Here is a 144179-nt window from a genome sequence, read left to right on the forward strand (position 1 = left end):
AAAAGTCATCCCTCTTGTCACACAGTCTTGTGGAGAGGTTTTTTTTGGTCACTCTGAATCTTTATGCATAGATCTAAATATGAAACAGATGAAACTATTTCACTGGTTTCTTATTTTCTAGCTCAGGTGGGGAAATCTGATGAAGGGAATCGACTATTTGACCTTTTCTGTACGATATCAAATTCAATTGTTTTGATTTTGAAACAAGTGTAAACATCTGAAAATTCCCACGCGATTTTATGTAAAACGTGTAAATATATGTCATTAAAATTACCACGTGAGTTTGGGTGAACTTGTAAAACCATCTGAAAACTTGGCACGCCAGTTTATGTAAAAAATGTGCATGTGTAAGAAAATTACCGCTTTACCTGAAACGTGTAAACATCAGAAACATTACCACGTGGGTACATGTATATATCTGAAAAGTACCACGTGGATTTCTTTAAATAAAGGCCATAAAACAAGTGTAAACATCTGAAACATTACTACGTGGATTTATGTGAAACATGTATATATCTAAAACTACAACGTAAGTTTATATACAATATGTATATATACATGTATCTGAAAATCTGCCACGTGAGATTACATAAAACGTGTGGATATATATGAAAACTACCAAAGCGTTTATCTCTCTCTCTCTCTCTTTCTCTCTCTCTCTCTCTCTCTCTCTCTCTCTCTCGGTGTCTCTCTCTGTCTGTCTCTCTCTCTCTCTCTCTCTCTCATAAATATCTCATATCTCAGTCATTTTACAAATATTATGATAACGAATACGAAACATTGTTCTGCTATATTTCACCACCCAGGGCGGAAAATGATAGAATTAACAGAAAACGAAAGTCAATGCATACCTTCTTTTTAAAAAAATGGCTCCTATTCCTAGTGACGTTTAAAAGCCCATTTGACTTTCTTTATAACCTTTAGTCAATCTGGCGGAAAAATAATTGTAAAAATTGTAATATTTTGGCATTTTACACATTGACTGTAACATATACACGTATAATTCTGCTAAAGTTGCTGTATTCATCCAGAAAATAATCCACGCTTAAAGTTGTACTAACTTGTGCTAATATATGCAAAATGTGCTTACACGGCACAGAAAACAACCCATGGGCTAGCAAAGGGAGAAGTACATTCGCAGATACACAGAAACGCAAAAGCCAAAATTAGTTTAGGGGGACTTGAAATGATAATAATATGTTGATTAACTGTTCATATTCAGTACAGGCAATGCGAATGTGGAAATATACTAAAACGGCGAAATACCAACATTTTAAAATATATAAAGGAATACAAATTGAGTCTAACTCGATAAACTTGGGCAGTCTTTGATACCAACGATGTACATGTCCTTGGTCTCCGGTGTGAAATGCAGGACGAAACTGTTTGAAGCGTAATAAAATGTACCCAAACACATGCATCAGCGTTGTTTTTTATAAACGGTGTACAATGCGGTCTGTTGATCCATCCTTCTACGCGCAAGACATCAAACTCCCTTTGGTGTCAATCGCAATATTGCGACATGCTGTAAATATATTCTATGTTAATTCAACAATAAATGTCAAATAAAATGAGGATATTAAAAAATATAAAGCGACATATAACATTAAAATAATTTCACATTCATAAATTCCACGTATGATATTATATCATAATGCACCTACGTGTATAAGCATATTAATTATACACCCGGTTAACCATAAAAATAAATTATTTTATATATCTACACAAAGCTAGTCGTAAAACGCATAGGCATCGAATACACGTACGCTACTTGTCTTTGAGAGATCCCCAAAACCTAGTCTCCGGAACGGTTGACCCCATAAATGCACGACCCCATAAATTCAATATCTGTCTTTTTCCCCAGAACAAAGGCAAAGCAAATACACTGACAGGATTCGTGTGTACCCCTTAAAGCGGAAAATATTAGTCGGACTACATATATTATATATTCGATACATCGACGTCCTTTTTCTATGTCTGTATAATTATCATGTCTTAAAACATATTACGCGCTTCCCCTGGGGAGGGAGGGAGGGCAATGCTGGGTGGTTTGGGGTTACCTACATTGTAGGTGGTCCCCCTATCAGGGCAATAGCATTAGATTCGGTGGTTGTAATGCGTGCTTAGTACGTAGGTTCGAGTCCTCGACCCCTGTCTTTCAGCACAAACAATAGAGGCCGACCACATCACTGACGTTTGGATATTGACAATGTATGTTTAGGGATTAAAATGAAATGTTCAACGATCTCATACAGATAAGAAAAGGATTATTCGCCGTAACATGAAGATTTGTAATGCTGTCGACAACGGCATAATAGCCTATTAAAGATAATTATACAAATAACGAGTTCCCATTATAAAATATGAATCTTTAGATAATGTACACCGGACAAAGTAAGTATACAACCCAGTTTGATGGTGGCTAAATGAAACAAACAAGACATGATTATTCGATGGTGATGTATTTGATACGGGTATCATAGTTGTGTTTGGGACCTTAAGTTTGCATTGTTTCGCCGGCTTTTTTCAGTCGAGCAACGTTTTGATAACGTTTGTGATATTTTGGCCAAATCCAATTTTCAAGTGTATACGGTTTTTTTGCCCGTAGTTTAGTTTGAAAATATTTAATTAATATAAGAGCATGCTTTGAAATATATATTGAAAATATGTAATGTATGTTACGTTTTTGAAATATAGATATAGTAGTGTAAGTGTAATACTATGGAATCTGTTTCGGCGGATACTCGAAATTGGTAATTTCTGGTGTTGACGTTTGTTCTAATTGCTCTCCTCTCTTCAGCAGTATTCAGTGAAAGTGAATAGCTTACAAACAAAATCCAACGTTTTGTATCGCATCTTCTTTTTTTAGGCATGATTAATTCCAACATGCGACTACATTTTTTTTTAAATTATTTTTTTTAACGTTTGATAAATTGTTTAGATACACAAATGTTGTATTAAGGATAAAAGTCATATTATGTGAAGCACAATTATATAGGGCAATATAGAATTCGGTCTCATTTTAGATCAAATAGCATGTTTGCGCAATGGCCAATATGTAAAATGAGTGGCAAAAGAAAGTATACTGAGATTATTTTTAGATGTAATTGGAAATTGAAAGAACTATTGTTACATTTGATTATGTCTCCTTATCACCCGTTCCTGCAACAGTTTGTAAATTTTTCAATTTATTAAATTTCAAAGATACCCATCTGCAATTGTGTATTATGCGAACTATTTTTTTTAGAAATTTTAAATGATTTAAATCAAATTATATTTAGATAATAAAACCATGTAGAAGTATTTTTTGTTTGTTGACTAAGTGTCAATAAAGTTATTTTTTGATAAACCATCGCTATCTTAAGATATTTTAATTGAAAATCACACATATGATAAAAATCAACTGAACGTTCCATTTGTCTCTGAGTATATGTCAATATTCAGTACATTCTTCTAACATTCTGTTCCAAGGAACAAATAAGTAAAACCAAAACGGTAAACTATATCACTTGGTTGAAGTTACCATTTGACAGTGATTTAGAAACACATTCAAATGATACAGTCCAAATCGTACAATGGACTACGCTTTACAAAGACTTCTTATGATTATGGAAATTATTTTGGTGGCTTTATTATTAGGATCATTTTAGACGTTGACATTCATAAAAAAAAAATCTTAAATTGTGTATTCCCTGCCTGAATACCCGTCATGAGCCATCGCGTCCATTCTCTATTAACGTGTTATAACAATTTTAATATACACAATATATAACATAGCATTTATATCGTATTTTGATAAACTGTCATTACGGCAATTCCATGTACATCTTTCCCCGTATGAGAATACAATTTTGAAACATTGATAAACTGAATGCATACAGTGAGATAATAATAATATTTGATACGCTATTCATTATGACGTATTTTAGATGAATTGTCATTATAGCAATTAGTTTATTCAAACACCTGTTCATTAACATTATTACCAACACGTGTAGTTCGTATACAACGACTTGTCAGCTGTCCTAGCGGATGCACACAATGCAACAGTTCTGTTGATGTAACGGTCGTACATCACACATTCATATACAACCATGGTCTAGATTTATGTATGTTATAGATAATCGATCTTACATTGCATCTATGTTTTGCAGAAATCAGAACAGAAGCATAGATCGTTGCAAATTGTTGTTTCACAAAAGGACCTACCATATTTATGTATTTATTTTGCACGTCCAAGTTTTTTATTTATTATTAATTTATCTTGATCATTTATAGATACTATTTAATGCTAATGCCACTAATAATATCATCCGGGAGTGGCACTGACTATATTTTCCGACTTGCACTTTTATATTTTGACAGATCTCTGATAATAAACATAGAATATTAAACTGTTGGGTACTAGGACGAAGTCAAAGTGTGAAATGAAAATCTTAGTTATTTCTAGACTCGGAACAAATCTGCATGATATAACTGTGATTTAAGATGCCGCTTAGAAATACTGGCGGTCTTATTTTAAACTCGCTCTAAATTTACGGCTGACATTCCCCTCAAAGTGAGATAAGATCAAATCAGATAAAAGAAAATAAATAAATGTTATTGCCATCATATATTCTTTATAACGTGCGTGAATTAATCAACCCGTCTTAGTTTTTCTCCAAAGATCGAGAGTAGGGAGTTACATAAATGCATACTTTGTTCTGAATGGCGATGGCGTGTTGCTGTTTCTGTCAGTATGTTGTTGACGTAAAAAAGGACGGGCGTTTTTATTCACATAGAATAAACACTCATTTCAAGCGAATGAAAATATTTAATAGGAAGCTTTGTGTGAAAAGGATCTGCTTCTTTGAGTCAACAGAGGGTGTTGAATAAAAGAAATCTGCTTATTGTGGACTGGATAAGAATATACAAAAATGCTGATCGCAATTACATATATTTAGTAAAGGTCAGAATATTGTTATTCTAAACCAAAGAATGTATACTCTTTTTTTCAACAGAACACAAGTGTCATACTTCACAGAACATATTTACATCACTGAACATTGTTTCTGAACAAAATACATTTAAAAAATACTTAATAGAATATATTTATTGCATTGAATAGACTTCCATTTCCGGCCGCGTCATACCAAAAGACGTTAAATGATGGTAGATGTCGATACCACGCTCGGCATTACGGGAATAAAGGCTGATCGGCTCCAAGTCAGTACACTGTGTCTGAGAGGGGTATTCGCGTTAAAACTGCAGCATGGTGTTCTGAAAATAATAAGTAACATGATATCTTTTCAAAGACTATACACATAGCTAATAAAATTACATTATGTGTTGAATAAAATGAATATTTATTGCAACGAATGTAATATTTAGTTTCGCACAATAACGAACATATATAAGAACATTCATGTAATGAACCCTACTTGCAATAACGAAATCCGGTGTTAATATATAGAGGACACCAGTTACGAATAATTCAATGAATAACATCTGCAAATTTACATATACTTGTAAACTAAGTATCCGTGGTTTATTCGACCATGTAAGGTGAGTTAGAGAGACTGCGAAAGCCAACCACAGATGTTGAATATTTCTACACGTTCTAACATTAACATTATTGCATGGATCAGGTGTGTATATATAGCTAGTAGGTGTATTGTAGACTTATAGCTCTTGATGCACCATTCAATATGCAAGCAATGACAGCACGTTGCCTCTCGACAATGTATTCAAATTACTGAATGCTACTGAACGTTTACGATATCGGAAATAACATTATGCTAATGCCGTGAAGTAATGTATATCCCTTTTCAATGAGAAAACGTCAAAATGGATTTACGATTTCAAAACGAATTTACAGTCTGTGGTGCTGCTTTTTAAAATTCAGGACGCCGGTTGAAACTGTAGATCCAACGTTCCTGAACTGGACAGCTTAATCAATGACTTCTCGTATATCCCGATTGCAATTTCAAACGGTGTAAATCATTATAGACTCGACTGAAATAGACACTAACAGGAATAAATTGATACATTCTCTAACCTTGTAGTTTTTCCTGTTGAAAGTGCTGTGTTTTAATGAAATATGTAAAATATGACATCTTGGCATTGATTAGCTGATAGTTTTCGATTCACTTTACACAAAATTTATTTGGCAACAGCCATAAAAGCTGAACCTGCAGAGATTTTACGATATGCACGTGCTATATGAATTTGCCCATCGTGAGTGTCATGCCAGCTGATTTACAAAGTACCCGGATGCAAGGGCCCAGTAAATCACGATGATATATCATAAAGTTATTTCAACCGTCACAGGAACATCGCCTCTCAAAATTAAATGAAGCAATTCCTGCAGCAATGTAATGAATTTTAGTGATTGCAACAGAATCATCCAAGCTATGAGAAAATAAACACATACAGAGGGATGCACAGATAATCTATAAAGGCCATTTCAGCAATTTATAATTTGTAATAAATGTGCCAGGAAGCTGTGTGACGTCATCAAATTGATAAACAGCCCGTGTCAACTTATCAGAGCAGGTGCCCGTATGTATGTGGCCTTGACGCCACGAGGTCATGTTTGGGATTAATGGGGATAAAGTCCCCTCAAGTTTGGCGCCTCACGTGTCATATTTTATCAATCATTCAGTAAGAAGTAATCAGTAGACAAACATTGGGATATTAATTACGCTGCTGAAAACTGATTTAGAATTACACGAGACGTCATTTTCCTGTCTGATATTAACGTAAACAAAAAATAATGTTGTTGGGTATAAAGTGTGTTATAACAAATTTGTCATTAAAATGTGATAACTTGTAAACAAATGAAGAGTCATCTGAAATGTTAAACGATTTCTTGAAACTCCATTGAAGCTATTTTGAAATATATACATAGACAAAACTATAATTTGGAAATATGGCTAAACGTGGTTGCACGGAGTTTAAACTCAACAATTAACTAATTCTGTACATATTCTTGCAATAATATCCGTATATGTAGGTTTGATTCAAACGCTGAACAGCCTGCCCCGAGAGTTTTCATGTAACGCCACAACCCAACACACCGTTCATACACGCCAGTGCTATTTGCCCAGGATCACAAGCACTGCTTCTTTAAATATCCCAAGTTCAAGGACGCTATATAAACAGAATGTACATCTCTTCCTTGCGTGAACTCAATTCTCAGAATGGCCGACCTTGGTGCTTGTAACAGGTAAATACAAGCTGAAGGGTGCAAAATGCAAGCTGTATAATGCACTGCAGTGGTACATACTCTGCAGTTGACGTGCTGCTTTCCGAGGGAGGAAGAGCGGACAGTGGAACAGCAAAGAATGTTGAAAGTGTCGTGTCTGTTCTGGTGAAGTAGTCAATTACAAGGCTGTCAGTCATGTGGCCCCGCCCCCGAATGACGAAGTATGGCGGTCGATGGCGAATGTTTATTCTCGGTAACAGGATCACGTTTGCATTGATATGTAAAGAAGCTAGCACATGGCGGCAGATAGACAAGAGATAGAGTGGATCAAGATATTATTGTTGGTCCCAGGTCCCAGAGAGAGATCGCCTAACTCCACACCAATCCATTGATTCGGAGAGTGGTTTTCACCAGATAAAATGGCGGCGCTTGCGGGTGTTTACGAAGTGGATATGGTGTTTCGTTGAACATGTGAAACTAGCGACGATTGAAACTAGGTCAAGCGATTCAGGCCGTGCACACTAATGGCGCTGAATCTATTCTTATGATAGGTGGATTAGTGGATTTACTCCGTGCATTCACTGGATTTTGAAGGTAATAAATGTACATGTTCAGCTACATTTCATTAAATTCATTTGCGTTTTGTTGTTGGTTCCTTGAAAATTCTCGTGCATTTTGCACAAGTCGTGCATATTTTAGGATGTCGGCTGTCAGGGAAAGAATGTCTGCGAATGGTTTTCATTATTTCGCCAGGATTAGATGAACTTCCTTTGGTGAAACACGACAGATGTGTTAGTCGAGGTAACGGCCATGGACCATGATGGCGCTCCTATTTACCAAACCTAGCAAGGCCATTGATCCACAGCTATCGATCCCGACTACTCCGTTAGCTATGTGGGATGACATTGAGTGTCTCGGGGTTAGAACGACATCGGAAACTTCGTGTTATAGGTCTAATGTGGGTCACGACTCGGAGAAAACATTATTCGGTATAAAACAGAAAAAACAAGAGGGTTTTTCTTAAAAAGAATATATGCATTTTCTACCCATCTTTATTCAGATAAAATATCTAATTGCGGGTTACAAGGGCAATATCTTTTACAGTTTCTTCGTCCTCGCACGGTGTTGTCCTGTGTTCGTGCCACTATAACTACATATATTTCTTTAGGTATTTCAATTTTCGAATTTATCAAACATCTATATTTGAGAATAATTCAAAACTGAACACAGAAGTTGTTTATAGCATTGTTTTTGGGCGAACGCTAGTTTTATTCGCAACGTTAATGCATAATTCTCTGTATGATGGTAAACTCGAATCTGTTGTAACCAAAAAGAATAATGATAAATTATTTATATAAATTGTGGTATATTCATGAAGATTATACATGTACCCAGGGTGTTATTAAAACGTGATTGACTATATATTTCAAAGGATATGTTTTCTTTCACAACAAACTAATCCTGAAATTATTGAATAGTTAGTTTAAAGCTAAACACGCAAATGAATTTTTAAAGTCTTTTGACGTAAGTACTGTTGGATTTGGAATGGTAAATATTTCTGTCCGCCCAAAACTATTTTTTGTTAATGATTTATTTTTACGTTGTCAACCGTTTCCATTGCGGTGGATGTATCGCAATTTTAAATGTATGTTTTCCTTTACTTCTTCTTGATGGTTTTAGAACATGTATATAATAATATCCAAGAATTCACCTTGTAGACCTTTACGCTTATATTAGCAAAAAGAAATAAAGTAAAACGATGTCAAGATTTGACATTTTTACTCATGACGGTGCTTTAGACGAAAATGCTTTTAAGTTCGCGTATCTGAAAATGGCCTAAACCAATTGTTGTTTTTGGGAATTTAGGCTTCGTATAATTCACTGTAATAATTCATGTAATATTTCAATGTCGTAGAGAAAGACATGCACACTAAACCACGATAATAAAGTCAAATCGCGTATCATATGCCAGAAACCGATTATCTTGACGTACAGATAATGTTTATGTTATTGTTTACAGGCTTTGGTGTGATATATATATGTTGTAGGTATGTTTATGGGGAAACAGTTCAAATTTATGTTAAAAACAATAGGTAGGTCACTCGTAGTATTAACGGTGCTTTCGAAATATTTATGGCACAACCCACAACCCAATAGGTTTTAACAGCTTGCGTTCATCCGCCAGAGACTGAACATGTAATAATGTCATCAATAATATGACACATCTGGTGAATATGTTCAAGTATTTCCAATCTCCCCCAACAGTCTCATTAAAAGTTGGGCATATTACTATAATAGCTTCCTGTCTATAATTTACATGCTTATTTCTAAAAAGTGTATTAAATATTTAAGAAATACTCTTTTCAGGATGATAATAATCTCATCTCAGCCCTAGAACAAATTTATTACGTGTGTAATTTTATCGCCTCAATACTATTCCATTTGAAACCTACATTGTCATGGCAACGCATGATGAGCCCAGAGAGCAATTATTTCCCTCTAAATGCGTTTTGTCCTTATTTCTTACTGTCATAAAACTGACAACAAAGACGGTGGCTGTTTTTACCCTCTGTGAATGCTCCGGTGATTCCAGGTAGATTTAGCTATTTTAGATTCAAACATATTTCTTTCTCTCTCTTCCTGTTCGAAAATATCCCAGCTTCTGTTTTCAAGTATTGTCTCGCAAGTTAAAAGCGCAATTAAAGAGTGATATATCGCGTTGAGAGAAGACCGTACAAGACAAACAAAGCTATAATTAGTCATCACCTGACCATGGTGCACAGGCTGGAGAAGCGTCTTGTCGCGGGCTAACGAGAACTTGGCGTGATCTTATGAGAGTACGTTCAGTCATGTTTTCCCAAAAGGCGATATCCACATTGCTGGGGAGACATTGGCCCTCAGTGCTATTGGGTGTTGCATTACCCGACCGGGGCTTGAGATGAAAGGGCATCTTTTTGCCCTAAATAGACAAAACTGCGATTTGACTGCCTAAAAACTTACTACGATGTTGCAGAAATTCCAATTTGATTGATTGCAACAAAACCACGAATAATGCAATAGAACAGACATTTTAATAACGTACATTCAATTATTGTTTTCCTGATATTACTATGCCACTGGCGTATGGAGTTTCTTTAAAGATCGTAATTGCTTGTCTGAAAACCTATACGACTTAACTAGTATTGAGAAAATATATAAGGATATTAATATTTATGGTATGATTTATTGTGTCGTATTCGTGTTTCTGACATTAATATTTCATTGAAACCAAATAGCTTATTTAAATTGACTTAATTCCGATCAGGAAAATATGTGTAAAAAAACCAAAGCTTTTCGAATCAATTCGAAGGATTCATGTTCAAATATCTATCTATGGCTACTGTCGGTGTTGTCAACCATAGCAGGTTGATGAAAAATAGGTTCCTTTCAGAGGAAGAAACCATGGACATTGCAATACATGTTGTTGTATCATACCCTGTCATTATTAACATTAATGATGATTCATATCAGATACAAGTGCATTCAACATAGACATGATATATGGTATTCGAACAGTAAATAGTTGCGTTGAAACGTAGATATAATTGCTGGAAACAGTTCCCGAACTGAACCGAAATGCAGATTATTTTGAAATGCCCTCACAGACTGAGAGGGCGACATTCCTCGACTACAGTAGACTATCAAAGTCCGTTCTTGTCACGGTGGGACACGATGACGGCAAACTGATGCAGATGGGGATTTCTGAAACACGTATGTATTGTAATTCCACCCCCGATATTTGTACAAGAGAATTATTTCCACCTGAGAATTGTTTCTACAGAAATTGCTATTTCTAGCTAACTCACTACAGGATATTTGTCTCTGTGTAGTTGGATCTTTTAATAGAGAATATATCCAATGTTTGTGTAACATAGATACACATGTGATATACCCCTGAACACGTTGGTGAGCTGTTAGTTAAACTCTTTCTGGTCTATTCCCAAAAAGCATTTTGTAAAGTAACATTTTTTCGGATGAATTTCTCTAATTTCATGACCCTTTACAACCAGTAGTTGGAGCAACCATTGATAGTATTGTTCTACCTGGAAGCTATATTTCCGGAAATAATCTTCGCACACGGCGTCGGGTTATCATGGACTATTGGAAGGTAAACAGACCAATATAAACATGTAATGCAGTTTTCTATGCACATTTATGTAGAAGATGAAGCAACTTATTTAAGGTAGCGATATCTGGCCATGAAGAAATCCTGTGACTGTTCTTGCTTTCTCTACTGTCTCGCATTGTCAAGCGACAGAGAGACTTCCTCACATTTCACGCTGTAATACCTCGAAGATGATTGCGTAGGACTTATTTAGGTATCAAACAATGATATAATTGGGATAGGAGAACAATCGAAACTAACAATGCACATACATTAACAGTTTGTAAAATGGCGCTGACATTGACGTTTATCGTTGAACTAATGTGCGAATTAAATATATGTGTTTGTGTATGTATTGTGTATGTGTGTTCTTCCAACTATGACGGCATTCACAAAAAAATTATTATGTAATACTATTTATATTATTGTAGGTTATTTTTAATGACGAGCATGTGAAGGTATAATTTGAAAAATACTTTACATGGCCCCAGCATACAATTGAGCTACAACTCGATGTTACCACACCCATGTATTGAAAGTGGTAATGTGTTTTCGTTTGGTTAATATGTATGCCTGGTTTTGTGTATCTGAAGACACCTGTGTTGCATGCAGTGAACCATTTTGTTGAAGTATCCTTAAAACAAGTTAAATTTATTATTACAAGTGTAAAACATTGCATGTTTATTTTATAAAATTAATTTCAGTCTTAGAAACATGCACACATATACACATTTATTTCATGTTCAAAACGTTTTATGAAATAAACATTCCCAAGATGCTTAGTTATGTTTCCTATTCATCACTGAATCATATGTGATTCAATAACTAAACTTATCCGACGTGGACGTTTAAAATTAATTCATTTAATGTTTGGAAATTGTGTAAATAAATGTGTCTCGGTGATCTCACATTTGACATACCACTTAACGATTCTTCGATATCACACAAAACAGAATACTTATGGTATGTAAAAGTGTATGTGAATAGTATGACACATCTCGTGTCCTTATCAACAGTGGAGTAGCTGACACTTAAATACCACCGTTTTCAAATTGACGTTATTTTCTTTTTTATATTTTCTTTATATGCCAGACATTGTGAAGGACGTGTTGGAATGTCAGATAGAGTGCAAGGATGACCGTGAAAGTCGTAAGTGGATGATGCATTGATTTTTGTCACCTTGAGTCCCACCTGATGCGCCATCTATCCCTCCATTCCCTTTAACGTGATGCGATATTTACGGGTATCCACCCCATATAAATCTTATGATTTGCATGATAATATTGATATAAATGGAGGTGACAAGACCCTTCCCATAATCATAGAAACATCTCTACTAAAAGCAGAGTCCATTGTACGATTCCGACTATATCGTGAGTATGTGTTATGAATTACTATCGGTGATCAATTAGCGTGTGCACCTCAAAATTTGTGAGATGTACACACCAGAACTTGGAGCTTCTGGAATATTGTTCGACGTAAAGGGAAAATTTGAAGTCATCCCTCTTATCCTACAGTCTTGTGGAGAGGGATAAGACCAGGTGTTAACCAGGATTTTCCTTCTAGAATTCAAATGTTGATTTTTTTCTGTTAAAATGGGGAAGTAGCTCACAATATATATTCATGAACTGTGGGAGCTTAAGATATGGACGAAGGGAGGAAGTAGACCAAAATTGCGCTGGAAGATAACACATGCCTTTTACGTCTTAGTAAATTAGTGCATGATCATATCAAACTCTATCAATTTCTGTATTTCTGATAGAACGGGACCAATCACAGGAACATACAATTGTAAATTACAGCAGTTTTTACGGTATACTGATGTATACATTCATACATTTTTTAGTAGTATACTGCTGTCAATATCAAGGTGAAATCGTATCATTGACTTATGTCGCCACAGCGTTTCTAGGTGATTTTTTAGGAATAGTGAATGAAAAACTTTGATATTTGAGATGTGTGGTACAGACAATTGTGGTACTTTTGTCCCCTTTCATATTAAGTGTGAAGTTTGAAGGTGATCACTTGTTAAATGATATGTGTAGCACGTGCTGCAGGAGCCATCTGTCTGAAAAATGTTGTCAGTGTGTTAGGAAAATACGTTATAAATTTACATTCATTTCAGCACAATTAAATCATAGTTTTTATAAACTAAATTATTCTGCAAAATAGTTCATTGTCAAATGATTATGCTTACAATACGGAAATTATACGAACCATTATCATTATTTAATCTAGATATTTAAATTCATCCTGTGTATATTTTATTATTGCTTTCATGATATGGATATACCTGAAGCAAACTAAACATGGTTGTATCTGTAACACAGACATACGCACGCACGCACGCACGCACGCACGCACGCACGCACCAACCAACCAATTAATGTTAAGTGAATTTTAACTTCTTTCAGCCAACATAATGGAACCTGTTTGCCAACGCAATGTCAATAGCCTTGCAAACACTTTAGAGGGGGTTCTGACTCTTTTATTGAAAGAAACATGGCAGAAAAAGTGCGGTACACCAACTAATTCTGATAGTGATTACCCTAGTCCAAACTAAACTATATCATATTACATTATCTATGTTCCAAATGCTTCAAACGGCTGATAACCGTTATGTGTAAAATAGTTTGTACCTAACGCATAGTTTAGGGCACAAAATTGTGATTGCTGATACTTGAAAATTAACAATTGATTAGATGTTTCAATTTTGAAATTATCAATAATTTGTAAACATGAGCGTGTAGCAGCTTCAGCGCATATGATACCACAGACGCACAAAATAATGATATTATTATCATAATTGAGGGATAGTAAATGGCAGCGCTTGGCAGTGATCTTCCTGAGTGTAGGCCTACTTTAACATCTTGGCCTTCGTGAAGAACATAGATTGGAATTGTCTCTTGACTTTGATTTTCTTTGTCGGTAGAATTGTTAATATGGTTCCTAGTTTGTGTTACACGTTAAATCATCATGACAGTTGTTGCCACTGCATGCGTACATCCGAACGCCTAACACCACCTCGTATGTTCACCCATTCCAGAATACTTGACTCATCACTGGCAGTAATTTGTGTGAGACTGTGATTATATTCACATTTGGTCTCATGTTCAGTTTTACTTGTGACAGAAATACTATTCAATATATTATATCTGTATATGACAAATAGTCTTAAATATCTATTTTATGTGGAACGATATTGAAAAAGTTTATTGGATTTCTTTTCAGGATTTAATGAATAAATAATTACGTACCTATCAAACAAGAGTTATACAGAATATTTACGAGAATACACGTATAATAATATATCTGAATTAAATACAAATGTACTGTGTCTTTGTGAAAAAATGATTGACATTTGTTAACTTAAGGTAATTGCAAAACATAAATTTTATGTTCTTCGTATAATGGTTAACATAGTGAAACATGATCGCTTTTTAAGGGCTTTGTTCCTAGGCCAAGAATTTTAACTCCTGTTTCGATTACTTCAACAAGCGTAAGGTTTTCTGGGAAGATGAATTGTGGATGAAAACATGATATTGATATCACGTTCAAAGTTATTGCATTAAGCGTGTAATACAAATTTTACACGTGTATGATATTTCTGTCTATATGTTTGTTTATTCTCACAGTTATTGTTTAAGAAATTGTCCTAACCTAAATATCCTTGTACTTACACGAATGTTTGTTTTCTTAACGTACTTTCCGATTTATGATGTATGGCAAGGTTTGGACATAATGGTCCATAGTATTCTCTATCTCCTGAACTCATGTCGAAAAATAAACATGTTTTCTTTGGAACAACTGCAAAAATATAGATAGCAATAACGTTTTCATCAAACACTGTGATGCTGGCACCTTGAGATTATCACCGCTCTTCGTGGTTATAACGTAGGTCATAAAACACTATGAAGTAACTATTTCTTAAAAGAAAATACAAATATATATATATTTATCCAAACTCAGTTCTGAATGTTAAATATGAAACCCACAGACATGTATCACTCGCCATCAGGTCGACACGGTCACCAACCAGACCATTCACCCAGAAAACTTGGATATAATGTGTCCTTCCTCACGAGAGACGAGGTCACGGTCAGGCGAGTTTCGTCAATGATTTCCACGGACACGTTTGACCACGTTGACCTCAGTGCTTTGTTGACTGACCAGGCCAAGCACGACGCATTGTATATAGATTATGGATGGGTAACCTAACAGAACGGTAGGGAACAAGGCGTTTGAGGAATTTGTAAAACTGTTCAAGGAGGCGTGATGTACTTTTGTTATTTTTAGCAGTTGGAAAAATGTTTATTTATTGTTCTGGGCTAAGGGCAGTATAATTGTTGTTTTTAGCAGGTTTTGAGTGTAAATTTGTCATGTACTTTTAGGCAAACTGAAAAATAATTAGTCTGAAGTTTACATGTGACATAGCCTGTGTGACTGATTCAGGACATACTACAGTCCGGGAACAACTGCACATACAATGTCTCGGCTCAGATAATGGTTAAGGGTAATAATTTAATATATAAACATAAGCATTATAGGCTACATGAAAAGGATAATGTTTCATTTTTATGACCAGCACCACATTTGAATAATAATACGTATATGCCATTACACACGAATCGCTTTCCTATTACCATACTGACGATAGGGATAGTAAATTAGGTTTCTATTTTATATATGTAACTGAGACAACGGGATGATTGAATTTTCTACTTGAGCGCTTTCATTCAGATGAAATTTTAATACTTTCAAACCTTAATGTTTGATGAATAATGGAACTGTTTTTAGTGGTCCAGATGTTTGATAACGATATGGAGACTAGTGTGTGAGAGGAGAGATGTTGCTTCAGATGGCTATACAAGGCTGGGTAGGATGGTTGCAGGCTATGTAAACACGGGGACAATGCTTACAACATACAACACAAACACAACGCATCAGCACACTTCCACAGACAACACCCATGTTTCCTGGTTTGTTTGATCGTTCCTGTATATTTCATGAGATATCCAAACAGGTTGTGTATATTCTAAATGTAATAATGTTATAAGAATGAGGTTTTTTTTAAAAATGAAAAAGAGATTCTATTGTGCTTTCTCTACCATGGCTTTGTATTTGCATATCTGCATTTGCAGGTGGATAGTTTATTTTATTTACTACTACTACTACTACTACTACTACTACTACTACTACTAATAATAATAATAATACTATTACTAATACTAATACTAATAATAACAACAAAACAAAAATAATAACAACAGCAAAAAAAATAGCAACAACTACTATGAAAATATTAACAGGACAACAACAACAATGCTACTACTACCAAAACAATAATAATAACATAATAACAAGCTCATAAATTTCGTAGATGCCCTAGTGCCAGGCATTATTGACGTCATTCGGATATTATTTTGACGTAAGGTCGATAAGACAATTGTGTTTTTTTAGGAGGGCGGTCGTGATCAGTGCATTTTTCTGAGAGAGATCAAAAGGATTTAGGAATAATGGGTAATAAAAAAATTATTACACTCATATGTGTGTCATGCTCATACTTGTCTACGAATGCATGTGTTACCCTCGCTAGCCCGGGAAATACAAGAATTCAGACACTCGTTTCTTAAAATCAGTATTACACACATGCTCGTCTTATAATCTCTATTAATAATATATCAGTAGCTAATGATAAATCTGTGGCAAAATTAGACGTCATGATAAATCGACATGCAGGCGTATCTGGTTACGTACTTGAGACGGTAATGTGTGCTGAAAGAATCGGACAATCAACAATGAATGCTGTCAATGAATCCTTTATCTTTCTGTTTCATAACTCGTATCTCCGCTGGCCTAAGAAGTATTGGCACTCAAACGCACTCTTAAAGGAGTTATTCCACAGAATACCCAATCAACACAACAGTGGTACTACTGTACGACTGACATGCGGGCGACCACCCCCGAGTCACTTCACAACACAATATATTTACAGAATTCATCAAAGGCCAAGGCCTTGAGAGTGTTTCATATTCGCGTCATAACGAACAGGGGCGGTGGGGTAGCCTAGTGGTTAAAGCGTTCGCTCGTCACGCCGAAGACCAGGGTTCGATTCCCAACATTGGGACATTGTGTGAAGCCCATTTCTGGTGTTCCCCGCCGTGATATTGCTGGAATATTGGAATATACTCACTCGGTCATAATGAACAACACACTATAAAGGGAAGAAACAAAGTCAAAGACCAACACTCATGAATCCATCACTGAAAATGATGCTAATCCACACTTTACCCTTCCCGGGTACATCTTCCGGATTAACACACCTCAGGATTAACGAATAGTGGACATACAGTGATTAATAGTACATATAGTCAGTCAAATGTTGGTCTTACGTTCGCAACAGTACTGGTTTAGAAAGTTGTGTTTCCGCGTGAGGTTAATCTCATTATGATAACGTTTGCATGTATATACAAGCTGCGAGCCTCCTCTTACGAAGCAACGAGAGACTACAGAAGTAAATAAGTCAAATAAATATGATAAAATGATACGGACTATGCAGACATAAGTGGGATTATTAAATACAGAACGTCAACCAGAGAATAATCATTCTCAGTTATCTGCCGAAACATTTTCTATTGGGCGTAAAAGACAAACTAGTGGTAAAGATTATATAAATGGATCACTGAAAATCAGTGATGACACCAGGAATATTTGGCAGGTGCGATGTGAAATTGGTGATAGATCCTCTCCGCAGACAAACTGAGAAATTCTAGAAGTTCGATTTGTAAGATTACCTTGTGCGTGTTGCCCAAATTATTTGAATACAAGTTGGGCTGCATACACTAAAACCTCATCAGTCCGGACCCCGATAGTCCAGAAACCCCGCTTTTGGACGATTACGTTTGTGACCATCTTCTTTTATAAGAAAAGCAAGCACCATGCTTCGTTCAGCCAAACACTGCGACTGATAACGTTCGGATAAACGAAGTTACACTGTACATGATCGCTTTAAGGGTATTATGATTACAGTTTACGTAGCCAAGTGGATCTCACCAAGAACATGTTGCTACTGCCAAACTAAACTTAGAAAATAACTTTTGAGACAATATATTTCTGTGCTCGTTGAAAAAAAATCCTTAAAAGTATTTTTGTTTCACGTGAAATGTTTTCTTTAAGTAACCTAGACCGGAAAGTGTCGTGTCTGTTGAAATATGTCTGCATAAGTTAGTTTTACAATTGTTACATATGAATTGATGTCCTACTGTGAAAGCGCACACAAGGTTACTGGGCATATGCGAATCAGACCCGATGCAAGAGCATGGGGATTCATTTATGTGTCATATCATGAGTGAGTGAGTAAATGGTGCGGCATGTCAGTTCAAACTGAATCCGATCCGATGGCTGATAGCATGAGCAACGCCGTCGGTGTACGATGACGCGCAGTCAGAAAGTCCTCATGCGTTAACCGACAATCATGGAGCACTGTGGACTTTGTTGTCAAGGAACACGTTACAATGTCAAAGAGAAGATAAAGGAAAGAACAAGTGTTTAGACGCCCCAATATGATAACATACACAATAAAGCCGCGAAGATCCGGGTTACAATAGGTCTTCAGCATCCCATGCTTGCCGTAAAGGGCGATTATTCATGTCGTAAGAGGCGACTAATGGATCGTGTCATATAGCTGTAACATTGCTGAGTGCGGCGTTAAACGACCAACAAAGAAACACAACATACACAATACTCTGAGAAAGGTATAACTAATTAATACAGTGCAAGATACCATATTTTGGTTTTGCAGCTTATATTTTTTATTGAATGGTTGATAAACAATGGTTATGCCAAATACCCCACATAAAGGTTGATAAATACAAGATACACACAGAAAGGTATCGCAAATCCATATCATGCAAGATAATACACGATGAAAGGTAGGATAATTTAATATTATGTAACATAATAAAAAAAATGATAAATCGATACGATGCACGATACGACACATAAAAGAATGATAAATCAATATGATGCACAATATCAAACCGAAAGGTATGGAATATCAATATGATGCACGATACCGCACAAAAATGTACGATGAATCAATACGATACACCGTACCACACAGAAAGGTATGGTAAATCAATATGATGCACGATACCACACAGAAAGGTATGGTAAATCAATACGATGCACGATACCACACAGAAAGGTATGGTAAATCAATACGATGCACGATACCGCACAAAAATGTACGATGAATCAATACGATACACTGTACCACACAGAAATGTATGATAAATCAATATGATGTACGATACCACACAGAAAGGTATGGTAAATCAATATGATGCAAGTTACTACATAGCAAGACATGACAATTCCACGAGACGCAAGTTATCATATGATGCAAATCTAACAGTAAAAGGTATGACAAATACGTATGATACAAAATATCACACAGAAAGATTCCTAAATCATAGAATACAATTACCACGGGGAAAGGTATGATAAATCAACACAGTTCAAGATATTACACATAAAGATGTGATAAATCAATACAATGTCATACAAAATATGTTGTGAGTGAGTGAGTGAGTGAGTGAGTGAGTGAGTGAGTGAGTGAGTTAATGCTTTACGTCACATCGGCAATATTTCAGCCATATCGTGACGGGCAAAATATGTTGTGAGATCCAACACGACACAACATACCATACAGAGATATATGATAAATTAAAAGTGTATGTAATATATATGCAGGGTGACATAGACGAAAATGTGTAATACATAAGCAGTATGCAGGATGCCACACTCGTAAGCGAATGATAAATCAATAACATGCAGCCTGATACACAGGGAAATGTAAATTCAGAATTTAGGTTTTGTAGCTTATATTTTTTATTGAATGTTTGATAAACAAATGTTATGCAATACACCACACATACAGATTGATAAATACAAGATAGAGCACAGAAAGGTATGACAATCCATATCATGCAGGATTAAATTCAGAATTATTCACTTCAACTCATAAGCCAAAACGTGTGGTGAGTCAGCATAAGGTGACATGACGCACGCAGAAAGGTCGATGATATGCAACATAGAGTACACAGGACATGTACACATTATATTTGAATGGCTTGGAGTTTGTTTCTTTGATGTTTTGTGTAGATATTGTACACAGGTACTCGAAGGTGTTACCAGCTGACAGTGGTACTCCACGGTGTAAACAGCTGACAGTGGTACTCCAAGGTGTAAACAGCTGACAGTGGTACTCCAAGGTGTTAACAGCAGACACTGCTACTCCAAGGTGTTAACAGCAGACAGTGGTACTCCAAGGTGTAAACAGCTGACAGTGGTACTCCAAGGTGTAAACAGCTGACAGTGGTACTCCAAGGTGTTAACAGCAGACACTGCTACTCCAAGGTGTTAACAGCAGACAGTGGTACTCCAAGGTGTTAACAGCAGACAGTGGTACTCCAAGGTGTTAACATCTGACACTTGTACTCCAAGGTGTTAACAGCTGACAGTGCTACACCAAGGTGTTAATAGCTGACACTTGTACTCCAAGGTGTTAACAGCAGACACTGCTACTCCAAGGTGTTAACAGCAGACAGTGGTACTCCAAGGTGTTAACAGCAGACAGTGGTACTCCAAGGTGTTAACATCTGACACTTGTACTCCAAGGTGTTAACAGCTGACAGTGCTACTCCAAGGTGTTAACAGCTGACACTTGTACTCCAAGGTGTTACCAGCTGACACTTGTACTTCAAGGTGTTACCAGCTGACAGTGGTACTCCAAGGTGTTACCAGCTGACAGTGGTACTCCAAGGTGTTACCAGCTGACAGTGGTACTCCAAGGTGTTACCAGCTGACAGTGGTACTCCAAGGTGTTACCAGCTGAAAGTGGTACTCCAAGGTGTTTACAGCTGACACTTGTACTCCAAGGTGTTAACAGCAGACATTGGTACTCCAAGGTGTTAACAGCTGAGACTTGTACTTCAAGGTGTTACCAGCTGACAGTGGTACTCCAAGGTGTTACCAGCTGACAGTGGTACTCCAAGGTGTTTTCAGCTGACACTGGTACTTCAAGGTGTGCGACATTGACAACAGCCGACACTAGTAAGCAGTACGACATTGGGAACAGATGATACCAGTACTGCGACGTTGACAACATATGATACTAAAACAACACCATCTGATGCTAGTAATGCGACATTGACAACAGCAGATACCAGTACTACGACATAGACAACACCTGATGTCAGTTCAGCTACGTTGACAACATATGATAATAGTTCTACGACATTCATTGATAACATCTGATACTTGCGCTACGACAGTGACAATACCTCATACAGTTGACAACAGTGGATATTAGCGTTGCGACGTTGACAACAGATACTAATAGTTCTGCGACATTGACAACAGCTGATACTAATACTACGACATTGGTAATATCTGATGCTAGTACTTCGACGTTGACAGAACCACATACTAGTACTGCGACGTTGACTACAGTGGATATTAGCGTTGCGACGTTGACAACATCTGATGCTGGTACTGCGACGTTAACAATACTTCATACTAGTACTACGACGTTGACAACATCTGATACTAGTACTGCAACGTTGACAATACCTCATACTAGTACCGCAACACTGGCAACAGATGATATTAGTAATGCAGTCTTAACATGACTATCTATTACCAGTATATAAACGATGGGAACGTATTGAGCAGCGTCTCATCATATGTAAGGATCATCAACGTTTTGTTATTTAACTCAAATAAAAAAAAAGATCTAAAATTACTTCTGTGACTACTAGCAAATGTGATCCAACATTATAATTTGGTGTAAAAATGCACCTACTACTTTCTTTCTCTAGGCTGCAATTAAAGCGATATTTTATATCCCGACTGTACAATATTCCAATGGGTTATTTATGGTAATGATTGACGTAATGACTTGTACCAGTAAGGCACTGGGTATATTAGAAGTACGAGCACTTAATAAACTCCCGTTCATAGCAATGGGAACGACTGCACTTAATTATACCAGGAGAAAATGCATGCAGTGCCACTACCTGAGGGAGCAGGCATAGATTAATCTTTCATGCTTCACTGCATCCAAACCATCAAACTGCCCGACAGTTATGTAAAATTATATTGAACTGCTTTAAATGTTAAACATTAATATCCTCATTAAAATTCATAACCGCTTTTCCCACATGCTTCGTTCCCATGTAATGGCGTATAGATTATATTTACGTTGCTGTTCAAATATTCGTTTGCGAAAGTAAGAATTTTATTTGACATTAAAATCATTTCAATATTTGAAAAAAATATACAAGCTACATATGTGTCGTCGATGTGGGTCCTGCACTTTCCCATGAACAGTTGGCTCTCTTTAGGGCTGTATTTTAGGGGCACCTAATAATGAATTCCTAGAAATTTTCTTGTGAAGTTATATCTTCTCAGATGGCAAATGGTTTCACACACCACGTGTATGACGTAATTAACCAAGTCGGGACGACCTGACCCAACCTGTGACGTCATTGCTACGCCACTACTCCACGTGAGATCGTGAGGTATCTCTCATGTATATGACACAAGATATGTTTTATGAACCTGCCTTTGGGTATATGAAAACTATTAAAATAGCTTTAGTAATGTGTATACTTCTATAAAATGTTATGTATCACAGAATTCGTTAAACAGTATCAGCACTCATAACTATCTATATATTTAACGTGTTTTCAATAGCTTTAAGATAACCCTTCAATTTATCTAAAAAACAACATCATATGTGGGCAAATTTATGTTTATTAACATTAGAGACCCCTGATGTTAGTCATACAGTTTAACAGCACTGGCACAGAAGACTGGTACCCCACTTAACTCCATTCACTATCGTTATCTGAATACTGATTATTCTAACATATTTAGCAACAATATAAGATAAATGTATCAATACTAGACAATAGTAGAAAACAATTTAACATGGACTATATCAATATACACAACACTATACAATAATATTACATGCACTATATCAATACTAGATAACAATAGAACATGGTATGTATCAACATAGACAACAATATAAAATAGACGTTATCAATATACACAAAATTATGCAATAATATTACATGCACTATATCAATACTAGATAACAATAGAACATGGTATGTATCAATAGAACATAGTATGTATCAATATAGACAACAATATAAAATAGACGTTATCAATAAACACAACATTATACAATAATATTACATGTACTATATCAATACTAGATAACAATAGAACATGATATGTATTAATAGGGCATGGTATGTATGTATCAATAAAGACAATATAAAATAGACGTTATCAATATAGACAACACTATACAATAATATTACATGCACTTTATCAATACTAGATAACAATAGAACATGGTATGTATCAATAGAGACAATATAAAATAGACGTTATCAATATAGACAACACTATACAATATTATTACATGCACTATATCAATACTAGATAACACTAGAACATGGAATGTATCAATAGGACATGGTATGTATCAATATAGACAACAATATAAAATAGACGTTATCAATATACACAACATTATACAATAATATTACATGCACTATATCAATGCTAGATAACAATAGAACATGGTATGTATCAATAGAACATGGTATGTATCAATATAGACAACAGTATAAAATAGACGTTATCAATATACACAACATTATACAATAATATTACATGCACTATATCAATACTAGATAACAATAGAACATGGTATGTATCAATAGAACTTGGTATGTATCAATATAGACAACAATATAAAATAGACGTTATCAATATACACAACACTATACAATAATATTACATGCACTATATCAATACTAGATAACAATAGAACATGGTATGTATCAATAGAACATGGTATGTATCAACATAGACAACAATATAACATGGACCGCATCAATACTAGACATAGACTGTTTAAATAATGTCAAGGGTCATGCGCTCTATTCTCGCGAGATCATGCAGGATGGGTTTGGAACATCTGCCCAAGGCTGGGCTGCCTACCCGGATGTTGAGCGAGACATACACACGTAGAGTAGTAAACACAGAGGCACCCCGGGCTGTGTGCTCGTCCAGTCGGCGACGTGAGAAAAAAGTTCCCTTATTCATGCATAGGGAACTTATTGTGGTGATTTTTATGTTTATTTTATCAAGATGTCAGTCTCCGGTCCTAATACACACCTGAGAACAACACATCTCGGCAGGTCGAGTACTGAGAACATTTACCCCAATGTGTATTGCGAGTGAGGGTGGTTTTATGCGACTTCTAGCAATATTCCAGCAACATCACGGCGGGACACCAGAACTGATATTTACACATTGTACCCATGTGGTAAATCGAACCGAGCCTTTAGCTTGACGAAAGAGCAATTTAACCAATACGCTATCCCACCGTCCTAGGTTTGTTTGTTTGAAAATGTATGTAATAAACTAAAATACCCATGGCCAGCTGAATGGACACTGCCAGTATTCACTCAGACATCGGGTGTTATTACACTGATGGACATAGAAGTGTTTGTTTGCTTGTTGTTTAACGCCACACTCAGCAATATTCCAGCTATATGACGGCGGCCTGTAAATAATCGAGTCTGGACCAGATAATCCAGTGATTGACATCAGGAGCATCGATCCACGCAATTGGGATACGATTACATGCATCAACCAAGTCAGCGAGCCTGACCACCCGATCCTGTTAGTAGCCTCTTACGACAAGCATAGTCGCCTGTTACGTCAAGGATGGGCTCCTATTCCAACCCGGATCTTCACGGGTAGACATCGGAGTGAGTGAAATGGTAGGTACCCTGCTTTGTGGAGTACTTCGGGTATAGCTTGACCTGTCAACTTAACATGGGAGAAGGTCCAAAGCTCGTAGACATGTTTACCTTTCGAATACTTCGAACGTGGTTTTGGCGCTGGCAAGGAACATAATTGGGGCACAGGGAACATATTTACGTCGATTCTGGGATTCGAACACAAAATTAGCTGATCATGACACGACTCAAGGGGCAACGCTGCATAACAGCCCTAGGGGCAAGTGTATATATTTGAATATATCAATTTTGATTGTGCTGCACTTATACATTGCGCTCTGATTGGTCATTCCATTGGTCAGTCAAAGTTCGCGCAAGGTCGGTCTGAAGTGATCCGTAATGGAATGTCCTCAGATCTCTGTTTAGCGGTGGCGAGAACAAAGATCTGATTTGAATGAGATTGGCATGCATTATTTCATGAAGCAGATCCTGGTACGTATACCTCTAAATGGTGTTACTTCTTAAAATCGTTATCACCAGATTGATATTTATCAGATTAATGTATCTTAGTTATAGACATAATATATAACGGCAAGGCCAGAGAATAGCCTGTCTCTATTTTCCGCCGAAACAGATTCCGTTGGGCGTAAAAGTAAAAATAGCGGTGAAAGATATTCACTCTTCAAAAAAAGAAACGCACAGGTAGTATGAAGTTCATTGAATCTGACTACACAAAAAATCCTGTATATAAATTGGATATTAGTTATAAATGTTGGTGGCCTGATATTCGACAAACGGTGCGTCAAAACGCAGCAATTGTCGATTTGCAATGTCTTAAACGGCAATTTTTCACACTTTTTAAAAATGTCACGGAGGAAAACAGTAAAGCAAATTGCACGTGGAAGTTATGGCATTCGTAACTCGTGGTAGTGGCTATAAAAAGGCAAGCATAAGCCAGTAATTTGTCATTCAATTGTCAACATTTTTCAAGTTCGAAATTGCCGAGACTAAGCGCTGCCGATCGGAACATAGCCATAGTACGTATCCAAAGAGGGGAATCGCAGTCTTCTGTTGCACGCCACTTCAACGTCCACCACAGCACCATTTGCCGCCTTTCTGACCGATACACACAGTTCAGTTCCACTGCAGACCGTCCGAGAACCGGCCGACCAAGAGTTACCACCCCTGCACAGGATCGCAACATTCGACTGTTCCACCCACGTCATCGCAATGCCACAGCTACGGAGACTGCAGGACGCATCCCTGGTTTGATGAGGATATCGGACCAGACTGTCAGAAACCATAATTGCGAGGCTGGCATCCGACCCAGAAGACCAGTTATCGTCCCTGTTTTGCAACAGACCCATCGACAGCGACGCTTGCGTTGGTGCCATACGTTACAGCCTTGGAATTTGAGAAACTGGAGACGAGTGTGGTTTAGCGATGAATCACGATTTCTTCTCACCGGCGAGATGGAAGACAGCGTGTTTATCGTCGCCAAAATGAGCGTTTTGACCCACATTATGTACGTGAATTCAACAATTTCGGTGGCGGTATTGTCATAGTGTGGGGGGCTATATCCTACACCACAAGATCTGACTTGGTTGTGGTTCAGGGAAATTTAACAGAAAATCGCAACATGAATCAAATTCTTCAACCTCACCTTCTTCCAATCATTGACCGCCAGAGGGTGCTGTTTCAACAGGACAACGCTCCACCGCACACAGCTCGTATCACGGTTGACTACCTTCATAATTCCAGCATCAACGCCTTGCCCTGGCCGTCGAGATCTCAAGATCTCAAACCAATCGAACACCTCTGGGATGAGCTCGATCGACGTGTACGTTAACGTCAGAACACGCTGCAGACACTCCATCAACTGGCCAACGCGTTGCAAGCAGAATGGAGCAGAATTCCACAGGACAGAATTCGTACACTTATCCAGGTAGTGCCGAGGAGATGCAGAGCCATGATTGTTGCCAGGGGCGGTCACAAAAGATACTGAGTTCAGCGCAACCTTGTGGCCTGATGTGACATGACAATGAACTGCATTCAATGCCTTTGAACGACAACATGTGACTATCGAGCTTTCATATTTAAATTAAATATATCGACTTTATTAGGTACAATAAATTGACTAAAAATCTTCCTGTGCGTTTCTTTTTTTGAAGAGTATATGAATGGATGACTGAAAATCTGTGATGACACCAGGGGTTTGCGAAAAAGGTAAGCTTGTACTGCTCTGCCGGTATGCACCCAATTTGTATTTATATAAACTTTGTGGCCAAATGTACAAATACAATCCTACTACATTATCCCCTTCGACATCAACTTATCATCTGTAATTATTTTAGTACAATTGACGTTGCGTCCGACAGTTGCGCACAAGTCCAAGGTTCGATTCCGAGGATACATTCTATGGCGTCCATGCTTGACGTCACCAGCGCTTAATGCTGCAAAAGGTCAACACCAACTTTAAATATCACGAAACAGCGTCACAATCAAATTCCTTTGGTAAAAGTCTGGCAATGCTAAAGACAGACAATGACATAAAGAAGAACATGAACTCTTTTCATTCTGAACTGTGATCTTAACTGTCTGTAACAAGCCCATGGTTTGAACATGTGCGGCTTGCTACCTGGTGACACACGCTCGGACAAAAGAGGGATGTTGATCTCATTAGTGTGTCTGTGTTAGGCTGTGTTATAGCAGAGTATGACGTGCACAGAGCATGTGTGCTTTCTGACATTAGAGACTAGCTAACAATCATATTGTATCCGATCGTTACATTCTATGGTCGCCGGTGAAGTTCGTATACCCACCGTCGTCAACATTGTATATACATGCTTTCAGAGACGCCTTTTATATGTCGGTACACCGCCGACAACGGCGTTTACGTTTGTAGGTAGAGATATACATATTTTTTTTGCCTTTTCAAATAGCATCAACATCTGTTATTACAACATTATATAACGTAATACCTGCATTAAGTGAGTGAATGAATGAGTGAGCGCGGTTTTACGCCGCTTTGAACAGTATTCCAGTCCTATCAAGGTATATCAGCTTAGTGTGGGGGTAAAACCTGGAGTGATGCAGGTCACAGACGTTTACCACTTCGGTGTAACCCACGAGCACGGGTCTGGTGGTGACAAACCTAAATTAGAAACATAATCAGGGCGAACCGGGATGCTCACCCATAACCATAGGTTTCTCACGTGCCCAAGGGACACAACTCGAATTGCGGTACCTTAGACGACAGGGCCACTCGTGTCCCCAGCTGCAATACGAGTATATCTGGACATATGATAGATGATGGCTATTAGGTCAGTGTGGTCGCTGACGGCATAAATATACGTTCATGTTGTCAAAAGCCAAGAGCGCTTTGCGCATGGGTTCGAATCCCGATGCGCCCTGATTATGTTCGTCACTCACTCAGTTATATATGATTGATAGTCGGACATCAGCAACCGCGACCTTTCACGTAATGTGTCAAGAAAGTATTCTTCATTGGCATCGTGGGGCATGTGACGTTTTGGAATCAATATCAAAAGCGGTACCACATCAAATTGCAAATTTACCTGAAATCTTAACACGTTTGCATTTATGAAACTTGTATGTCGTGTATTTATTTTAGGCAGCAAAATAGATTGTCCATGAAATGTTAGAATGATAATATCCAAACCATATAACAACCTCCCAACCAACTGATTATCCATTTGAACGATATATTCCACAAAAACCCATATCCCATCACCTCCCAACAGTTATCAGAGGATAGTTTTCATGAAAAAGGTATTGTCCCAATCACCCGTCTACCACTCAACCAGATTATAGCTTGGTATTATACCAACCAACATTCCTCCAAGCAACCAGATGATAGCATGGTATTATACCAACCAACATGCCTCCAGGGAACCAGATGATAACTTGGTATTATACCAACCAACATTCCTCCAAGCAACCAGATGATAGCATGGTATTATACCAACCAACATGCCTCCAAGCAACGAGATGATAGCTTGGTATTATACCAACCAACATGCCTCCAAGCAACCAGATAATAGCTTGGTATTATACCAACCAACATGCCTCCAGGCAATCTGATTATTGCTTGGTATTATACCAACCAACATGCCTCCAAGCAACCAGATGATAGCATGGTATTATACCAATCAACATGCCAACACGAAACCAGATATTACCATGGTATTATTCCAAATGAAATTCCACAACAAAACCAGATAACCAGATGATATCATGGTATTATACCAACCAACACAACAACACTCAACCAGATACTATCATGGCATTATACTTTCCATTATACTTAGCATGGTATTGTCCAAACCGTCTCGCCTACAATCAGATGTTGCTTCCATCAATTGTATTGTCCAAACCGTCTCGCCTACAATCAGGTGTTAGTTCCTTAGCAAGGATTTGTCAAAACCGTCTCGCCTACTATCAGATGTTGGTTCCTTAGCAATGATTTGTCCAAACCGTCTCACCTACAATCACATGTTGGTTCAATCAATGGTATTGTCCACACTGTCACACCTACAATCAGATGTTGGTTCCATCAATGGTATTGTCCAAACCGTCTCACCTACAATCAAATGTTGGTTAAATCAATGGTATTGTCCAAACCGTCTCACCTACAATCAGATGTTGGTTAAATCAATGGTATTGTCCAAACCGTCATACCTACAATCAGATGTTGGTTCCATCAATGGTATTGTCCAAACCGTCATACCTACAATCAGATGTTGGTTAAATCAATGGTATTGTCCAAACCGTCTCACCTACAATCAGATGTTGGTTCCATCAATGGTATTGTCCAAACCGTCATACCTACAATCAGATGTTGGTTAAATCAATGGTATTGTCCAAACCGTCTCACCTACAATCAGATGTTGGTTCCATCAATGGTATTGTCCAAACCGTCTCACCTACAATCAGATGTTGGTTCCATCAATGGTATTGTCCAAACCGTCATACCTACAATCAGATGTTGGTTAAATCAATGGTATTGTCCAAACCGTCTCACCTACAATCAGATGTTGGTTCCATCAATGGTATTGTCCAAACCGTCATACCTACAATCAGATGTTGGTTAAATCAATGGTATTGTCCAAACCGTCTCACCTACAATCAGATGTTGGTTCCATCAATGGTATTGTCCAAACCGTCATACCTACAATCAGATGTTGGTTAAATCAATGGTATTGTCCAAACCGTCTCACCTACAATCAGATGTTGGTTCCATCAATGGTATTGTCCGAACCGTCATACCTACAATCAGATGTTGGTTAAATCAATGGTATTGTCCAAACCGTCTCACCTACAATCAGATGTTGGTTCCATCAATGGTTTTGTCCAAACCGTATCACCTAAAATCATATATTGGTTCCTTAGCATGGTATTGTCCAAACCGTCTCGCCTACAATCAGATGTTGGTTCCATCAAATGGTATTGTCCAAACCGTCTCACCTACAATCATATATTGGTTCCTTAGCATGGTATTGTCCAAACCGTCTCGCCTACAATCAGATGTTGGTTCCATCAATGGTATTGTCCAAATCTTCCCATAACAACTCAAGGCTCCTTGGCATGGTGTTCCCAGCAGTAGCAATAATACTAACATCGGTCGCCACAAAGCACTGCTTGAGGGAAAGCCAGCTACAAAGGAGACTTTAACCAAACATGATTAGTGCAGACGGTTCCTGGAAGTCTGTTCAATATTCCCCTGATCGTTAATTATTCATAGATATATTACTTAACTGTGTTAGTCAAATTGACACAATGCATCCTTGTAACAAATGTGTTTTTCTACGCACTGGCTAAATACAATCATTGACATCTGGATAAAAATCGCTGACATGACATTTAACACATGTACAATAACATGCAACATTAAACCGATTCAGAAATGTAATGGCATTACAACTTACTTCTAATTAGATTCTCAAAACTATTATCATGGGCTTTTATAAGGAAGGGATGTGCCAGTGACAAGATTGAATATTGACGGATTCCCAACGGAGCAGTTGTGCGATGCCAACATGTGCATTGGGCGCGTGCTGAATTTTTAACTTTAGTGTGGATGAGGGTGGGTAGATTGTGGGGGGCTTTAGATGTTGAACGAACTTGTATTTTCAATATTAAAAGGGTTCATTTGTTTGTTTTAGTTCATTAGTGTCCATATTAGCATAAGGCTGTTGCGTTGTGCGTGGTGCGTGTGGTTCAGAGTGCGTGGTCAATTATGGGTTGAGCGTTGTGGGTGCTGCGTGCTACTTGCTGCGTGAAGAGTGAAGGTAGTCTTTAGAGTCTATATAATCATAACGGTGGTTTGTGGTGCGTGATGCTTGATGCGTGGTGCGTGGTGCGTGGTGCGTGATGCTTGATGCGTGATGCGTGATGCTTGATGCGTGATGCTTGATTCGTGATGCTTATGCGTGGTGCGTGTACTGCTAGGTGCGTGATGCGTGATGCGTTGGGATATAAACATCAGTCTGTCTGTAAAACCTATGGAATAAAAGTCAGGCTGATAAACTATCCATATCATATTTCCTCATCCTGTCGACGTATTCCTGATGCTTCAAGTATTCCAATAACTTGTAATGTAATAAGTTGTTAATCACATTCTGTTCAAGTAAACAATGTTCAACTAATCATTACGCCCATGTGAAAAGTCTTTATCATACGTGTGTACAAAACATTATGAAGGAGATAGTGGGAAAGAAATCGGCTTTAGCAATCCTTATGTCCACAACATACAATCATATCATTAAGGAAAACCTTCTAATTTCCCCAGATATCATGACGTTTTCTTATCACTCATGCCGGCCTCGCATTAAGTATGCTATAAACTCTCATATAATGAGATGTTTTCATGACTAGAACATGTCTGCCGGGAATCCCCCCTCTAGTACACGGCACGGGACTGTCTTATGTCCCCCTACACAGGCGGTTACTGCCGATGCACGCCAAGAATGTACTAATTAAAAATATATAGCGGCACGGTGTGTTATGATTGACTTGCGTGCTGGCAATAATAAAATCATTGATACAAATTTGATAAAAGTCTGACATTCAGCATGATTTATTGGAATACTTTGAGTCGATGCAGATTTCCACCTCAGTGATCGTGTAATGTGATATGTTGGAAGTAGTCATGGGGAATACTTCCTCAGCTCTATGACGTCATACAGGTTGACCAATCGTGATGTTGAATAGAAAGTGAAACCCTTTTCCTCGATACAAACTATCAATAATGTCACTGACATATAAAAAGCGAGCGTTCTATTGCATATATGTGTTGGATCACAAATTATGGTTTGCCAGCTGGTTGTTGGGTTTTTTTCACCTATGGTTGTTAGCCGCATAATTTCCAAATTAATAATTTATCTATAACTTCAGACATAAAATGACAGTGAATATGAACTTCGTTATCTGTGTTGTTTCAATGACTGAAGAATAAAACTAATTTAATGCAGAGCAAAAGACATAATGTTATCAGCGGGGAATATCTATGCATACATTGGTAATGTTTCCCGCTGCTAGAAACATTACCGGTGGTGATTCTATCTACTCTGACAGCGATGCGTCACATACAACTATCCAGATGAGTAGTCGAGGCTAATATGGAGACAGACTACATTCCAGACAATTGGTGTCACTCCTTGACGCCTGCATCGGCAGCCCTTAGACGACTTCGCCGCCTTTCCTTGCTTCCTTGATGTCTCACATTCGAATCATAAAGCCAATAGTGACTTGCCCACTGCAATACGTACTGGCCAGAGGCGTGTAGGCACATATTGGTCAGTTGCGTAGACTTGCACAAGTCTCTAAGGCAATAATTATTAGTTATAATCATAATTTCTAGATTAGGTAAATAATTGACTGGAGTCCTTAGTACTGCCCACATATCTAGACTTGACTTTAGGAGTATAGAAATACTACACATCCATGGACTTATCTTTCAGTACAGCCTTGGAGCAAGGCTAGTCAGTTGTGCTGTGCGCAGATGAGTGAACATTCCATTTTGTTTGTTTGTTTGTTGTTTAAAGCCGCAATCAGCAATATTCCAGCTATATGACGGCGGTCTGTAAATAATCGAGTCTGAACCAGACAATCCAGAGATTGACATCATGCTCATCGATCCACGCAATTGAGAACGATGACGTGCATCAACCAAGTCAGCGAGACAAGCATCATCGCCTTTTACGGCAGATATGGGTTGCTGAAGACCCTTTCTACCCCGGATCTTCACAGGTCTCCATTTTGTTTCCAGTTCTTTTGTAGTGTGACCAATATGAAAACCCAGGCGTACCTTGTACCTCTGTACCGTGTATGCTATGCCTCGTCCAGCAAGATTTCAGTTATATTACGGTGAACTAATAACTGAGTTAGGGCAGGCAAACTAGTGGTTGATAGCATAAGCAAATATCCTCATTGGCAATCGGCGTAATCACACATTGTAAATAAAACACGTCAACGTCGGAGTATCCACACAACAGTAGAACACGTGCCTTTAATTTTAGTCGTCTCTCACGAGAGGCATGGATTCAGAGGATCTACTCTAGCCTTGAATTACCAAAGAGGAACAGTGTCCTCAAGTTGAAGTAAACAAAGAGGTGTTCCCCGGAGTCCCACACACCTGTTGTCTCTTTAAGCAACCAACGAGACGTCTCATGTGTCAGCAGTAAGTTACCATACGTTAAACTTTGAGCAGGACCTGGTGTTAAAGTTATTTACAGAGTGATATGTTGATGCATGTCATCGTATCCCAATTGCGTAGATCGATGCACATGCTGTCCATCACTGGATCGTCTGGTCCAGACACAACTATTTACAAATCGCCGTAATATAGCTGGAATACTGGCGTGTGCGGCGCTAAACAACAAACAGACAAACAGTGCGGGGTGATAGTTGGGTGTAAGTGTTAATGCTGTAAATATTAAACGTCTGGATTATCCAGATCCAGATTCCACTGCCGTAAAAGACAAAATAGCGGTGACAATTACAGTAAACTACGGTTATAACGAACTCAAAGGGACCCCTTATTTTAGTTCGCAATAACCGTTGATCGTTGTAAGCATATATACAGCATATATACATCAAATGGCCGGGACTAAAAAATAAGTTCCTTATATCCGTCAGTTCGTTATAAGCGTGTTCGTTATAAACGTAGTTTACTGTATATGAATAAATCCCTAAAGATCTGATGACACCAGGTGTTCGCGAAAAGGGTAAGCATTTGACACAAACATCATCAGTGAAAATAGATTTATTGAGACATTGCATAACAGGATAAATTTACAAACAGTAAATATCCAATCTTCGTAGCACTTTCACAAATAGTACCTCTCCAGAAGAGTGGACTGTCTCCCCCTCCCCTTCCCCCGTCTCGCTTCAGTGCCATCCTCATATTTGCACTTGACAGCTGAACACAGGTGTGTAGAAAGAGTTATGTACAATGGACTCACGAGTTCCCACTCGAAGCCAACCAGTAGAATACAAGGTTAGAAAGACACTGTGTAGTTACACTATGATGATACAGTGAAATATACACGGAAACAAACATATCCATTAAGTACTATGTTACATCTTTCATTACGGTACTACCACACGAACACAAGGCCACGTTCTGCACGTGCTGTGATCACATGACAACAAAGGGAAGTAAGTCTTACCTACTTGCCACACGTTGTGAAAGACTGCCTCATTTATACTGAATCTATCATGATTTTAGTATAACAATCTATTAAAATATTGAATTATATTAAAACATAAACTTAAGAATTGAAAGACATTCAAACTAAACTAAATAAACATGTTCGTAGCACTTCTAGCAAAAGCAGAAAAAACATCGTTACTAACATAAATTATTATTTATAAACTAAAATAACAGGACTGATAAATCATTTTGTTCAAGATTATCAGGAAACACAGAGAGGATCTAATTAAAACAAAAACAGGTTCGAAAGAAAAGATTCCTATAATTATTTTACTTTAAAGATTAACCTCTCTTATAATTAATGAAACATGCTTGCTCTATTAGTACATGATATCATATAAATATTAACAGTTCTTATATTAATGGCTTCTAAATAAAATATGTATAAGCTCTCGTATAACTACAAGCCAACAAGAAGCAGACTCGTACAGTAATTCTCTGTACAATGAACTTAAGGCGTCTGTACAAAGGGATTACATAAGAACAGTGAGCAATTGTTGGAACACGGCCCTCCCGCTAGGTGGCGTGTGATGGCGGTATGTATTGCACTACACAATTACAGGCTGTTTTGCCGTCTCCAGATCACAACACGGTCATAAACTTACACATACCACATCTTGGAATCATTACGTCATTGTCACGTGACTATTTATGCACCAATGGAAACTGCTGCCATCATAGACACAGCACTTTTTCTCTGCTTTTCGGATTTCTTCTGTTCACCGGGGTTGAAATGGCACACCGTTAAGTCTCCATGGAATATTCATTTGGAGGAATCAGATTGCCACAAGCAAAAATCAAATGTTGCCAATGTGAAGACCTTCAAGGTCGTGATGAAGATATAGGTCAAGGTCACAATGGAGATGAAGGTTATCCGTAAGACAAACAAGCTACCATCGAGAACACGGCGATTACAAGTTGAAACACTTGATGGTAACAACCACTGTGAGATTTAACACTCATTATATGACATTTCCTTTAAAAGTATGAAATCAACAAATGACATATTGTTCCACAATAATGTCTCAGCAACCATACTATTATGCTCTCAATGTTTCAATCATTGTCACTGTCAAGATCGAAAGCGAATTTGTCAGTCATGTTCATTTGAAGGACATTAGCACCTTAGGTAATACAGGACTCTGTTATCCAATCAGAGATCACAATACATCAGCTTCGTATCTTACAAGGCCTATGGTTGGATCATAATACCCCGCCAGGTAGTACAAGTTAGTCACATCATCCAATGAGGGGCCTTTCTTTAGTGCGTCGGCGCGACGCCTCTTGAACTCCAAGACAGACTGGACGTCACACTTATGGGAGATGGTCTGTACATCATTTTCATCCTCGTGGGGAGACTCGAACAGCGCACCCTGGGGGAGAGGAATGACACATATAATAAACACTAAAGATCCAACACTATAACAAATCCAGACAGGTTCATCACAAGAAATCCTTATTGACATTATTCCACTTTGAACACAAATTGTTGCCCAGTGAATGAATATTCTTGGTATGCTACAGTCACCAATACACTATATAACGACGGTCCGTAAATAATCTAACCATAGCCAGGGGAACCAGTAGTCGATAGCACGATGACACACCAACCGTAACCACCATTTAGTCATCTCTAAGGTCAACCAAGGGGTTCTGCGGACCCTTTTAGATCCGTATCATCCATTCAGCCACAATGAGAGTAGGTATAGACTTAATGATACTTTTAAAGAGTGTTTTTTAAATATACCAGGCACAAAGAGAAACTGTGATATGATAAAATCATATAAATTATTTTGCTGCCTGGTATATTACATTAATTGTCTCAGTTTTCGTTCACGGGTGAATTCTGTGACACTTACCCGGGGATCTGCCAGCTTCTTTCCTCCTTTTGTCTCTTCCGGGTGGTAGAACCACTTGACCTTGACCGTCATCTGACCTCCCCAGGCTTCCCACATACTTTCGATGCGGCCGATGAAGGGGAGGTTAGGTCGCCCAGTTGACAGGAACACCGCACAATCTCCCACCTGAGGATACATTGATGACGGTTATTGTTGTGTGCAGTGAGAATGAGTGAGCGAACGCGGTTTAATCCAAGATCACGCTACACGTCGTACTGTACGTATTCAAGCCTGGACCGACAAACTAGTGGTCGATAGTGTGAGCAGAGACACACACATATATAGTTGATATTCAGCAGCCCCACCCCATTTGGGGGACAGGAAAGGTCTCAATGTTATAGTAACACCAAGAATTAAGCCATGTACAGAAATAAAACAAGCTATGAAATAGTTGAATGTTATAAAATTTGTCTTGATATAAGTACTCATAATTGAACGCAGTTCTCCTGCAATATTTCTGCGTTCCTTATTTTTCTTCATCATACATGTGTGTATATTCTAATGAAGAAAAATAAGGGACGCAGAAATAGTGAGTGAGTTGGGTTTTACGCCACTGTTAGCAAACTATTCCTGCAATATCACTGCAGGGGACACATATATGGCTATTGTAGTTTAATCCACGTGGCTATCATTGTTAAAACGAGCAATATAGTATTGTATTTCTAAAGATCTTAAGATGGCCTGAGTCATTACTAACATTGATGTGTTCTTTGCCTCTGAGTATGGCCTTATAGAACTCCTTCTTCGCCTTTCCCTTCAGGCCCGGACGCTTTGTGCTCTTCCCCGACCATTTCCACAACTGGCGGGCAGGCAGGAACGCTGAGGACAAGATAGGGGGCATCATTAGCATTCGTTACCTACAGCTGGTCAGACGCTTTCATGTTATTTATTCATGATGAATATTAAAAAAACTCCTGTGCAAATTGAATGATTATGAATTATGTTTTGATAGGTATCAAGTGACAAGGCTTTAGATCGCTAAGGGGCAAATAAATGACCCTTCGTTTCTTAACATGAGTTTCTTGTCCTCATATTTCTGTTACCTGACACGCAATTTCCCCAACTAATGGGCCATTGACTATACGTATTCAAATCAATCTTAGGTTCTTCATCCAGGCATGATAATGATAGATACACGTACTGACGTTCAAATAAATATAAAAAATAGTTTTTTGCTCTAACCCTCTTATGAAAAGTATAATGTATACTCTTGAAAATCACATTCGTGAAACTGGTTGAGTAAATTATACAGCTCATCTTTGGACTTTTGTCGGGCGACCCTTACATGAAATGTAAAATTTGTTTGTGTTCTGGGGCGTTTGAAACTCCCAATACATTGCATTAAATGATGTCTATCTTTAACTCTAAAGGCAAGAGCTAACAGTGGAGTGATGTCACGGAGAACACAACGCAGCGATGCTGCGGGCGGGGACATAAGCCCTGAACGCACCTGCAAGACCACCTTTACTCTGCGAGCTGACGGAAGTCGCCTTCTCACTGCGCTTCTTCCTCTGGGCAATGTTCTTTGATGCTGCTTTCTTTCCAACTTTCTTTGACCCTTCCCCCGTCACATTCGTGTCCTCATCTGGACTATCAGAGTCCGACTCCTGGGCCCCCGATGCCAGAATGCACTCTTCCTCATCGGAAGAATCCACATCCTCATCCGAACTACTGTCCTCCTCATCCTGCCCTGAACCGCCGCCATATTGAAGACCAAGCTTCTTCATGTCAAATGCAGAGGGACGCAATATGGACGACGGCTTGAGTTCTTCTCGTCTAGGGCTGAGGGTTGCCAGGGTGAGACTGTCTTTGTTTTGAAAGCTTTTCCCGAAGGTAGGTTTCCCGGGAGCCAGTCCGTCACGATTTAATATATTAGCTGCTTTCTGGCCAACATCGTGAAGGTTGCTTCTAGGGCTGTGGTCACGTGACTGAGATTTCTTTCTGACGTCTGATTCAAACACATCCGGGTCCTCGGAATCTTCCTCCAAGGCCCCATCAAACTGACCAGAGAAGCTATCCCGTTTGGACGGCCTCTTCTTGCACTCCGATAAGCTGAAGTAACCTTCACTAGACTTTCGGAACTCGGAATCGTCCGATGTTGTCCGGCGACGTCTCTTGCTAAGATTCAGCAAAGGGTTGGGATCGTATGCTGAAATCACAAACAATAACCGTTTTATACGTAAGTTATGTTTGTTTGTTTGTTGCTTAACGCCGCACTCAGCAATAGTCCAGCTGCATGACGGCGGTCTGTAAATAATCGAGTCTGGACCAGACAATCTAGTGATTGACATCATGAGCATCGGTCTACGCAATTGGGATACGATGACATTTATCAACCAAGTCAGCGAGCCTGACCACCCGATCCCGTTAGTCGCCTCTTACGACAAGCATGGGTTGCTGAAGACCTATTCTAACGGGGATCTTCACGGATCCAAACGAGTCTGACACACCAGTGTCTTACATTATGAAGAACGTCCACGGCCTCAACCAGGTCATCGAATCTGTCCATATGACCCAAGTCATCATTTACAAACAATAGAACGCTGAGGACCTAATCTAACCTGGACCCTCACTGGGGTATGTATGTTGTTATGGTTACGAAAGTGTAAACAAATTTTGATAATGTCAACAATGTTTCGTTACACCTCGTGAAACAGCCTATCGTTAACATGGGAAGTGATAAAGTTAGACGACAGGGTTAATAAGTTAATGTGTCAAGTGTCGAGTGCCAGTTACAAAGGTGTTGTGAGTATGAAGCCTTATATTACGTAAGTGTAACAGAGTGTAACAGTGAGTAACAGAGAATCAGGTGGCAGCACTCACAGACTAGAGGGAAATCTTGAGGCAAAAGCCGGATGTGGTCGATGGGAATCCGGCCAGAGTCACCGTCGTCAAACTCCACATTGACAGAGTACTTGTCGGCGTGGGGGTTGGGGCTCGCTGAAAATACGCAGAGAATTTTTAATAACTCCCAATACTGCTATAAATACCTAAGAGGGCCTACGCTAATCTCCTTCATATCTCAAGCTGTAAAAATGGTTCAATTTGATTATGACTGAAGTCGTCAGGCAGAAAGTTATCTTGTTGCGATCAAACAAATACGTGATGGGAGTTTATGGCCGTAACAACTTGGGGCGCGTTTAGTGCAAGCTGCGTGCTGTTTGCCAGTTTATATACTACATACAAATACAACAAACGGTGGCAGGCTCTTCAAGAGACGGTTTGATGAGTCCACGAGCCATGCTGCCATTCACTTCAACTCATCATCGACGTGCATTAGCGAGATTAAGAAGTGAAATCTTACAATTACGCCTCATAAATTGTCAATGCAGGAATTTAAATTAGCCGTGACGTGTGAAATGAATAAGCTGTATGCGAGTATTAGGTGCAGCTAGTACGAACATGAGCTAATTCTTGCATTAAACCGTTCATGGATGTTGGCCCCAATATTGCCACATTACCACTGCGTGCGCACTCGCGGGAATGATAAAGTTCAAAGAATAATGTCACCATCACCTCGAGCTATGGCCATTAATAAACAAAGCCGGTTTGATGTTTTCGTAATTGTCAACTTGATGATGCTTTTGTAGCAGTATGACAACCATTAGACGACGAGGAGAAAATATCGTTAGAGGATTCTCAACGCTGTGAGAGATGTCTTACTTTTGGCCACAGTTCCTGGGTAGAGGCAGCTGAACTGTTGGCTCCAGTAGGCGCACACGCGGGTACCCTCGGGAAGAAAACGCGGGGACCCTGGCTTCACGTCCACGATCTGAGGAGAGATGTACATGAATGAGAGGCTATATACCTTAGTAGACCATGAAATAAGCATGAACTTCAAACATACACAGACTGGCCTAGTTCCAAGACCACCATCAATACAACTGTGGTCCTACTTGGATCAGAAGGTCCTGCATGGATTCCCCTGTGTCCTGGTTCACAACATTCCAACCTGGGTCCCGTTCCACAAAGCAATCTTAGCTTTAAGATGATCGTAACTCCATTACTTTAGCATACACTTACGATAGTCGTAGCGCTAAAATCGCTTTGTGGAACATTGGTAGGCTGTTGTTCCGTTGGTTCAACCATCCTCTTCCATTTTCACTTTTATAATGTCACGTGCAACTTATATTGTAAAGGAAGAGGTAGGACATCGGACAAATTTCCTCACTGGTAATGTCAAATTATAAAGTCTTTATAAAGGAAAACCTGAAACATTGTGAAATATATCACACATGTTCAAACGGTCCACACTGTCCTTTTGTATTATATTTCATGAATTATGCAGATCCCGTTGGTCAAATAGGGCACTAATCATAGCTTTCCTTTCATTGGTATTAATACCAGTCATTGGTAAATCTTGATTGGGTGAATGATACTGGCTTTTGAAGTGGAATGCATGAATAACAGCAATAGATAGAATCTAATGTTTCTTTTGAACTCAATCATCTATTTGTACATGTGCGCATAGGACACCACAGTCACCTACGGAAGACCCTGTCTAGACGAGAAGACTTCTATATGTATAGACGGTATTGTTTTAGGGCTGTTTGCTAATGACCTGCAGTTGTATGGAAATCTGTATCGGGTTCTCTTGCTTCATTCTGGGCCACTGTAATTAGTTGTATGTAGGGCTTATCTTTCTGGTATATATAATGACCTTGACTGTCGTGTCAGAGAGTATATCGTGAGCAGTGGGCGGGCTATGTCGACTGCAGCACTTTGATGGTCGTGGCGATGAAAGACGGGATTATACAGACGGCCGTTATCGTGCGTGCATACACCGCCACACAATCGACTTCCAGGGGTATGTCGCCAACAATGTCGGAAAACCTCCACACAAAATCTTACGCTCGGTAGCAAATGCGCCATTCAAAGACATCAGCAATCACGCGTCTTCCACACCAACGATCAAAGACAGACAGAGCTATCACAACTTTCAATTAGCCGTACTTTCGTTTTCTCAGAAGCGTGAAATATTATTGGACATCTGTAATCCTGCATACGATGTGTAAATTAGTGACATTTGCTGGAGCCGTGTGCACCAATGTACCTTACACTTCTATAGTAGTAGCAGCTGACAACAGCCATTTAAACCTGAATCACAAACGTTTACATTCTCATTCAAAACGAATTGATCCGTTTCGCCTCGATTATGTCATATCGATTTTTAATGCCGGAGAGTTCCTGGTCGAAGGGGAAGAGAGAGGAAGGGAGGGATACTCGCGTGTTGGTCGCAGCTTCAGGATCGACGACAGACAATCTTGCCCAAAGAGAGGGAGAGACGGTTAGTTTGAGCTCCTCCTAGCGGCCGAAACACGCAATACAAGTAAATTAATCCTTCTTTCTTTCTGACTGAGTGAGCAAAGGGGCCTAGTGTTGTCGAAACTCAGCGACCGAACACATCGACACGAAGGGCAATCTCGAGAGACGTGATTTGAAACAAGACACCCATTTAATGCGCTATTTACTCATGTCTCCTCATGTTCAAACATTATTATGACTTCAGCGAGGATAAACAACAGTCCTTCTATCTCTCGTGTTTGTTCACCAATTTTCCAACCCAGTAATATATTGTGACACCGTGAACTAATGAAATACCCATATCCCTGTCAGATTCTCCCGGTTTTACACGGATGGTCATTTATGCAAGAATTTAGCATTTAGGAAATACGCTCTGGCTTCACGTACCACGTTTTTCAGAATTTCTTCCTGTGGGTAAATATGAGGCCTGTTTCCCCGCTGGTTGTCTACGACGACACCGTAGCTGCAAAAGACGAAGTAAGTCACGTCACATTGTTGTTACTGACATCGCTACAAAAGTCTTTCAAAGTATCACCGGAGCGTTTTACATACTTGCCGGTATACACACGTCACAAACCTTGACATGTGACATCAAAGAACAGCAGCCATAGGTATAAACAGAAATAAAATCACAATGTTTGGTAAAACAAATGATATTCTGAATATTTGTTCAAAAGGAAAAAACGTTTCCCAGAATGTCCAATGTGAAATAACTGAATTCTTCAGCGAAAATAGGCTCTCCCGCGGACTGCAATTGCAAGTACTTAACTGCCGGGCAAAAGAAAGTATACCTATGAAAATTGGATTTGACCAAAAAATGCACAAATGTTATCAAAACGTTACAAGGCTGAAAACAGTCGCCGAAAAACTGCAAACTTCAGGTCCAAAACACAACTATGATACCCGTATCAAATCAGACATCACCATCGAATAACCATTTCTTGTTTGTTTGATTTCTAGTCACCATCAAACATTGGGGTCTTTCTTTTGTCCGGCAGTGTACTTTCGGTTTGTATTTAAACCCCCCTAATCCGGATCTCGTGGGAATTCCGGGATAAAATTGGTCCTCATCAACCTATGCTGGTCGTTAGAGGCGACAAAATGGATATGTCATCGTAGTTCATAATATCAGTCACTGGATTGTCTGGTCCAGGCTCGATTATTTACAGACCGCCGTCATATTGCTGGAATATTGCTGAGTGCGGCAAAAAAACATGTCATATTGCTGAGTTAAAAACAAACAAACAAACTTACATATCAGGAGGGTTGATGGCCTTGAGAGCTCCCTCGTAGAAGAGCCCATCCTGAAACTCCAGCACTCTAAGACCATCCTTCAAGTCATCAAGTCTCATTACGCACGACCTGGGCTCTGAAGGATCAAGATGAAATATTACGCTACAGGTAAGCTTGGCTCAGGCAAATTAGCAGACCTAGCGCATCTGATCTCAAGCACCAATATTAGTGTCTACTAGGTCACATGATATGATATATATCAAATTAACAGTTAATGATTACGGATGTCACACGGACAGTGTCTCATTTCCACCCAGGTATCAACAACATTTACAACTGGGCAGAAAATGGGCTTCATTTCCTCTTTCAATGCTGAATAATTTAATATATTCAGCATGTACTTTTTAAAAGCTACCATAATTCCAATTCTCATGCAAGGACTGGTGAGTTGTCTTCCCTACCTGGTGTATCAGGTCTCCGCCTGAGGGCGCTAAGTGGGATGTCATCTCCGTCACTTCCGCTGTCTTGATCAGATGCTGATTCCACTAAATCACGGGTCTCCTTTGGCCTCGCTTTCATGCTGCCTCGCTGTGGGGTAAAGATGATGGTTAAAATTGGAAAAGACAGGTGGGTCAAGGTCAAGGAGACAAATTTGGAATTTAGGAAATCATCCGCTGTTTTCAGGATAGTAGGACGGTGTTTTTTAGAGTTAACAAGTTAATCACATACACCAAAACCTATGATAGAAATATGAGCTGGTCAATTGGTGCAGTACAAACGTGAATATTTTTTGTTCATTTAAGTTATGACCTATTGTAAGAAAAAACAAAAACGAATTTCCCTTGTATGCGTTTGTGACAGGTGCCATCGGTGGGGCAGGATACGCTAACCTTTTCGCGAACACCTGGTGTCATTTCTATTTGATAGTCATTTATAAACACACGCTCATTATATAGTCGAAACCGTACAATGGACTTTGATTTTCGTATAGATTTCTTATGATTACGGAAATATTTTTCTCGCTTTTATTTCGATCGGACGCCTACGCGTTCGGATTAACAATGTCGCTTGTTATATAAATCACTTTTCTTGTACGCTGACATTAAACAAAACAAAGGTCAAGACATGTGGCTCAGAACTCACGTTAAATCGGTCTTCTGAAAAACTGGTCTTCTTGTTCATGTTCTTGGTGTACTTTCGTTTGACCTTCTGAGACAGTTCCTGGAGGCTCTTGGCCTTCTGTACTTTGGCCCTGTCCCTGTCATTCTGTGTTTTGCTGGGCCGGGGAGTGAAGAAGGTCTTGTCCTGCTTGGCCCCCGGCTGCTGGTTGTTGGGCGAGGGTTGGGGGCTGGGTTCACTGAGGAAGATCCGCTCACTCCGTCTGAGGCACCACTCCTCGTCCAGGTATAGAGGCTTCAGCGTTGTGCTACCATCCAGCTGGGGGAAAGAACAGAGTGGTTCAGCAACAGTGCGGTGAGGGTGGCTTGGCGTGTAATTGGTTGAGAGAGTGGTTGAGTGGTTGACTGATTGCTTGAGTGACTGAGTGAGTGAATGAGAAAGTGAATGAGCAGGGAGGGTGGCACCACGTGGCAATGTACGGTCAATCCTACTGTAAAATCGTGTTTTTCTTTCTTTAAAAAAAATAGTGGAAGGAAAAGGAAAGATCAAAACAAGAATAAAAGGTTGCCCGTTGTGATCACATGTTAACATAGGTAAACTGTACTGGATCAAAGTAATTAATCCGCGAAGCATTTGATTTTGGTAGTCATGTTTATTTTGTTGAAAACATATTTCCGAATGAGTTTGATATAGTGTCGTTATATGTTGACAATTGTATAACCAAACACCTACAATACTGATAAGTGTATATAATATAGTATTCTTCAAAAGTGACAACCCGTGAAGATCCGGGTTGGAATTGGTCTTCAGCAACCCATGCTTGCCGTAAAAGGCCACTATGCTTGTCGTAAGAAGCGACTAACGGAATCAGGTGGTCAGGCTCACTGACTTGGTTGACGCAGATCATCGCATCCCAATTGCGAGGATAGATGCTCATGATGGATGACTGGGTAGTCTGGTCCAGACTCGATTATTTACAGACCGTCGCCATATAGCAGGGAAATTGCCGAGTGCGGGATTAAACCCCCCCCCCCAAAAAAAAAAAAAAAACATCAAAAGGGGACAGCGAGTGAGTTCTGCACCTCCCCGCATCAGCAATATGCAACTATACTGTGTAATGTACAAAAATGGCGTGATGTTAAACGTCTAAACAAGTAGTTGATATACAGGTGTGAATTGTTATGTAACTGTCATGAACGGATTAAAATTCGCATCTCTTTCACATGCAGCTGATTTGTAGCAAAAGGGCGAAAACAAACACGCGTCATCACACCATTTTACCGAATGACACATGCAGGGTGTTCCTAAATAGGCGGCGAAATACATTTTGTTGCACGTAACTACATGCGGGGTATTTGTTGCTGGTGCATTTTCTGACATGTCATTGACGTTTGATCACACACTCCGAAGAGACAGAACAAAATGTAATCGATGAATTGCACCGAATTATTGATGAGGAGACCATGATCTAAAATGTTTTATTTGGAAAGAAATCAACGATCAATCTTGAATTAAAATTCATAAAGAGTGACATGATTGAAAACAGCTGTTTGGGAAAGTTCTCTCTAACATGGATGATTATAATGATAGAAATGAAGAGCTCCTCTCATCAATCATCAATATTTGGCCTCCCACACACATCAAAGTTAATATGTTACAAAATTCACGAGAGACCCTAGTCAGGCATAATTCTACTTAATGGGCCCAAATTATTATACGCGCATTAAAAGGGTTCTGTTTCATTTTAAAATTAATATTTAAACCTGAAATATGAAACTGGGAATGCACGGAATGTTGAGATCACGCGAGAGTCACGCGAGATTGAAATCGACACGAGACTTGGACAGAACAATGCTCAGCTGGTAGATAGTTCCACAAAGTCGCTGTTGAAATAGCAATGATGGCTGTACTGTAGATCTCCTGCATGAAGATTATCTTTAAACCGCATCAGTTATTACCATGATGCAGTCAAAACATCTCATTCCCGTTTACCATTGTGTGTGTTACTGTCATTCAACCTCCTGATACTATCGGGGCGTCGGGGGTTTGCTCGTCACACCGAAGGCCCGGGTTCGATTCCCAAGTACAATGTGTGGAGCCCATGTTTGGTGTACCCCGCCCCGATATTGCTGGAATATTGCTAAAAGCGTCGAAAACCCCGACGCAATCCTGACATTATCACACACTCATGATACGAGCACTGTTCATGGAATGGATCGGATCGATGGTATTTCGTCTTTTGTTTCTGATGGACATTTACAAATGAAACATATAGATTTCGTCATATGTCATTAACTTTTATTCAGTAAAACTTCGTTTACTCGAAGCGGATTATATCGATATCCGTTTAAAAGGACGCTACGATGAGGTACCGGATGTATCTGTATCGAATCTATAATCTAATATCGGTAATCCGCTTGTCTCGAAGTACTGATATGTCGAGGGTCCAGGACAGCTGTAGGTCGATGGTTCGACCCCATTTCACCTCATCCCACCTTCGAGGGTCCACGGAAAGATTATGCAAAACACTTAATTAGCTATTATTCCCCCCTCGCCTTCATTAATTCTATCAAGGAAATAAAACCTTGAAATGTAAATAAACACAAAATGTTAATTACTGCGAAAATATGATTTGGTAAAATATACGTGCATGGAATATATTTTAGGTTTGCTTATACACGTATGTACTTATACCCAAGTCTGGCCGTCGTCATGTGCTCGGTGGTGCGTGTATGATCGAGTCTGAATATAACGAAATCATTTGATTGTATTAAAGGTTCGCTTTGAAACTGACCACGTCGTTCATTACATCGGAGATTTCTAATATTTCGTCTTATTCGGTTAGTTACATCCCAGGTGACCGAATCTGATATATGTAGTGATATAGTTATGAATACTGACGTAGATACTGTGCAACCTGCAGATGTAGTAATGAATGTTGAGGTGAGGTGAGGTGAAATTGGGTTTAACGTCGCGTTCCAGACTATTGCACTTATGTAGAGACGTGGGAGCATATGTGTGTGTGGCTGCTTGAACTCGGACTAATGCCGATTTTATAGTGCTAGCTCACTGAGATACCATGTCGCAGTTTAACATGAATACGCCACTCAGACACAGTATACTGACTCCAAGCCGACCAGTCCTTGTTTTAGTCCCTTAATGCTAAGCGCAAGGCAGGGTAACAACAAGTACCATCTTTTAACGTCTTTTAGTATGACACGGCCGGGGATCGAACCCCCGATCTCTGCTCCCAGGGCAGACGCTCCACAAATAGACCACTGAAGCGGTTATGAATAGTTACGTGGTTAAAGTGTTCCCTCGTCACTAGGAAGGTCCTGGTTCGATTCCGCCTATGGGTACAATGTGTGAAGCCAATTGTGATGTCCTCCGCTGTTCCATTGCTGGAATATTGCAAAAAGCGGTGTGAACCATATTCGCTTACCCAATCAATTAATCGGACACCATACCAGCACCCAGACACCAATGTTTCACACGGGGCACAAGCCACAAGGTCCAGAGCTAGTTTAACTGCTGAGCGATATGAACTCACGTTTATTTGCCGGTGCTCCTGTTTGCTAGTCGGCTTCTTGTCCTTGCTACTCTGACCTACTTCTCGCAACTGCAGCAACCCCAAAGTCTTGGACTTCTTGGCCACGATGGTCTCTGCAACAGGCGAACCGATGTTGTATAAACCCAGATGGGAGGAAGTGTTCTTTATTAGTCATAACACATTTATGAGAACGAATGTATAAAAGTATTTGAACAATGCATGACGTCACAAGTCACATGACACATACCTGTTCCTCCCCCTGAGGAAATGGGTGCACATTTCTTGGGCCGGCCTGGCTTCCGCTTCTTGTTGGTGCACTGGGGGTCACCCGCTTCCGTGTCAGATGCTGAAACCAGCAGGAATGCCGCTTAGAGATCGTTGCGATGTTTAATATACATTAGGCATTCCATACTAAAGGTAGATGTATGAAAACATAAAGAAGACAACATAGAACAGTAAATAATAGAAGCACAGGAACAGAAAAGAAATCAACATGCGTTCTCTCGTTAAGCATCGTGATACCCAAATATGATTTTCATAAGTAAGAAAACGCATACCTTTGTGGATAATTTCTGGTTTATTGCTCTAAGCTTCAGAACGGTGTAAGAATGTACATCGAAACGTGGCTAATGCAATAGGCCAGAAATTGTTATCTCTAAAATTGTACGTTTTCTGATATTCTTAAAGTCTGAAAAAATGTTCAAGCTATTTTACTATTTTTTACATTCATATACGTAAAAAATTGTTCTCTTGCTGAACGTCAAAACACCAAAATATGATTTTCATAAGTCTGAAAAAACCCGTCCTTGTTAAATGCCAACCTGATTTGTGATGTGCCTGGATTAACGGCGCCACCCTGTTGGTTTGGATTTACTGCAGAATACGCAAAACTGAATTCTAATATTATTTAATTATCTTTCTGACAGTCCTTATTCACATACTTCAGAGCTGTGAAAACGCTTGCCACATTTGACAGAAGACGAAATATAGACGACAGAAAAGCAAGAATGACGTCATGGTGCGTAGTCGGCAAACATGACCTTTTCCCCGCCCAACCGCCATGTTTGCGTTCTACGTCACACCACGTGACAACCATGCACCACCAGAAGAGTTTTGATTAGTCGTGTAAAGGTGTACCTCTCTTATTTAATGGACCCTGCCTAGCATCATCAGCTTCTTTTTCGACAAACACACCTTCCTCTAATTTCCGTTTTTTCTTCTTCATATTTGCTGCAGTGAGAGCGGAGGTGGCGAACTTGGCAAGGAGGCCGAGACCTGATTCCAACATGGACGGAGATACCGCGGCTGGACTCGTAGACTCTAAAAGAACAGCATTTACCATCAGAGATATATTGTACTAAGTCTGAACATTACGTGTCACTGGTATTTACCACACGTCTTGTTTAACTTATACCAGCTTAAACGCAAATGTTTTATCCCTAATGACATGTGAAAAATCGTTTATGATGTGTTTAATCATGATTACGTTTGTTTTGAGGAGTTTTATCATTTAAAGTAATTTTCTGTTGTCAATCAACTAAACACACAGTTCCGATTTTGGAATAATATTATCAATATTCCTGGTCAAGAATGGATGGAAAGAACTAACACTCGACATCTAGGACAATGGTGTCCACACTGACCTATTTCTGCTGATTCTGACGAGTGTTGGCGTTCAATACCCTTAAGCATTGTCTTGGGGCGCTTTTTTTCCGCGAGAGAGTTTTCAATGTTTGAAAACAGATTCCCAGCATCTGAAACACAATCGGAACAGAGCTTGCTCAAACTGACGTTGGAATATCAATGTTAATTGATCCGGGGAAGGGACAGTGTTCAAATACAAGTCCCTGTTGCAGAGGCAAGGCTGTGTGTGTTAGTGTGTGTGTGTTAGTGTGTGTGTGTGTTAGTGTGTGTGTGTGTGTGTATTAGTGTGTTAGTGTGTGTGTGTGTGTGTGTGTGGTGTGGGGCGGGGTTGGTAGATGTGTGGGATAGGTAGTAGTTATGAATGTGGCTATTCCAACAACGATTTAGCTCTATAGTCGATGGTTAAGTGATATTTAGATTATTAAATGCTAACAAGAAACGCCAACAAATGGTCGCTGGAGTTGACAAATATATATGTGCATTAACAGGGAGGAAAATAGTTTACGTGAAAAGGCATTGCGGGAATCTGAAGTCCGCGGGACTGACCTGAAGTGGACTGGGAGGATTCCCTCTCGCCCCCCATATTGATAGCTTCATCCTTCCTCTTAGCAAACGGCTTGAATTTACCTGGTAGTAAAAACAATGTGTCAACGAACCTATATTCAAGAATCCTTTACAGAAACAGAGTAAACAGTCCTTACATCATTTATTAGTATTACAAACTGTAAATGTACATTTGGCAAATATATAACCATACCTTTAGCAATATTTGCGCCCTTGGATCGGAAGAATTTTTTGTCGCCAAAGCTGTCAGATTTGCAAAGGAAACTTTCGTTTGAACAGCTGCTCGTGTCTGAAACAGATATAAGTCAAACTGAGGTTCACACTTTAAATGATGATTCCACAAAGGTAAATATAAAAGAAAGTATCTGTCGAAACAGGTTCCATTTGGCGTAAAAGGAAAAATAGTCACAAAAAGTATATGAATGGATCACTGAGTATCAGTGATGACACCAAGTGTTGGCGAAAACTTAAGAAATGCAAAAAAACCATGACACCCTAGAGCATAGAGACTGTGTATCTTCATACAGCATAGTGTGACGCGATGTACCATATCATGCATACATGCATACCCCGAGGGAACGTACCATTAATGTTACAGTGATGCACACATCGCATTCCAGGCATGGTATCTGTTATTCCACATGTTGCTAAAATCTTGACATAATTGTTTCATAATAGAAGACGCTGGAACCAATTCAATCCGATCAAATTTCACATATTCTTATCATGTGAGTAAATATTTCATTGCATTGGGATCGGGATGGACCTCATTCCAGGATCCTCAACTCCGAGAATAAATTATGTATGTGTTATTGAATGAGAATGTACATAGGAAGTGTCTGTCAGATATCCGAGCTGGGTGAGTCCCATCAGGTTTACGCTGACATGAAATTGAGTCATGCATCTCATAAATGGGTGTGGTCTTATTTCAAAGTCTACTAATGATCGCCACAAGTATGAGAAGGCAAAATGTTGAACTCGCAAAGCGCAGATCGAAGTCGCAATATGCTACGGACAAAGATCAAACAGTGTTCAGTAAACAGACAACAATATTGAATTTCTGAATTTACCCTATTCACTTGAGTCTTTTATTCATCATTTTGATGCAAAATGTTTATTTTTTTTCAAGCCTTATTGAATTTCTAATCAAATACTGGACAAGATGTTTTTCTTCTCATCATTTTTAATGGCAATGGGTTCTTCGACTAAAATATCGCAGTCTGATACAACAAAAGAAATCTGATCTCTCATGTATCAAAGATAACTGTGACCTGGATTACACTTATACAGTTCATACGGTTCCTTTGGATCAGGTGAGCTAAATCATTCGCGCATAGGAACTGCATCCTTTGATATCTGACTGTGTGTTGGAGTGATAGGAAGCTAGTTTTTGTGTCCTGTTTGAAGAAAATCACGCTTGATAGATGCTAAAGATAACTCCTTATTAATCTGACCTTTTTTTTATCAATGTCAACACTGAACCTAACTTGTTCATCAATCATACATCCATGCATAACGAGGGGGGATGTCGGAATGTCGAAGGTAAGGTGAATGTCAAATAAACAGCGCAATCTGACGTAGAAAACAACGATGCATCTGTGATAGATGATGTGACAACTGTAACGGGGAAATATCAACGTGTGAATACGGCCGAGGATTCAGTTCATCATGTAGTTACGTGTCTCATCAACATCATCTCAGATGAAACACAGTAACCCCAAACATGGTTTGAAAAAATACAACAGTTTATGCTTAGTCTTTGTGATTTAAAACTACTTTATTGGAAACACGAACCACTAACAACGTCCTTAAGGAATACACGGCTACTTAAGGCCTAGAAGACGCTTAAATCAGCGTTTAACGATATCAGCAAATGCAGCAGACAGAAATCTACTGTCTCCGACTGTAAAATAATCAATTTTACACCTTGAGCCGACAAAATCAGCCAGTAAAAACTCTAAGTTTGGAGCAGTAAAACTAAAGGTGTCTGATTCCGACATGCTTAATAGCATTCCACTAGAGGGCTATAGGTCCCTGTTGCACCAGGAAACGAGAGGCATTGTACAGCTCAACATAAACCTCCACATAAATACAGAAAATGCCAGGGTTAGGCAAAAACGAAAAAGGAACCTGATGAAATATTCTGGCATGAGGCTTAACTTTTCATATGGAATTTACAAAATCCCAAACCAAATAATTATGCATGTAATTGTACAAGGTGATTTATTTTAATATCTTTTGCGCCGAACTTTTCAGGAGCCCTTAAGTATGCAAGCCCTCACAAATGAGGGTATATATGCAAGCCCTCAAAAGTGAGGGATATAAAAATAAATCCATTCCGCCGATGATAGTGGTCAGTATTGCGTAATGCTTGAGCGATAGCGAATGGGGTTTGTACTGCACAGCAGCAGTAGATTACGGTGATATGAGGATGTGCGATCCATGCAACCAGGCGGAGACGAGATCGATAGGAGGGTGTATGACATGAATTCGCTTTTCCGCATACGTGATAAATCTAAGTCGGCCTCTCGCGTCCCGGGACAGAGCGGGAACCCCTTGAGTCGGCATCCAGAGCAAACCAGCAGTTTACTATCTCAAATATGCAGATCTGCAAAGTAACTCTTAGTGCAATTTTCAATTTGAGTGAGCAAGTTGTGAGAAGATACGGTGGTCGATCTATCACGGAGATAAGGGGATGTATCTTGTGCCGCGCTGACTGGGGGGACGCAAGGATGAGCTCTAGCCCCTCCACTTTCAATACATGGCAGTTATTGATGAAGACTCTAATCAACTTTGAAATCCTATCCGTTGTGTCACACACATAAAGGCCCAGCTATGAATAATTTATCATAAGCAAATACGCAGTGAATGCCGGTTTTGGAAGCATGATAAGAGATCGGACCGGCAGCCGTTACAAGTAACGCCAACAAAAACACTCCAATGTTCTTGGTGTAATTTCATTTTGAAAGGTTAATCCAAAAGCTATGTGAACACGTGGCTCAGCGAGAGGCCTAGTTCCGGAAGCGGTGATTACCCCGCCACGTCGTAGGTCTCAACGTTTGAAGATCGGAAGGACACCGCAACGCCGAGGTCAGCGGGACATGCCGTGCTAGATTACCACTGTCACATGAGCAGCAAACTACAGCCGAATTTTGGAGTTCAAAGTTACAAAAGAGGTAAAACAGCATGGTCATTTTCAAATTTCTCTAAAACAAGACATTAAAAAGGATAGGTTTGGCTCGTGTAGATAAAGACCTTCCAAGCTGCTGTTCCTAGAGAATGTTGTCGTCTAGGTCAATTAAAGTTTAAACTTAGAATCAAAGAGCGATCATTGTGTGGCTGGAGTTAGAAGACAGGGAACAAAGAAATTGGAACTATGTCTGCAGTAATTAGAACTACAAACCAGAACAGCCGTTGGAAATGGTAAACAAGGAATCAAAAAGTTCTTAAAATCGTAGACATGTTTTATAATGCAAATGTGCAAATACTAACACTCCGTCTTAAAAGTACACTAAAATGCCGAGCAAGAGAAAAAAATACACTTGAAAATACACACTTCACTCATTACTGTGTACTGTGAAATTGCAACCCCCGTGTTTCTTGGACGTCATATGCACGTCATCTGTGTTGAGATACTCATTGATATGATGCATTTAATATCACATGCGATACCCGTATCAAATACATCACCATCGAATAACCATTTCGTGTTTGTGTCATTTTTAGCCACTATCAAACATGGGTGTATACGTTCTCTGGTCCGGTAGTTCAGTATCTCCTAAGCGTATGTGTGCCCATTTACTATGCTATATAAGAGGGGCACGGGTGCCGAGTTGCGTCCCTAACGCCAGAAACCTATGATTGTGGGTTCGAATCCCGATTCGCCCTGATTATGTTTCTTGGTTTGTCAGTACCATACCCGTGCTCGTTGGTTTCACCGAAGTGGTAAACGTCATCATTTCGGGCTTTCCTCCCACATTAATCGGACACGCCGCGATAAACTAGAATACTGTTAAAAGCGGCGTTAAACCCAACTCACTCACTCACTACTCGACAAGAACACAGGCCTGAACAGATTGCACCTCTATTTCCAATTAGTGAATATCTCACCTCCGATATCACGTGTTGAATATTTTAACAAAGTGTCAGACAGTGACGGATTGTATGATATGCAATGCGTGCCTTATTTAATGTGTAAGATGTGCATTTGCAAAGAGCATGTGAAGTAATGTATACTTTAAGCATTACGTATAGTTAAAAATTCACGACACATGCCATCCAGGCTTGTCTATTTCAACAGAACAATCTTCACATAAAGGCACTTGTAACAGTTACAGCTACACATGACATGATATTACCAGACCGCAGACCACTCGGGTTTGTTTTATTTCTTTAAACATCTTGTTCACAGAAATGTAAGCTGTGTGTCCTATTAATCAATGTCTGCTACTCAGTGTTGATAGCTTGCTGGCACGCCCCTTCAGATGCTAGGTGTCAACCACACAAACCACGCCCACCTCTACCCCTCCACTAACAACCTAATGATGCATCCAGGAGAAAATAGTTAAGTACACCAGGGTTGCTAAATTCATTAACAGCACCATTTTTTGCATTTTCTTTTTTAATTCATCTTTTTAAAACTTCTCATTCAATAAAACAACAGATTTAGAACACACACAGAGATGTCACACACGTCCCCACACGGCTTTAAACACATACTTATGGAAATGAAAAAGGGACACTTAGTTTAAGACACTGTAAGATGATATGATCTCACGGGTTTCAAGCCTTACCTACCAAATATGCGTTAGAAACAATGCACACATGGTTTAACGCCGCTTTTAGCACTATTCCAGCAATATCACGGCGGGGAACACCAGAAATGGGCTTCACACATTGTACCCATGTCGGGAATCGAACCCGGGTCTTCGGCGTGACGAGCGAACGCTTTAACCACTAGGCTACCCGACCGCCCAACATAACATGAGATTATACTGACAACAGTGTCCCACACAGATCTATGCAAGGGATCGACCCTACCTGCCGTGGACCGTCCACTGGAGGTACTGCTCCTCCTCTTCAGGAAGAAGCCCGATTTCGTCCTCATCGACTTCAGTTTGTCACTTTTCACTGGAGGAAGCTGTGAGAGAAACACAATAACACAATAACACAGTGTCACAATAGCACAATGACTAATGCATGAATGCAGAACGTGTTGAATAAAATTTCGTAGCCGATTCAAATATCCCTAATAAAGCACTACATTTGAAAGCAACAGGACTTTCCTTCAATGGGCTTCTAAAAACCCACGAATTGTAAAGCTATTCTGTGTATTCATGAACCTTATTGAGAACCTCCCCGGGACCCCTATTGGTGCTAATGACCTACCTTCCTGAAGACTCTATCAACCAGTTCTTCGGGGAGGCGTTTCTTCTTCGTGTGTGACTCCTTGCATGCGGTCTTGGAGGGTCTGCAAGAAATAAACAAGTCATCTTCATCAGTCTGGCCCATGAACTCAACCAGACAGTAATATGACGTCCAGACAAACAGATTTCATTATTCCTGTTCAGATATTTAGATGAGCTACTATTCTATTACTTACGAGTCCTCGTCCTTCTTTTTGGTAAAGAATTTCCTTTTCCTCGGACGGCCGGGTTTCCTTTTAGCTGAGTTTTTGTCGTCACTGAAAAATGATACACATCTTGTTAATGTCACACATTTACAAAACTGGGACTAATCATTTTAGCTCTGTCCCACACTGAAACACCTCTTGCATGCGGTGCCTCCTTAGGCTTTGGACTTTGTTCGACATAGGATTCTTTTCACCCAGCAGTGAATGGGTACCCGATGGAATGAGCTGTTAACCTTCTAGCGCCTCATAAGGCAGTTTGGGTTGTATAGTCCCCAGGGAGCTGAGAATGAAATTCGAGTGCACACTGATCCGTTGCCCGGAGTAATAATGTAGAGCTTTGAGCATGCTTTTGGGTGTGGATTTGACGCATTATACACATGCACATTACTATTCATTCTTAAAATCATATACACGACCAGCGGCTCCACACGTTTATGTTATGTTTTTAAATTGATAAAATATCCCCTTTTACAACGTGGGATAAATGTGTGTGCAACCAATATGGTTTAAACAAGACTGACGCTAATTTTATTCTGACATATCATACTGAATCTGAAACTAGCAACACACGTCTAATCCACAAGCTACATGTACTACAGTGTGGGGTACCTGGTGTTAGCGGCATCCTGTACAAACTCTTTGCTGTCTCTGCTCTCCCTTCGTTCTTTGCTTCCGTCCTTGACCTTGGGTTGCAGCTTGGCAAGCTCCCGCTGCTTCTCCTTGTAGCGACGCTGCAACTCAGCCAAGCGCATGCGCATTTCCACCTCCATGGCGTCCATGCTGTCTAGCCCTGTGTCAAGAAAAGATTGAAGATCTGCTTCCCTGAGTCTAAGAGTGGCCGATAGGGCAAACAAAACAGTGCAAGAGTAAACAAAATCATAAGATCGTTAGAAGTAAGTTATTAATGAGAATGAGAAGGAGTGAGCGCAAACAGAGAAGATAGCTACTGTAAGGGAGGGAAGGTTTTTGCCAGTCGTCACAAATTTCCCTTATGTGAGCTACTGTACCTTCTTTTAGTTCGATTAAAAAAGCCTTAAACGTTTAACCATTTGAGTATAACATAAGAAAAGTTAAATGTCGATATTTCTTTTGATTCCAATACCCTGAACTTAATCCTCGACACATATTTAACACATTTAAGATAGGTACCTGTTGGGATCTTTATTCCACCGATGGTGAGTACTGACGGGTTCGTGTCTTTCTTAGGGAAGGTCCATTTTGGTGACATGATACCCCTCTTGACGTCACGCTTAGGTGTGACGTCTCCGGACCTGTCGGCGTCAACTGATGACGTCTCTTCTGCCGTGAAGTTGTCGGATTTGAAGGAGTCACTGGGTGAGGGGAGGATGTTATGAATGTTGCTGGGAGATGTGATTCCACTGGTGGGTGAGGAGAGAATGCTGGTGGTGGAAGTGGATGTGGATGCGGATGTGGATGTGGATGTGGATGAGGAAGTGGACGCGAGGACGGGGGAGGAGGTGGTGGAGGCGGGGACACTGGGTGTTTGACTTGGAGAGCTACACTTGGCTCTCCTCTCCGCCAGTGCACTGAGCAACTCCAAACCATCTGCTGCCTTCAGTATTAGGGGGTCTGTAAAGGGATTGTAATCTGCTGTTGCCTTGGTTGTACTGGAACTAGAACTGGATGGGTCAGTCTTTGGTGTTATCACTGGACTAGGTGCGCGATTCTCAGGCTCACTTTGTGAAGCACAGTCTGAAAGCTTGCTCAGTTTTTCAGCAGCTTTGAGTAATGTTTCTGTTTTGGATAAATCAAGCTCGTGGCAGGTTTGGCTACATTGTTCTTTAAGTGTTCTGCTTGGTGCAGGGGGACCAAAGTCACATGTTTGTACAGAAGCACAGCACTTGGTCACAGGTTTGGGGAAGTCCGCATACACTGCAGCCTCTTTGAAAGTTGGTTCCACTTTAGTTGTTTCGTCGGAGGGAGGGGGCGTGAGAACCATGGGGGAGGTACCGCGTGACTGGACTGAGGGGGGTTCTGTCTTGACTGTGAGGGGCTCGGACAGGTTGACAGGCATCCCCTGGACGGGTATGAGACCAGGGTTGAACATATACGGCAGATGTCCCGTGGGGTAGGGATAGGTGTACTGCTGGGCCGCCACGGCCATATCTGTCAACAGAAATACAATTCGTTATATTACTACAACAAAAGTGTTAACAATACATCGGTATGCCTTATAAAGTGAAAGCCCGTTAATGGAACGGTAACAAGAAGAATAGCCCTGATTAAAAATACAACGGATTATAAAAACAAGGGAAAGTTTTAATTTCCTTTTAAATCTAAAAATTCCCAAAGTTATTGTCCGGAAAAAAGGCTTTCCAGACTTTTGGCTTGTACAACGATGTAAATTGTATTCCCGTTGAGATTCCGGGTTAGAGTAGGTCCTCAGCAACCACTGATGGTCGTAAGAGGCGATGGAATGTATCGTGAGGTCAGACTCGGTGGCTTGTTTGACTGTGTGTCATCGTACCCAGACGGCATGGATCGTTGCTCATAACATCAATCACTGGTTTGAATGTTCCAGACTCAATTATTTACAGGCCCCTGACATATATCACCTTGAATATTGCTAAGTGCGGCTTTAAACAACAAACAAACGAAATTAAACTAAACCCCAAACATGTTACATATAAAACCTTAAACTGCAACATTTAAGAAAACTCAAAACAAGTCATGGTGTATTGCTTCAATTCGTTTTCTCACCAGGAATGTACTGGTTCGGGAGGTTCATGGGCTTCTCTCTGTCCTGGGGACTCCCGGGGGTGCCGGGCGGACTTTGAGGTGTAGGGGTCTTCTCCTTCCCTGACCCAGAGGTCGGCCGTGACCCGGGGGAGGAAGAACGGCTGCCACACTGGCCTTGGGATCCACGGTCGCTATCATCCCGCTGGTCCCCGATGTCTGGGCTCTGTCGACTACCCTGAGGACAGGGGACAAACATATGACGCATGTGTCTCTTTTGAATTAATTTCTTTTTTCTTTAATGGCCTCAACCTTTTATTTAGAAATTTATTTGAAGCGTTAAACAGTTTCGCAATGGGTTACTCAACACCTAGACTAACATTCATCCCCAGAAATATAATTATATAATTTCTAAAATATAAACAAGTATCTACAAAATAAAATCTAAATGGAGCCCAGAACAATGCTAAATTTCAGAGCTAGAGCTGAGGAAATGTAGACTTGCAAAATTACTCTAGACCTGAGTTGGATGGTAGTACCTTTTCATAATTTATTATCTAAGGTCTGGGAGAGACAAGTACTTTTACCAGTGTTAAACGTTTACGGGTTTACTCCAACAGCAAACTGACACGATACAATTGATATCTGTGCAGAGTCCAACACCCATGTTCGTAGTATCATCACTATTTGATATTGATTCATAAACACATGCTCATGATATAGTATAAACGGTACAATGGACTCAGCTTTAAAAAAGATTACTTATGATTACGGATATGGGTTTTGTCGCTTATATTTACATAACGTGATAATATTCTATAATAGTCTAGGACCGTCATCTCTGCGGTCTCTCCGTCATCATCGACCTGACACGCCTTTAAATAAGTGAATACAGTTCAAGCGAGTTACATACACCACACTCACTCCCTGACACAAATGAAGTACTGTTCAAAGCGTCTTGGTCACCCATTCCGTTACGGGATCAACTTACGGGGGTGTGATCGGGTGTTTCCGTATCATGGTCTTCGTGTAGTTGGGGACTCCCGAGGGTTGGCATCTGGGCTAGGTGGGGGACAGGGGAAGTTTGGAGGAGGTGCTGGAAGTGAGTTGGGGGAGGCTGGGACCCGTGGGTAGCGGGAAACGGCCATAATCCGCCACCCTGCTCAACATAATCTGAAAACAAACAATCGTTAATAACGATAAATTACATATATTCAAATGAATTAATGCGTGAAATATACTACTCAAAAGAAGTTAATGAATACCGATTATTTCATATTACTATAGTTATTTTACTCAAAAGAGGTTGAAGAACACTCGATTCTTTCATATTGCCATAGTTATCCTACTCAAAAGAAGTTAAAGAACACCTGATTCTGTCATATTGCTATAGTTATCATACTCAAAAGAATTTAAAGAACACCCGATTCTTTCATAATGCCATAGTTATCCTACTCAAAAGAAGTTAAAGAACACCCGATTCTTTCATAATGCTATAGTTATCCTACTCAAAAGAAGTTAAAGAACACCTGATTCTGTCATATTGCTATAGTTATCATACTCAAAAGAATTTAAAGAACACCCGATTCTTTCATAATGCCATAGTTATCCTACTCAAAAGAAGTTAAAGAACACCCGATTCTTTCATAATGCTATAGTTATCCTACTCAAAAGAAGTTAAAGAACACCCGATTCTTTCAGATTGCTATAGTTATTCTACTCAAAAGAAGTTAAAGAACACCCGATTCTTTCATAATGCCATAGTTATCCTACTCAAAAGTATTTAAAGAACACCCGATTCTTTCAGATTGCTATAGTAAATATGTCATGACATGACAGATTAATTATAGCAATATGAAAGACTCGGGTGTTCTTTGACTTCTTTTGAGTTGTATAATCCTTGTTTATTTGAATGTAAATACATAAAGTATTCAGAATTAGCTTGCACGTAGGTGATTTTTCGTAGACGTGGCTTCTCATATTTAAAATTGATCGTCTTCTTATAGCTTAATAGGCAGGTCTGTTGACACTGATTGAGTAGTTAGAACAGGTAGATTTATTTGTCGCTTTGTCTAATATTTGTCCACTTATCGTGGTTAGTTGGACGAACACCATAGACACACAGGAGATGTAAATAATATACATGTATAATTCAAATAGCTATGTTATCAACCTGTAGAAACTACAAAGGTATATTCCTCGGTAAACAAGCGTGACGTGTTCTGTTATCGCAGGTATGTAATACGTAGATATTTGATCATATATATGACATGTTTAAGATGAGCGAGCCCTGTCCTGCTTTGAATGATGCACTGCTCAAGCAATCAATCACGGTCGGGGGGATGAATGAAATCACCGAAAACTATGGAATTACACTCCATAGTCTATGTACACATTATTTATGATTGTGTCTATTTTTTACAAAGTTTAATACTATCAATCAGCGTGTCTTTGAGTAGTAAACAACACGGTAGTTCATTTACGACTCGTATTTCAATGACGGCAATACGTTCGTTTAAAACATTAACTCTCTTCACAATGGGTAATGAATATGGAGTGCGCATGTACCAGTTAGCATCGTAAATCTAAGACCCTTATACATTATACATTACAAGATTAATGAGAATTACTTATTAATTAATATGGTGATATTAGGTTCAGTTGGCTTAACAAAAACTAAGTGCATGATATTTCAGCCACCAGTCCCGAGACCCGTGAAGACCCGGGGTAGAATAGGTCTTCAGTACCCTAGGCTTGCCGTAAAAGGTGACTATGCTTGTCGTAAGACTAAAGTGATCGGTGATCAGACTCGCTGACTTGGTTGATGCATTTCATCGTATCCCAATTATGTTGATCGATGCTCGTGATGTCAATCACTGGATTATCTAGTCCAGACTCGATTATTTACAGACCGCCGTCATACAGCTGGAATATTGCTGAGTGCGGCGTTAAACAATAAACAAACAAACAAACAAAACCAGCCCCGAGCAACCATTACCTGCTGGTATAAGGAACAGGTTTCCTGTGAAGGAGTCCTGAGCAATCTTGAAGCCACTTGGTGCGGTTATAGGGAAGGGGTTGGGGTCCAAAGTTGAGGTTGAGGTTGTTGTAATGGCTGGGTGGAGGGCGAAGGGGTTTTGAGACAGCCAGGGGTTGGGGTTGACGCTGTGTCCTGCAGCAACCCACTGACTCGCTAGAGGGCGTACACGCAGGTCATCTTGAAGGCCGGTGTCGTTTCCGGCAACGCTCCCTGAAAGAAAGCAACCATAGATATAAGTTGGATTGGTTGTTTTTTTTACAACATACTCCTTCAATGATAAAACCGCCATCGCAAATTAAATTTGATTTACATAACTGCTTGTAAATATTATAATTCTTATCTTTAATCTTCAACATTGACGTATTTAACTTAACAGTGAACGCTACAATCTTATAGTGTATGCTGATCATTTGTAATAGTATATGACGTGCATATGCAACATGGAATGGACCTGTCTTGTTGTTTCGGGTCGGCGTTTACTACAAAATTCAAAAGCGATAACTAACTACATTACTATGTATTCCATTAAGTCCGAGCATCCCGCTTCCGTGGCTGGCAACCACATGGTAGTATCAGTTTTCCGCTATATTGTTTGTGTAGATGTCTCAAGTTTCACCCGACTTGCTTCATTAAAAATACCTCAAAACAATTACTTCATTCCTAATACTTCATCAAACCGACTTCCGAGATGCAGTTAGCTATTCATGACTAGAGTTGGTGTGGGAACGCATAAATCGTTACCGTGGCAACGGGAATGCGATATGAAACCTAATTCCGGGCTTCGGCAAGGGAAGCCGTCTTTTCTGATTGTTGACGTTTTGCGGGTTCCTTCAAGCGTAACTCGAGACACACTCATAAAGCAAAAAAGACACAATTGGCTTGTCTGCTTTACACACCAAATACATTCGTAAAACATTGCCAAACCTTTCGGTGGATTGCAGTAATTCAGATGTTAACACTAGACAAAATAAGAGAATATGTTTTAGAATGTTGTATTCACATCTATAAATCAGTTCGCGTTACATTCCCATGAAATGAAACCTTTCGTATACATAGGCTTGTGGAAATATAGACTACATTCCTAAGACGCATTCATGAAGGGATTGCTTCCCCTCTCAAACGATATGAACAAATGTTAAAATATCAACATGTTTTGCGTAAGTGTTTAATCGGCCTGTGAAGATCTGGTTAGAATAGGTCTTCATCAACATCTGCTTGGCGTAAAAGGCGACTGACTATGCTTGTCGTAAGAGGCGACAAACGGGATCGGGTGGTCAGGCTCGCTGACTTAGTTGATGCATGCCATCGATCCCGATTGCGTGGATCGATGCCCATATTGTCAATCACTGGATTGTCTGGTCCATACGCGATTATTTACAGACCGCCGCCATATAGCTGGAATATTGCTGAGTACGGCGTTAAACAACAAACAAACAAACAAAGTGTTTAATCAAATGAATACTTCCCCTTGCTTTGTTAATGGTGTTATCTTCCGCACTTAACAGCCTTTATTATGCCTGGTAACTTCGATGAATAGATATTGATAAATATATTCAGTACGCATCTAAATTAAAACATCCCCTTTCAGACATTTAATACCCATGATCAACAATGGAGTAATTTCGTTAAGGGTCTCCGCTTGTGGCACATATGGCAGGACGCCTAAACTGGGGTTGGGTCCCATCACCGTGGCCGGCCTCTGCAGCCGGTCCCATCACGATAGTTGGGTGTACAAGCAACTAAATGCGTGTAACAGTGGAGAATAATTCATATCCTAGTGCACTGCACGAAATATTCGTATAAACAGCAATTTGTCATTCAACATTTCAAGCACCACCGAGTACTTAATGGACAATTTGGTATTTAAGAAGAGGTAAAATTCATTTATGCACCAGTACATGGCAGTGGGTTATTCGACCACAACACAAGGCACATGAAATGATAACACAGCGTATATATCATTTTCATATTTCCATAAATCCCGATGCAAATAATGTTGTTTTATGTCGGGTAGCAGCGACAAAGGATTTTTTTATATCTTCACTGGATGGTTTCATGTTTATATCTTCTCGCTTGAATACATTAAAGCCCCCATGGATAATGATTTGTATTACTCATTATGCATGCTACATATTAATAACTTCGCTTATGTTCGGTTTTATGACGATCCATATTTAGTGGGTTTAAAATAGATTTAAGCGTTATGCAGTGTGAAGATTAAGGAAATAAAAATACTTCAAACGATGACAAAATACATCACTTTTTTAACAATTGCCCCAGCTTGGAGCCGCGGGAGTATTGTGAGCCTTGTGATCAGCGTCATAGCTGTCACTGGAGCCAGGGGCCAGGAGCAAGGAGCCGTGTATCAAACGCTACAACGCTCGTGAACAGTGTTTAACATCAGGTATTTCATGGCATTCGTCTACGACTTATGACAATGAGAATTTTTTTAAGCCGCTTATAAAATTATTCCAGCCATATCACGAAACAAAGGCGGTGAGGTAGTCTAGTTGTTAATATAATAACACCCGGTTCGATTCCCAACATGGGTAGAATTTTAGGCCAATTTCGGGTGTCCCCAACCGTGAAATTGCTGGAGTATTGCAAAAAGCGGCGCAAAACCATACTTTCTCACTCATATCACGGAGCGGGAGAACACAAATGCGCTTCACACAGCGTGCCCGTTTTGAGAATCGAACCTGGGTCTTTGGCGAGCCGAGGAAATGGTTTAACCGCTAGGCTTCCCCATCTGTGACTTAAACAACTTACCTGTGACAACCAAATTTGGCGGAAGTCCAGTGTTGACCGTCACCTTGGCTTGACCAGACAAAATGGCTTTCTGCTGCCTGTTAAGTACATTTGATAATGCATGTTAAGTGTTGTCTTACGGTATAAGGGGACTCTATACAAACTGGTGCTTAACAAAGGAATTGGGATAACAATGCCCTTCGGGTTTGGCTATAAATTTTATATAAAAGTGACAAATAATGAACTGACGTTGAGTAAAATAATAACATACAAAATTCATTCACAAACGCAATGTCGCATTGTAACCCAATAAATGTTCAGACGATTTAATGCAATTTTCATAGCTGAATGATATGTCAACGCCCATCGTAGATTTTAAGTTTCAGAATAGAATAGATCTATGTATTGATGCGCTTGGACCGCCCTGCAGTATTAGAACTACATTGGTGCACTGTACCTAAGAAACTCCTCCCTGTCTTGGGAATACTGTCTCGCGGAGGAGTCTTCCTCCCCCAACCCCCGGGGTGGGGCATCAGGGGGCGGGGCTTGAGTCCTGGCTCCATGGGGATCTGGAACATGACGTCACACATGAATAACAGTGTGTGCGGTGGGTTGAAAGGGCTTAAAGAGAATGAGCGGGGGATTATGACGCTGACCTACAGGTGTCGCCCGCTTTTAACGCAGTAATCGTTATTGACTGGCTCCCTGCAATGATATTAACCACCGTCAGGCTAACCTCAAACACCGTTCGGGGATTGGCGTTTTTATGGCCAAGATAGTTTAATGAAGTTTATGAGTTTGTAGGAAACAGCTGATTCCGGTAAACGTCCATTTCGTCGCCAAACTAGGCTGGCTAGTATTGTTGCAGATCCTGTGGGTGTTGGGGAGCATGGGTAATATATCATTAATACTTGACGGAAACACACATTAAAACGTCGTATTACGTTTCCGAGGTTCTCCGACTGGGCCGGAAAACGAGAAGTGTTGTATGTGCAAACAAGGCTTTCGCCATTCTTACACGGACAATTGGTTCTACGAGTGGATAGTCACCATCACGCCCAACCGAGATCGCTAACCTATGCTAATGGATATCTCACCTTGACCTCTCGGCTGCTCCGCCCTCTGGCGGGCAACAGCGATACCAACAGGGATGTTCCCACCTGCAAAAAAAAAGCAAAGACATGTGTGCATATTGAATGGACAACTAATACACGTTCAGGTAGATACAGTCTTACAGTGGATATCCTTTTATGGCGACGAGGGGTAAGTTTATTTTTACGCCGCTATCAGCAATATTCCAGCTTATCACGCGACGTTTTGCTAACTGAGTCTGGGACAGATAACCACTAACGCCAACAGGACCCGATGGCAAGCAATCACCCATGTCACCCAGCCTGACCTCCCCATTCTCTTCAGTCTGCTCTAACGACAAACAACGATACAGAAACCTGTCCTTCCAAGGTATCACCACTATGGGGGATGAGGTGGAAATTAACATGTAATTATTCAGTTGTATGAGAGTGAGTTTATCGTCGCTTATAGAAATATTCAAGCGATATCGCAGCGGTTTGAAATAAGTGATCTTGACACGTTGTACCAATGGAATCGAACCCGGGACTTCGGCGCGACAAACCAAAACTTCAACCACTACCTTACCAACCGTGGACCAGGATGTTATGTTTGCCTACCTGTATGCTCGAGATTTTCCTCCACCCTCTCTGTGTGGCCGTCACTCTGTTCCGTCCCGGGGTCGATCTCCACCTCCTCCTGACTGGATGAGATAATTGTCTGGGGTGGCGCAGACCCACATCTCTTCCCCCTCTCCACAGGAACCTCCGTCTTCCTCACATCCAACGGTTTGTCTTTGCTCTTTTGAGATGCATCAGACGCTTTGCTACTTTTTTTGGCCTTTGTCAAGTTTAATGCAGCGTTCGTTTCAGCACTGTCTTTACTAATTGTTTTCTCCTGTTTCGCTGCACCCGTCTGGTTTTCAGACTGGTCTTGGGGAGTGGTTGAATCTGGCTTGGTGTCGGGACTGGATGAACTCACGTGAATTGGTGGAAACTCGTGAGATTTCCCGAGACCTGTCGGTTGCACATGCGCTGAAACTTTCTGATCTGACCTAGTGGTAGCGTTCGTGGGGCACACTGATTTAGAAGGTGATGACTTAACCTGATGTCGCGCACACACTCGAGATGTCTGTGTTGTCGTGTAGTCCAGCGCTTCCGGTTCACACGCATGCTCGGTCTTACCGGAAGTAGTCCTACCACTACCTCTGTCGTCATAGTTACTGACACCAGCTGCATCGGATCCTGCTCGCACAACACATGACTCGCCTGTGCTCGACACAGGCGAAGGATTCTGTCTGTCGTCACACGACCTAGAGTTAGTGTCGCCACTTGTCCGACACTTAGAAGCTCTGCTGGAATGTTTGGAGGGTGGGTCGGAGTTTCTATCTGTGTGTTGGTCAGAGGACGGAGGACAGGACAAGGAGCTATGTTTCTCACGACAACAAGACGTCCGAACTATTTCTGACTTAACCCTAGTTTCACATAACTTGGGTAAAGACTTGTCAAGGGGACCATTAACAGTCCCCACTTCAGGCACAAATGTTGTAGCATACACTTTCCTCGGCCCCTGGACAGGGGGGCTGTTCCCATGGGGGTGAGAGTACATATTGTGATAGTATGGTAGGGCGGAGGCCGTCTTACCCTGGGCCTTCACACTGTTTATAGAGGTCATTTGGGAACCTGAAAATGTAATAAGTATATTTTAAATATATACCATATGAAATTTATTTGTCACTTTTTTCCATTAAAACGGAAAATAAATGAAAAATATATATGATGGCAAACAAGGTCGAGCTGTTTTTCTAAAGTCATTTTCGATACCTACCTTGAGTTGTGGCAACAGTGACAGGTTGGACGCATGTGAATACACTCTGCGTACTTCCGGTACAGGCGGAAGTGGAGTGCGAAGCTGTTGTTCCGCTGGCAGTGACAGTGACAGTGGGGAGGGTGGTGATACTTTGAGTCTTCACATTGCCAGAGATGGGGGTGGGGCCGATACAATGTTTACTGCTCGTCTTATCGGACATCTTCTCCTCGCCCCCGACGTCCTTCTGCCTCTCATGCTCGTGCACCTCGTGCACCTCGTGCACCTTCGACTTCTTCCACACGCTGTCCACAGATTCACCTTTTTTACTCCGACCTTTTTCTGACTTATGACTGTCCTTAGTTTCCGACTTGGTCTCCCCGTCTCCTCTCTCCTTTCTATCACTTTCTCTACCATGTTTGCACTCGCTCTTGCCTCCTTCGTGTTTGGTGCTGTGCGATCGTTTCTCATGTTTACTGGGCCTCTCTGTTGTGACTATAGGCTCGTACTTACTCTCCTGTTTAAATGTGACTATTCCTGGCTGGGGCTGGGGCGAGGAAGGGCGGCTGGGGAGGGACACGGTGTTCCCTGGGAGGCTGAAGTAGCCACCGGCTTGAGAAACGGCAGCCCCCGTATTAGCTAGGTAGGGGTCTGGAAGAAAACAATACACTTCATTAACATTTTTTTTAAATTTCGGTCTGTGGGGTAGTTCAGTGGGGGAAGTGTTGGTTCGTCACGCCCGGTTCGATTCCAAGCATGGGTACAGTTGGTGAAACCAATTTTATTTGCTAAAATATTGCTAAAAGTGGCGTAAAACCCTTCACATCTTTATCAAACGGTTAATGTTTCATAATAAATCTGATACATATATCTGATGGATTGAAATGAATCTACAAATCAAACACCAATATGTTGATCTGAAAAAACTCCAAGGCTTCAGGGAAATATTGATTCCGATGAACATAATATCAAACAAATGTATGATCAGTAAATTGATTTACAAAATATGTAAACGTCTCGACGTGAGAAGTTAAAACTTTCAAAACTCGGAATATATAATATATATCCACTGTAATATAATGAATAGAATGCCAAAGTTCAATTTGAATCCCGTCTTTGTTAATAACGTCCGTTAACATTTGTGAAGAGTCGTTTGTTAATCAGATCAAGATGATTAAAATCCGCAATCCAGTTCTGCTATATCTGAGATCAGAGAGCCGCCCTATATTGAACTGAATAGTTCTTAGTGTCGACCATAGGGAAAGAAGGCCAAACAACGGATAAGCTATGACCTTGAACGACCTCTGCTAAGCTAGCGCTACACCTGTAACATAAGGTTTAATTATTTTCTTCAGGATCGTTTTTTAATATATCAGTCTCCAAATTGCCGTTTAAGGATTTTCGTGTCAAGATAGTGTTGTTAATCCCAGATCAGATTGAGTGTTTGAAGCAAGCAGTGTGTGTCTAGCCAGACATGCAGTCTCGGACGCTACTCTCAATTTAAGTCAGAGATATGTTGGCAGACCGCATCAACAAGAAGACAAGACTACGTACTCCACCTTCGGGCAACATATTCAAGTTATATGATAGTTAAACAGCTGAACCCTTCAACGATACTCGATGGTTTTGCATGTTACGAAATATTAAATAAAGAGAATTTCCGTGACGGAATTGTATCGTTTCCATAAGATCTAAACTTGTATATGGATCCCAACATGTTTCCGTTTCACATGGACATGACTATACGTAAAATTATCTGGATTAATTTTCCTTATTTTATCTCTTTTGAAATTCAAATAAAAAACCCATTAACCTTCAATAGTTTCGATTGTTTTGCAATGTTATAAATTAGCATGACAAGGAAACACAACACTGTTATAGGGGAGAGTCGATGTTTTAAATATCATTTAAACATTGAAATAAAGAAACAGTCGTGTGATTTGCATCATAACTACACCTACATCCTACGGAGGAGTTAAAAAAAATCTTATTCCCAGTCGCTCGTCAAAAATTAAATATGTCATAGTAGGGACATTTATTGGCATAAATATGGATTTAAAATCTCCACATCCCTTTGAACAACATATCACTAATCATTAAATATCAATCACTAATTACTGACATACATGTGTATGAAACATTATTACAGCACGTGTGGTGCTGATTGCACGCTACAGACCGGCACCTGGCTGTACATACCAAGCTGATATTGACAATGCTTACAATATAGCAGATATGTAACACTGAAATCTACATGTAACTTCTCCACCTGTTTATTGCCATGCCATTTGGAGAAAGTTGTTTTAATGCTTATATCAATTTTGAAAATGATCTGGTTTGCGTGAGATAAATATTTATATCTTTAACCTTAAAGAGTCCTTCATTTAGAAGTTCATTCATATATCTTATCCTTACTAAAGAGTCCTATTATGTCTATGTTAAATCATGGAATGAGATGACGCATGCAATGTCTATTAGTATATGGTACGGTAACGTTCACGGCTGTCGCGCATAAGCTATTGTTCAACCTTTTACTTCAGGTACGTGCTTAACTTTAAGAATTAAAAGCTGACAATATAATTACACAAATCCCCCCCCCCCCCCCCCCCCCCACACACACACACCTAGTATATAAAACACTGAGAAAATAGACATTCGAGGGGTCACGATTAAAAGATTTTCCATTTAAGAATACATAAAATTATGAATACATAAACGGACGTATGGAATACTCCAATGTACATTTCACGTGACGGAAAGAAAGAAATTATTAGAATTTGAAATAAAGCAATACTCGGAATAAAAAAATATATTCCCGGAAAATCTCAACTATTTCCTGTCATTATCTGAAGCGACAGCAATGTGAATGTCTCTAAACAAATCAACAGTCAGTAATTAAAATGACAAACGATATCCAAGCGTCATTTCAAGTCTAATCTATATTTAATGACACTCGGTCTAAGATTTCTCTTTAGCCAGAGATTTGGTGTATTTATGAAACAAAATAAATTACGTTATTAGCATCACAGAGATAGCGAGTAAACAAAGCTGTCCAATAAGAGGACAACTCACAAAGGGCGGTGGGTGCAGAGGATAAGGTCAAAATCTTTGATGAACCGATAGTGACAGCTGTCACCGTCCATATATATTTTTTATGAATTCGCATTTTAGGCAGACAATATAACATATTATCATTCTATCATGATTAGTTTAATACATATATATCCATATTGCAGTGTATCAATAATATACGAAAATATTTAAGCAGAAAGGACACCAATATGACGACAGATATTGATGCATGAAGCTGCACAAATCATTGACGTTTATTAATAAAATGCATTTAACATTATCGTGATATATTCTGAAACGTCATGCAATATTAACGCGTTCGTTGTTGAAACACATCACGTGTAGAATATGACATTTGACGTCTTATCAATAATTGACTGTTTTTTGTTTTTTTGGACAGAAAGCATAACTCATAACACATAACTCCGACGTCCATAGTGTATATACGCTTGAAAAGGTAAGCTGTTTATTCCTGTTTATTTTCATATATCAATGTATCTTAATACATATATAAGATATCACCGGTACGTGCATTAACGTGGGTCCGAAAACACTGGATGTTCTCCCAGAGGGTCGCAAGCACTGGGCCACATCATATGATGCAAATAAGCGGAGGAAGAATTTGAAAGAGTAGTCGAATAACTATTATCATGGAACAATATGTCATCAGATAATTGATTCGGTTTCTGGTTTATTTTCATATGAGTCTGGCGATTTGGATCAGGCCCAAATGTGTTTGGATAGAAAATTAATACAGGATATAGTTCTAAAACAATTGCCATTTAATATGGAAATATGTAGCAGCGGTGTAGTAGATATAGATTTGTAAGGTTTTAAATTTGTTATGCTCGTGCATTAACTGATTAAGTGCATGTTCTTTGTTTTATAACTGCTTTTTTAACTGTAAATGGTGGGACAGCGTCTAATGCAGATATGCATATATAAGTTCTCTTCGTGTTTCTCGCTTTTTCGCTTTCATCAATTCAGATTGCATATTGGACCATGATAATTTCTATATAACACGATTCGTTACATATCAGACTTTAATAATAATGATGAGCGATAATAGATATAAAGAAAAGATCATACAATGGAATAATGTCAAACATATGAAAGTATGAAATAATAATAATAATAATACCTTTATGCAGTTCATATATTCTGTGGGTGAAGGACGACTGCTGGGCGGGGCCGGACGTACCCCCCACGCCGCTGGGAAGAAGTGGGAGTGACTCCGCTCCTATCTGGAAGGGGTAGGGGGGATACATATTGTTGTTGATCACGTAACGATGATAACCTGAAAGAGAAAGAGCATGAAATTAAAATTTAATCGCGGAACACCTTTGACGATCTATCAGAACACTTAAAATCTCGGCCTTTGTTTGTTCACACTGGATGACGTTTATAGATGTTTGTTTTGTAAAGGCACAGAGCAAGTTTTAGTCGTCTCGTGTTACTAAAATGCAAATATAGATAGACCAAATCACCGCCATTATTTGTTGTGTTAAAATATTTTATAATTTTCTTAGTGATCTGTGCTTAGATATATACATTCACATATCGACTCCATACACCCCCAAGTTTGTACACAACAAATCATATGTAAGGTAACGTTTCCTAAGGTAACTTTTCAAAATGTAAATTTCTTTCATTTGTATTTTTCAAGGAAGAAATAATGTAAATAACTTTATTAAAAAGAAGACATTTCATTGTACGAACAGAACAGGTTATAGGATTAACCCTAAACTGCAAATATTGCACACGAAGGGAAACATGGAAACTGGCGCATGCAAATTTATGAAACTGAAAAAAATGATATTATTCTGCTTTTTAACAATGGCATATCGTAGCCCTTCTTATGCTTTATGATGAGGAATAAAGTTATTATAAATATCCCTCTGTGCTCCAACGAACGAATGGTAGTTGTTGAAGACACAAAGTGCAGGGGAACAATGGCCGAACTCACAAAACCCGGACGTAACCCAAGGACGGCAAACTATCCCGCCGTATTATTTCTCATAACAAAACCTCCGCTGATTGTCCAAATATACTCCTCGTATAATAAGCATTGATCATTTACATTTTCCTTGTGCTGGGCTATTAATGTTGTCAGCCTTTATCTTCATCGGTTACAAATGAAAGTAATAATGTCGGAGGGGAAATGTTCAGCCAATTAATTATGCTAAATAAAGGCGCCGTGTGTAGACATGTTGTTGGTCAAAGCCGCGTTCTATTTAGCCTGGCGTGATAAAGGTGGGCTGAGAGAACATTCTATTCAACTCCCTTAATGTTGTTGCCATAAAAGTTCATTTTCAAACTCGCTCCCATTTATAGTTTTCAAAAATGCAATAAATAATTTTTAAAAAGTAATAAAGTTTCTCTACAGAGATTTGCCATTATATATATTGGTATTTTGTAATCACAGAAAACGTAAACTGTAAAATGCTAAGATTCATACATATTAATCCTACTTCAAAGAGTTATTATTATTATCAAATTTAAAAATATTTCATACATATATATCATAGAGTGATATATTAATGTTTCAGTTTTAATTTGAGATTAAATTGTGACATGTATACACAGTCAGGGCTTGGCACAAGACACGTTTGTGAACCAGCGAAGTCAGTCAGAGAAGCAGGATGAGCCGAGGTGTATTTGAAGGTAAAACAAAACTTGCGCAAGAGAATGTTCACGTCACGTGACCTACTCGAATGCCCCGCCTCGACATACTGAGGAACACTTCCTCGTGCAGGTCGTGCGTGCCTGGCTTATACATTGCACTACAGGAAGCACGTGCTACTGGAGAAATACCCCAACGATTACACTGCAGGTATATTTAATTCAAAGACTGACTCATGGCATAACTTATTTATACGGAAAATATTTCATTTCGAGACAATACCCTCCAAATAGATAAAAAATATGTAACCCTAAAAATTGATTAAAATAATGAGCAATATATTAATGACGTATATTCTTTTTATTAACGTTTGTCTATGGGAATCTCACTGGACCTTTGTTTCGACCCTTTAACAATCTTACAAAGAGTTCCGGTTTTTGCTTTATGTAATACATGAAAACGTGCATAAGGTAAGTGACAGGCTAAACTCACATAACACTGAACACGATTTCTATCAATTATAACTTGACAACTTTTATAAAGGATTTTAAGGTCTCATTTTCTTCTCCGAAAAGTACATAATTCATGTTAATATATAACTGCATCAATGTTTCTCAAGTGTGAAGAAGAAGGATGCTGATGTTGGTCGGGGGTCGAAATCAAAAACTTTTGAGTTCACAAGCCTCTGGGTTAGTACGGATACTTCATAGTTAGAGAAGAAAACGTCCCGACAGGCGTTTAACATTTTGTGTAAGTATGGTGAGATTTGAGTTCGACGAATGATAAATGTTCTGTTGATTCAATCCCGGGACATTGTAAAACCCCTCACTCAACACCATACAGAACATTGAATGCTACATTGTCCATGAGAGAGAATGCCATGGCGGCATAGGTCGGTGGTCGATCCCGTTCATGCGTTGAAGATTCTTTACATCTCGTCATTCCCCTCCACTGTTAGGATCCAACCCATTTTAGTTCCATTGAATTAAAAAGCAATTTCAGTCATTCCTCATGGCCTCATAATAGAAAGCCCCGTTCCCCCTTGCCTGTCCTCTGGGGTGTGACCGCTCCCGGCCTGTTCTGTCGCCCGTGACACCCCATCCCCTTTCTGTCGCCCGTGACACCCCCAGCCCCCTTTCTGCCGCCAGTGACACACCCTGTTTGTCGCCCGTGAGACACCACCCCCACCCCAATGTGTCGGTCATGACACCCATCCCCCTTTCTGTCGCCATGACACCCCATCCCCCTTTCTGTCGGTCGTGACACCCACCCCCTTCCTTCGCCCGTGACACCCCCCCTTCTGTCGCCCGTGAGACACCATCCCCACCCCTTTCTGTCGGTCGTGACACCCCCACCCCCCAACCCTTTCTGTCGCCCGTGACACCCCTACCACCTCTCTGTCGCCCGTGACACCCTATCCCCCTTTCTGTCGCCCGTGACACCCCACCCACCTTTCTGTCGCCCGTGACACCCCTACCACCTTTCTGTCGCCCGTGACACCCCACCCACCTTTCTGTCGCCCGTGACACCCTATCCCCCTTTCTGTCGCCCGTGACACCCCTACCACCTTTCTGTCGCCCGTGACACCCTATCCCCCTTCCGTCGCCCGTGACACCCCACCCACCTTTCTGTCGCCCGTGACACCCTATCCCCCTTTCTGTCGCCCGTGACACCCTATCCCCCTTCCGTCGCCCGTGACACCCCACCCACCTTTCTGTCGCCCGTGACACCCCAGCCGACTTGTCTCTGCTCTAACCCCTGGTATACGCTTCCCCACCTCATCTCCCAATAACTCACCACAGCCTACTTTCAAAAACACGATTTCTTTTCCAAACTACGTCAGCTAAGCAGGTCATTTCCTATTATAGTTAAATGGAAGAGCACATCTCCAACATAATCTAAAAAACCAGCAGGGTGCGTTATTCACTGGTATAACGACACCATCCTAGCGGCTGCAGACAACAAATGGCCATTTTATGGACTGTCATAACGACAACAAGTTAGTTATAACTCGCTACGTTTGCCGGTGTCTAGAATTCTTATTGAAACATCAAAACAACGTTATGCAATAGACTCACTAATTGACTGAAATGAGTGATCAATGATTATTCTCGTAACGGCTTGGGAAAATCTGCAGTTTTGAGATAACCCATCTAGTTATCCACCGTAGTCCTGCGTGGACGCCTTGACGGAACGCCTGTCGTTCAATACTTTCCGGCACCGAGCTAACATCCCGTAGGCTAGTCGTGTCGTGAGGTAATCATCTAGCACTAATATCTGAGTCAATATCTACACATGAATCCATACGTATATAAGTACGAATACAAGAACACGAGTTTCATGTGCGCCAAATGTTTCGTAATCGAAGTGGCTTCGTGTATATCCTGCTCGTTTGTGTTTATCTTGCATAAATATGTATATCTTGCATAAATGCGTTCTAATCTGAATCGTGACCGAATGGCACAATCTGTTAACAGTGTGTGAGTTTGATAAACCACAGTTTCTATTTTACAGCGAAAAGCATCAAAGTGGTGTTTGTAAATAAAGCTACGGCTGAAATATACTGACAAATGCGTGCAACATTTAGACTCTGAAGATCATGCAAAAATTGAAATGTCAATAAGGGAGGAACTACATTTGACTCAGCGGAGGAGTGTAGAAGTACGGAGGGGTAAACAGTCCCGCTCCTGAATACAAGCACTCCATTTCTAAAATGACGCTAAGAATATGAAGAGTTTGTCTCTAAATGGGGACCACACAGAGTGCCATCAGTGTCGTTAATGTGACAGAATTAAACAGAGATCTCCCAAACTACCCCCAGCTCAGTGGCGCTCTTCTTCTTCCAGTGTTGCTGGTGGACGTAAAACGCCCATAGATTCTCGTTATTAATATTCTTCACATAATATCACTTCGTGTTAAGCATTCGGCCGAATACTACTCTTAAGCTAAATAATTTTAAATGCAAATGGAGTGTCAAGCTTAAATGGTCATTTCCTCCGCCCGTCATAGAAGTCATTGTGAAAAAGAGAAGGGTGGGCGGCCTGAACGCCAAGTTGTCACAATGAAATCAGTCCAATCTAGGCAACGTTCTCACTGAAGCGGTTCCTAAGCCTTGCGAGAACCCTTCAACCGACCGACCAATAAATCCGCGTGATCCCTCACGATTGTCGAGGGGGAGAAAAGTGGAGTCTTTAATGCAAATTTAATCAGTCACAAAATATTAAATATGCACTTTTATTAGAGGACTCGCTTGGCCGTTAGCGCTGACGGACAGTGGGGACGATGGTGTCTGAATGTTATGTAACAGAGATTTGGATGCTTTGCAATTGAATCTCCCAACGCTGAATCATTATCGACGTCGATTCCTGGTTTTCCCAGACGCGACTCTGCAATGTTATCATTGTGTTATCCCCGAATCAGCTCATTTACCGCCGTGATGATTCCGTGGTAAATGAAACAGTAACACATGGTTCTTCGCGAAAGAATCAGAGTTAAGGTATATCTATTTCATGCAAACGAGCTCCATAAACAAGAGTCCAAGAAAAACAAATCTGAAATCGGTGAAAGATTCCACTTGGGATATAATTTATATACGTAATGGCAACATGTCCACATCTTAGCACCGTCACAGAAAACATCCCTGTGCTGTGTTGATAACACGGCAAGAGAGGTGCTGCGCTTTGTTGACCAGCATGCGCAGTGTCATCTTCAGATTCCGCACACTCTGTACACGTGAGATTGCTTAAAACGTGGGATCTATTTACCTCGGGGTAGTGTGGCTGACAGGGAAGCGCTACCCTGCCATTTGGATTTATTTCCTCTCACATGGCAGTTTTATGGAAACAATCTTGCAACCAGCTGGTTATTGCATAGCTATCTTGACAGTATGAGGCACGGGGGTAGCTGTTGTGAACATGACTCGAACCTCAGGAATACGTTATCTCTGTAACAGCACGTCTTCTTATATATAGTTCATGAAGCAGCTCCATCGGGATTGTCTATCATATATCTCCTGGTATTGAGGATCATCTGGGGGTGTGGCACTGAATACCATATCCTTATATGGACATATTCATCAAACTTTGCCAGATGAGTACAGTGGAATCCATATTGTATCTTGTATCTTTCAACACTGTCAAGGTGGGTTCCACTTGTCATATCGTTCTTTTACGAATGGACATCAGTCCTTGGGTACAGTCGGGTAGCTTAGTGGTTAAAGCGTTCGCTCGTCACGCCGAAGACCCGAGTTCGATTCCCGACATGGGTACAATGTGTGAAACCCATTTCGTGTGTCCCATGCCGTGATATTGTTGGAATATTAAAAGCGGCGTAAAATCAAACTCACTCACTTTTACGAACGGATATGAGGACTTGAGTACGACCATGCCCATCTATCAGGACAATATGCGTCCTAATGGGTAGTACTATCCATATATTTCAACAGATGCACCGTATGGATAGTCCCGTACCACGTCACTGCAGACATGGTTTCATCCACCAGGGGAATGTACAACAACCCCGATTGTTTCTATATTGTTGATAAACGACATTCAAACACGGTGTTGGATGATAAAGGACGTTGCTTTGCACCAACGTCCTTTCCGCTGAGGTACGAGGACCCAGCACAGCTTTCCCTAAACAACCTGACCGATTTTAAACTGAATCTGTATGTTGCTGCTTCTCTGTACAAATTTGTCGGAGGCAAACATTAGTGTATTTCCGAGAGAACCCGGCATGACCAACTGATCGATTCAAACAAGGTTATCGCGACGCGAATTAGCAATGTGGGACAGAGCTCTCCACACAGGCAAAACACTCCAACATGTGCAGCAATACACAACAACCGGGACCTGTCACTCAAGGCGGAAACCTACAACTGACACATGGTGACCACGCCCACTTAGGAAAGATAAACAAGCGGCCCAACTCTTGAACACATGTACGGTTTAGATGGGGCTGTTGGGCAATGCCGTGAAGCTTGGGCGGACATAATCACTGACCCAGTTTCCATGAAAATCGTTAGGTAGATGGCCGCTAATTGATGTCATAGCCAGTACTGTGTAAAGCTTGGTCCGATAACGGATCGCGGAAGATTGGTGTCATTATGGAACGGACATTGGAGTAGTTGCCAATAGCTGAACAGTGGTATTGAAATCCAAGGCTATATTCGTTGGGTGCGGGTAGACGAGGATCATGAGGGGTACGGTACATGGATGCTTGGGGTATGTAAGGGGTGGGTTCATCATGACATGAGGAGGGTACAGCGTAGGATCAGAGTACATGAGTGTAGCGTCCAACAAAATGAGAGATTCGGGGTTTACCCCGGTAGCCATAATGAAAAATCGAGCAAATCAAACACTATTGTTGAATCCATATGAATAGGTCACAAAATATACGCTGGACATATACATATCAAAACAGTTAGGGATCTGAATCGTATACAAAGTACACTTAACACAGGAATCAAAGTATCTTAAACATTAAATTCATAATTTCAGAACTGAAGGGTTTTTGTTGTACATATAAAGTGAGTCAATAATAACAGACACATGGAATATAACCCCTTTCGGGGCTTTTGCAAGCTGATTATGTCATACAGGAGAATTAGGCTTTAGCGGAAATAATTGTTCTCACTATCAAAATGAAATTAAACCCGAAAAACCCGAAAGAGCTGTAAATAAAGGGTGTGGCCACATTGTGACCATCGACCTTCTCGTAATCACCAACCTTAACGTGTCTCTAACTCAGTATGTTCCGATAGGCTAATGAAAATAATAGCTGACGGTTGTTCATTAAACCCTTGGCAATTCCAGGCTTGTAATAACATCATATTAATAGCCTTCGACAATGGGAACATTTCGGAGGCGCTAACATTACCGCTTAAAATCAATTAACGCTAGATGGGCATTTGTCAGCAATGTAAATAGTCGTGAATGTGAGTGAATGCTCTCGTCATGCGGCGAGGCAAGGGCGTGTCTCTCGCCTGACACCAATTGCCTAACACAGAGACTGCATCGAACACCCTCTCTCATTTTCAGACTGGTGATATTTGAAGATGCGTACAACAAGCCCGAGGCTATATATTCTGGAAATATCACCTCTATTGGTGCCCCAGCAAACAGCCCTTGGGAGTTACGGAACTTGAATACTCTCTACTGTTGAAAACTGAAAAATTCCCTATTTGAGAGAAACTTCGCTCATTGGTGTCTGTTATGTCAGAAAATATTAATATTCAGCTTCATCTTATGACTCTGAAAAGGCATCAATCATTTATGCATGAAGAGCAAGCAGACACACACTCAAAGAATAAATTACATCCTTTTTAATCCAGCTTGTAGAGCGATAGAAGCTCTTCGAGTACTACTGTTTCGTTCGACTAATGAGTAGCCCGCGGCAGGCAACTAGGAACGCCTGGCCAGCCTGTCTCAAGTACACGGCAGACTGAGAGAGAGGCCACCTCCTCTCTACCTGTAGGCCCGTGTGATGGCTGACTAGTCATGACATCGTTAGACATTCAGCCTGGACACGCAGACACACACACGTGCTGAACATACTGACGGATACAATAGATGGACATCACGTACATGGAATGCTCATGGATTTCATGAACACCTGGTGCCATTGGCCATTTTAATAATTTCTTTTCTCCGATTTTCGGCTCTGTGACAGAAATGCTCTGACGTTTAATCACGGATCTATATACAGTAAACTACGTTTATAACGAACACGCTTCTAACGAACTGACGGTTATAACGAACTTTTATTTAGTCCCGGCCATTTGGTATATATATGCTGTTTATATGCTTGTAACGAACTACGGTTATTACGAACAGAAATTAGTGGTCCCTTTGAGTTCGTTATAACCGTAGTTTACTGTACATGTCCGTGGTTTAATATATTTGATACTGACGTTACCGTCAACCGTGTGACGACTCGGACGCCGACCTTCAAATCTATGAAAATTGGCCGTCTACCTGTTGAACCATTGAACAAGGACTTGAGTACTCCATAATCCTACTAATTGGCTTTGGTGTCAAGTGAGTGAGTGAGTATGGTTTTACGCCGCTTTTAGCAATATTCCAGCAATATCACGGCGGGGGACACCAGAAATGGGCTTCACACATTGTACCCATGTCGGGAATCGAACCCGGGTCTTTGGCGTGACGAGCGAACGCTTTAACCACTAGGCTACCCGACCGCCCCTTTGGTGTCAAGCTTGGTACAGCGGGTACAGAAGGAAAAAAGAGACGGGTCGATTCCAGCATGTTTTGCCATTGCGGGGATCCATGTCGGGTGGCACCGAACCAGTCCTGCTGGTTCCGGCCCCGAGTTGGGTGGGTACCAGGCAGAGCATATCGGGTAGAATGCCCCAAGCGGGTGGATGCGGGAGACTCCGGATGTTGGGTCTCCTGGGGGATGGGATCTAATTAGAGATCACTCATTGATGAAACCTTTCACTTGTGCCACAATGAGAAACGAATTCTGATTTGGTCGTGAAAGAAGACTGACGCATATTACTGCCGCGCGATGCGGAATACACAACGTAATGCAATAGCCTAAATGAAGGGCGAGGGGAAACGTCGAAGACCTCACTGGGCACCAAGTCTATAGACCTCGCTCCTGCTGATTTGACTGCATTAACATGGCCTTCAACTGAACATCATATTCCCCCTCGGCCGTTATATCAGATCGAGGTTTTTTGTGATGTAAATCAAATTTTCCAGGAATCACAATTTACAAAAAATAAAATGATCATTTGTGAAATGTCACGACCTATGAGAAGGTTGTCACTCCAGCGCACCAAGATTACATTGCTCACATTCCACACATGTTAACGCACCTTCAAGATAAACGCATATAAAATATTGATTTGAAGATGTCAACCAAAAATATTCGCCTTTGACGACAGAATGGCGAGCCGGCAATCGACCTTTGCGATCAATTAGGCCAGCGAGCCCCCGGAAGTGTAGCCCGCTCGAAAACCCGTGTACATGTGGTCTTCTATCTTCCAGATAATACACTCTTCTCCCATAAGTATCCGCAACATATAAAAGCCCCCTTCAGTGAATTTCGTTACTTTGAATTTTAAAAAACATATTAGAGAAAAAAATAGCACAGCGTGGTTTATATTTTCTTTCACATCCGACCTTCTGCAGATTCCTGGTCAACACACATTCATTTCGATGTGTTTTTGTCATGTATAAACATGTACATTTTAAATCCTGTGGTATATCGTTTATTTTGCTTAAATGAAGATGTCGGTTGTCATTTTACAATAGAAATATAACCGTATTTTTAAAATTATGTACTATTGTGTCAAACTACAACTGACAATAATAAGTTTAAACGATCTTTCACCTACCACATTCTGTTACGAACTCTTGTTTGTGAAATTCTTTTTTAACAACGGTGTGATATTTTCGAAGTCATCAAACAGGGGCGACAATGACAACAACTCTCCCCCCTTCGCCGGAACTGTAACGTGATCTGTTGGGACGACCACAACACAAAACACAGTAATGGGACACCTCCAAATGTTTCTTGACTATAATTATTTTAATCCTGTTTCTTACATGGGCGCCCTTCTGGAAGTTTTCCCCGAGGGTGAAGGTCGAAATGAAAGAGCAGTTAAAATTACCGGCTTCCTAAGACTGTGGACATATTGTAGTGCATGCCCAAAGGGTCTGCACGGACGCTCTCCCTCATTCCTCCCTGCGCAGATTTTAAACTATTTGAGATAGACCCCAGCCCTTACCGTACCCCGAGGGTGCTTGAGTTCCCTGTAAGAGGGAAGTGATCGACGGGGGTCGGGTATTGTGTCGCCGGGCCCAGATACACCATTTCACTGCTATTGAACATTAACAGGATCTGTTGTAACGATAGACAATGCACGGTGGTGTTCATTTAGATTCTGTCATGAACATCATTCCCTTATCATGAATGTTTAATGAAATAAATAAATGATTGCTATACTGCTCCAATACTTTTGGTAATTGTTTGTTTTCAAAACCACTGTTTTGTTATCTGCGAAGTTTTATAGATCATAGTTACTAAACTTGCTAAGTTGATCGCAATTATCGAAAATCCTATAGATTTAATCACAAACGTTCATGGTCCTTAATAGTTATTCATCTCGGGTTACAATTGTTTGATTTTAAATCCGGGATCGTTTCTAAAATTCTGACAGGTTCATAACGACAATGATATGTCACATGCTCCCAATCATCTATAATTCAATTCAAAGCAAGAAGTATAACTAAGAGCTACAACGATATGATACGTTAATAGTAAACCATTGTAAACGCCACGACTCGATCGCTGGTCCTACCACGAGTTAGCTCCCCTGCCCTGCGAGGCCGGTATTGAGGTACCTGGCGTGTTCTATACCCAGGAAACAGTAGAAACGATAAGTCCAGGCCTGTGTGACGACTGTCAAACCAGCCTGTCACATCCACTAATATATTATGATTGCAGGCCCCCATTCCAGCGATTCGCATCGTAGAGACTGTATCACGTGTTTGATTTATGACGAAAAGCTTGAGGTCGGAGAGAACAGGCGACCGCTAAATTGATAACACAGTACTCTTATACAAGCCCTGTGCGATCACGGGCCTCTGATAAAATGGCCATTTTAAGCTTGACACCTACATAATGAGGCTGCAATAATAAACCTAAATAAATACATTCAGGCTGGACATAAATGTATTAATCTACGTTAACATACGGACAAGTTTGTTATGGAAGATTCCTAACCGGGTACCAACGGTTCTGCTAAATCCATCATTAGGTTACTACAGCAACGACGGTTTTCAAATCAAGGAATAAATGACTATATCTCCTGGGCCGCGTGGCTGGCATGGTCGACTGAACGCCACATAAACTACGGCGACCGTGACGGCTAGGTATGTGATCACCTTGGAAGACACATCGACGGCCCGGGAGAGAGGACACACACCCTATTCTTACCGTAAACCTGACACTATGGCAAAGATACCCCCCGGGGAATAATCGCGGGGTTGACGCGAGGAGAATAGATCCAAACAATTTCTTAGATTGATGGGATTTGTCTTGTATTTGCGACTTTCTCGTGTTTGCCTCTTCATATGTAAAAATCACGTTAACTAAAATGAACCTCGCTGAAGGCCAAAACCAGAAAAAACACGTTTCTCATTTTAAACCGAGCCGGTAAATGTTTTTTTCACTTTTCTGAATTTCCCGCATTTTAGATTTTAGTCTTCAGTCTGACTTATCTTTCCTAAACCGCCATGTTGTATGCTTTCCTTGTTGGAATGAAAGACTTGCCCATTTTAGTATCTCTGGCTGTCTTCTTATATTCGCTGTTTGAAAACCTGACCATTTACACGAAAATATGGTTTAAAAAAGCAAAAGAAAAAAGAGGCCTTGTTCAACTTGATATTTAAAAAATCAAGTATTTATTTATAGCCTCATCCCGACCCCACTATTCTGAACACGCCTTTCCGGACAAGTACTGTTAGAAACGGCGACATTCATATAAAGGGACATTACTCTGCATCTATGATTCGTTAAACAGGCTTACTGCTACCACTTTAGCTTCTGCTTCGTTATTCCTGAAGTGTGTTATATTTCGATATCACTTGCAACGGGGCGTCCGGATTAGGGGGGGTCGGGTTTAACTGACAACAAGTGTTGTGTAATTCACTATCAGAAGAAATCACATACATTTACAATCAATATACAAAAAAAATACCATTTACCTAAATTGTCGTGTTATACCTAGTCTAGTCATGGTCCACTTATGTCATTTCGACGTTTAATGAGTAACTTAATATAATGTTGTCAGGGAATTGGTAGTTAGGAAAAGGAAATTCCTATGTCAGATCTCTGATTAGAATTTGCGATAAATAGAACTCACTGGGCCATATCATCCCGACTTTCAGTTCAGCGCCATCATTCAGGTTCACCGGTTAACTTGTAAAGAACACTTTTATAATACTATTGAAATATTGTCTTTGAAGTTTAGAATCTGTTTATTGTGTCTAAAATGAGAATGCTTGGAATGAGATGCCTGTGTTCAATATCTGTGCAACATAATGGACCTGTCGTATGTTTTATACATATAATTATAAGCAAACATCGGGAGAGAAATAAACAATATCGACTGCTGAAGTTGTTTCAGATAAATATATGAAACTACTTCTTGAATGTTTGGTGCAGATTGTGTCATAAGTAAAACAACGTTTCTTTCATCATAGTTCGTGTAAGGGTATATCAAAGGAAGAGAATTTTCCTAAAATAAACACAAAAACATAATGTGTAGATTTAGACAAATGGTGACGCCACGTGGTGTTATCAGAATACACGTACAAGCTCTCATAACGTATAACTCTTTAGCTCATTATATACAACATTCCCATTGGCCGAAACCGGCAGCTGGTGTCTTCTCCCAGGTCCGCGCGATAGGAAGCGAGGACATCCCTCTCAGAAATGATAACACACCAAACAAAAATACACAATCACGAATAGTGCATATTTCCAAATGGCTATCTGACCGAGTGATCAGAAATGAATAGTAGATGAGACTAGCTGGTGAATCGGCCTACGATCTGCGTGAGGATCAACCAGATCAGAATGAGAGCAGTCTCCACCATTCCCCCCCCCACCCCCCGCCCCTTCCCAACCCCTCCTCTTCCCGAGCAGCACTCACCACGGGAGGATCTGCGCGTGCGACAGGTGCACGTGACGGGCACGTTCAACACACATGACATTTTAAAACATACATTTCGTTGATTTAGTGGATATTAATTGAATCGCGATTATTAACTAGATCATTTGGTTGTTATCGACCCAAAAGTACAAAATGAACATTTGTGTTCATAGGGAAAAAATACATTAATTCAAATTAATCAATATGTAATACAGGATGGTCTTTCATGGAGTATTTTTTCAACTTCTTTTTTCATTAGTGAACGTACACTAGGGGAACGTGTCTAATCTCCAAGGGTAAGAATATTTCATCTGATATACAGTCAGTATCGATGTTAACTGTCATTGGACTTCGCGTCAACGTGGAAGAATGATAAACGAAATGGACAAAAAATTCAATAATAGAAGAAACCAGATACTATAGGGTCTATTTTCAAAGCGAACGTATAGGTTACTATTAGTTAACGAGCATTATATGGGAAGGAGTGGCGCTCACATAGGGAGAGTCTCACTACTAAAGAAACTTAATAACCAAGTGCGGGTAAAATCAAGGAGAAAAAAATCATTAATAATAATTTCTACTTGAACATGAACCCTAGGAACTGGTTGAAGAAGCTATGCAGGTTTGTTGTCTTACCGTCAGTGTGGGTGGGTCCCCAAAACTGTGGCATTTCAGGCATCAATGACTTGAGGCCTTCGGGGGCGTGGCCCGTACCGCTCAGGTAACCGCCCATCAACGCAAAACTTGCTCCTAAAATGAAAAAAGAAATATGTGAAAGCAAGCTATCGAGTTGGGGCCACGTGCGTATAGAGGTCCCACGTGTCTGTTTACATTCACCAATACTCGGGTCTCACCTTTGACCCCGATTGTTATGTCGCGTACGTTTCTTTCACTCAAAAGAGTTGCAAAAACTGTTGGCATTTTGCCCTTTATAAGATTATAACTTACAATCGAGTTGTTGAGACGCGAGTTGCGAGTTTCAGCTCACGGAGACGACGGGTTGGTCGTGTACGACACTAGCTAACAGATAGGGCTCAGGAAATAAAATTGCTGTGTTAATTGTTGCGGATAAAAACTGCATGACACAAGCAAATTAATAGGACATCCGCATCCGAGATTTATAACCCGGCATATCGACTTTTGGGAGACCCATCGCACAACGAAGCTGGCAGTCTAAAAACTCGCCAGAAGATAACTGTTGGAACCAGCTCATGATTGCAAGCAAGACAACGTGTGAATCATGTGATATTAACGAAGACGACACTTGAAATCTCCAAGAATTATTGCTTAATGTTATTTGGCTTTGAATAATGTTACAGCATCGTGGAGATTTACGGCAATATTGGACGAAGGGTGGCAATATAGTGCGCCAGTTTAAGAGCTGTAGCTATGCATTAGGGTGGACAATCGTTCTATGTTGTACTAAGCACTGGTTTCCAGTACATGGTAGATATGACGACATCAGGGCCACCTGCTGTACACTGCAATACACGTTGCACCTAACACACGTATGATAACTGTAGTTATGCAGTACGGGGCGACGATCGCGGACCAGATAACACGCCGTAAGAACCATTATGCACAACTGTGCATTAGGAATACCATAAAAGACCAATCACTCATTTTTTATTATCATGGAAAGAGACAATTTACACGTTTTGCAAATTTCTGACAAAGTTTTCTTCCATAAACTTCCAAACACTTTACGCTTGCTCACTGTAGTGAGAGAGAAAATACATTTATACGAAATGCTGTCAATGGTGAAGTTTATATCCGACAGTCAATTTCAACGACCGTCAACCTAGAGAGATTTATGGAATTTTTTTTCACTATCAGACATATATGGATTTTTTCACACAAATAAATACCTCAAAATTATTTCCCCCACAACATCGGTTATAGCAAAAAGATTTAGCAATAAATTAAAAAATACACTAATTTCACGAAAAGACATTCATTGGTAATTTTGCATAATGATTTGAGGAAAAGCTTGATTATTTTCAGAAACGTTTGAAATAATTAAATTAAAGCGAAATGAAAATTCTTTCAAGAATTAAGTAAAAATCTTCAAAACAGATAACGTCTGTGGCGAATCCGGAAACTCAAGTGTGTTACAAGCTGTCAAGGATGATCGACAAAATAATTGATGATTTCTCCCTTCAAAAAGTAGTTTACAAATGAAAAATGTTAGAAGAATTTTTCAACGGGCTTTTACTAACGAGTTTCAATGACAGTTTTTTCTAAGTTCCGTCTTGATGTTTATACCGAATGTCCAAACTATATTTAAAAGAAATCTATAAATATGAATAACATATTGTATGTGGTGCAATATTAATTATGATTCAATAAATAACGGTTTTCATGTTTAATCGATATTAAATCACGTGAGAAAATTCATCCGATGCTTATAACAGAACATACACTATTTTTTGTACGTTTTATTTTCATACAGTCATATGTGTTCTGTGTTCACAATTAAGTTATATCCTCTTGAGTTATTTCTCTCTTAATAAAAAACGACAGTAAATTGACTTTTTTCATTATACTTTTTAAAACTTTATAAAATTGAGTGTTAATTTGCTTGTCATAAACAGTGTAACGAAGTTACAATATCAGATATTTTGGTTATTTAATTTGAACAAATAAAATAATTCCAGCAAGATTTGAATATCATCACATCAGGAAATTTCTATCACCGTTCAGAAAATACATTACAGTAGAACCAACCTCGTCACGTTGTGCTTTCCCCTTGCCCCTCTCTAGATAACATTTGACAGAATTACGTAATTGATTATCATTGTTATGTGCACTTTTCATCATAATTGCTACAGACTACGTGAACCCCCCAAAAAACAGAGATCCTATTGTATATGTGATCAACCGTGGAAATGTGTAATAACATATATTTCATACATGTCTTAAGCAGCAAAACTTAAACATGTGAAACCTTTCTTTCGTTGTACTCATTTTCTAAATATTATATTTTAGTTTGTCAAAAACATTCCTGCACCTGCAAACATATGACAAACGTGGGACGTGAGATACATTGACTGGAAAATACATTCATATTTTGAAACATTGACTGAATTTATATCCATATTGACATATTGACTGAACTTATATCCATATTGACACATTAAGGATTTTTTTATAGTGACACATTAACGTGAGATACATTCATATTGACACATTCACGTTGGTTATATTCCTACTTAAATGACATTCTGCATGTTTATGAAATACATCAATGTCACTTCATTCAAACTATTGTCAACCCGTAATCATAGGTAGTAAAATAGTTTTCAAAACATAAAGAAATATCTAATTTCAAATGAACGCTATTCTGAAAAGAAACTTGGATGAAATATGCATACTCTACGTATTTATTCTGCCGTCCTCTCTTTCAAGTGAATCTATTCTATCTGTCCCGACTACTGTGTGTAATTCGAAGATGCTATGTAAGGGTACACCCCCTTGTCTCCGCATCCCTATAAGCTTGTCGGAAACAGAAAACTCTTCCACGTCTTTCAATGTCCCCACTATTGCCTGGCCCGGAGCATGAAGGGACTGACAATGGCGGGAGCCCTTGCAAAAGTGCTATGAATGGCCTCACCTCCGCAGGCTTGTGGCTATGTCAATGTCCAACTACGACCGTCAAATTTACATAGTCGTGTAACCATAGGTAACGAAATTGCAAATTGTATATTTGGAAGCAAGCCGGCGTTGCCAAACGTTGTGCATACATGAACGTAGCGTGAAGTACTCTCCGCCGTCCAGATTCTCCATGCCTCTGTTTGTGCTGTTATTGGTATGACAGAACTAGATAACGTTGTTCTGTTCGGCGAAGTGGGGTCAAAATATGATGACATTCGAGAGAAAACATTCAATTTTGAGCTGAGACATATTAAGGCACACGCATGAAAACAGATTAACCATCAAATATGTGATACGATATATTATAGTAAATCAACGAAAGAGATATAATTATTAAATTTCGCACAATCAAACTGTCAATGATAAAGGAGCGCAATAAATAACACACACATATGTGATAACCCTTGGCAGTGCTTCAGTAACTGGAACATTTCTGTAAGCGTCTACTTCGAAGTAATTGTTGCCATGGAAATTTCATTGTTATCAAAGCTAAAAATAGTTTGTAGTTTCGTATAGTCTTCTGCCTGTGTATCATATTCAAGTACGGTATTGGAAGTTGAAATGGGTTTTTTTGGTCAATAAAAAACACTTCACATGTTGCTCTAGACTAATATGTATTCTGAGAAACCTTTTATTACACATACGTTTCTCTCCTCTAAAAGTTAGAAAAATGATTTTGCCTCATGCGGATTTCACATAAATCTTGATTGGCTTTGTTTTCTTGAAAAATTATATATATCCCACAGTCTCGGTGCATACCAGTGATGTTCCTACAGTGGCGGATGGTCTTGGGAATCCTTGCTCAATGCATTGCCAACAAAGATATATTCATTCAATCAATTTGCACCATAATCACTGACATTAACTCCAGCAATGTTTGATGACGTTTAGTTTGATCACAGTTTGTTTGATCACATGATTCTATACCAGGTGAGATGAGACGACGTATATAGGAAAAAAACGCTTTACATCGCAGGACAGTGAATCGTATTAACATGCAGTTATCCGTCAAATTTCAGCGATTTCTCTTTCAAAGTTTTAGAGCGGCTGCCAAGAAAATGTAACTTGAAAGTGGAAAATAAAATAATTCTGACCATTTGCCAAATGATCGATCATTGCTGTAAGAAGTGAGTTTACATAACTTTAGTTGCAGAAAACTGATATGACTGGTTACCACATGTGGAGTACATTCTCCCCACTCCTTGGAAATGTGTAACATCAAGTTTTTATACAACAGACAAATCTCACCTACAAAACGCCAATAATGGAAGGGAATTTTAACAGCACTGTATTAGTTCAGCCTACAGTTGAGTTTTGCACGATTTTTTCAAAACGCAATTAATTACTTTCGTGTTTGTGGCACTTGACTCCGAGATCAATATGTCTTTCTCAATTAGTTCCATGTTCTAGCGGCAGACAAGTGAAAACCAGGAAAGATGTCGTCTGCCCATCTTTTCCAGTCACAATTGGCGGGAAAGCACGCCCGCTAAAAGCACGTTCCACTGTTTACCTTTACTGGGAACGTATGAAGGACATATTCAGTTGTAGTTTACCGTTATCCGCTGGGTCACGGGAAGGGTGCCTCCCCTCCCCCCGTCAGGGAGATGGGGGTTGGTCATTTGTGGCCATTTGTACTCCGCCATCTGTACAGAGCTACACGGAATTGACCATCGGATGCTGCGGGTCCGTCGCAAAGCTTCTCTCGTGACGTCAGTCCAAACGTGAACGTGTGGTAACCGGCAGTTGGGATGAAATACTGTTTAACTAATGATATGTTTGACACGCACTAACTTTTTCTTGCTTCGATCGTAATCGAATTGAAACTGTTTTTCTAATCTTACAGCGTTTTGACCAAATGTAAATTTAACCGTGTTAAAAAAAAGTGATTGATGCATTTTACCCCCACTTCTACAAATGCCGAGAAGTTTCGACCGACCAGCAATGAAAAATGATCCCATCTATTTCCGATTCTGTAAATATTAGCAGGAAATCGCAAACGTGGATTTTATCCTCCAGTTTCTAGTTCAGTAAATGAGGAAAGAATTTCGATTCAAAACGGTTTTTTTCCTCCAGCTATCCTCGGCAATAGAAACCCCGGGTAATTCAATCTCACCTCTATGTCGCCACGTTTCTCTCGCCAAACATGACAATCATTCATGCGAAACGAATTAAAAACCACACCTAGTTGTAACAGTCTGCGCATGCCCACGGTAATTACCCGGATAAGCATCATTGTTTGAATTGCTAGCCTGCATGGAACGAAACTCCGACCTTCACCTTTGCACGAACATAGGTACCATTGTGACGATCTACTGATAAGATATATTGTGATGATCTGCAAGGATCTATTGGTTTTCATTCTGTAAAACAGATCCATTCATTTACTCGACAACATTGCTACTTCGCCGGATAAAATCAATATATACACTGTGCGTCTAAAGAAAATAATGGCCACAAAATGATTCCAATAATGATTTAATGATGTGATCGTTGCATGCCATCATTCCAGCATTCAAATTCTAGATAAACTGCTTACATAAATTAATGATTTCATTAATGGTCTTTACATGATGATACAACTGACATAATTTTTTATTACATTCAATATCAGACTCAGAACGCGTTCGCGAAGACGACAATGTTCCCAGCAACGCTTATATTCTACAAATGAAATCTGTACCTTCAGGTCCTCATCAGGTGGGAAATCATGCTCTGTGACACACCTACCCCCCGCTCAATAGTTAATATCGACAACACTGCACTGTTCTGCATTAATATCTGGTTTTCACAAACATGGGATTGGCCAATTTTCCTATTAATCCAGTTAATGGGTTATACCGTATATGTCAGCCCAAATATCCTGTTGCCGGTTTCCTTATACTGTATTTACATAACAAATAAACACCTAGTGATTGATCGCTGACCCCCGTATTACTTCGCGGAATACCGGTCACACACAGGAAATGTCACTGTCTTCAACACCAATGGACATGTTGCTAGGAAACCGACACTTCGTGTGTCTATACATAGTAAATCGTCATTGCAACAAAGTAGCTTTGTTCGGAATACATTTTGAATGAAATTAATATATCTATCAAAGATAACAGGTCTTCAAATAGACAGGATTTACAACCCGTTCTTCATATGCCTCGGGAAAGTTAAAGTTGAGTGACGTTGAGTAATTGTTTACCAGGGAGATATTAACTAGTAATCAGAATGAGTCAGAGCACGGCGGACCCTCACGAGATCAGTCAGAGTTTGTTTCGAGCTGTTGGATCCGATATTTCACATACTCCTATATTTTCCAGCTCCAATATTAGTAGAAATTGGTAAATTGATACATTTATTAATGCTACAATGTTTGACCAGTGAATGCAAGGAGGTTAGTACCAACCCCAACCGATGAGCACAAACCCTTAGATGTTGGCAGGGGGTTCTAAAGTTTCTCTGCCGCGCTCTGCTTATATTTATCGATTTGTTTGACATAGGGAAGTGCCAGTTTCGGACAATGAATCAATAGTAAACAAAATGTCCAAACAGTTTCATGTCATGATTCATAAACTAAGCTCGGGATATTACATGACACGTTACACAACGAAACGTACCATTGTCACTAAGTAATCAGTTTCGGAACAGGTTTTAAACGAGACAGTTTCACTTATGAAATAGATGGTCGGTCGTTTAGATGATATGTGCTTCTGATATGTTAGTGTAACTGAGTGGGAGCCAGACGTTCATATTGATAAATAGAGCGACATTAAAATGTCCATTATTTCAGATAGATCCTTGTGTAATGGGTCCTAGCTGTTCAGCGTCTCGGACTTGCGTGTGATGGCGTCTTCCCTGAATTGAGACGAGACTACGATGATGGCCACGTCACTGCGACGTTGTCGACGAGATAGTGCGACTCCCAGCGGCGGATCCGTGTCCACTGTAAATGGAAGGTGGCCACACATAACCGCTGACCATTAGAACCGAGTGGTCAGAGTGCCCACTGCATGGTGACCACTCCATCGATTCAGATAACTTGGTCATGTTTCCCAGCCCTCTAGGTTTTCGCTGATGACAGTCTTAGCTCTGAAATATCCACTTAGCAATGTCATAATGAGTTAAGCCCCATCTCTCCAGCCACGAGCACCCCCCTGTACTGGGTAAGATTGTACTCCAGGCCTTTGCTGACCACGTTACCCGTGATAGTGACCTTCCCCTCATGTCATCACGCATTTACCTCGTAGCAGACACCTTGTCTCTGACACGAGGACACCGGGTGAGATTTTCGACAGGTTCCAGATGATGAACGTCACCATTACGACATCAACGGCTTCAACGACGACCTACACTACCATAGGGATTAAAACAGCGATTCATTTCAGAACACCAACATATTTCAGATAATGTCGATTTGGTTATCATTGGGTATCAAGACACCAGACCATATGACACCGTAGGTGTTTATATAATATCTGACACCATCACCTAGGCATTTTACCCATGCATAACTGGTACAACGGGCATAGTAGAGAAATAGGATCTTCACAGAATCACCGTCGCGTTCAGAGCAGAGGCGACGCCAAGATTTTGCGACGATAGAGGGACTTAGGTTGATAGTAAGGTGTCTGAAAATTGGGTGCAAACTCAATATGCCGCTGTATCCCTCCTCCCCATCTGTGTTAGCAGGGCCGTGGACGGTGTTAATCCCCTCCGCCAGCAATGTCCACCACAAGCTACACGAACACCGGCAGTAGTAATGTGAACGTAGCTCTGTCCTCGAGGTATAACACTTTCACTTGAAATGTTAGATGACTGCAATTTAATTTGTACTTTCAAGTTGTAATAGCCACAGTAATTACTAATAGCTACTTCTGGTAATGAGAGCTGACCGTAGAACGTATATCTCGGGTCAGGTTTTATAAGAAAATGAACAATTTTGAATTTATTTGTCTGGTAATATGAGCCCACTTCAAACAAAAACCATTTACATTTGATATACATAGTCATTAAGATATCCCTGGAGAGAAGGTAGCATCATGGAGGGTCGCACACAGGCGCGCCACCGGTCGCATGTGTATGGAGAGTGGGGCTGGTAGGGGGGTCAAACTCGGTATTTCAACGTCTTGTATACACAACCGACACTGGCAAAATTGGTTTCGTCAAAGTCCCTTTCGACTCAAAAGGCGATCAGCGAAGCCTACAGTCAGCCAGGCTGCGACTGGAAATCAAAATTGCACTTGTGTATATGTGAGTGGTATTTTAGTGGAATCGAAGTCGTGACCTGCAAATTTAATTATGTTTCTAAATTGAAGCAAGCTACAGTGAATTCAGCCTGTATGACTAGCGGAGGATGGGCCTGGCATTTCTTCCTCGCTGAGGAAACCTTATGAGCAAGCTCAGGGTGGTAGACGACAGTCTCCCCATGAACATACCATCGTGGCTACAGAGTACCGATAGCTTACCCATTAATATGACATACTGTTGGAGAATTATAAAGTGTGTGACAATACGATATTCATAAAAGTATTCAATCAATTTTAACTGTTTATCCCATCGCTTTGTTGGGCAGTTCAACATGTACACGTTAATGTTTTAGTGGATATACATGGATAATTCCCTTCTTCGGTTTGGTAAACAATATTTCTGATATTTACCGTAACAACATGGCAACCACGTGCGCTCCCAAAGAAATCGACACATACAAGTATGTAATAATTAACAATTCAACTGGGTTTTTTTGTTTGCTTATGCCTCTATTTTTCTGAATAATATTTACATTATTGCATGACGTCATTCAGTCATGTTTTGTATCAAAGTAAATGCAACAAATGATTATTTAACTTGGAATTGACAGAGACATTACTCGAATCAATATGTTTGCCTTATCGATCAAACTGTGTATGTACATGTCTATTTTGTTTCTGCAAACTTGAAACGAGTTTACATAAGGAAATGCAACGTTTATCGGGAAAATCTTTGGAGGGAAGACATCTGTAATATTTATAGATTTATGTTGAGACGGTCCCCACTTGAAGATCACCTCAATCATGTGAGAGTGTATGAGCACAATAGGGAAAGAAGAGGAGCTGCCAATCTCGGCCAGGTGGCTCAGACGGGGATCGTCACAACACCATCCTAGCCGTTTAATTTGCCACAAGCATTGTAGTAATAGTTCATACTAAATGCTGCATCATTTAATATAGCCAAAATTTGTTCACCTCAGGTGCAAATCCAGCGTCAAATGATTAATTTGATACAATAAAATCCCGCTGATTCCACAAACTACAAAAAATATCGTCCAAAATGTCATAATGAAACAGTAAATACCTCAAGCAGAAAATTAATTTGTTACTTTGGATATTTTATTGTTTCTTTGAAAACGTAAAACAAGCAATTCCGACGTTGTCCTAGGTAAATTGAATATGATTGTCACTGTTCCAGCTTTGTTTTTCATCGCGACGGAGAGGACGCCCGCTTGTCAATAGCTATAACCGGGCCTCAGCACTCACCAAGTTAGCTGTAAAGATTAACTGTTAAACATTGAAATGTTTATCTTGAGATGATTAACGAAATTACTCATAGCTATAACCGCATAATCTTACATGCCTTGATAACGTAAATAGCGTTAGAACTGGAGTGTAACGTGCAATAATAACCCAGATTTCAAACTCTTAACCTAAAAATTATCATGACAAATGTCACAGCCCTCAAGCAAAAAGCTAAAAAATAATAGGCGCTTGTCAAATAAAGAAATGATAGATATGATAGAAAAAAAATCAACGCTCGGTAATGATTCAAGCTAAACGAAAATACAACTAAGAAAATGAGGAAACTATTATTCTTTTGTCTGTGTACTCTGATATACGAGATTCGTTGTGCTGTGTCCGTGTGTACCTCTTAGTTGCGAACAGGATCAAATCTCTAGGAATGTCAACCGCCATAAACTTATTAATAACGCGAAACCTCGAGAACGTTGGTGATAAAAAGTCTGAGTCTGTTTCAGGGCCTATGTGTGTCGGTATGTTAATTAGTGCCCGTGATTAAGACCAGGCTATTGGCGACAGCAATCACTGGGCTCTAGGTAAAAGATACCGGGCGAAATTCTTGAGCAATTGCAGCCAAACAGGCCCTGTGTGAATCCGCCACGTGGTAAACAGCCGCGCGGATGGATATCTTTGGAAACTCAATTTTTCCTAAATGGTGGAGCGCACTGTACTATAAATCTATAGATAATGCACCTGTATTCATAATGCCGCATTGATCACATGCCTGCGTTCCCAATGGCTCTAAGAATAACTGAATGTTCACCTGATGGTCAGGGAAATGACCGCACCTTTTCACCTTTTCTTGTCAGCATTATGACAACGGTCGTCGCCAGTTTCAGGGGTCTAATATTATGCTGTCTTTGTTATATTATGTATGTTTGTAATTAGTTAAACAATTCAAACACGAACGTTTCATTTCAAAACCGCTGGGAATAAAACACATGATTTGAAGCACACCAATTTTCACTTTGTGGTTGTGAAGTCAGTGATCAATATTCCTTTGCTTCAAATTACTGCAGTAATGGGTTTTGTGAAAATGGCTGATTCTTACAGACATTGAATATGAATATTCCTTATTTACTTTTCTAAACAAGTTACAACAATGGAATATCCTTAATTTAATTACATCAATAATCTATTTTAAACACGTTGAAAACTTTTTAAAAATATTTCTAAAAATGCATTTAGCTGTCACTTCGCTCGGTTATATAAACATGAAACGGAAGATGCCAATACTACCAATTTGTTAATTTTAATGCAAGCATTTCACTCACCTACTACAGGCAAACAAGAGCACATCCTTCCACCGTCACAATTTTTCAATTACTGCGTAATAAACACTTAAAACACCTTCTTGACACGACTGCAAGATCAAGGCAATTTTAATTATCTGTTGAAATAGTTAACTTGATTTATGTAATAATATTGGCGTGATATGTACGTACATTTCAGTTCCACAACAAAAATAAAACAATTGGACGTTTTCCTTACATGATCTAAAAAATAAATTCTCAAATGTTTTTCTCAATATATCGATGAAATGAAAACATCTTTATTATTTACATAATTTTAAAGATAACGTTATACAACTACTGCCTTTCTTTACAATGCCAAGTTTAATTTGGTTTTCGCAAAAAATGTATTTTATTGTCCATTAAATTTAATTTTATAAACAGAAAAAATAATCTGTTCACATCATCGACATAAATTATTATTTCTATTTGTTTTTTGCTGTTGTTATCTAATTAATAATTCAAAATGTAGAGCAATCATCTCTAATTAGACAAATGATCGGTTTGTATTATGACAGGCAATCCATTGCGCGCTGCAACTTTAACGGTACAGAATAATTCACCACCGTGTATTCCCCACCTATCAACAACGATAAATGTACTGTTACTGTGTTTGACTGAGTAAAACGATTACTAAACATAAACTTTTCTTCCCATACCAATGTTCTATTGAGTTTGAAGAATTTTACTGTGAGAAAGTTTCACGGTAAACAGGGCCGATGTACAGAGGTGACATTATGACAGGAAAGAGCATTCCACCAAGAGAACTAAGATTTCAATATGAAATATTTTAAAAAAATAATACAAGAAAATTTCATATTTTCAACACATTACACGCCTGTTTGATCAATCGTAGTGATGGAGGAAGAGTACACCTGTAACGTAGTCGGTGTTGGCATGCGACACCCATGACAACGTGCCTAACCTGTGCCCCCTCACCTTCCTCCTAGCGTTGTAGCTGGGGGGAATACAATGGGGATATAATGAAGACTAATGATGGAGCTTCTCAGACTGATTCCAAATCGGGTTTTAACACGTACTGTCCATCGTTAATCCTGGAGCCTCCGGCAAAATAAGCAGGAGACTGAGGGTGGGATGGGAGGTGTCTCGACCACACTCGGGTGTGGGAGGGGGAGGGGGAGGGGGAGGGGGAGGGGATCCTGACCAGGGTGGGTTAGTTGATGCACAACCATGCGCGACCCTGACCCTCTGTCTAGACGAAAACGTCTACACAACTGGGTCTATATCCATTTCCTTGTTTTCATACTGTAAAGGGAGCCCAGTATTCAGTCATGTTGCGGTACACCAAAGCAGTTATTTTTCAGAGTACAAAAAGACTTGATACAGATCTACACATATCAAAGAGTACATCGGAACCTGGTCATGAACTTGTCAAAGTCACTGCAGTTAACAGACATGACCTGTTTTTTTCTCTTGTTAAAATACAAGAATCTCTAAAGACCAATAGTCAGGGCATTCTATCAACAGTTTTAGACATGGATTTTGTGGAAATGTTATTTTCAGTTAAATATAAACAACGCCGAGAATATGAATACCACTGCACTGTACGCATACACTCGCTGTAACATTGAAACAGGGTGCCTCATGTGATGTAACATTCTAATTCTTGACAATATGGCAAACAACCAAGAGAGACAATACTTTAGCATACACCTGCTGAAATTGAACTCCGTGAAAAGTAAATTTCTATCAAAATGCTGAAATTTGAAAGTGAGATTATTGTCTCTCATAGCGCTAAGGAACGGGCTTATTAAATACTGATGCATACTTTCACAGAGATGACTAACCAGGCTGCGGGGGTTACGGTGTATGGCACAGCTAGTTATGTGCGGTAATATAGCAAGATGCTGTTATATTTACAGTAAGACATAATGAAAGAGGATATTACAAGCCCAGCTACAACATTTACACCACACGTCAATCAGACCATTCGTTCTTTTTTTTATACTTACAAATAAACACCATCCCACGATGTACAAATATGCCATGCAGTTCACTAACTCACGTGTTAAAGCAACAAAATCGTTTTTAGAATTAATTTAATAAAAAAGAAACCGTCAATGGATGTTTCTAATCAGCTCCGGCGAACCGTGCTCTTTGGCGAGATGACCAGTGTCACAACCTGACCCCTGCCGTGCCCCCTCCGGACCCCCTGTCAGCTACATCTGGGGGTAAAGCCCTCGGTAATCACGTGACCACTGGCTGCACGCTCCGAGACACGAGTAATCTTTAGACTCAGGGTAAGAGTAAAATCAGCTAAAATGTTAATCCCCCCGTTCGAACGTGTGAACTCTTGCTTCAAAGTACTGTTGTAAGACGAGACCGGCTACCGAATGGCCGCGACTAGGGTTATGCACGACAGGGCTTTCAACTGCCGCTTGCCAAATATAATTGTTGGGAAAAACGCTTAAACCACAGCAATTAAATTTCTCAAGTTCATACCTTCTAAGGATAAAAATCATTAGATTTGTATGAGCGAAGGTTACCAAGAATTATGCCCTTTGTCCCCAAAGCTTTTGTGCGCAATCCCGCTTGTTTGAATAACTCCTTGTGCACGGAATTGCCATGTTATTTTCTCTTCTGATCAACACCGCAAAGCAAGAGCGTGTTTATTACTAGTCAGTGCTGGACTCGGACAGGACCAATTAGAATAGTTCTACGAACATTATATGGTCATTTGTCTTCACGTTCAACACCTACATTGCAGGAAAACACATATACAACACCGCTCCACACAATAACAAACAAACTTTATCAAATGTTACACATCCAGCGGGTTCCATTTAGACAGAAAATAAAAAAAATTGCAAGGGTGGTTCCGAATAGTCCATTTACCTATTGGAATCGACAGTAATATGTCTGTGCTGGGTCCACAAGGTGCCATCATGTGCAGTGTGGGTATTAAATGGTACCATGAATCAATGGGGCACATGGGGTGAGATCTATAGGTGGGGTAGACTTGGGAGACCCGCCCTATCTCAGCCCGACTACAATATCACCTATACGCTGATAATCCAGCACTACGTCTATATAACACGTGACTACATAGATGATTTAGAGTATTACTTATAGTAGGCCGCAACAAAGACGATTTCGAACATATATTTTTTATAGTTAAATTATAGCTTATTAGCTAAAGTGAAACCTCAGTAATCCGGATTATTCTGGAAATTCCTTGTTCCGGTAGATCTCACTAGGAATATCTTCATATACTACTAAAAATAAGTTAAGAAAATCCGATTTGTTTCATACGACTATAGTTAATCTGGTCATGACATATTAAATAGTCATATGGAAAACTCGGATTTTCTTTACCTTATTTTGGGTAGTTTTCAAAGATACACCGTGTCCATGACTCTGTTATACGGACATATGTTAATCCGGGAAATTTGATTTGGAACTGTACTGTCCGGAATAACGAGATCTCGCTGTACCTTACCCTGCAATAGGTTGGGGTTGGGGTTGGGGTTGGGGTTGAGGTTGGGATGTGCTGTACTTCTTTTCACATCTGACAGAATATTAAAGGACGTATATTTTGTTCACTACAATTTTATTGAGTTTTTAAATCATATTTACATCACGTTATGTCTGTCAATGTCAGGTTATAATCTTCATGTAGGATTATGGAATATCGTTAAAGCTTCACAATTTTGAGTGAATGAAGGGAAATATATTTTTGACAGGTTTCATTCAAAATATCTCTTATCATGTAAAGCAAAATGAAGTATTTTTGTACACATCAAAAGAGATATAAAGCATAAATCGTAATTTGTCATTATACGCCCCCTCATGCCTCGGCGGGGTCATGAGATCTCCCACTCTGTCCTGCGGTATGAAGCTCACTGCCAATGAGCGGCCCTCGCTGGTCCGAGGTTCTTGTGAGATCGATAGCTACAAATAACTAATCGATATCACACACCAAACAAAGTAACATCATTTTTTCACCGACTTTTTTCGTCGGCACAACAAAAACTCATGTCTCGTCAAGCTCTAATCTAAAATGCCTGTGTTTCCATTCCATTCGGAGCCTTCTTCTACGAGCAAGCGGATCTCGAATGTGGTCGGTCGGGATGTGCGAAGCTTTCACATAATCCAATACGTAACTGACCAGTTTGTCCGATCGGCCAGCCGAAATGGAGGCTGTGTGTGGAAACCTTGGCAACCAGCCAAAGACGTGGACAAGGTCATCCGGCTGACCGGCTCACTAAACTAATAAGAAAGGGGGAATAACAATGATAATTTAGGTGATCATTCACAGCTTGAGTCGGAGTAAGGAAAGAGACGGGTTCGCACAAGGTCGAGATTGACTGTTCCTCTTCAAGCTTAAGCCGGGATGGGCTGAGATATTTTCACTGTTACCGGAGACTTCGAGGAAAATATGCTTCTCTCATTTTCTCTCCACTAGCAGGAAATTCTAGCCTTCCTTACGTGATAACGAAAATTTATAACAGGTCCGTGCAAATACACCTTCGAAGACTGTGTGGCTGGGGAAAATAGCGAGTCTGTGGCTCCCAGTGTGAACATGGAACTGATCGGCTGGCTGGTGATGGCTTCAGTATGTTAAATACGGCACTGTGGTGTATAATCTTAATTTGTGTCACATGTATATGGACATTTTTACAGAAAATTATCACAGCAATTTAGAAATCAAGTTTATCAGGAACACATTTATTTTTAGACGCAGCGTTTTCCTGTTTAATGTGCACTCGTAGAAACCCCCGCCAACACAGGGCCCCTGTAACACACTGTACTGTTCCGTAGTGTAGCTTACATCACACACACACACACACACACACACACACACACACACACACACACACACACACACACACACACACACACACTGACTGAACAATCATCAAATTGATATGTCAAATTTTAAATATTTTAACCATACTTACTTCAAATAAACGAATATTTATTTCGTGAAACGTATAAATATTAACATTGTCCAAAATAGTGTTCTGAATTCGTTAAGTTCCCGTCGATCACCAACACATTTGTGTATATATTGTTAATATGTCTGTGTTGTTATTGATTAGAATACCAGTTTTGATTTACATTGTTTGAGCAGCGTATGTGTAAAATACTGTGATTTATACATATAGCTGAATATCTATACTTATTGTACATAACACCTTCAGAGAGCCTAAACTTACTCTCCATTGATTTTTAACGAAATATGACTCAACCCACTTCTTATCTGCTCAATCAATAATGTTATTTCATGCATACTTTAAGCACCGTGTCTAATAGTCTCAATCAAGGAACCTTTGCCATGGTACATATCATAATATGTCCTAAAGCCCTTAGAAACGGCTTGACACTGTTTTTCATCCGATATTCTTATCAAAATATATTTTTGTCGCAACGGCAAACACAATCTATCAATCATGCAGAAAAAAACCGATATTTGTTTAACCATTATGAACAAAACATGTGTGTTATTAATATGTTTTCTATGTGACTATATGAAAACCAAGTTTTGATAACACAGACAGTGAAATGAATCACCAAAATGAGATTAATAATCCGCAAGTCTAAATAACTGGGTATTGTCAGGCGCGTTACCTCGACGCTATATCTAACCGGTACTAGGATTGTTAAACATCGCGAAGAAAACCCGTTCACCGCCGGCTCAACAGGAATTCTGCACACACCAATTAACTATGTTCCAATTTACAGGAAAATGGACTTAAGTCTCACCAATAAATAAAGAAGAGCTTACCTTGCGAGTGAACGGACATGGAGGGAGGCATGTAACGGTTGGCGTAGTGCCCTAAAGCCGACAACGTCGATGGGGTTCCAGTCCTGGTAATATCCGAGACTGTGGGTCTCCCGAGGGTGGAGTTATCCGCGTAGGCCGGACCCAGAGGCCCGAGTGTGCCGGAGGGTAGGGCAGGGGCAAGGAGTCGGCCCCTCTCCAGAGGGAAATCCACTCGACCCTCCATCTACCCTGACACACCTAAACTCCGAGGGTGGGGGTTGGACGACATTTACCCTGAGCCAGCTTTGGGGCTCTGCTGTAAGGGATAGAAAGAAGGATTAGATGAAGACAATAGGTTCTATCAGTGAAACGACCCGGTATGAATTAGGCAAATGTGGGACAAATGGTGAAATGGACGTGCGTTGAAAATACCTCCGCACCATAAAGGCCTTGTTTTGAAAGGAATGTAGTGGGCTCAGTGATATAACCTTTCCCTGTCTTTGGCCTGGCGCCGGCCTTATGGCCTTCTCAATATGGACTCGTTTGTATTGCATCGTACCAAGCGCCTCAACGGCTTTTCACATATCAGCTCAATATTTTCATATTTTTGTAATAATAATTTCTTTTCGACTTCATACCAATGAGTGTTCATTAATTCAGCGAAGTTTTATGTTGGAATCAACAAGCTATTTTGAAAGAGTTGGTATTCTGCCTACAATGACCGTATAGCTTTTATTCGGAGCCAAGGCGGCACTTTCTGGGAGTTGGTTGATGAGAAATGTATTGAATCACGGGCGTAAACCAAATTACGTCTTCTTAGCTTTATATTGAGATAGCACTTAACGACCAGTCGAGTAGAAATTGCGTATAAAATATGAACGTAATGATAATCGCGAAATCCTTATAAACGATAGCATTGGAATACATTGCCAGTGTAGGTTCACTTCATACTGCCAGCACTCAGCCTCTCGTTTCATGGAAGACAATTACAGACGTTGAATGTTGAGAACAGAAATAGGACTATTTTTTTATGAACAGTTGGCAATACATGTAAATTGCTGCACATTAACTTATATTTGTTTATGGCCGAGAAATGGTTATTCTAGTTCGTCATTCTACTCTATATCAGTAATGTTAACAAAACACTGACTTTTTGTTTAATATTGACATTATGTCACTGAATTCTATCTACTTCTTTTGAACCGATGTAACCTAAAACCTGTTTTGATTTCCGACGTTTACGTCACGATTTAGGAATTTAATACAGTTCTCAATCTATCCATAACAGTTATTAGGAATAGTGTCCTGGCATTGAAGACAAAGCACGAGATTATAACTGTTGTATAACAGTAACAGTTGTGAGGCGGAAAGTGATTACTTCAGAGCACAAATGCAGTTTTATATCACGCCCGTCCACAATCTTGTCAGTGCTTACAGTTCAAAGAAGAAAACCGTCCATACAACGGTTAGAATAACGGGGTTCAATAGCGAATATAGACTTCTCAACATTAATTCTCAGTTTATGAAATTAACAATCTGACACACAAGACTACCAGAGGCCTAATATTCAATCTTTATCGTTGCCAGTGACATTTTAAATAAAACTGGATCTACAGCGTAATTTCCGTGTTGACCGAAGCACCTTTAGAGGAAGTATTCCGTTGTTTGTGATTGCCATTTTTTCTCTCTCTACTTGAACGTCCCGGCCATTGCCAGCACTGTGCTAGTAGTGGGTAGAGAAAGGGGTTGTGTGGTAGGGATGGTAGGTAGGTGTAACGGTTTATGTTGTCATGTCACAGAGAGAGACAGAGAGATGTCATGTGACAACGCTATATGTCATGAGACACTGCAATATGCATGTCACCTGCCCGCACTAAATACACCACGCTTCACATGTCCTAAACAAAGCATTCCGATGAACCAGATTTAACTTCTACCATATAACACTTCTTTCAAACGCAACTAAAACCAACTCCCGAATCGGTCCACGTTATTGTATACATACATCTTGTGTTTTTGTGAGCTCCAAAAGTAAAGACATAATATCACTACTTTAATTACATGCAAAGACAAGAATCATCTAACTTCAAATGATACAAGTTGTGTTCAGCCATAAACATGCATTGCCAACTGTTTATCTGTATCTCAGATGTAAATTAAATCGAACTACTTTTGAGACGAAATTGCTTTCGATTAAGAGAACCAGTCTGTGAGGTAAAACGGGTTATTTGTTCAACATGATGGCTTGAGCTAAGTCCTGCTTTTAACACCGAGATGATCATTGCTTTCTGCTATCTCCCAGACGGGATTAGACGCAAAAATAATTTCTCTTTGACACACATTTCAGAGATTAGGGTGGTGACAGGTATTTTTTCGGATGTCCTATTTTAACACATTGTACCATATTATGCCCATAGTTAACTTCTTATACTACACATCAATGTACCTATATAAAACTGAATTGAAAAACACATAATTTGATATAGAATATAATGAGAAATAATACACCAAAATAGTTGACGTATAAAACTAATATATCTACATATCATTTTAACCATTAATAACTAATATACACAACATTAAATATTGGACTTTCTAGAACCGAATCTGCCAGAGCCGAGTACAGTATAGCTAATTAGTGATTTCCTTGCAATGAAAGTGCTGCGGATATAGTTGGTCTGTTACTGGCACACGGAGAACTAACAAGCCAGGCAAACTGAACCGAGATCAGATGTATTGGTACAACCCATCAAAGAAATACCAGTTAAGATGTATTGGTACAAATTAAGGAGGAAGGTTTAGCGTTGTGTAGCGTAGTTTCATAAACCCCCACCAGGATACGATGACGTCATCTGTTAAATTGCCCACTATATTATACGAAAGACATCGGAGGATTCAAAACTAGATTTGAGTGTAGTATTTCAAATACGGCAACGGCCCTGGCGCCAGTTGTTTAGTAAATCCACTAGCGCCCATCCTCGCCGAGTGCTGGGGCCCTGCCGTACTTTACTTTCTGCATCCAACATATTTAGTCTTGGTAATTCCTACATACCATCATACAAATATGTTTGCATTAGGTTCGTGACATGATGACATACACAATACATACATTAGAGCATATCAAATTTTGAAAACACGTTGGGATCGAGTTGAGTGTATAAAAAATGGTAATCGTAGTTAAAAATCGTAAACCAGCGAATAAATACATTCCAACTACTTCAAGATCAAGTATATCGCCTACATTATATAAAACCGAACTGTCATTTCATTAAATAGACATTTGCAATTACAATCGTTAAATTGTACTTCTGGCCTGAAATGGCGATGGACTGAAATATGTGTGGAAAGCGTTTGTTCTGCGTGGAGGTGATTGCAAGCTTGAAACCGGTGATTTCCGTTTCGATAAGAACGGCTATAGGACCGCGTTTAAACAGATCTGATACATGTGGAAAAGTGTTGTTTTTGTTGTAAATATGAAAATATTGCAAAAGACCGACACGCGATCTGAGGCAGGAAGATCACAATGGAGGAGTTCTAACGTGTTGCGTGTGGTTACAAATCATTATGTGTGTGTGTTTCTTTGATTGAAACAGGGACGTTGGCATAGGATATAACAGATATCTTTTAAAGGAATTGCACTTTGATGATTTTTCGGTTGAGATTATATTTTTTCAAAAAGTGACACAACATGTTCTTTTTTTTTTAAATCGTACAACTAGGGTCCTATTTTTAAGTGAAGTTTTAATTATGCAGATATGTTAATTCATAGATTTGAAAAGTCTCCCTTATATAAAATACTTTGGCCAAACCTGCTTTTGTCCTTGTTGTGAAATGCCCTGTTGGGTATGACGGTATGACAGTATGACGGTATGACACTATCTGAATGTGTGGCGCCTTGTCGGGATAAAGTAATTCTATTTTGATAAATTAAGTATTATCTTTTTTTCAAGCTGAACAGTAAACATGCGATATATGTTTTAAATACTTCAAAGTAGACATTTCGCCGTTATAGAATTGTGATAAATGCATCTGGTTTGTTTACTGCGCATTAAGTTTTTTGTTTACATAAAAATGTCAGAAATGAAAAATGTAAATATGCATTTGTCAATAAGATGTCAATGACAATGGATGAAGATAAAAGATGTGGTTAAGGGCTAAATATCTCAAATGATTCTCTACTCACGAGTGGAGCGAAGCCGGTCCTTAGATTCCCGGCCGCTCAGCTGATCGGCGACAGATTTTAGCCCAGAAATAAGACAAAATATATCCAAATCGGCTCGACAGATTGAAATGTAAACAATTTTCCATGTAACTTTAATCCAAGATCACAAAGGTTTGGTGGTTGTCGTTTTGGGGAAAATTCGTACGTTGCTGTAGGAATAATGAGATGCCGGCAAACTATCCTCGTTTATTCCCAACTGCGTAGTTTAAATGCTTGACGGGCGATAAGGCCTAGAAACACGTTCCAACGAGAGGTTAACCCTCGTGACAACACAATCCCGGGGGTAGAAGGGTTTGCCCCACCCAGGAAGATATTCCTACCTCGGTAAAATTACAAAATCTGCAATGGTTGCGGTTGTAACAGCACACGTCTGCTGTGTACGAGGTTACTGCAGTACTGGATATCGGGCCTGCCTCGGCTTGCCGAACTGAACAAGACATTCGGTTATTGTTAGAACAGGCTTGTCTATCAAGCACCTTGCAAACAGCCTTCTGATTGGTTCAGCTCTACCCCCTGGGGACATACCTATGCAATGTGGTATGAAACGGTTTCTAGGTCCCCACTATAAACAAAATATTGCTGCGGCCGGTAGAAACTATTTTAGAATCCAGGGAGACGCCTTGATCCGGTTTCTGAGTCTTTTAATGAAGTAGCGGGTTTAATTTACGCAGGCAGTTTCAATTCAACCAACTTTCTCCTCTCTAAAGCGCGCAGTGTTTACTTATTCACATGTTACGGTGGGTGGTATGAGCTAGGCCCGCCTCTTTCTAGGCTAATTAGGCTCTGGCTCATGGATGGGGTGCCTTGAAACCGCTGCTGTTTAGATTTCTATCACGTGCTATCAATAGGTTTCTCAATTTCACAATTCAAAGCCATGCTCAGAAGTGTGTCCAAGTACAGTCGTATTTTTATGGAAGCCTGAGCCCCGTACTCACATAAACGTCGAATATATTGACGATCCAAATGACTGCAGTCGGGATGGAAATAACGCTCGGCCGAAGCTTTGACAGAGGGAACTCTAGACAGTTCACTTCGCTCCAACGAGCCATTGAAAATGGCGATCGCGCTATCATGGAGCGGTGGCCATGTTGTTTTTCATGTCGTCTGCCCGTAACGGCAAATGTGACACATGGATTTCTCAAAGCACACTGGAGATGGGTTTTGCCTGTGGCATTTGGAATTCACAATGAGGATATTTATTTTGTGATGAGCTCTACACAAGGGAGTTTAGTGAGCTAGAGGCCAGTCATGTAAATATGGAAGCTATAGCTTCGCTTTGTTTTCAGCTGGAGCTCATTTCAAGGTCAGTACCCCGAGATCGCGTTATAACGGGTAACATGACCGGAGATATAAATAGTCGATTCATGCTATTAATGTTGGAACTATATTTTTCTGTAAGAAACCTATATGAAATCCCACCAATTTCACTTTCAGTTTTGTTGATACCTTTTATAATTTAGCTTAGTATTACTTTTACAGTTATATTTGGGGATTTATATATTAGTGTGGTTTTTATTTTATGAGCACCAGGATTAATAAGTTAGTCATTAATTTAAGCAAATTTCTGTTTTAAGACTGTATAGAAATGGATTAAAGTAAACACTAAAAATGCCCTATGAAACTGTAATCGACAAAATATGGAAATATTACACAAACTATGTCAATGTAATAATTTTAATTAAGAGAAATACATATAGGATTACATTTAAAAATATTGTCACAATGAAGTGTCAATCTTTTATCATGATAATTTTTTTAAACAAGATGCGTTTTTGGTTTGAAATGAAAAGATAACAATACGTGCGTATGCTTTGTGGTGAATCAATTCTTAATATGCGACTAGAATAGATTTCAGTGTCTTCGCTTGTTGATTTCAATACATCAGTTACTTTATCATATCTTGGGTTTTATGTATTTTGCTAAAAATTGTTCAACTGAACATAAAACGTTAATAATGAACACGGGATACGTTCTGCCTCGCATGGAACTATAGGAAAATAACATCAATAATTAGTAATTGTTACCTGTTTTTTTGTGTGTGATATATAACAGTAACACTTTTGGAAATTTACAATTTGCCAAACTGGTAATTTACAAATGTCACTTGTTGACTTGTTGTAACCGAAAATAGCGAGTGTTATATAGTTATCCCGATTAATGTATTATCAAGAGCTCATTTGCATATTAATTTGTCCGAACAAAGCGGAGAAAAACGTGTAAATGCTAATCTGGTTATTTCTGCTCGACATGAATATATATTTCATTATGAGCTTCAAACAATTTTTATTGACTCTTTATGGCGCCAGCGAGTTACTTGTGTCCCGCAAGGTGGATGTTCAAAAGCTGGTCCAGAATGTTGTCTCCACTTGCTTTGCAAATTTACAGTAATTGTGTAAGCAATTTGAATACAACACGCGTCGGGAGATGGCTAGTTACTGACGACCTATGTTAAACGTACGGCAGAGTTCTAAATTCGACCGTAAAATAGTACACTCTTTATCTTATTTAGATGGGGATATGGACATACTTCAGAAGTGATCATAATTTCAAGCATTATCATTTCGGAGAGCTGTCAATGTTTTATTTAACCTTTTTTCCAATTTTTTTTTGCAATTTCATTTACGTTTGAATATGAATATTCATTTCTGCTGGTATAATTCTACTATTGTTCAAAATGATATATGTGCTGTTCATGTGGCGTTGTTTCTAACAATAAAAGTATTGAGAATATCCCGAACAGGAGTCGATTATACTTAGTATTCAGATCAAAATGGTTTTTTAATGTATTGAGGAGATAGCCATGATTGGATATTAACTTTAAATGGCAGGCGTTTAATTGGCAGTGATTTTAAGATTTACATGTACAAGAAATATTAATGTTGGTATCCCCTTTATGCTTATAATATGTTTGAATGGCAGTGATATTAAGATTTACATGCGAGAGTAATATTATTGTTGATATCCCCTTTTTGCTTAAAATATGTTTGAATGGCAGTGCTATTAAGACTTACATGCGAGAGTAATATTATTGTTGATATCCCCTTTTAGCTTAGACTGCGAGTCATCTGTTAGCATGATGAAGCATATTTAGCCATATAGATTATGCTTTGAGTCACTAGTTCAAATAAAGATATATGCAGGCTTACTTTCCAAATGGTTTATTTCTACTAGTCCTATGAATACCTTATCAATAATGAATATTTTAGGCATTTAGCAGTAGTACCAATGATGGCGAAAAAATTCGAGTGTATGTTTGTAGGAACAAAACGTTACCACTGAAACTTTCATACAGTTACTGCGTCTGTTTAATTTATTCATATCATTTTCATTGCTAATTTACCTTTTACGCCCAATGGAAGCTCTTTTCGCAGATAATCGAGACTGATTGTTCTCTGGCGTTGACGTTTTATATTTACATGACTTGAAGATTACTGCCTATAAGAAATTTATGACAAATTGTTCTAGAATATTATTTTGCTACTGTCGTATGTTTATCTTGTTTCTTAAATAAATAAAAATATCAGATATGCTTAAAATATGTTTGTTCTTTGTTAACTACAACGCTGCACTCCCAGCGAAAGGAAAAGAGCAACTGATAAGAGGTAGAGCCAACAGTTTTCTCCTACCGGAGAAGCAAGTTTGACGTTGTTATGATTTATTTATAGGGTTTTTATTGCCATGTAGTTAATGATCGTTGAATTTGAATGTTAAATTTTAACGGCCAATGTCTTTGAAGTGCTACACCGATAAAACTGAGACACGATATCTCACAAGAGAATGGTCCCCGGGGACGGGGTAGATTACCATCATGGTCACCGCGCGAGTCATTCTCTGTAAGACAGTTTCATGTTGATCAAAGTATACACAGCAGCTTTACGACCTTTTGTTAGGGAGCTTCATATACACATTTATGTCATGAATAAGGCCAAAAATAAAAATAAATGTTTCTCATAGTAGTGCTGGTCATTTTTAACCAAGCAGGGCAATGCTTTTTTCTCGGTTCCGAATTCAGCCCTTGCAATCCTAATTTTCCGCATTTATATTTTAGTCCTTAATTAGAGTTATCTTTCTTTGTGGAAATTGTATACTCACTCCTGTCTTAGTGTCTCCGGTTGTCTTCTTTCGTTCGCTGTTTGAAAACAACCATGTACGCGAAAGTCTGGTTAAGGACAACTGGCCATTAGTAAAATCTGGAATTGATGGAAAACATTTGTTGTGTGTGTGTGTGTGTGTGTGTGTGTGTGTGTGTGTGTGTGTGTGTGTGTCCAAATGTGTGTCCAAATGTCTACTTTTTATGTATAATAGTTTATGTATACGATACATGACAACAGCCATTGCATCAGCTGTACGGTCGATATTGTTACACAACTGCTCAGAAAAATTCATGGTTTCTCCATTCAATTGAATACAATGAGGAATGTTCGGAATTTCGCAGATTAGTATAAAATGTAAAATGATATTAAGCACAATGAATAATGAACAACGCTAAAAGCAGTGACAGGTGAAAGGATGAATGAATCTGACATTCTGCCTCGAACATCAAGAAACAAGCATAGGCATGTACAGTGTGTTTTTAACTGTAAGAGCAACTGTACGATGATATTAAACTCGATAAATAATTAAAAACGGCCGATGTTACGTTGATTGCAATGTTTTGTAACTTGCAGGAAACAGAAATGTCATACAATATGTAACTTGTATTTGGAATGTTTAATTTGTATTAAAAGTTAAAATACAAAGTGAAAGTTAACATGATAATATTTAACATACTATAAAAAAAAAGGTAGATTTGCTCTTGTGCGGTCACTACCATTTCGTAGTGATATAAAATGTACAACAGTAAAGCAATATAAATATACAGTAGTATAAATGAAAATCCATACTATTTATCTGTAACAGTATGAAGTATGTATTAATATAACATATATGAAGTGTGATGAGGTAAGAAATATAAAACCTTTCGCTTTCACAGGCTTGTGATGTGAGCATGGAATTTGACATGGCACTAAGCAATGTAAAGTGTAATTGATTTCGGGAATAGAATAACATAAAGAACATTAACAAATGTTGCATTGGTTTAAAATGAAGGTAACCGCCGTTTTAAACTGTAACTTCACATTAAACCGCCAATAACTTACGGTAATGCCACCTTAATACTGACATATTCTGAAGGAGGTGAAATAGAGTAAAACTGAAAATGCGCTTCGTGTTCCAACAGAATAAAAACATGTCTCCTTATTATCATTACTGTATGATATGTTTAACTGCCATAATGTACAATGTGATCATTTGTTTCTGTGCCCTGTCCCTAGTGGGCGTAAAGTACAATAAAACCATTTCTATTTTATCTTATCTTAGAACACGTGTTTTCGGTAATTTTACAATCTAAACTGCCATGCAAACGAAAGTATACACCCATGTTTGGTGGTGGCAAAATGAAACAAACAAGGAGTGTCATTCGATTGGCATGTATTTGATACGGGTGTCATAGTTGTGTTTTAGACCTTTAGTTTGCAGTGTTTCGGTGACTGTTTTCAGACTAGTTTGTACATTTTTGGTCAGATTTACGAGTGTATACTTTCTTTTGCCCGGCAGTTTATGTACGCGTTCGTCATCAGAAACAGGATGACCAGTCATTGATTTTATTCATTCGATGGAATAGGTTTATGTCATTAGATTGTCATTTGTCAATTTGCAGTGAATCGCTGTTACACTGTCCTTGACCCTGAATACTTCCAATGTAGCGTCATTTATCAAAATCCATTAATTTTATAATCCGTAAATGAAACTTATAAATTATTGTCACATCCCTTTGAAATGGAATATGTCAAAGTAAGGACGGAAGAAGGAAATTTATTTTTAAAAAGTAAAAAAAATAGTTACCTTATACAAAAGTGTTCTACAGTAAATAGGCTTCTATTGTTACTTTAATCTGAATTTAAACTGAAACCGTCACTGCGCTACAATAATAACAATGTATAGACGCAACCATTATTTGGCCCAAAACACGAGGATGTATTTTATTAAACAAAAACCCATTCACCAACCGTGACTCTCAGTGCTTTGCAATCAGTTCATCATACATGTCATATGTCTTGTTAAAATTCATATTTCATATATTTAAAATGAGTTTTCGCAGTGAAAAGGGATAGTTAAATATGGATTTCTATTCATAAACGAGGACGACTTGCTAAGCTTTCCATTATATACCAACTGTTTTCCCTCCGCGTTGTAAGTTTAATGCAAGAAGGAATGTTATTTATTGCATGTGAACACTTTTCAGTGAATGCTACAGTAATAACCTTTACATGAAAGAACAGTCTTGGGTTATATTGACTATTACTGCCACTGCATTTGTTTGCTGTGTCGTGTATAGAAAACACCTTCCTTCGAAATTAATGTCATTGCTATTTTGTGTCCATTGCAGCATTTTCACCTCTGTGACTCCCGGTTGGTATTAATACACGTCCTGCGTTTATATGAAGGTGTCCGCTAAGACATACGCTCGACCAGTTCAAAAATTGAGATCAATGAGGGAATTGAAAACTCTACCAAAAGACGTATAGGCATATCACGTTTGACTATTTCAGGAAATTTCAGCGATAGAAACTGACATTTTTAGTCTAATAGTCCTTATAATGATAACGTATATAACAAAACCCCTAAAAATGAGAAATTCTACATGTCCTTACTACACTTTACTTATTGGGCATTTTGACAAGGACTAGCGCCAAGTTCTATCGCTGAAATTTATAATATGTTTAACGTGTCGATAATTACTGAACGTTTGTTATTTTAACACAGACTTCCCACATTTTGCTCTTGTTCATTTCTTGAATTCACGTACATGTTTAGATGAATTGAATACATTGAAATAAATTACAACTCAAAATAAATTTACTCAATTGCGTTTGAATTGTATTGAAAGTTAACGGTTAAAGATTGGCCGTGGTGATAAAGCGAGTTCAAAGTGTATTACATACAAGCACGGAATTAGACGATAAAACCAAGTCTCCTGCACTAACAGTACATTCCACATAGACAGGTGAAAAGCTCAGTGAAGACGACATTCCGTCTCTCACATCATGAACCAAGCACATGTATGTCCATTAACAGTGGCTAGTTAGTGAACCTAGATATGCAAAATGTAACAATTTGAAATTCTTGAAAGATCCCGACACATTTAGAAAATGCCTTGATGTTTCTCTGCTAATTTACATGCGGAATTGTTTCCAAATACAAAAACACACTTGACTCTTTCTTGCCATGATTCTAAATTTTCTTCAGAGATTCACGTGATGTGTCACGGCATGAACACCAAGGGTTTGTTTAAATTATGGAGAAAAGATATTTTAAAAAGTAGTAAGTAGCGTGTAGGTTATATTGGGGTCTATTTGGCAAAATTTCAAAATTGAGACGTATGTTTTTATGCTCATGTCTAAATTGATATATATTTCTCTCTAAAGAGCGTCGCATTTCTTCAAGAAAACACAATAGATGAGCAAATAAAGTATTGGCGAAAGAGATACAAAACACGGAGAAAACACATATATCATGAGGTTCATTCCTACAAGAGACGAAACGTACAGACGAGTTTGTGAAAAAGAGGAAAATCAAATCCATTATCTTTAAAATTGTCTTGGAAGTAAATCGATCTGGTTTTTTTGTAATGTCCATAAACTGTACAGCAACGACGATCTCCGGCGAGTCAAACGTGTGACGTCAGAGGTGGAGGTAATTTCTGGCTCATCCTTACAGCAGTTGCCCAGTACTGGCTTATGCTAACACACTTCAAGTGCACCCATTGTCACTGGTTGGGGATTTGCAGCTTCAACCAATTGTAAAGAGATTAGACTCTAGGTCTGAATTCACAAGCATTTCACAAACGAAACAGACGAGGATGATCGGACACCCAGCACTATTGCACCAGGACACGACGCAGAGCCGAGTCAAGTGCTACCAGGACAAGATACATCTTTGCAGTGTTCTTTAATTCTTCCAGTATATAATAACTGTTGTTTATGTTGGTTTCTAATAATACACCATGGCGACTCTGATTGCTATGTATAACCCACTAGGTAATTATATTGACAAATAATGTCTATGTTTAACCAAAGCAGGTAATTGGTAATTGATGTATTATCAAAGAAAATATTGTATATTTTTTTTAGTTTCTACATAGTGGATAAAACGACTTTGTAAAAAAAATAAATTAGAACATTACGTGCGGATATGTCATATATTTAAAATGTATAGTCTAATTTGATTACAAGTAAAACATAATATTAAAAATAAAATAAATGATAGCATGCAGTGTTTTTTAAATCGAAAAATATTTTAAATACTTACTTTCACGGTTGTGATCATTCTCTGTGTCTTGGTGTTACAAGTTTTACAGTACACTGGCATTGTATACGAAGCAAGTGTATATATTCAGTATACAACATTAACTATCAGTGGAAACCATTCATTTAGAGTCAATAGTGAATGATACCGCGGCTGGTGAGTGAGTGAGTATGGTTTAACGCCGCTTTTAGCAAAATTCCATTAATGTCACGGCGGGGGACACCAGAAATCGGCTTTACAATTTGTACGCATGTGGGGAATCGAACCCGGGCCCTCGAGTAATCTTCGAGGCTACCTCACCGCCCAACAGCTGATCATGCCATGGGAATATATCCATGGTATATTTGTGTACATGTCTGTGTGTTGAGCTGAATGTATTTATGCAGTGTATGTAGGCATGCATTACATTCCCTCTTCAGCTATGTACAACATACACACATATGTTTAAAAACATCAACATACAGTCAATTATGTCTAGACATATTAAATCATATTTGAGAGTGTTTATCTAGTGAAAAACGAAATCGGTCGTTTCCTGTAAATATTTTGCAGAATATATAACTTCTGGCCTGAACGATGGAAACTGGCAAAGCGATGGCAGTGCAGGTGTGAGGGATAGGGTATTGGGTTAAGAGGATATTTCTATTAGTTCATGACAATGTTCTACGGTCTTCATAGCGCCAGTGCTTTGTGATAGACCGCATATCAGTGTACCCTACACGCTTCACACACATGCTATGCAAGTCGACCATATCCAGCACTGGATCAGTACCTCTGTATCAGTTTTTGTAAAAGGTATTTCGAGATATAGATATATCATCAATTACATATATTTGTATATAATAAAACAGTCCGCCCTCGTGCACAGATCGAACAACCTTGCAGAATGGAAATCCAATATGAAACAGTTTTAATACTTGAGTATTGACCATTGCCACTGTCGAATTTGAAACTTTACATCACGTTGTCTACATGAGTTACCTTCACAGTATGATTTAAAACTCTACGAAATAAAAGTAAGACCCTTAGATTTGAGGGGTAAGTTTCTGTTAAAAAAAGAAACATGTCCTACGTATATCATTACGTAAGAAACTAAAGGTAAGCGGTGGTCAGTACTAATGTTTATTTTGTATTCGTTGCGCCGGGTAGGTTATGTATGAAAAGTAACACCTTCGGTGGACTCAATAAGGCGATGTCATACTGTGTAAAGACTATTTCCAAACAGGACAATCCGTTGCTATGTTATTATCAGAGAAAATGTCGGATATCAGCTCTCTACGATGTCGGAATGAGAACTGAATTTAATGTCAGTGTTGTACATTTCATTAAATCAGCTGTACCTTGTCGGGACGTATTAATGTATATGTGTATAATATCCACAAATTTATGAAACCACACTAATGTCATGCAAAGATAGTGTGACATTAACAGATCGATATTTTGTGGCTGCAGTTAACCTCTGCGCAAACCGCAAACAAAACGAATTTATTTAATACTCAATTTTATATAAACCCGTCGGAAAACCTTCCTCTGAAACTAAATATTAATTTTGTTAATTTTGTTTTGAAAGCTAAGAGTATGAATCAAATGACACGCAGGCTGAATATATTTGTTTATATATGTACAAAGATAAATATTTGCATGTGCAATGGGATGACATCGTGTGTTTGGGATTCGTCGTGATTTGTATTTTCTTTTGAACAGAATGTGCAAGCAGATATGTACGTACGTATCACAAAGAAAGTGTTGACAATTCAACTCTATGATTAAGAGCTAAAATTACCTAATTTATAACACGGGTTGCCCCTATGGCAACACACTAACACAACACTTGGGTAATATGTGTATGTACTGCACCCTGTTTACACAACAAAGTATCAACTTTATATCCAAAATCCATATACATGTACAAATGTTTTCTGATAAATGTGTTTATTTAAACTCACTCTTACCCGATAACTCGCACAGACGACAAACACAGTCTTAAACAAAGAAATAAAAAGTAATTGTTCAGGTTACTAACCCCCGAAACTGACACTGCTTTCCAAAGTTTAAAGAAGTATTATTCACTGCATTAAACCATGAAACTGACAATGCTTATAGAGTATAAACAAGAATTACACACAGTATTAACTTACGGAACTAACATGGTTTACAAGAGTATTAAAAAGACATATTCACAGCATTAAACAACGAAACTAACGTTGCTTACCAGAGTATATACACGAATCATACACTTTACTAACCCACGAAACTTACCAGAGTTTTATTATAAAGAATATTTTTTACACAGCATTAAACCACTCAACTGACATTGCTTTCCTGGTTATAACGAAGAATTATACACAGTATTAACCCACGAAACTAACATGGTTTACCAGAGTATAAAGAATAATTTTTACACAGCATTAAACCACTCAACTGACATTGCTTTCCTGGTTATAACGAAGAATTATACACAGTATTAACCCAAGAAACTAACATGGTTTACCAGAGTATAAAGAATAATTTTTACACATCATTAAACCACTCAACTGGCATTGCTTTCCAGGGAAAAGAAGAATTATACACAGTATTAAACTAGAAACTAACATGGTTTACCCGAGTATAAAAATATAACGAAGAAGTATACACATTAGTAAACCACGGACCTGACAAGGTCACCAGAGTATAAAAAGAATTATACACAGTATTAAGCCACGAAACTTTCATGGTTTACCAGAGTATAAAAAGAATTATACACAGTATTAAACAAAGCAGACATGGTTTACCAGAATACTTTTTAATTATACACAATATTAATCCACGATGCTGACGTTGCTTACAATGGTATTACTTATGTATATTATTCAGTGACAATAATCACATAATTTACCTAGTCACTGGCGACTCATAATCAGTATCACCCCCCGACCCTGACATTTTATACCAGGGCATTTGATAATTGTTTACAGTTTACAGTGTACGATAACGATCTGGTAGGTTTGGGAACTATTCACAGAATCAAAACATAATACTGACACAGAACAATTATTTCAGTCGAAACAAATTAGTGCAACAAAAAAGCAAACGATTGATAAGTCTGAGTGGCGATATGTACACATTGTTTTGTGAAAACAACACACAGTATTAACTATTACAACATCATTCAAGTGGACTGTAACGAGTATTATACAATGTGAATGCAAGATACAGACAATGAAAACGAGATCGCTGGAAAACTATACACAGTATCAATACTCGATTCTGACACTGAATACTAAAACATAAAAATGACACATAACCAGTATTAATAATCTGTCACATAACAAGTATTTTCGCTTTACAATTCCATGTTAGTTTTACCATAAAACGTGATATTTGAATAACCTGTTTTAACTCGCCTTGCTTATTGATCTATTGCATTATTAAATAATAAAACTGACAATTCACTAATACAGGTGATAACGTCGGTCACAAAGGGTTATTTACAATGACTATCCCAATGATAGCTGCCCGGAGCAACAATTACGTAACCCTAAAACAGTGATGATACGACAGCAGCGACGTCAAAGGTGTCGGTATTGTGAGGCCTGTTGCAGACACTGTTTAATCGAAGACAGTATAATTTTCAGCTTGGCAGCATCGTTTGATTCTTATTCTTCTATTAGTATTATTTCCTCTTTTTCTCTATAATACGCGATAACGTGTTCCTGTCACAACTGCTCAAATCTGATACTCTCGATGTCATACCTTGCATATCTCTGGAGGTGTCACGTCATACATTGTGTAACTCTGTAGGTGTCCCTGTCATACGTTGTGTAACTCTGTAGGTGTCACTGTCATACCTTGTGTAACACTGTAGGTGTCCCAGTCATACGTTGTGTAACTCTGAAGGTGTCCCTGTCATATGTTGTGTAACTGTGTAGGTGTCACTGTCATATGTTGTGTAACTCTGTAGGTGTTCCTGTCATACGTTGCGTAACTCTGTAGGTGTCCCTGTCATACTTTGTGTAACTCTGTAGGTGTCATTGTCATACTGTGTGTAACTCTTTAGGTGTCACAGTCATGCGTTGTGTAGCTCTATAGGTGTCATTGTCATACCTTGTGTAACTGTGTAGGTGTCACAGTCATACGTTGTGTAACTCTGTAGGTGTCCTTGTCATACTTTGTGTAACTCTGTAGGTGTCATTGTCATACCTTGTGTAGCTCTATATGTGTCATTGTCATACCTGTGTAACTGTGTAGGTGCCACAGTCATGCGTTGTGTAGCTCTATAGGTGTCATTGTCATACCTTGTGTAACTGTGTAGGTGTCACAGTCATATGTTGTGTAACTCTGTAGGTGTCCTTGTCATACGTTGCGTAACTCTGTAGGTATCATTGTCATACTTTGTGTAACTATGTAGGTGTCATTGTCATACCTTGTGTAACTCTTTAGGTGTCCTTGTCATACCGTGTGTAGCTCTATAGGTGTCATTGTCATACTTTGTGTAACTCTGTAGGTGTTCTTGTCATACATTGTGTAACTCTGTAGGTGTCACTGTCATACCTTGTGTAACTGTGTAGGTGTCAGTGTCATACCTTGTGTAACTCTGTAGGTGTCAATATCATACTTTTTGTAACTCTGTAGATGTCATTGTCATACCTTGTGTAGCTCTGTAGGTGTCGCTGTCATACCTTGTGTAACTGTGTAGGTGTCAGTGTCATACCTTGTGAAAACTCTGTAGGTGTCAATGTCATATTTTTTGTAACTCTGTAGGTGTCGCTGTCATACCGTGTGTAGCTCTGTAGGTGTTCCTCCCTTTCACACCAATGTAACTCTACATTCTGTCATATTCACACTCGCTGTTATTCCACATTCTATCACATTCACACCCATATAACTCTACATTCTGTCACATTCACAAGCATTTAACTCTACATTCACTCACATTCACCCAGTGTAACTCTACATTCCGTCACATTCACACCCAGTGTAACCCTACATTCACTCACATTCACACCCACGTAACTCTACATTCTCTTACATTCACACCCATGTAACTCTACATTCTCTTACATTCACACCCAGCGTAACCCTACATTCACTCACATTCACACCCAGCGTAACCCTACATTCACTCACATTCACACCCATTGTAACTCTACATTCAGTCACATTCACACCCGGTTTAACTCTACATTCAGTCACTTTCACATTCACACCCATATAACTCTACATTCTGTCACATTCACACTCAGTGTAACCCTACATTCTGTCACATTCAAACCCGGTGTAACTCTTCATTCAGGCACTTTCACATTCACACCCGGCGTAACCCTACATTCAGTCACATTCACACCCAGCGTGACCCTACATTCTATCACGTTCACACCCAGTGTAACTCTACAGTCTGTCACATTCACACCCAGTGTAACTCTACATTCTTTCACATTCACACCCATGTAACACTACATTCTGTCACATTCACACCCAGTGTAACTCTACATTCTTTCACATTCACACCAATGTAACACTACATTCTGTCACATATACATCCAGTGTAACTCTACATTCTGTCACATTCACACCAAGTGTAACTCTACATTCTGTCATATTCACACCCATGTAACTCAACATTCTGTCACATTCACACACAGTGTAACTCTACATTCTGTCACATTCAAACCCAGTGTAACTCAACATTCTGTCACATTCACACCCAGTGTAACTCTACATTCTCTCACATTCACAACCATGTAACTCTACATTCTGTCACATTCACACCAAGTGTAACTCTACATTCAGTCACATTCACAACCACGTAACTCTACATTCTTTCACATTCACACACAGTGTAACTCTACATTCTGTCACATTCACACCCAGTGTAACTCTACATTCTGTCACATTCACATTCACACCCATGTAACTCTACATTCTGTCACATTCACACCAAGTGTAACTCTACATTCTGTCACTTTCACATTCACACCTATGTAACTCTACATTCTGTCGCATTCACATGCAGCGTAACACTACATTCAGTAACATTCACATCCAGCGTAACAATACATTCAGTCACATTCACACCCAGTGTAACTCTACATTCTCTCGCATTTACATCCAGCGTAACCCTACATTCTCTCACATTCACACCCATGTAACACTACATTTAGTCACATTCACACCAAGTGTAACTCTACATTCTGTCACATTCACACCAAGTGTAACTCTACATTCTGTCACTTTCACATTCACACCTATGTAACTCTACATTCTGTCACATTCACATGCAGCGTAACACTACATTCAGTAACATTCACATCCAGCGTAACCCTACATTCTGTCACATTCACACCCAGTCTAACCCTGCATTCTGGCACATTCACATCCAGCGTAACAATACATTCAGTCACATTCACACCCAGTGTTACTCTACATTCTCTCGCATTTACATCCAGCGTAACCCTACATTCTCTCACATTCACACCCATGTAACCCCTTCATTCAGTCACATTCACACCCAGCGTGATCCTACATTCAGTCACATTCACACCCATGTAACTCTACATTCTTTCACATTCACACACAGTGTAACTCTACATTCTGTCACATTCACACCCAGTGTAACTCTACATTCTGTCACATTCACATCAAGCGTAACCATACATTCAGTCACATTCAACTGGTGTAACCCTACATTTTGTCTGATTCACCTGGTGTAACTCTACATTCTGTCACGTGTCGCCTAATCTATTCTCCACTACATGATAGTTTCATATTTTGAAAGGCATTGTACTACACCTTCTCCCAGCTCACCGTCTCTGAATGAAGACAAAGTCTAATGCCTTCTATTGTTACGTAAATGAATCAGTATCATTCGAACAGACCTCGACGCATGGAGATTGTGTATTGACTACACTTATTTCCATATCGAGTTGCATTGGTGACGACTGAATAACTGTATCCGATTTTATATGTTAAAAATGATTAATAGCGTTTGTATCTGCAATTTGTGTAACCAAGAAAGTTATTTCCGTGCGTATATTGACAACCACAGAAACACCATAACCATGTGGGGGACACGACGAGCGAACATTTTTGCCGATTAACTACCATATGTCACAAATATTAGCATGAAAATTGTGAAGCGGATTTTGAAAATGTGCATTTGAAAGTGAACATCTGAAGAATATAAACATAATATAATGCATAATATAATAACAGTGGCGGTCATAAATCAGCATATTTTTTTAACATATCTAATTGGAATGTACTGAGTTTGACCAGGATACGTCAACGCGTGAGTAATATGATATCGTTTAGTCAAACCGCTCCTCCCTTTGACGGATACACAGACCTTGTATACTATACGACACAGCTTTCACCAGTCAGACTGGTGATTAATCAACATGTATTGTAGAAGTCGTATGACAGAAATAATAAATATTTACAGAAGCTACATATTGTGTGCAACACAATTCCCAACATTAGCAACATCACAATAACATTGGTTTGGAGACACTATAAGCTTTCATAAAAGATAGATTTTGCATCATAAAAATACTAGAATAGTCTGAAATTCTGTTCTCGCTGCATTAAGAAACCAGATAAGAAAATATAATTGCCGTATACAACTCAAAAGAGTTGTGTTGGTTTTTTTGGTGGTTTTTTATTCTTTCATTTTATATTATTATTATAGTGACATGAAAGAATTGGGTGTCCTTTAACTTCTTTTGAGTCGTATATTTAAATGTATATGTTCATGTATATGTATATTAATGACAAAAAAATGTTCCCTAGATATAATTGGATGTTAGATTTTGCTTAGGGAATACAGTTGAACGTCATTACCCTGGCCGTTACCCCAGATACCTTGCTCTATATATCTGCAGCAACTTGACTGTGCGTCCAGGGTCCGTTAACTGATGAGGTTGGATAAGGGCCCATATTGGCCCAAAGTAAAAAGTTGCGGAATGAAGTGAACAAAATCTTCCATCGTATGCTGCATCATGTTAATCAACAGGTAAAATACACTTGACGTTTGTCTGGTGCATATGTGTGCATTGCAAACCTCCTGGTGCATATGTGTGCAATACTAACCTTCTGGGGTATATGTGTGCAATACAAACCTTCTGGTGTATATGTGTGCATAACAAACCTCCTGGTGCATATGTGTGCATTACAAACCTTCTGGAGTATATGTGTGCATAACAAACCTCCTGGTGCATATGTGTGCATTACAAACCTTCTGGTGCATATGTGTGCATTACAAATCTCCTGGTGCATATGTGTGCAATGCTAACCTTCTGGGGCATATGTGTGCATTACAAATCTTCTGGTGCATATGTGTGCATTACAAACCTTCTGGTGCATATGTGTACATTACAAACCTCCTTGTGCATATGTGTGCATTACAAACCTCCTGGTGAATATGTGTGTATTACAAACCTCCTGGTGCATATTTGTGCATTACAAACCTCCTGGTGCATATGTGTGCATTACAAATCTTCTGGTGCATATGTGTGCATTACAAACCTTCTGGTGCATATGTGTACATTACAAACCTCCTTGTGCATATGTGTGCATTACAAACCTCCTGGTGAATATGTGTGTATTACAAACCTCTTGGTGCATATTTGTGCATTACAAACCTCCTGGTGCATATTTGTGCATTACGAACCTCCTGGTGCATATTTGTGCATTACAAACCTCTTGGTGCATATTATGTGTGCGATACTGACCTTACTAACATCTTCCTCGGAACTGTATTACAATTTTCATAACATTCGAATCATTTTGGAGCAAAAGGGTTTAAAAGGAGTTTCTCATCGCCTAGGGTAATATAAAGCACGTCGTGTGTGCGATGCTTTTGTTCAAGGGATCAATTATATTTAGTTAAATTCGGTAAGAAAATCGGGTTAAAGAAAGAGTTATCTGATCTTGGCAAACTATTGCACCATGGCTGGCGTTACAATTAGTTTTCTTCCGAATTAAAACGTGAAAAGGGCGTGATAACGTATTCATTTTTAATATAAGCTTCCGATGAAAACATTTTGTTCATGACATGTAGACACCTCCCTCACTTTGGCTCGGGCTATATAGTTTCTGCTGAACATGGCCCATATAGCATCAAACGCTTTAATGTCCAAGTTTGACCCTAAAATAAGAACGTTGAATATGACTAATGACGTGACACATTGATGCGCTGAATAGAGGGTGATAGGGAGAAGGACACGCGTAAGACCCTGTGCCTTCCTTATCGAACATCTGCTTCCGGCAATTGTCCAGAAAGTCCGATCCCACTCGGAACTTCCCGTCGGTGATCGGGGAAGATTAAGCCTCATGCCCCTGACGATCGGTCCCAGCGATGCTAACCTAACGAACCACCATTTATTAATCGCGGATAACCCTAAGCATTATATATCTGGTAATGAAGACGGGTGTTACTTCTTAATAGTTTGTCCTAAACACGTCTCTCTAATAAAACAGTTGGGGGCACGGGTGGCCCAGTCGTCTAAGGCGCCGCGATTCCCTGTGCAGAGTTGCGTCCCTTGGGCACGCCAGAAACCTATGATTGTGGGTTCGAATCCCGGTTCGCCCGGGATTATGTTTCTAGGTATGTCAGCCCCATACCCGTGCTCGTGAGTTGCACCGAAGTGGTAAACGTCTGTGACCTGCATCACTTCGGGCTTTCCTCCCACATTAAGCTGACACGCCGTGATATAACTGGAATAATGTTAAAAGCGGCATTAAACCCAACTCACTCACTCACTAATAAAACAGTTCTTATTGAACAATATTTATTGAACTGCGATCAAATTTACATCTAAACATTAAAACCAATTTAATTTCGCTTTGTGTATAACATACTGGGCAAACGAAAGTATACACTAGAAAACTGAAACACCTAAACATCACAAAGTAACAAAATGTATTTAGACTGAAAACAGTCGTCGAAACAATGCAAACTTAGATCCAAGACACAACACACTATGATACCCGTATCAAATACATCACAGTCGAGTAACTATTTCCTTTTTGTTTCATTTTTTGCCGGGGTGATCGGGTAGCCTAGTGGTTAATGCGTTCGCCGAAAATCCGGGTTCGATCCCGACATGGGTACAATGTGTGAAGCCCATTTCTGGTGTCCTACGCCGTGTATTGCTGGAATATTGCTAAAAGCGGCGTAAAAACAAAACTCACTCCCTCACTCATTTTTAGCTACAATGAAATATGGGTGTATGCTTTAGAAATTGCGAAATTTGTTGAAAAGTAACATTGCAAAAGCAACGTGTTTGTATGTCCAGATATGGAATTGTATTCAGAAGAAGAATAAACATTAAACTTGAAAAACATTCGGATAACCTTTACAACCATAACCCAAATACCCTGAATTAGTGTGACTTTATTAGCACAATATATGCATCTCGATAAAATGTCACTTAACTTTGTCCGTTTATTTATTAATATATTTCATAAATGAATTTTACATGACAGAAAGAATAACCTCGCATCACAATGTGTAAATTTATGTAAAACATTCAATCATTATGTACGTCCGCCGTTCAACAACGCTAAATAAAATGCGCCTGCCTACCGTGCATCTATTGCTGGGCTAGACGCCTGATTACCTTCCCATAGCCCACTACACCTGACAGATCACTTTTAATATTGACCGATCGATGGGTAAATCTACTTGCCTAGATTGCTGGTACTTCTCAGCCGTCAATCATCGGCCGATATCGGCAGTCATCGACGTTTTCCGGAAATGTGTGAGCGACACTCGTGACTAAACGCCGAATCAACTACAGGACCGACTTAATACTCATATCATGTTCACAGCCTTGAGCAAACGGTGTAACACCGGGACAACTCTGAATGTGTAATTAAATATTCAGTTTGACTGTTATCTAATGTATTTATTGTGTTTGACATAATGAAAATCCGTCGCATTTGATCATTAAACTCGTGTTGGAAATTAATACAATTGGTAAATACAACCTTGATGAAACAGATTCCGTTTTCTTTTACACAGAAAACATCTATACAAAATATTTTTTATAAAATCAAATCAATAATATCAGTGTTCAGAGATACCATATGTGTGTTTGAAGCAGATATAATCTGTGACAATAAATGAAACTTAGAGATTTAAAATCTGGTTGGTTTTTGTACCATACAGACAAATATGTAATATTTTTTTTATTTCAGCTTCCTTCATCTTGGCGTGGCATGTACCCGATATAAAATGACACATTAGTGTAGATATCACCTATCTCGTGTATATCTTAAATAAAAGCGATAAAACCCTTTTCCGTAATCATAAGAAATCTCTGCTAAAAGTAAAAACCCTTTCCATAATCATAAGAAATCTCTGCTAAAAGTAAAAAACCCTTTCCATAATCATAAGAAATCTCTGCTAAAAGTTAAAACCCTTTCCATAATCATAAGAAATCTCTGCTAAAAGTAAAAACTCTTTCCATAACCATAAGAAATCTCTGCTAAAAGTAAAAACCCTTTCCATAATCATAAGAAATCTCTGCTAAAAGTAAAAACCCTTTCCATATTCATAAGAAATCTCTGCTATTAGCAGAGTCCATTGTACGATTCCGACTGTATGAAGCATGTGTTTATAACTGACTATCAAATAGTGATGACACCAGGTGTTCGCGAGAGAGTGGGCGTACCCTGCCACAATAATACTGACTCCAACATTCGAAGTATGTTTTTTTAACTCAATGTTTGAAATGTTATAAAGTATTAACTGTTAACGAACATTAAGAAAATTATTTATCTGCAATTTGTTAACTATAGTTGTTTATATTTCTCACAATTATATCAAACTGTATTATTTTCTGTAAAAAAATGGGTTTTATCAACGAGACTCTCACTTTTCGTGGCAAAAAGTTTTAACTTGATCGATGAATCATGTCTTGCCAACTGTTGTCAAGGCGTCCCACTGACGCACAGAACTGAGACATTTGACACTCAAAATATGATTTTGATTTCCCTAAACTATTTTTGTTCTAAAATAAAACATGAGTAACATACAAAACTAATTGTAACTGTTTTGCATCCGTGCTCTGACACAGAAAGCAAACCCATTCGTTCTGATATTTCTGTTTCACAACCATATAAATTCAATAAGTTCGGAATTTTACACATTCAGAGAATTCCCCCGACATGAGATAAATGTTTAATTTCATCCCACGTCATTTCTGAAGTCACTTCAGGATCGAAAGGAGGTATGTATTGATACGCTGTACTAAAATAACACTGTGAACAATGTGTATATATCCTGTAAATACAAATTTAAACACGTTCCTTGTCCCATACTTTTGACATGTTAAGGTCTTAACATGTTTAGAATTGTGTTTAACAGCTAAACGTGTTTAGGGTCTAAATGTGTATCCATCCGATAAGTGTTTAAATTCGAAACATGTTTAAACGTGTTTTAATTCCGAACACGTTCAGATAATGGGGATGTTGTGTTTAGGTGGTGTTTAGGCTGTGAGACGACAGCTCATTTCATATGTTTAGACCTAAATGCGTTTAGATGGAACACACAAAATGTGTATTCCGTTTAGGATTTAAACACATTCCTATTTCATGTTTAGACCTAAGCATGTCTTGTCTGCATTTACATTCTGAGCGCATTTTTTACAGTGAATACTGTATGAGGTTGGGAACTATTTCGTGAGGTTACATATTCACGTAAGTCAGATAACGCCATTTCAATATTCACATCAGGATTACTGCTCCACTGAGATACACAGACACATGGAGTTTGAAATACACTGAATGCTGAAGTGAGATATCGCACACGTTATACGCTCCGAACAAGATACACAAACGGTTGCACATTCACATTGGGACAAAATCGCCTGATATGTGGGCCTAGATGTTTAGGCTGCACATTTACAAAGGGGATCGCCTGCTTTATGGGTCTAGATGTTCAGGTTGCACATTCACATAGCGACAGAATCGCCTAGTGTATAGGTCCAGATTTATAGGGTGCACATTCACATAGGGACAAAATCTCCTGATATATGGGCCTAGATGTTTAGGGTGCACATTCATGTAGGGGCAGAATCGCCTGAGATGTGGGTCTTGATGTTCAGGTTGCACATTCACTTAGAGGCAGAATCGCCTGGTACATGGGTCCAGATTTATAGGATGCACATTCAAATTGGGACAAAATCGCCGGATATATGGGCCTAGATGTTTAGGATGCACATTCACACAGCGACAGAATCGTCTGATATATGGGTCCAAGTGTTTATCGTGCACATTCACAAAGGGAATGGGTCTGTGTATTTTGGGTGCACATTCACAAAGTGGAGTTGCTCGTCTGATATATGGGGCTAGGTGTTTATGGTGCACATTCACAAAGGAAGCGCCTGCTATATATTGGTCTATGTATTTTGGGTGCACATTCACAAAGGGAGTTGCTCGTCTGATATATGGGTCTAGGTGTTTATGGTGCATATTCACACAGGGAATCGCCTGCTATATATGGGTCTATGTATTTTGGGTGCACATTCACAAAGGGAGTTGCTCGCGTGATATATGGTACTAGGTTTGGGTGTAGTTTCAACAAACGTATCATTTGTATGGACATGAAGGCGGTTTTTGGATGAGAACGTGATTTTTGAAGACTACAGAACTTGATATTTACTTTCAGCAGATGTTTATATATCATTAGAACATTCCTCTTTCTGTCGAACCTCAGCTTGGGGGCTTTTTCAAACAGGATTAAACACTAAGTAGCTTAATATGGAAAAAAATGTCCATAATGAGACTTCAATACCTACAAATATATGCAACACTTGATAAATGAATGGCAAGCTGCGGCCATACGTCCCTTTAAGCTATTGCATGTATTGACGATTGGGATACAATTTTGAATTTAGATGTCTAACAATATTTTTCACCAAAACCTTTTGCTCGAAGTAAAACAAACGTAAGGTAAAGAGCATTAAAGCTTTGGAAGGAACACTCTGTAAACTAAATGTGTAATTCAACGACCTTGATTTATATGATCAGGCAGATTCCATAAATGTAGGCTTGGTTCTAAAATCATCGTCTTTTATATCACCAAATCTCATCACAGAAGATCAAGAACTTGCTTTTAGAATAATCCAGAATGTATTTTGCATCTGCTAAGTTTAACTAAAAGGCACTTTATCACACGTCCCCGACAGCAAGCATTTAACTTTAATAATTTCAGATAACATGTGACTCCGGATCTATTAGGAATGTGGGAAGGGTAAGTATAGCTTGTGTAAGCTTTCCTTTCAGATTCTTAACCTGCAGCCACAAACTACACTTCATTAACTGCTAATGGCGTCCATGGTCACGTGACTCTATGGGCCACATACATAGCTACTTAATAAAATCTCGTAAACCAGAGTCCAGTATACCCGGCAGACATGACGGCTAATTAAAGAGTTCTGCATTTTTTACGGTCACTACTTTTCCGTCCCTGCTGATGAGGAGACGGGGAAGACAGGACCAGGGGCAGATGAAGATCCAGTACGTAAAGATGGCTTCAGATCGTGTGGTTTTTTCCCCACTGCGACAAATTGAGATATGATAAAGACTTTAGGATTACAAAACCGGGCCTGGCTGGATGTGTAACATCGAGTCCGGACGGCGTTGTTTGTTACTCTGCTATCAACCACTTGTTTGTCTGGATCAGACGTTATTGTCCTTTCGTAATGTTTGTTTGTTTAGTGAATTCTGGAATATTTAAGCTACATGACGGTGGTCTGTAAATAATCTGGACTAGACAATCCAATGATTGACATCATGAACATCGATCTACGCTATTGGGATACAATGACATGCATCAACAAAGTCAGCGAGCCTGACCACCCGATCCTGTTAGTCGCCTCTTACGACAAGCATGTTTGCTGAAGACTTATTCTAACCCAGATCTTCACGGGGACTCCCGTGACGTCGCTCAAATACTGTGTTTTAAAAGAATATCCTCCACTCTCATTGGAGGAAGAAGTAAAATATGTCACTTGTCCTCATATGGTTTCAAGAGAAACTCTGATCTTACTAAGGTAATATTGTCATTCATAATAAAAGAAAAAGCGAGGAATCGTTTTCAGCATCGACTTTGACGAGCACTTTGAACGCGAAATGTTGTGTGGCATTATGTAACTTTATGTTTCGCTGCATTGTAACCATGTGACAATTAACGTGAATCGTTTACCGTGGAGAATAACATTACACAAGAGTTTCACATGACGCAAACGCCAAATTAGTCGAATACATTTGGCTCGTCTCAGTCCAGTAGAACTTCGGCCAGCACTGACAGAAATCCATTTCGCCACTAGTTTCGGGCACGTGACTATCACATAACGCAACACAACTCGACGGCCCATAACTGTTCAAATTGTTTTCAGTTTCCATTTATTTTGAAATCAAACTGTATGCTTAACGTATGTAAACACAGAATAACCTGTCTTCATAACCGATCGCCGTGTTTTACGAACTATATGCGGCAGGATTTGACGTTTGCAGTGAATTCGTGCAATATAAATAATCCATTGCTGCTGAGGTATGACGTACTTAGCGAAATAAGCCGAGCGGATCCGAGTGGGGCCGTGTACTGTTATGCAATGTATTCCTGCATTCAGGGAACCTATACCTCGAGGAATTTGAACGCAATACCAGCCCTGAGCTGCACCGATCCCGTGCCACTAAACCTACCACCTAAACCTACTACCAAACCACCGTACCTGAAGCCCGGTCTCGATGTAACAGGGGTACGATTTATTGACCCTGTATCCATAGACTGCTCGTTAAGTGTTCTCATATGGCCTCTCAGATGCTGGAGCGGAACGTGGATGTTGTGCAGGTAACTGTATAAAACATGTAAACCCAGGCCACGTGGTTAGTGCTCAGTCTATACATGCTATGAGTTTTATTGGTCAGGTGCGGCATGTGCGCATCATGACTAAGTTAAGACCAGTGAACCCTGCTGATCCTGACCTGGCCGTCTCAATCTTCACATCATGGACGTGGAGCATCTCTATACGCCCGCAGCTTCACATCCTAGTAAGGGCAGCATCTCTATACGTCCTCATCTTCACATCCTAGTAAGGGCAGCATCTCTATACGTCCTCATCTTCACATCCTAGTAGGGGCAGCATCTCTATACGTCCCCATCTTCACATCATAGTAGGGGCAGCATCTCTATACGTCCCCATCTTCACATCATAGTAGGGGCAGCATCTCCATACGTCCCCATCTTCACATCCTAGTAGGGGCAGCATCTCTATACGTCCCCATCTTCACATCCTAGTAGGGGCAGCATCTCTATACGTCCCCATCTTCACATCATAGTAGGGGCAGCATCTCTATACGTCCCCATCTTCACATCCTAGTAGGGGCAGCATCTCTATACGTCCCCATCTTCACATCCTAGTAGGGGCAGCATCTCTATACGTCCCCATCTTCACATCATAGTAGGGGCAGCATCTCTATACGTCCCCATCTTCACATCCTAGTAGGGGCAGCATCTCTATACGTCCCCATCTTCACATCCTAGTAGGGGCAGCATCTCTGTACGTCCCCATCTTCACATCCTAGTAGGGGCAGCATCTCTATACGTCCCCATCTTCACATCCTAGTAGGGACAGCATCTCTATACGTCCCCATCTTCACATCCTAGTAGGGGCAGCATCTCTATACGTCCCCATCTTCACATCATAGTAGGGGCAGCATCTCTATACGTCCCCATCTTCACATCCTAGTAGGGGCAGCATCTCTATACGTCCCCATCTTCACATCATAGTAGGGGCAGCATCTCTATACGTCCCCATCTTCACATCCTAGTAGGGACAGCATCTCTATACGTCCCCATCTTCACATCATAGTAGGGACAGCATCTCTATACGTCCCCATCTTCACATCCTAGTAGGGGCAGCATCTCTATGCATCCCCATCTTCACATCATAGTAGGGGCAGCATCTCTATACGTCCCCATCTTCACATCCTAGTAGGGGCAGCATCTCTATACGTCCCCATCTTCACATCATAGTAGGGACAGCATCTCTATACGTCCCCATCTTCACATCCTAGTAGGGGCAGCATCTCTATACGTCCCCATCTTCATATCATAGTAGGGACAGCATCTCTATACGTCCCTATCTTCACATCATAGTAGGGGCAGCATCTCTATACGTCCCCATCTTCACATCCTAGTAGGGGCAGCATCTCTACACGTCCCCATCTTCACATCATAGTAGGGGCAGCATCTCTATACGTCCCCATCTTCATATCATAGTAGGGACAGCATCTCTTTACGTCCCCATCTTCACATCATAGTAGGGACAGCATCTCTATACGTCCCCATCTTCACATCCTAGTAGGGACAGCATCTCTTTACGTCCCCATCTTCACATCATAGTAGGGACAGCATCTCTATACGTCCCCATCTTCACATCCTAGTAGGGGCAGCATCTCTATACGTCCCCATCTTCACATCCTGGTAGGGGCAGCATCTCTATACGTCCCCATCTTCACATCCTAGTAGGGGCAGCATCTCTATACGTCCCCATCTTCATATCATAGTAGGGACAGCATCTCTTTACGTCCCCATCTTCACATCATAGTAGGGACAGCATCTCTATACGTCCCCATCTTCACATCCTAGTAGGGACAGCATCTCTTTTCGTCCTCATTTTCACATCCTGGGCGGGGTAGCATCTCTATATGTCCACATCTTCACATCCTGGGCGGGGTAGCATCTCTATATGTTCTCATCTTTGCATCACAGGAGGGACAACATCTATATACGCCCTCATCTTCACATCCTAGTAGGGGCAGCATTTCTTTTCGTCCTCATCTTCACATCCTTGGCGGGGTAGCATCTCTATATGTTCTCATCTTTGCATTACAGGAGGGACAACATCTATATACGCCCTCATCCTCACATCCTAGTAGGGGCAGCATCTCTATGCATCCCCATCTTCACATCCTAGTATGGGCAGCATCTCTATACGTCCCCATCTTCACATCATAGTAGGGACAGCATCTCTATACGTCCCCATCTTCACATCATAGTAGGGACAGCATCTCTATACGTCCCCATCTTCACATCATAGTAGGGGCAGCATCTCTATACGTCCCCATCTTCATATCATAGTAGGGACAGCATCTCTATACGTCCCCATCTTCACATCATAGTAGGGACAGCATCTCTATACGTCCCCATCTTCACATCCTAGTAGGAGAGCATCTCTATGCATCCCCATCTTCACATCCTAGTAGGGGCAGCATCTCTATACGTCCCCATCTTCACATCCTAGTAGGGGCAGCATCTCTATACGTCCCCATCTTCATATCATAGTAGGGGCAGCATCTCTATACGTCCCCATCTTCACATCATAGTAGGGACAGCATCTCTATACGTCCCCATCTTCACATCCTAGTAGGGACAGCATCTCTTTTCGTCCTCATTTTCACATCCTGGGCGGGGTAGCATCTCTATACGTCCACATCTTCACATCCTGGGCGGGGTAGCATCTCTATATGTTCTCATCTTTGCATCACAGGAGGGACAACATCTATATACGCCCTTATCTTCACATCCTAGTAGGGGCAGCATTTCTTTTCGTCCTCATCTTCACATCCTTGGTGGGGTAGCATCTCTATATGTTCTCATCTTTGCATTACAGGAGGGACAACATCTATATACGCCCTCATCCTCACATCCTAGTAGGGGCAGCATCTCTATGCATCCCCATCTTCACATCCTAGTAGGTGCAGCATCTCTTTTCGTCCTCATCTTCACATCCTAGTAGGGGCAGCATCTCTATACGTCCCCATCTTCACATCCTAGTAGGGACAGCATCTCTATACGTCCCCATCTTCACATCATAGTAGGGGCAGCATCTCTATACGTCCCCATCTTCACATCCTAGTAGGGGCAGCATCTCTATGCATCCCCATCTTCACATCCTAGTAGGTGCAGCATCTCTTTTCGTCCTCATCTTCACATCCTAGTAGGGGCAGCATCTCTATACGTCCCCATCTTCACATCATAGTAGGGGCAGCATCTCTATGCATCCCCATCTTCACATCCTAGTAGGTGCAGCATCTCTTTTCGTCCTCATCTTCACATCATAGTAGGGACAACATCTATATACGCCCTCATCCTCACATCCTAGTAGGGGCAGCATCTCTATGCATCCCCATCTTCACATCCTAGGAGGTGCAGCATCTCTTTTCGTCCTCATCTTCACATCCTAGTAGGGGCAGCATCTCTATGCATCCCCATCTTCACATCCTAGGAGGTGCAGCATCTCTTTTCGTCCTCATCTTCACATCCTAGTAGGGACAACATCTCTACACGCCCTCACCTTCACATCCTAGTAGGGACAACATCTCTACACGTCCTCATCTTCACATCCTAGTAGGGGCAGCATCTCTATACGTCCCCATCTTCACATCATAGTAGGGGCAGCATCTCTATACGTCCCCATCTTCACATCCTAGTAGGGGCAGCATCTCTATGCATCCCCATCTTCACATCCTAGGAGGTGCAGCATCTCTTTTCGTCCTCATCTTCACATCCTAGTAGGGACAACATCTCTACACGCCCTCACCTTCACATCCTAGTAGGGGCAGCATCTCTATACGTCCCCATCTTCACATCCTAGTAGGGACAGCATCTCTATACGTCCCCATCTTCACATCATAGTAGGGGCAGCATCTCTATACGTCCCCATCTTCACATCCTAGTAGGGGCAGCATCTCTATGCATCCCCATCTTCACATCCTAGTAGGTGCAGCATCTCTTTTCGTCCTCATCTTCACATCCTAGTAGGGGCAGCATCTCTATACGTCCCCATCTTCACATCATAGTAGGGGCAGCATCTCTATGCATCCCCATCTTCACATCCTAGTAGGTGCAGCATCTCTTTTCGTCCTCATCTTCACATCATAGTAGGGACAACATCTATATACGCCCTCATCCTCACATCCTAGTAGGGGCAGCATCTCTATATGTTCTCATCTTTGCATTACAGGAGGGACAACATCTATATACGCCCTCATCCTCACATCCTAGTAGGGGCAGCATCTCTATGCATCCCCATCTTCACATCCTAGTAGGTGCAGCATCTCTTTTCGTCCTCATCTTCACATCCTAGTAAGGGCAGCATCTCTATACGTCCCCATCTTCACATCATAGTAGGGGCAGCATCTCTATACGTCCCCATCTTCACATCCTAGTAGGGGCAGCATCTCTATACGTCCCCATCTTCACATCCTAGTAGGGGCAGCATCTCTTTTCGTCCTCATCTTCACATCCTAGTAGGGGCAGCATCTCTATACGTCCCCATCTTCACATCCTAGTAGGGACAGCATCTCTATACGTCCCCATCTTCACATCATAGTAGGGGCAGCATCTCTATACGTCCCCATCTTCACATCCTAGTAGGGGCAGCATCTCTATGCATCCCCATCTTCACATCCTAGTAGGTGCAGCATCTCTTTTCGTCCTCATCTTCACATCCTAGTAGGGGCAGCATCTCTATACGTCCCCATCTTCACATCATAGTAGGGGCAGCATCTCTATGCATCCCCATCTTCACATCCTAGTAGGTGCAGCATCTCTTTTCGTCCTCATCTTCACATCATAGTAGGGACAACATCTATATACGCCCTCATCCTCACATCCTAGTAGGGGCAGCATCTCTATGCATCCCCATCTTCACATCCTAGGAGGTGCAGCATCTCTTTTCGTCCTCATCTTCACATCCTAGTAGGGGCAGCATCTCTATTCATCCCCATCTTCACATCCTAGGAGGTGCAGCATCTCTTTTCGTCCTCATCTTCACATCCTAGTAGGGACAACATCTCTACACGCCCTCACCTTCACATCCTAGTAGGGACAACATCTCTACACGTCCTCATCTTCACATCCTAGTAGGGGCAGCATCTCTATACGTCCCCATCTTCACATCATAGTAGGGGCAGCATCTCTATACGTCCCCATCTTCACATCCTAGTAGGGGCAGCATCTCTATGCATCCCCATCTTCACATCCTAGGAGGTGCAGCATCTCTTTTCGTCCTCATCTTCACATCCTAGTAGGGACAACATCTCTACACGCCCTCACCTTCACATCCTAGTAGGGGCAGCATCTCTATACGTCCCCATCTTCACATCCTAGTAGGGACAGCATCTCTATACGTCCCCATCTTCACATCATAGTAGGGGCAGCATCTCTATACGTCCCCATCTTCACATCCTAGTAGGGGCAGCATCTCTATGCATCCCCATCTTCACATCCTAGTAGGTGCAGCATCTCTTTTCGTCCTCATCTTCACATCCTAGTAGGGGCAGCATCTCTATACGTCCCCATCTTCACATCATAGTAGGGGCAGCATCTCTATGCATCCCCATCTTCACATCCTAGTAGGTGCAGCATCTCTTTTCGTCCTCATCTTCACATCATAGTAGGGACAACATCTATATACGCCCTCATCCTCACATCCTAGTAGGGGCAGCATCTCTATGCATCCCCATCTTCACATCCTAGGAGGTGCAGCATCTCTTTTCGTCCTCATCTTCACATCCTAGTAGGGGCAGCATCTCTATGCATCCCCATCTTCACATCCTAGGAGGTGCAGCATCTCTTTTCGTCCTCATCTTCACATCCTAGTAGGGACAACATCTCTACACGCCCTCACCTTCACATCCTAGTAGGGACAACATCTCTACACGTCCTCATCTTCACATCCTAGTAGGGGCAGCATCTCTATAGTCCTCATCTTCACATCCTGATCCTTAGGTCCTTCACGGATAAAACTTCTTCCTAACTATCAGTGGCCTACTCACAAAACCGTTAATAAATGGAACACTGACAGCTCGCTACATCATGTATTAGATGGAACTGTTTATTCACGAATAGGAGGTGATGTGACGTGAAAGGGGGAATAACGTCGCGTTCAAGATTATTCAACTTATTTCGCGACGTGCATGTGTGTGGCTGCTTGTACTAGTCCGAACTATTGCCGGGTCTATAGTGCTAGCCCACTGAGATAACATGCCCCAATGGATGCACCACTTAGACACAGTACACTGACTCCGAGCCGATAGTCCTTGTTTTATCCCCCTAATGCCGTGCGCAAGGCAGGATAACAACAAGTACTAACTTTTAACGTGTTTTTGTAGGACGAACCATCGACCTTCTACTCTCCGGGCTGACGCTCTATCCACAACACATCGAAGGCGGTCCTCATGGCTAGGGACGTATTATATCATCGTGTGTTCATTGATAGTCCCTACTCAGTTTTCTCCTTGTCTGGTATTTATCATGTGTTAATATTCTGTTACATGGGCATGATGTAGTGAGTGGGTATTAATGTACCCTGATGTCCATCATATGACAGAACTGGCCCCGTTTCATTGTGGGGTCGTAGCGCTACGACTGTCGTAAATTTGAAATGTCAACGCCAGAGAATGGTGTGTTTCGAATATCTGATTCCATGGGGCATAAAACGTAAATAAAAGTGATGACAATTGTATGAGTGGATTACTGAAAATTAGTGATGACATCAGGTGTTTGCGAAGATTTGTTAGTATGTCCTGATCTACCTGTAGCACCCGCCAACTTTTATTAAATATAAATGCCAGTGAGTAAAGGGGTATGAAACTCAATGTAAAGGTCATAGCATGGATACCACGCCCAACGTTTCATTATACATTAGAAAGCCGTATTTCTGTATTTTAGTTCAGACAGTATTTGTTAATATTCAAGATGAGAAGATGACATGTAGAAATCTCGGTGAACGATAACAATGCCTGAATTAATATCCTTGTCTGTGTTATTCCAACAGTGGCAATAGGCAATTTTTGCAAGCGACTGGAGCGTGTACGCGCCGGAAGTTATAATCACCTAAATATCTGCCGCTTGGCACATGCGAATCTAGAGCGGATAAGTTCGTTTCTAATAGATCCTATATCAATGATCTGATATCGTTCAGTGACGGTAAAATAGCTAATTTACCTTCCACTGATCAACCCACCTGAACCAGAAATAAAGGACTTTCTACGAAATGCCAAAGAGCGTCATACAACTCTTGCTCAAAAGTTGCTTGATCAAGATTATAACATTCAAGGCCTCAGTTAAGCTTTCAAAACATGTGGATAATATTTCTATATTTGACGTATCAGTGACAGAAATTGTGCCCGTGCACACTGAAAATTAGTGATGACATCAGGTGTTTGCGAAGATTTGTTAGCATGTCCTGATCTACCTGTAGCACCCGCCAACTTTTATTAAAAATAAATGCCAGTGAGTAAAGGGGTATGAAACTCAATGTAAAGGTCATAGCATGGATACCACGCTCATCATCCTCTGAATGGCCACAATATAATTTCCTGGAATGACTTAACCTGGCCTTTGATAGTGAAACTTCGATTGAAAAGCTTAGTTGCAGGCAAAATGTGGCTTTCAGTGAAATTTGAATACAATGTATTTAAGCAATTGAGAAATGTAGGCGCCTTATGCTGAAACTGATGGTATATTGCTCCATTTAAAGAGAAATGTCCCTATTTGAAAAACAAAATCATCCCTCTCGCCCTACGGCTTGGTACAAAGGTTGCCATCATTTTGAATTTATATGCACAGATCCAGATGAGACACAGAATATGGTTTCTGGGTTGTTTCTTTGAACAATGTCAAAGTATGAGAGTTGTAAGTGCTTGCTTGCGTTTTTGTACGATACGGTTGGTACTAGAACGTTAATATACCACGTATTTCAAGGACACTACAAGACGACGGTGTGGGTCAATTGTCAGTGTTCTGCTCGCCAGGTAACCTGAAGTATTGGTAAACAGTTTAAGCTAACTGTTTATTATTAGAGGAAATTTGTAGTGAATACATGTGAACACCATTTAGATATGTTGGCAAACGTATTTTTAATCCTTCCTTTCCCTGTGGGAAGTGAATCAACCAATATACATATATTACATATATACTGCTCAAAAGAAGTTAAGGATCACCCGATTCTTTCATAATGGTAAAGTTAATCTGTCATGACATGAGAGATTAACTATAGTAATATGAAAGAATCAGGTGATCCTTAACTTCTTTTGAGTAGTATATATAACATCATGTCGACGTGAAAACATAATACATTCTTCATAATACCTTTCCCCACATTGACATTTGTCCACATGGAAATATATATATATAAAACATTCATTTATTTGTCATGTTTGTACTCTCTGAACTTGATAATGTACATGTTGATCATTTCATTTTCTGTTTTCTGTTTCCTTTTGTCATGAGAGGTGCTTGCAAACTGCATAAATAACAACATAATTAATTGAATAACTTGTTACTGTAAATTCAGACTTTATTCGTTCAGTCACGTTTTGTGATGTGAGGTGGTTGTAAATTGCAAATAACAAGAAAGACTAGCATATACAGTATGAAACAATACGTTTCTTCACATGAAAGTTAAAAATGTCTGTTTAAATATGGACATAAAAATTCACCAAACCTATAAGGCACTAGATATACATTTGTATTAATAATACATTAATGCCGCGACGGCGAGATTATTAAGGGTTTAGTCAACGTTGCAACACGTTTCATTATACATTAGAAAGCCGTATTTCTGTATTTTAGTTCAGACAGTATTTGTCAATATTCAAGATGAGAAGATGACATGTAGAAATCTCGGTGAACGATAACAATGCCTGAATTAATACCCTTGTCTGTGCTATTCCAACAGTGGCAATAGGCAATTTTTGCAAGCGACTGGAGCGTGTACGCGCCGGAAGTTATAATCACCTAAATATCTGCCGCTTAGCACATGCGAATCGAGAGCGGATAATTTCGTTTCTAATAGATCCTATATCAATGATCTGATATCGTTCAGTGACGGTAAAATAGCTAATTTACCTTCCACTGATCAACCCACCTGAACCAGAAATAAAGGACTTTCTACGAAATGCCAAAGAGCGTCATACAATTCTTGCTCAAAAGTTGCTTGATCAAGATTATAACATTCAAGGCATCAGTTAAGCTTTCAAAACATGTGGATAAAATTTCTATATTATACGTATCAGTGACAGAAATTGTGCCCGTGCAATTCCCTATTTTGACTTGAACCATTATCAAGGTGAGCAATTGACTTGCCTTTGCACGTGTTTGTGACGGTGCCTCTGTTCGACTCACTTTTTCACGATAGTGATTCATAAACACGTGCACATGATATGATCGGAATCGTACAATGGACTCTGCTTTTACGGAGATTTCTTATGAATATGGAAATGGTTTTGTCGCTTTTATTTCACTCCATGGTTGGCAGCTTTCTTTCTTCGTTGCCTTGTGTTGGAAAGTAAATATCATTATGTCTCCCATGGTTCGCTTTGAATAACTCTCAGAAGTAGCGTAATGGGCTGAGAATGTATCTTAGGTTATGTAAGAAAAACTATATGAGGCTGTTCAGGAATGATCACAGATCAATTATGTAAATATGTATTCATCTGTGCATGCCATTTCAGCCGTGAAAAGGTCGAAAGTCTTTGAAATATCACTGTGTGAAAGGGACTGACTTATTGAATAAGAAAATTAATATACGATCTCATATACCATACATAGTGAATATATGCTTTATAACATATATATAGTGAACACAGGCTCTATCCCATAAGTCATACATAGGGAACAATAGTGACTTTAATCTAACATTTCCATTTGGGGGGAAATGCTAACTGACTTAGATCTTTGATCGTTCGTTGGTAGTAGGGTTGATTTTCTGCACGCTTGACCAACGTGTACTAATTCAACCTATACTTTCCTTCACCTTTAACGGCATTTTGGCACCTAAAATTTGAATTTATTACACAAACACTATGAAGCATTTATTACTTCCAATGTTTCCTAAAACTCTCCGTGCCATTAAACACGTACATAAACTTCGAGTTATCTCCCCATTTTTAGTTTGATACATTGAATTGTCTCCCCTATTTCAGCTCTTGCCACCTGGACCCACAGTTATCCATGACACTATAGATTTAGATTCCAAACCAAACAATAAAACTCTGTCTAACAAACTTCCCGATTGCATTTTATATCGTCGTTTCCTGTATCAATAAAACCGGCATTTCAAACATTATCATGTAAATTTCAAGATGGCTCAGATTACAGATTGATGACATTTCTTTGAATGAAACTGAAACCACTGTTGGCGTCGACATATGAACGCCAAGATGTGTTTGATGCACGATTGTGTAACACGTTTTGGAACAAAAGATTCAAATGGTGTGAAATACAAATTGCAAGCTGCGCTATTTCCCCGGATACAATATGGCCATGTGAATGGGGGGTGATCGATCGGACGGTACATGTGTTCCCTACACAGAAGGTATTAGCGTATATTTCATCACAGTTGACAACCACTCAATGTCTGCAAATTCAAAATTCATGATGACGTAGTCATGCAAGATTCATCATTAGGTTGGCGTGGACACAGATGAAACATGGGTAAAAGCCAACGCCATCTGGTGTCGGGATGCGCGCAAGAGGAGCTGCAGGCTATCGTCGCGGGTGATAGAAATCAGTACATAATAATCTATCACTTATTGTGTAAAAGCTTGAAACATGACTATAGGGAACAAACACGGACAGGCGATTCAAGATTTCTATCATATAATTTCACCTGTGCGTAATTCCGCATGTTAATTTCCGTCGGGCACGGTGACAAGATTTGAAGGGTTGTTTCATATCAATTCTTCGCAGTAAATGATTTTTTATAAGAATGTCGATGTATTAACGAAAATTAAGTCCGCTGTTTTGTTTATTTGTTGTCAATGTCCACTGACGTGTTTCAGTTCAGTCATGGGTACCAGAAACCTATGAGCGTGGGTTCGAATTCCGATTTGCCGTGAAAATGTTTCTAGGTTTGTCAGCACCATATCAGTGCTCGTTGAAAAAAGTCTTGGAACTGCATCACTTCGGGCTTCAAGATGTTTAAAATATAAAAAACAATCGACAGTTTATAGTTTTCCACGGATGTATGATATATGATAGATAAAAGATAAAACAATGACTTGGACATTGTTGATGTTTTAAACAATGACACATGTAGGATGTGATTAAAAGTAAGTTTGAAGATTGATGGGTTCCGACAAGTAAAAAACAATAGTCTATGTCTTACCTGAAATTGCAGGGTGCCACCTTATGACATATTGACTATCATTTGCCGTTTTATCATCGGTGCCAGTGAGTAGAGAGATACACGCACCTCACTATAAGACGAGGAGGACAGTGGTTGTAACCTCAATATAAGGTGACGATGACAGTGAACGCATTAAGGCCCTGGGTGTCACCTCACTTTTAAGCAACGGTGACAATGAACTCAAACTTGACATAAAGTACCTCAATATAAGGCTCGATGACAGTGAACTCATTAAGCCGAATTCCGATTTGCCGTGAAAATGTTTCTAGGTTTGTCAGCACCATATCAGTGCTCGTTGAAAAAAGTCTTGGAACTGCATCACTTCGGGCTTCAAGATGTTTAAAATATAAAAAACAATCGACAGTTTATAGTTTTCCACGGATGTATGATATATGATAAATAAAAGATAAAACAATGACTTGGACATTGTTGATGTTTTAAACAATGACACATGTAGGATGTGATTAAAAGTAAGTTTGAAGATTGATGGGTTCCGACAAGTAAAAAACAATAGTCTATGTCTTACCTGAAATTGCAGGGTGCCACCTTATGACATATTGACTATCATTTGCCGTTTTATCATCGGTGCCAGTGAGTAGAGAGATACACGCACCTCACTATAAGACGAGGAGGACAGTGGTTGTAACCTCAATATAAGGTGACGATGACAGTGAACGCATTAAGGCCCTGGGTGTCACCTCACTTTTAAGCAACGGTGACAATGAACTCAAACTTGACATAAAGTACCTCAATATAAGGCTCGATGACAGTGAACTCATTAAGCCGAATTCCGATTTGCCGTGAAAATGTTTCTAGGTTTGTCAGCACCATATCAGTGCTCGTTGAAAAAAGTCTTGGAACTGCATCACTTCGGGCTTCAAGATGTTTAAAATATAAAAAACAATCGACAGTTTATAGTTTTCCACGGATGTATGATATATGATAGATAAAAGATAAAACAATGACTTGGACATTGTTGATGTTTTAAACAATGACACATGTAGGATGTGATTAAAAGTAAGTTTGAAGATTGATGGGTTCCGACAAGTAAAAAACAATAGTCTATGTCTTACCTGAAATTGCAGGGTGCCACCTTATGACATATTGACTATCATTTGCCGTTTTATCATCGGTGCCAGTGAGTAGAGAGATACACGCACCTCACTATAAGACGAGGAGGACAGTGGTTGTAACCTCAATATAAGGTGACGATGACAGTGAACGCATTAAGGCCCTGGGTGTCACCTCACTTTTAAGCAACGGTGACAATGAACTCAAACTTGACATAAAGTACCTCAATATAAGGCTCGATGACAGTGAACTCATTAAGCCCCCCCCCCCCCCCCCCCCCCTCCCCTTTAACCTTTAAGGCCATGGTGACAGTGAACACATAAAGACTAACCACGCTATAAAGCCACGATGACATGATGTCGGTGTCACCTCGCTATAATGGCCACGATGACACAGTGAACACATAAAGGCTGTCGGTGTCATCTCGCTATATAGTCCAGGCAAAATAAGGTTTCACTTGGAACAAATTGCAACAATGCATTTCTACAAAGTCCAGAAAACAACATACTAAAAGTCCCAAGCAATCCTAGTTTGGGAAATATGTCTAATTTGCATAATCCAATATGGCTACTAATTATCAATATAGCTTTCATATTTCAGATGAGGTTCAATATTTTGATGAAAAAAGCATCTGTTGTATTGCGAAATAGCCATATTATGTTTCTAAAAAGATCTTCACAACTACAGAACGTTTTCGACTATTGACAAATCTGCAAAAATACAAGATGGCGGCCAATTTCAAGATGGCCGACAAGTTTCCTAATTGTGTGTGGCCATATTGGATTATGCAAATTAGACATATTTCCCGAACTAGGATTGCTTGGGACTTTTAGTATGTTGTTTTCGGGACATTTTAGAAATGCATCGTGGTGAAATAAATTATGTTGCAATTTGTTCCAAGTTGAGTGAAAAAATGGTGTAGATTGCCTGGTCTAATATGGCCACGATGACACAGTGAACTCATTAAGGCTGTCGGTGTCACCTCGCTATAAGGCCACGGCGACACGGTGAGCAAATAAAGGCCCTGGGTGTCACCTCGCTAAAAGGCCACGACGACACAGTGAACTCATTAAGGCCGTGGGTGTCACCTCGCTATAAGGACACTATGACACTGTGAACTCATTAAGGCCGTGGGTGTCACCTCGTTATAAGGACACTATGACACTGATCTTGGTGTCACCTGTATATGAAAGACGTATCTCCACTTCACACCGGTTACTTAGAACACGGAAACCACAGCACAGTGTTGATATAATCGTCGCAGATCGCTGGCAACAAGAGCCACTTGAAGGTGATTACAATACGGCCAGGCGTCCACGTGATTTCCAAATATTGCCTCGTAGAGCAGAAATAGTTTTGTGAGAATTTATCAAGATGTAAAACATTGACAATAGCTCCAACGACACGAAAATACGTGACTTTCTGACAAAAACGACATCATGGTGTTGGGAACAAGGCTGGCGACACACATGTTGTATTTCCCCGCATTGATTAGGTGTACTGTAGGTTTGCATGATATCGCTGGAGTGATGGATTGATATCACAGATATGGTG

The 144179-nt window shown here is 39.8% G+C and overlaps 1 protein-coding gene across 6 annotated transcripts; it reads right to left on the reverse strand.

The window, feature by feature from the left end:
* Nucleotides 1-34439: 34439 nt before the first annotated feature.
* Nucleotides 34440-106487, reverse strand: LOC124110652 (trinucleotide repeat-containing gene 18 protein-like). Of its 6 annotated transcripts, none has more exons than XM_046469983.2 (33): nt 106341-106487; nt 101820-102114; nt 85225-85338; nt 71421-71576; nt 67229-67858; nt 66022-67083; nt 65431-65493; nt 64791-64902; nt 64355-64431; nt 61544-61795; nt 59537-59718; nt 58570-58783; nt 56998-57975; nt 56458-56638; nt 55819-55899; nt 55605-55686; nt 55257-55356; nt 50410-50505; nt 50199-50279; nt 49652-49762; nt 49146-49328; nt 48256-48354; nt 48009-48121; nt 44483-44776; nt 43801-43927; nt 43361-43475; nt 42494-42569; nt 40466-40574; nt 39626-39742; nt 38253-38951; nt 37500-37621; nt 36764-36928; nt 34440-36277 (listed from the first exon to the last, which is right to left on the reverse strand). In XM_046469983.2, exons 2-33 carry the CDS (start codon nt 102040-102042, stop codon nt 36065-36067), a joined length of 7227 nt encoding a protein of 2408 aa, XP_046325939.2. In that variant the 5' UTR covers nt 102043-102114; nt 106341-106487; the 3' UTR covers nt 34440-36064. The 6 variants fall into 6 exon arrangements, with proteins under 6 accessions (XP_046325939.2, XP_046325940.2, XP_046325935.2 ...); XM_046469984.2 differs by having other exon boundaries at nt 49203-49328; nt 56458-56662; XM_046469979.2 differs by having other exon boundaries at nt 56458-56662.
* Between the last annotated feature and the right edge of the window lie 37692 nt (nt 106488-144179).

This window comes from Haliotis rufescens, unplaced genomic scaffold (assembly GCF_023055435.1).
Source record: "Haliotis rufescens isolate VD_foot unplaced genomic scaffold, xgHalRufe1.0.p SCAF_11, whole genome shotgun sequence".
In the NCBI taxonomy this organism is placed as follows: domain Eukaryota; kingdom Metazoa; phylum Mollusca; class Gastropoda; order Lepetellida; family Haliotidae; genus Haliotis; species Haliotis rufescens.

What these genes read in the sequence shown, in the direction of transcription:
- LOC124110652 (XM_046469979.2), bottom strand. Translation starts at nt 102,042, where the DNA reads ATGGAGGGTCGAGTGGATTTCCCTCTGGAGAGGGGCCGACTCCTTGCC. An exon ending in TTCCTCAGGGGGAGGAACAG is followed by an intron (nt 48,122 to 48,255) that starts GTATGTGTCATG and finishes CGCCTGTTGCAG; the next exon opens with AGACCATCGTGGCCAAGAAG. An exon ending in AGAAGCTGGCAGATCCCCGG is followed by an intron (nt 36,278 to 36,763) that starts GTAAGTGTCACA and finishes CCTCTCCCCCAG; the next exon opens with GGTGCGCTGTTCGAGTCTCC.